Source organism: Serinus canaria, chromosome 2 (genome assembly GCF_022539315.1).
Source record: "Serinus canaria isolate serCan28SL12 chromosome 2, serCan2020, whole genome shotgun sequence".
Lineage (NCBI taxonomy): Eukaryota > Metazoa > Chordata > Aves > Passeriformes > Fringillidae > Serinus > Serinus canaria.
This window is the reverse complement of record NC_066315.1, coordinates 39,569,297-39,691,192: the sequence shown is the minus strand read 5'-3', so window position 1 is coordinate 39,691,192 and position 121,896 is coordinate 39,569,297. Positions and strand designations below refer to the sequence as shown.

At 37.0% G+C, this 121,896-nt stretch overlaps 1 protein-coding gene across 1 annotated transcript; it reads left to right on the top strand.

Annotated features, from left to right (window-relative positions):
• Positions 1 to 3,581: 3,581 nt before the first annotated feature.
• Positions 3,582 to 84,559, top strand: NEK10 (NIMA related kinase 10). The gene is given in 37 exon segments (XM_050971003.1): positions 3,582 to 3,645; positions 3,963 to 4,031; positions 5,155 to 5,281; positions 5,782 to 5,883; positions 8,692 to 8,779; positions 9,252 to 9,293; positions 9,853 to 9,931; positions 10,278 to 10,341; positions 11,387 to 11,470; positions 12,448 to 12,528; positions 13,817 to 14,041; positions 14,539 to 14,569; positions 14,571 to 14,688; positions 15,186 to 15,247; positions 17,297 to 17,373; positions 18,877 to 18,904; positions 19,691 to 19,819; positions 20,772 to 20,813; positions 21,391 to 21,436; positions 22,438 to 22,559; positions 23,285 to 23,391; positions 30,066 to 30,070; positions 33,059 to 33,114; positions 33,305 to 33,321; positions 50,833 to 50,962; positions 51,341 to 51,429; positions 54,440 to 54,496; positions 54,498 to 54,648; positions 65,293 to 65,496; positions 65,554 to 65,638; positions 72,949 to 72,997; positions 77,420 to 77,519; positions 80,497 to 80,609; positions 82,641 to 82,648; positions 82,862 to 82,960; positions 84,356 to 84,408; positions 84,494 to 84,559. Coding segments are annotated over 37 exon segments (3,069 nt in total).
• Positions 84,560 to 121,896: the final 37,337 nt, after the last annotated feature.

The window sequence follows — 121,896 nt, the reverse complement described above, 5'->3', positions numbered from 1 at the left end:
TAACTGTGAGAATAGGTAAGGAAACATTAATATCTGTTTTCTCTCAGGTTTCTGGCTGATAGAAGGAAAATGGAGTTGTTTCTGTTCGTCTGCCCCTCGCTCATGGTGCTAATATACCTACCTGATTTAATGACTGGCTACTGATGGAAGGGGCTTTCTGCTCTTCTCCCTCGATTTACACCTGTACATTTCTTCCCTTTTAGCAGGGGCACTCATCTGGCTACTGTGCCGGTGAGCTAAATTGGTAGGAAAGTAACAATATAAATGGAAGTGTATTGTTTTCTGTGTGTTTAGCTCTCTAAACTGGCTCAGGTTTGAGTCAGATCAGCTGAAGAAGAAGAGAAGAATTGCTGGCGGAAGGAAGGAATGGGGAAAGCCATTTTCACTGGCAGCTGGCTGTTAGTTAATTAATCTAATCTCTATAGTAAAGTGAAGGACATAACATTCTAAGCTGCATGGATAAATCCTCTTTTCTGCATGTTGTCCCTGCCCTTGTACAGTAGAAGTGCTTTGGAGACAAGGCAATCAGGGCTAAAGTAGGGGAGATTATTTGTAACCTGGATCAGGTTTCCCAGTCCAGTGAGCTGTGCATCTGCGATAATGCTGGGCTGACAGACTAAAGAGGTCAGTGCAGGGTCAGTTTGTAGCCAGAGCTGGCCTCTTTCCTGAAGGGCTTCCTGACCTGTGCTGACTTGTTGGCCTCTAGGAAACAGAGGGGTAACCTCAGGGTGAGTCCTCAGAGCTGGGTGAGTGCTGTATCCTTGAGTGACCAGTGTCTCTTCATTCTCAGCAGCAGTGAAGGGAATGTGGCTTGCTGTTTATCAGTTCAATTTTGCACAGAGACTTTTAGATCTGTAATGGCAACAAACCTTTAAAATATTTGTCATCTGTTATTCTGTTTCATGTTTACCAAGGTAGCATTAGAACTGGAATGGCAGCCCTAAAGTAAGGTTGGTTGACAGTTGTAAAATGTTCTGAATCATCACAAAGACCTAACAGTTCTGGATTAAATCATAGCCATACTGGGATTCCTGCTGTTTGTGGTTTGGATAGTTAACACAAGGATTTCAAAGGATGCTAAAAATTTTAAGGTTTAACTCTGTTTGTTTATGAACAAGTTATTTGTGTGTGGTTTGGTTGTTCTTTAATTGGTTGAAATCTGTTCTTTGTGCACATATACTCATGGTCAAGTAGAAAATTTGTGAGTTTCACAGTATTTCCTACTGTGGAAATGTGAGGTGCTTATTGCATTGTGTCATGCCTCAGTAATATTCCAAATGGACAGGGTGCTGGGGAAATGATATAAGAATGTCACTGAAATAATACATGGAAAGTCTTCCTCCTGAAGAGTCTTAATGTGCTTAGCAATGTACATGTCTTCTCTTAACTTTTGATGCTCTTGAAGCAAAGGAAGTAAATGCTTTGAGCAAACTGCATTTGGTTTAGTCTGAGCTCAGTATTTTTGTCTGCTGAGTGGTGGAACAAATCCTGTTTATATTCATTCCCTGGTAATAACTGGTACCACAGAAGTGTTCTGGGATGTTTTTTAATAACCTTCTTAAGCAGATGCATGGAAGAGAGTAGAGAAGTTTCTTGTGGATCCAGATCAATGATTCCCTGTGGTAGGATAAAGGCATGTTTAAAAGACAAGACATGGATGAACTGGGCTTACAGGCTGCTTCCGAGAGGGATTTTATACAGTGCGCGAGTTCATACTGTCAACAGTTGCATTTTGGGTAGTTCTGTGATGTGAGATTGTATAACTGGAAAAATGACTGTAATGTTCATTTGGGAAGGAGCAGCTTCGGGTAGTTAACAGTGCTTTTGTTTCATGATCAGTTTTCTACTTCTTCTTTGACTTTATGAGGAGGAGAAATAAAAATCAGTAGCAGAGGAATTCTACACTGCACAGCAGGAAAAGGAGGCCATGAGGTTTGATACAGAAAATCCTGTTAAGGACACACCAAAGGGAACATCCAAACAGTCCATGTTTAGTGAACAGTAAAATTGAAAGGATCAGACAGTGGGATTATATCCTTGGTTTTTAAATTTAAGTGCTCTACCATTATGCTACAGATATATGTAATTCTCCAGGGTAATTATACAGCCCCAGCCTGTGCCTGACCCTTTTTTTTTCACTCCGAAAAGGATCTGTATCAATGTAGTTGCTTTTGTTGCAGAGAGAGATTCCTCTTGAATATCCTCTTTCCATGTCTTTCTGTATTTTTCTATGGCTTTAGAAGATGTTCAGTGAACAGGTGTTATGTACTGTGAAAGTGTGTAGGTCAGGGCTTTTGTGGGAAGTCAGACCTACAGATTGAATGTTTTTATGCAGGGATTTAATGTGTGGTAATGGCCGTGATGAGGCCATGCCACACAGATCTGCTCATCTGTGGAAAGAAGCTCTGTGTCCCACTGTAAGGAAAGCAGGTAGGTTTGGTATAAGACATTCAGAAGACCTGGATTCTAAACCGCTGAAAATTTCTGTTATTCTTTGACAGACTGTGTGGTCAGAGATTCATAGAATGGTTTGGGTTGGAAGAGGCCTTAAGATCATCAAGTTGCGAGTCTCTGCAATGGCAGAGGCACCTGTCACTATATACCAGATTGATCACAGCCCCAGGCAGCCTGACTTTGGACACTTCCAGGGATGTCCAGTGGGCAACACAACTTCTCTGGGCAACCTGTTCCAGTACTTCATCACCCTCACAAGTAAAGAATTTAATCCTGATATATAATCTAAACCTGACTTCTTTTAGTGTAAAGTCATCATCCCCTTGTCCTAACACCACATACCCATGTAAAAAGTCCCTCTCCAACTCTTTTGTAGACCCCTTTAGGTAGTGGGCTACTTCTGGATATCTCCCTTGGAGCTTTCTTTTCTCCAGGCCAAACAACCCACCCCCTCAGCCTCTCTCAGCACAGGGGAGGTGCTCCAGCCCTCTGATCCTCTTTGTGGCCCTCTGGACTCACTCCAGCGGGTCCCTCTTGTTCTGATGGGAGCCCCAGAGTTGCATGCAGTAGTCCAGGTGGGGTCTCAGGAGAGCCAAGTAGAGGGAGAGAATCACGTCTCTCAACTCACTGTATGCATCTCATTTTTTTTGTCAGATACCTCCTTTTTCTACCCTTCGTTTGACTTGTTCATTTGGAAAATATAACTATTAAATCTCTGTTGTCTGGACAACAGCTTGTTGTTGACAACCTTGTTGTTAGCCTGTAACGGAAGCAGTCAATTCAGAGAGAAATAAGGGCAAGAAGATGAAATAAAAGGAAAAGTCATAATAAAAAAAATACATGAAAGAGTAAGACTGTATTGTCTGTGCATGTGTTGGAAAACCAAGGTTTCTGTATGTTAGGTTAAAAGCTTCTTATTAATATCTGGAATTTCAAAGGATATCCTGATATAATGCCCAAGGCTTCATGCTGAGAAAATGGCAAAGGTTTTTTTTTTTTCTAAAAGCAGGATCGCTTGATTCTGTAAATGAACATGTGTTCCTTTTCTGCAGTGATATAATTCTTTGTATCTACTTTGCTTTTAAGGAAAAGAGTTTTTAACTCCATCATGATAATAATGATACACAATGCCTGATCAGGACAAAAAGTTGAAGAGCACAGGAAAAGCAATAAAAACAAAAGCCTCCTGGGATCTCTGAGGTGTAGTATCTGATGTTTTACTTTGAACTTCAGCAGGACTCGTGTGGAATCTACACTGGCTGCCAAAGCACAATGCTTCAATTTGAAGTGCAGTATAAACATGACAACTGTTACTCTGGTCACAAAGTTTATTTACACCTTTGTTGACTTAAGGCATTCTGGAGAAGCTGTAAATTCTTCTGTATGCAAAAGTGGACACCAGGCAACGCTAGAAAACTTTATTTTCTGTCAGTAGCATTGCTGCTTGTTGACCTTCTTTACACTTATGGAAATACTTTTATGTAACTATTAACACACGCTGTTGTGGTTTTTTCCCTTTTCCTTTTCTGATCTAAAAATGCTTCATTCTCTCTTAAGTGTTCAGTCAAGGAACCAACCTTGTTGGTATTTTTCAAACACTGTTATTAAATGTGGTTTAGAATTATAATTAATGGGGATTATGGTTTCTGGCATATGCTTAGAACATGATGTACTGTAGTGACTAAAACATGTTAGCAAAATCTTGAGTAGAGGATGTCTTTCTTCTTGTCTTTTTTCAACATTAGACCTTCTGTGTGGCACAAATCACATTTAGAATGGGTAAATATTGAAACTCATCCACTTCCCATCCTACTATATCATATTTTGTTAATTTTAACAGGAAAAAAATTGCTTTATTTTGTATCTTGAGCAGATTTTATCCAGCTATTGTTGCATATATTAAAGTAGCCTAGCAGATTTGTTTTCCTCTGTGCCCTTTCACAATGTCACACAAAGGTAGGCTTAAAGATGTGTGAGTAACAGCATGGGGGAGAGTGGCACAGAATATAAAATAAGATCAGCATTTTAGCCATAAACATTTTGTCTTTGAAGAATAACACTTCAGCTAAAAATATCCAGGGCTTAAATACCAACTTACAGGAGAAAGTCAAATCTCCTTCACCTCAACTCACTTAGTGAAGCTTGTATTTGCCATTTGAAGCAAAGAAAACCAACACATGATTATGGGTGTGAGTCTTTGGAATCACAGACATTTTCTCCCTTTCATTTCTGTAAAAAGATATGACAAAATGACTAAAGGGTTCATCCATGTGAGGTAGGAGTTTTGCACTTTCTACCTGGTTAGAGGCCTGGAATTGCTTCTGAGCAGAAAGCTGAAACATGTGAGTTGTACAACCTAAAAAGAATGTGAAGGCTGTGCAGTTGTGGAATTGGGACAGGTAAGAAACACAGATAATGAGCAAGTGTTGCAGATTTTGTCCAGCTTTGCTATCATAAATTTAAAAAGAGGCCATTCTTCACCTTTTACTTACCTCTCAGTACTTGTTTTTCAGTCTTGCTTTATGTCAGTTTTCTACCATGTCAGTTTTGTTTTCCAGAGGAGGTGTGTGTATTCTATAATGGCAAGTTTTAAGTCCAAAGTTCAAGTCAGAACTTGAGAAAAGGTACTTTGGTGTGATAATATTCTCTGAAAACTTAAAATGCAGTGTTTGCCTCATGACTACTATCCCTTCCCTCTTTAGCTTCCAGCTATATATATTGAAAGTGGTCAAACCAGTGTGACAGGAACTTGGCAAAATGTCAAAAGCAATGAACAGAAGTCCAGTGGTCAATGACAAGAATCAACAGAAGCTGCTGAGCTTGGAAAATTTAGGTAAAAATAATTTAAAGCCGGTGATGACACTCTCATATCCCTGAACGAGAGATATCTTTATGTATCTAAGGGTGTCACCTTGTTGAGGTGTTAAAGGCATTTGTATTTTTACATATGTCTGTTACTTGTACTTTTCATGTTAATTCAGTATTTGAGATGAGAATTATGTACTTTTAATTTTTTAAACCTAACTGTTTATGTTCCTGCTTTTGTACATTTCAACCTTTCCCACTCAGCAGAGCATACTGGTAAGAGTTAATAAACTCATTTTAAATAGTGATAATTTCTTTATGTGGAAAAGTTATGCCATTCTGATAGTCCCAAATTATGCATGAGACAGACTGTTAATGTCTGGTAATCTGAAATTGTGTTATTCTGTGGTAACTGCTGGCATGACATTTCTTAGTTTTTGTTGCTAATTTTAGGTTGTAGCAGAGCAAAACTGTCTTGTGGCAAGTTAATTTACAATTCACCACTTTTCTTTTTTTCTTCCTTTTTATTGTGACCTACAAGAATGAGAGAAAATTTAGCAAGCATCCCAAGCATCAGCTGTTTCATGATATCTTTACAACTTTAGTTAAGGACAGACTTACCTGCAGATCAGTATATGAAACATGTTCATAACCAAGAAGGCAGGCTACTTTCTTACCTTCCATGAAGAAGCAAGATGCATGGATAATATCCCACATTGCTACAACACACCTTTCTGTGGAAATTACCAGCAGCACTTGTGGTTGTTTTAATTAACCACTTGTGTATTGGCTTTGAGGAGCAATGCCCAGGTTGGTGGGACAGAAGAACACAGGACTGAGTATATGACAAATCTTGGATGACCAAAATTCTAACTGCTATGTTTTCTTGTTAATTCATCTGTATATGGTGTCTGTAATCTATGATTTGCTTTTCTAATTTATTGTACTGATTCTGTTTGTATTTTATGGACTGGTGCCTTTATAATGAAAGGCCAGTGGTTTCCATAAAATTCAGATAAGTTTATGCCACTTGTTTGTGGTTTTTTGTATTTCTGTGTACGACAGGATAATCCCTTTACTTATGCTGCTCTCGTTTATGTGAGGAAAAAGTGCAGGACCTTACAAAAATAGAGGGGGCAGAGAAAGAAATTTTCAGGGAAAAAAGATGTATTTTTCAGGATTTTTTTACTATACTCCTTTGCAGTGCATTGTATTTTCCTTTGTAAAGGAAATACGTTTTCAAGTACATTTTCTAAAAAACCCCTTAAGTGCTACAGAAGTTTAAAGATGGAATCCTAGAGCATTTAAAGGGATTAATATGTAACTGCTAGAGGAATCTAAAAACACCACATAGTTTGCTTAGACTTTTATTCAGAACCAACTGGGGAACTAGGGGTGTCTTCTTTGATTATCTAAATGACAGTGAGTTTAAAACAGATTATTTAAGTGATTTTTAAATGTGATACCTCTTTTACACATGTGAACTTAGTACTCACCAGTGGGAGGTCAGTGGCTCAGCTTCATTTGCCAGAAATCCAAGAATAGCTTACACTGTGATTTCCCAAGTTCTGTTTATACATTGTGACATACTTGGCTTATATTCTGATTTTCTTTGGTTTATTGGTTCTTTGTAATAGTGATATGGCAAAACAAGCCTCTTGTATTAAGAATGAAAGCACCCAGGCAAGGTTGATGAAACAAGCATAAATTAGTAGATATGTAGATAAACTGAATATACCTTGGTGTGTCTAGTAATGTGCATTGTAAACGTAACTGTAGTAGAAGGGGCTCTCAAATGTTAATCAGGCTCAGGGAGTGGCTGTCCACCATGGTAATATCTTCAGGCCTCTTTAAAATCTGACCCACAAATTTTGCACACAGGTATATGGTTGCTGTTTTCTTTCCATGAAAGTTTTGTGCGGTTCTGAAGTGGCCAATTATGGAATCATAATGAAAAATGGTATTACTTAGGGCAGAATATTGGCATAAAAGGGCTGAGAGTTTGTTAGTATCTATTTGTAAAACATTTATTTTTATGGAAGTATTTTTAGCTATTGGCATCATTCCCAACTGCAAATGATGAAATGGGAAGAGAACTGCCATGACCCATACACTTTTTCTGTTTCCAAGAAACTTATCCAAACAAATTTTGTCCTCTCAGTTAAAACAGCAACAAAAAACACATGACAAAGATGTCTAATTTTAGGTTTATTTTAAAAAGGGAATTGGGGATATATGCTTTCAACAGGCAATGGAAATAGTGATTCCATTACTGGTATTTTATGCAGGATTACTGCCTCTGGACACTTTCTGCAAATCTGATTTGTATTTTCTGCCATGTCTAATTGTTGCTTTCTCTTGAGCTAAAAGTGGCTACTGGAGATATTTCTCCTCAGAGACACCTTCGGCTCGCAAGCAGTTACTATTAAGCACTCAAAATAGGCCCATGTGAAGCGGAACTCAGTTTTACCTCTAGTAGAAAAGTCCAGGCGATAGTGAAGAGAAAGAGAGCGTGTTCTGCCGGAGAGTTAAATCCAGAGTTTATTCCAAGGTATTACAGTTCTGAATCTCAGTACTGCTCCAACAGACCCCGACCGCATGGCCGCAACGCCTTTTAAGCTCACAGGAAGGTGGGGGGGGGGGGGAGGACAGGTGAGCTACCAACCAGGTGGGAGGGGGAGGGTCTCAGGGAACAATGACATCCGGACAGGCCAATGACCGCAGGACTGAAGGGCATCTTTTGAACTTCTGCCAATCTCACGATGCCCTTGCTGAAATGTGGATCTTGATACAGTAATCCGGAACTGGGCAGGGGACAGGCAAGGAGGAAGTAGTCACAGCTGAGGGGAAGAACCTAGCTTTACACCACATCTAATGCTGGTGAATCATATGGAGAAATATAAAGGAGGAAGTTCTATATGGAAATACAATCCTATTTCAAGAACATTTGAACTAAATAACAATTTATTTCCAGCATAATAGAATTAGAGTTTTTATTATGATAATTCAAAGTATATTTTAAATATAGCCATTTTTACTTCTGTAGCACCCATATTTTTGCATAAGTGTATTTTGTGCACTGAAGTTTGCTCTGTGGTTTCTTATTTACTTTGGTCTTTTGGGCCTCAATTCAACCACTAAAAGTTTACTTCAAAACACAGTTAATTTGTTCTTAGAGATGAGTATGTACTTTCCCTCATCAGTCCAATGATAATAAGTGATGGCTGGTAATGCTCACATAATGTAATACATTTATTAATAGCTGCTGCTGTGTTTCAATAAATGGTATTAAAGGTTCTTTGGTATAGTATGTTGAACAGTTGTTGTAGCTCATTAATCATCTAGTCAATTGATCCTGAATCAAGCTGTTTTATTTAACTATTTAAGCACTTTTAAAATTGCATTTGGTTTATGTTTTGAATATTTAATTTACAGGCAATGGGTTATTCAAGCTCCATGCATCCATTTTCTTAGAGTATTAATCTGCCTGAGATTATTAATAAGGGATCCATGCTACCAGGTCAATATATCAAAATGTTCCTTGCTTGGATAATGTTTCTTACTTGCCTTGTAAGTGTCTCATGTACAGTTGTGTAGGTGCTTGTGTGTAAAATATTTGTTCTTATGAATGCACACATACATGTATATATCTATATTTCTATATGTGAGGATGGGAATTGCAAATAAGCAGATTTCAAGAGTGATTTTACACCATTACTGCATAACTTGCTCAATTTCTGTTGTTCCTTATGTCATGTTTGTTCTTGCTGACCCTAACAAAGAAACTGTAAATCTCTATAACAGATGGCTCGGTCATTGCTCTGAGCCCTAGACTTTATCATAAAGATTTGTAAAATTCTCATAATGTAGTTACTGAAGGAAACTGAAAGCTTCAATTTAAGAACCTTTAACATTTCACCCCTGTGTTTTTATTTATCTACTTATTATAAGTAGTTCTGAACTTTTTTTTTTTTTTTTTAATTTTCCTCTAGGAAACGCTCCACAGCCAGGGTGGAATTGAAAATCTAGGTCAGGTAGAATTCCCCATAGTGCCTTTGTCCATTATGTTGCCTGTCAGTTTATTATGATTAAAATTATATATACTGTAAAAAGCAGCATACAGATATTCTTGGTTTATGGAAAGAAGTGAGTCTGTTCCTCTGTTTTCAAATGAAGAGTTGATGTGGGTTGTTTCACTACTTTTAAAAACTGTCCTATAATCTAGCTGCATTCATCTAGGACTTCTAGTTAGGAGACTTAAGAAATGCCTCCTGAAGTAGGAGAAGAATTAGAAAAGACAGCACAATTGGTTCAGTCAAAAGAAACTATAGACTTTTGAAGGGAGATGAGCATAGTCACCCTGCACTGTACCAAATGACTTTTCAAAGGGAAAAGCATACTGATTTTTTTTTTTTTTAATGTTAAAACAGGTTTAAACCTTAGGGCTACACTACTATTGCATTACAGAATATTTTTTCATGAAACAGATGCACCACCTACAGGCCCTACCTGTGCAGAACAGTCTAGGTTTATGAAGTCTGCAAACTTTTTTTGTCTTAATGCTATCCTTTGTTTTTCCTCCCCTACTTGTAGTATATGGAAACAGTAGCAAATCATTATCTTATTTGCAGAGAAGAGCAGCATAATGTAGGCAAGTTGCTCAACATGACATGTAAGTGCAGTAGCTGATAACAGAAATCATAAGGCTACTCACAACTTTTTGTGTTAGGCTTAAAATATTTGAAATACTTCAGGTGGTGATTAAGTGAGTAGTATATTCACTGTAGGCCTCATCACATGAGTAAAAGCTAAAATTCCTGTAGAAAGGAGCAGCTTGTTTTTCTACATAAGTAATATTTATGTAAGAAATTAGTATCTTTTTATGCATTGAAATAAAAAAGAAATTGAGCTAGTTATGGTTCAAAGCGCTTATACAGTATTTTTCTCTGTTATCTGACTGGTGAAATAAAAATATTAGTGAGAAAGAGTCAATATGTGTGTCTTCCTTTGTTCCACAGATAACTTCCAAAAGTTTGCTGCTGTTAGAAATCAAAGAGACTGAGTTATAGCTAGTGGAGCACATGAAATGCTTGATAAAATTGATAATTTTATTTAATTAGCTACTTAATGGAATAACACATGCTTTTCAGATTTGACCTAGGTGGGACAAAATTCCTTACCTTGTCAATCTTGTAAGGTAAGATTATCTCTCTGTTTTAGATATGTATTAATAGTATCGTAAAAAGAAGTTCTTCTCTGTAAGTTAATTGGTCTGATGTATGATTATTGGCTGTTTGAGAAAAACAGATTGTAAACATTTGGACTAAACATTTATTCTATAAAAAGTAGCATTCCTGTATACACTGTCCTGAGCTACACATTACTGTGATTCAAATAGTTTAATATATTTTTAAAATGTAAATATATTTTAAAGTTTTCTTACACAAATTTCTGCTGTGGTTTTTCACTTTGTCTAAGTATTCTGTGTCAACCCAGACATCCCTTGCTATCTATTACCATCAGTCTAAGAATCTGTACTTGACTATTGCTGGTTTGTAGCTAAACTGAGATACAGTTGAGATCAAAATCAGTATAATTAGGGTTTCATGATTCTATCATGCTGCAGAAAAACAATGGCAGTTGTGATCATATAGTAGCAGACAACCTATTTTTAGAAAATCTAGACAGATATAGAGTGTACTTAGATATTAATCAGGAACAGAAATGCAGACAGGGCCTTAAATTACTGTGCTGTTTAAATATAAGCTGAGAATTAACATTTTACTTCAGGAGGCCTGAGTTAATGTTCTGAAATGTTACACAAAAACAAATTTTTAAAATGGTGTAATAGAGACATTTTAGCAGTCAAAGAGATACTAATTGTAGTTTGAGAAGAAACATCTTTGCTTGTCCTACTGGGTATATTCTATGATTTTAGGTGTTTAAGTGTACTTTAAATGTACCTGAAACTTTTAACATGTTGTGTAAAGATTTGGTATCTTAATTTTTACTTTTCATTAAATGTTTCTATATGTTTCTGAGTTATAAAATAAAGTAATATACTATATATATCTACACAGAATCACAGAGAATCAGACATTTACTTACCTTTTTTTTCATTTTTTTCCCAGACCTTAATAAATTTATTGTCTGCCAGAGATAGTCATGTGTTTTTTGGTGTCCTCCTTGTGCTGACTCGCTTAGTAGAATGGTAGGTTCAGCTTGATGTGCCATAATTAACAAAAGCTTTTTAATGTTTTCTCTTGACAGAACAGTAAAACTGCTCTTTATGAGGAAAACTTAAATGTTTTTAATTTTATATTGAAGCAATAGAAACTAAATAGAAACTTTGTTCCTTGCAACAGGCTTCTTGTTCATGTGGATGGCTCTGGATTCACAGAATCTGTCTTTGCAATCCTCATGCAGGATTCTGGAATTCCTACTGACTTCCTACATGTAAAAATCTTCTGTCCTCAGCTTAATATAACAGCCTCCCAATAATCAGGTAGAATATTGTTCAGTGTAGTAAATAATAAACTCATACAGCCAAATCCATGTATATGTGCCCTCTTCTCATTAATTAGTGGTTAAATAAGGATTAAAAGGGGAAAAAAGAGCAAAAAGGGGGATGGAGGAACTTTCATCTACAATGGTATTATAGAAGAAAAACTGCTGTTATTGATCTGCTGTCTCCCAGACTTCCCAAAACTCTGATTCAGTTTAATTTGTTTTTAATATCTGTGTTAATTTAAATTATGTTACACATACATTTTCAACTTCCATTTAACTTTCTTCACTGAATGGAGTGTAGGATTTTTTGTTACATTTGGACTGGGCAAGAAAGTGTTTAGGGTATATTACAAATGTTCATCGAAATCGTGGTTGTTTTTAAAAATGAATTCCATTTCCTTAATTACCAGTAAGACATAAAATATAGTTGTGTCTTTATTTTTACACATTCACATTTACTTTTTTTTTTGTACTGGGAAAACTGGAAAATTGTTGCAGTGTTTCTCTTGACCCAGTGTATATTTGTGGCTTTAAGTGCTTGTGTGCACAATTTGGTATTATTACTTAAGACTTGGGGAAAAAGAATTCGTCAAATGTACAAAGAAGGAGGCTAAAGAGCAGTGTGTGTTGTTCATATAATTTCATCTGATATAAATGCCAGAAATAATCAATTTGTAGCCCAGAATGTAGGGAGGAGATAAATGAGATTGTTGAGAACTTGCTGGTGATATTTCATGAACACGATTTTCTCTCTACCAGGTGAAACTTTGTGTGTGAATAAATTGTGTTAAAGTGAATTTTTACTTTTTTATTTAGGGATGCCTGTATTTAGAGGAATTAGAATATGTGCCACTTGAATATACCCAAGGTCAAATTCTGATACCTGTGTATTTTCAGTCACATACTGACACAGCAAAATCTTTTCCAGCAGTCTCTTTGTAATCCATCTCCTCTCTCCACTGATGGCCTCCAGTGCAAATGAGTTACAACGTTATCATAAAGTAATAACAATCACTTTTCTTGGTGCATCTCTATTGCTCCTGGCAGACCTGAGTGGTTAGATGGAAAAGCATGCTGTGCCCTGTCAGTTCCTGGGATGCCCAGTATAAACTTGTAAAACTGCAAGACCTAGAGCTGCTGTAGTTTATGCCAGAGGCTGAATCCCATCCCACATCCTCTTCATCAGAAAATCATCAATGTTTCTTCAATTATTTAATCATCTCAGCTAAGACTGCTAGCAAAGCATTACTGAATTTCAGTGAAAAACAGAAAGACTTCAAATTTAATAATGCATCACATATCACCTTTAAAATTCTGATGAGGTTTTAAAAGTTTCATGCATAACTATTTCACACATATAAGTGACTAAGAATAGACAAAATTAATGTATGAAAAGGTTTTACTAAGTTTCTGTGTTTGAAAATTCTGGGTTATATCTCAATCAAAAGTTAGATGTAAGAGTTATAATTTGAATGTAGACAGGAAGATTATGAAATTCAGTGTCAGTTAAGGATAATTTAAAATTCAGATATGTGTTTCATTAAACACACATGGAGCTTTTTTGCTTAAAGTGGAAATGGATATCCTTAACCATATTTCCTATGGGAAGTCCACCTTCATTGTAGTTGATGAAAGTCTTATATAAGCCTTTTAGGGTATATATCCAATCACTTTCTAAATATAATATTCAAACTCTACTAGAGAAGAATGATAGATTTTTGTGTTATCTGTGGAACTAGGCTATTTGAGTTCCATAGATGGACTTTACAAGTTCATGCAGTGCTATTTGTACTGCTAATGCCATTAATCAGAAGATGGCAGCACGGATGACTGCAGCCCTCCTGGCCACCTCCCATCCTGGCTGGGTATGCCTGCTTGACTTTAACCAGGTTGCAGTGACTTTAAGTTTCTTTAACTTTTTTTTTTTTTAATAGGAGATCTCTGTTCTTTTTTTTAACTTCCTGTGGTTTTTTTCCCCTTTTCTAACTGACAATACAAAGTAATGATGGAGTTATTGGTAAAATTTCTTGCTGAATTTTTTTTTTAGGATCACAGCAGAGTTGCTATGACTCCTTTGTGCAGAGTCACGAGTCAAAGAGCAAATAAAAATGTATGTAGGAGTTCCAGTCTTGCTCAGTTTGCTCCATTCTGATCACATCAAACTTCTATGGAGAATAGTGTGGATTCTGGTACAGGTTTGTGAAGATCCTGAGGCTAGTGTGGAAATTTGGATCTGGGATAGAATCAAGCAGCTCCTTCATATGTTACAGGAGTAGGTTTTCAGTCCTCAACATTGTGGCAATTGCACAAGATTGTTTGTTCTTTTTAGATGTATTTGACCAAGCTGATTTTATCAAAGAGCATCTTTGGCTTGTTCAGCTGCATGTGATGCCAGCAAAATTTAAAAGACTATTTAGAACATATTGAATAAGCAATATTTTTCCCAGCCTTTTGTATTACATTGTTATCCTAAGGTGTTTTTTCATATTTTTAATGTATAAACTAAATAAATAAGTCATAAATATGGCATTACTGTCTGTTTAGTTTTCCTATTAATCAGACTCCTATTTAGTGAGCTAGAATTGTGAATATAATTGATGAACATGGTAAAGGAATTTTCTGTTTAAAGGCTTGTTTGCTTTTTCAAAGTGTATTGGCTAATTTAGTGAAAACATACAAATTCTCAGAACTTTGGGAATGGTTAACAATGGCATATTTAGCCATTTTTAGGACTGCAACTTGATTTTCTTTTTTTGCTTTTTCTTTCAGGGAAAGAAGTCTTGCATCTGACCCTTGTATCAAACTCTTCAGTTGGAAGTTTATCTAGGGCAAATGCAGCAGGGAGAATACAGTATTTTCATTTGTCAGATGAGCTGAGACCGAAGGAGATACAAGAAAATACTTTCTCACTTCAAGCAGGTAGGTTTACAAGGTCTAATACTCTGTTATGTCTTTACATACACTTGTGCAAAAGGATTCAAAATATTACACATTTGTAAATACTTACACCTGCTTTAGGGAGTAGGAGCATCAAATTGGATTTGTTTATTTTCAAATGTGTGATACCAGCACTTATTTTCAAAAATTATGCTTTTGTTAGAAGAAAGCAAAGCATAAAGCATTAGGAATCTGGGAATCATATGTATTTCTTCACCTGTAAAAACAGTGACAAAAAAGTTATTTATTTGGTTAGTTAGTTAGTTTTGTGTTTAGCATGAAATTATTTGATCATATTTTTCTTCACTATTTAAATTTTCTATGAAATATCTATATGAATCATATGATTTCAAAGTGGAATTTTAATGACTTCTAGTAAGGTGAGGATTCATCTGTAGTTATGGAGCAAATTCCTATTGGAGGAGATTTCCCAATAGAGTCAAATGGTCTTAAATGTTACTTCTGAATTTTTATTCTAGCTTGTTGTGCTGCAATTACTGAATTGGTGCTCAATGAGATTAATGCTTACCAAGTTGTACAGGTAGGAAGATTTTATTCAGTAAAGTAAGGCATTATAGTTTATAATTTCACGTAATTGTCGTTCTTTGTTATCATAATTTAAGAGATTGGAAATATGCCTGTCTATAACTTTAGTATTTCTGTTTCTTTATAATTTTACACACAGAGACATAGACACAAAGGTTATCAACATAGGTGTCTGGAAGGATAAACAGCTTTATTCAGACAAGGTTCATTTTGGCATCTCTTACCATGCTTTTGTCATATTCAAAATAGGATAGTAAATAAAAGTAATCATAGAATAAACTGAGAAATGCAAATTCTGAATTTCTGGATGTTTATTGCAAAAAAACTATGCAGCCAAAAATTGACATGTTGCTGTTTCACAAACTATTTCTCTTTTCGTAAGAGTGTGGTATTTCTGAGAGAACTTCCTGGCATTCTATCTCCAGGGATAAACCATTCTTAAAATCCCTAAGTGTATTCCAGACTTAGTCAAAGATATTAAGGGCATTAATATCAGCTAAAAGCTGTAGCCAGCTGTTAAACTCTAAATGTTAAATCAAAGCCTTCAAGTTAGCTTAAAACCCAACTAGATGTATTCCTGGAGGAAATGAGAGAACAAGAACCTTAAATATGAACAGGAAAGAAATTTGTGAATATTTCAAAACTATTGGTTAAGAGAAAATAAATGAAAGTACGTCTAGGAAAAAAATTATTATATTTGGGCACTAAAATTGTCAATAAGCTGTACTGATTTAGACAACTTTTATCTAAACAATATAATGATTTATTTTATGCTGAGTCTGATTTCAGTAAAATAAAGTATCACTTGTTTAAATTAAATGGTTTTAACAGAGAGGTTGTCTGCATTGCCCCAGCAGTGCATGGTGACTGTTGTGTCAGTAAATCACTTAAAAATTGATGGTACAATGTGCAGAGCTGGAGATGGTGTTTCAAATGTAACTTCTTCTGCTCATTATGTTAAAAGACACCGACCTCTCCATTTGTTTAAACACCAGCCAACATCCCCCTGTCAGATCAGGACATAGCCTCAAGCATGTTCATTTCAATTGCAGTTCCACCCTCCAATACCACTGTAGTAATTTTAAATGCTACCTCTTTCTTTTTAATATAACTTCAAGAGTTGCATAGTAAAAAAGGTGAAGCAACTCACTTGGGTTAAAAACAGAGGAAAAAGGTGTGCAGCTTTTTCAGTTATGTGCCAAGGAAGTCATTCTGAGTACCCTGAAAAGGTTTATATCATTGGTGTCAAAGGGCTCTTGGGAATTTTGCTTCTGCTGTAGCTGCTCTCTACCTGTCTGTCTGTCCTCTGTCCTTGTCACAGTCTTGGCAACAGTCTGCAGTATTTCTGGTAGCAGACAGAATGTGTTTTACTCAATGGCTCCACTGCACAGCACAAAACCAAGCTTAACCGTGGTCTAAGCTTAATTCTGCCTTTCTGAACAGCAGAAGAAAACATCAGGAACTGCAGAAGGGCCTCTGCAGAGCTGACACATATTCCATTCAAGTCTGCTAAAGAGGAGAATAGTGTCCATCAGGGACCTTGTCAAGTAATTGAGAGCAGTACTCCAACTAAATCTACCAGTGCCCATCTATCAGACCTACCGAGTGGATAGAACAGTGGAGGATACATGCTTGCATGAAAATGGAAGCTGAGTTCAGTATGGCTTTCACAAAATTCTGGAGACATGGACAGACTTCTCAGGCTATCGCTTTTGGTGTTTCTCCAATTTATTTTTTCAATTTTGTTTGTGACAATTCAAAATCTGGTGCCACATGGTGACAGGAGATCTATTGCTGCAATTTCCTTCACCTATAGAGATAAAAGCATGTCTTCTTTATCTGTTCACAGGCTCTCTTTGTGGTATCAGTTTAAATGTAGCAACGATTTCATTCCTATACACATTTAAGCTTATATTTTAGGTGGGCAAAAGGATGTTGAGAACTTGTCCATTACTATTAGCTTCTGATTTATCTGAAAATTGATTTTTATTTGTGGTTTGCATGCAAAGGGGCACTATTAATGCTGACCTTTTTCTGCTTCCAGGCAATTGCAGTATATACAATAGCAAAGCTAATTTTATTAAAGAAAGAAAGGATGCTGAAAAAGCCAGTTTATTACAGGTAACTCCCTTTATTATCATTGCACAATGTAAGCCACAACAGTCCCTGAGAATTTTTTATGAATTAAAGTTTATTTTGAAGTAAAGTAGAAAAAAACCCCATATTTAAAGGGGAATCCTCTACCCCAAAACAACAAATAGCCCAGAAACTGGAAGTTAAACATAGACTCAATGTCTGTTCTGATTTACTTTGTTTCTGGCACCTCATATAGTGTAAAGGAAAGTTAATATTTTTCTTGTGATAATCTTTCCTCTACTTTATCGGGCTGTCTAGCATCAGATCTTCTTTACAGAGCCTTGATTTTCATTGAAACTTGCCCTAGACTTGACACTCTACTAATATCTGTTTATTTCTGGAGCATTTTTCTGTGGATGTTAAATAAAATACATGAAGGCAGCATATAAAAAGAGAAAACTTAAGTGTAGAATAAATATAGGCCAAATAAGCATGGAATGGCTCTTGGTTTTGCACGTCATTATCCCTGTACATGTACTGGTTAGAGTCAATTTAGGCTAAAGGTCATCAGTAGTAATTAATTACGAGGCAGCTTTTCTCAGGCTGTGTGCAGTGGTGAGTGTCTCTCTAAGATATGATAATGTAGGGCTGGGGGGTTCAGGGACTGTGGATTCTCTGTATTTTCCACCTCTGTCAAGGTCGGGATTGAAGGCGCTTGAGACAGTATTTCATGTTTGGACTCAGGTGTTTATTGTTTCTTACCACTGTAACAGCCCCACAACCATGAGTTCTGCAGACTTTCATTAGTAAGGCACAAAATAGCTAACTGTCTCTTGTTCCAAGGTCTTTTAAGACTAAACTATCCAATTAAGAACTGACACCTAGATTATTTTCCCTTTTAACCCAATAAGTGATCCCTCAAAGCCTGCAATGAGGACTTTTCTGCCCAATTACAAAATACCACACAAACCCATGAAGAAGAAGGAAGAAGGTGAAGAGGAACAACCTGCATCTGTCCTAAAACCTCCATCTTGCTTCATATTTATTACTATATTCTAAACCCCCAAACTTTAAGTTTCCCAAGTGTGATATTGCTCACTTCTAACCAACTACACACCTGTAATCCCAGTGCTATTCATCAATTTTGGAAGTCTTTTCCACAGCCTCAGGTCAAATGCAGTTCTCTCTTGCAAGTTTGTGCCTTTCAGTACAGAAAGTTTAAAATTCTCAGCATCCAGGATTCCAACAAGGCATGAGCACAGCTGCTGCTGCTGCTGCTCCCGTTGACAAAGTCCTTAGCACAGCTGAATGCATTCATGATCCTGCCTCTCACATGGTCTTTGTTCTGACAGAGCCCCTAAAATGGGTCTATAGCTACTCCCCTATCTAATCAGGTAGGTGTGCTTGGATAGAAAAGAAAGGGGTTTCCACCCCCCCAAAAAATTAATTCTAATTAATTTAAAATATTAATTAATATTAAAAAAATAAAATATATAATTAAAATTAATTAATTAATTAGTGTCATCTTTCTCTGCACAATTTTTCTAGATTAGAATTTGAGGGCAGATTTGGTACAGTAGGTATCTTTCTACTACAGGGAGATTTTATAATGCACTTCATCTTAAGGATGAGATAAATACAAACCTTCCTGGTGGGTAGGTATATGGAGCTAACATGTAGTCTAACAAACTGAAGCATTTGCTCAGTATAGTTGCTTCACACAACTGTAAGGAGCTTAATTTATGCCCACTGAGATTTTTAGATTCCATCAGAATGTGTTGGAAATAACTCACAAGAGCAGCTAAGCAGCTGTAGTTGGGTTGAATGTGAAACGGTATGAATTAATAAGGAACTTAATGATCACATATGAAAACAAAGTCTGTTTTGGACAAGAAGTTTATGAAACCTTGTTCAGCTTCTCCTACTGCTACCTGCATTGCCTTTGAAAATGTTGCTGGTATGAAATAGAGTTGCAGATATTGGAGTATCCTTTTTGAGTTTCACAGATAGTTTTCTTAAGAATATTTGCAGTGCTTGTGTGGTTTCTCTGCTTCCCCGTTGTGTGTGTTTACAATGATGAAATTTTCATCTTCCTTCTGCCATGCTACCTTAGTGATTTTAATTCATGACTGTCTTTATTTGCTCAGCTATAAATCTGTCATATCATTGAGTCTTGACAAATAGAGCCAAAGATGAGTTGTATTAAAGCATACATATTAACCACCTGCCAGTAGCTGTTTTAAAGGTAAGTAAAAACCTTAAACCTTCATAGTTTTAAGAAATTGTATTCTCGCACATTCTTAGCACAAGAAAGGCATAAAATATTTGAAATTTATTTATTTGTCATTTAATTTATGACTAGGAGGATGTATTGAAGCAAATCGCTGAAAGTCCTGAGAACATGAATCAGAATAAGGCACCCACAAATCATGTAGGAAATGATGCAATTTTAGAGCACCTTGGCAGTGGAGCTTTTGGAACTATATATAAGGCAAACCTTTCTTTTGCTATTATTTTACAGATTTGAGGAGAAGCTTCATGAAGAGGTGTTACCTCGTTCACAGGGGTTCCAGGATGAGGGAAGAGACGAGAAAGTTGACTCCATGTTTCAGAAGGCTTGATTTATTATTATATGATAGATAATATATAAAAACTATACTAAAAGAATAGAGGGAAAGGATTTCACTACCATGCTAAACTAAGAATAGAATAGGAATGTGTAAACAAAGGTCTTCTCAGACCGAGACCGGCCAGACAGGTGATCTGTGATAGGCTCTTAATTGCAAACAGCATGAGGAGGCCAATCAGAGATTTCCTCTGTTGCATTCCACAGCAGCAGATAAGAATTGTTTACAATTTGTTCCTGAGGCCTCTCAGCTTCTCAGGAGGGGAAAAATCCTAAGGAGAGGATTTTTCATAAAACATGTCGGTGACAAAGAGGGTCTAATATCTGTTCTAGGAACAACTGTCTTGTGAATTTTAGTTGGGAAATGTAGGTCCAAATAGACCTTTATGGATCTGAGATTGTTAGTGTTTGCTGTGATTTTGTTTGTTCCATGTTGTACTTTGACGATTGACTAGTGTATCTCTTAGTTCCCTACCTTATTTTCTCTTAATTCCTTTCCACTAACAGCATTTGTCTATTCCAAAGACTAATCAATCTGTGTAAAACCACAAAAATTCAAGCATGTTTCATCTGAAAAACAACACTGGGCCCAGATAATATTGCTTCAAACACTGTGCAAGTTTAGAAGTGTACTGCTAACCTGTACTGTTGGATTGTAGTTCTTCTGCTAATCACACCATACACAAAAAAAAAAAAAGCAATGATTACATATTCTGTGAGAAAATTTTGGGCTCTGGTAACTAATCTGGTAGCCATAATACCATTCTTCCTATCCCCATCCTATATTTATTGTACAAAGGTTTTACCTTGTTTGTAGGTTAGAAAACATAAGGGACAACATCTCCTTGCAATGAAAGGAGTCAAAGGCATTCTGAATTATTAACTGTGAGCTCTCATGTGGGAAGCTGCCTGGTGGAAAAGGAGACCTGGGGATGCTGGTTGGCAGCTGCCTGAACATGAGCCAGCAGTGTGCCCAAGAAGGCTAAAGACATCCTGGCCTGTATCAGCAACAGTGTGGCCAGCAGGACCAGGGCAGTGATTGTCCCCCTGCGCTCAGCACTGGTGAGGCAGCACTACCTTGCATCTTGTGTTTAGTTCTGAGCCTCTCACTACAAGAGGGGCATTGAGGTGTTTGAGCTGGTCCAGAGAAGGGGAGCGGAGCTGGTGGAGGGTCTGGAGCACAAGTCCTGTGAGCAGTGGTTGAGGAAGCTGGGGGTGTTTAGCCGGGAATAGTACCCTATTTTCCTGCTGATTACTCTAGTAATGTGCAACATTTCTCTGCATTTGGGGTAACAGTGAAGGAAGGTGCACTGGAGTTCCTAAACAATTTATGGAATCTTTGTAATATTCTTCCTTCCTATGTGTAGCTAAACATTTTATATACTGTGCCATCAGTTTAACTATTCTAAGCATCTACATTTCTTTCCTCATTGTAGCTGTATCACCCAAATGTTGTATGGTATTACAGAACCTTCTTGGAAAGTGAGTATAAGTATACAGAATTACCACATTATACATAATGAAGAAATATATAATAAAACCACTTACAGGTTGGCAGGAGCCTGTCAAATTTGAGCAATAGTCTTCCTTCCAGAGCTGCTACAAGTTCAAACAGGCCTATATTCCTTTAAAATTGAAAGAAAAAAAAAAGAGAAATAGTATTTGTATTTGTTTATCTATCACTAAAACTAGATGCAATGTAAACATGCAGCAAGCATCATTATTCTCCTCTAAAAATCCGAAGTGTACAATTGAAATGCTAAATAGGGAGAAAAGCTATGGTGAGTAGTAGAGTGAATGATACAGATTGCCAACCATATTGTTTTAATTTTCTTTTCAATAAAGAGTTACCTACACACACCTGTGTCACCGACATGTTTTATGAAAAATCCTTTCCTTAGGATTTTTCTCCTCCTGAGAAGTTGAGAGGCCTCAGGAACAACCTGTAAACAATTCTTATCTGCTGCTGTGGAATGCAACAGGGGGAATCTGTGATTGGCCTCATCAGGCTGTTTCCAATTACGGGCCAATCACAGATCACCTGGCCGGACGGTCTCGCTCTGAGACAAGACTTTGTTATTGATTCTTTTTCTATTCTTAGCTTAGCCTTCTGATGAAATACTTTCCTCTATTCTTTTAGTATAGTTTTAATATATTATCTATCATATAATAATAAATCAAGCCTTCTGAAGCATGGAGTCAACTTTCTCGTCTCTTCCCTCATCCTGTGACCCTTGTGGAAAATACCACACACCTGCCTGCTGAGTGATTATCAGGCAGTGTTTTCCTTACAGTTCTGTGACATAAATTGAGGAAGAACTGAAACAAAAAAGAGTAGAACTAGATTAAGGTGTATCTATCTGTACAAATAAAATTTTTAAAGACTAAAAGATAACGGCTTTTAAAATACATTTTTACCTCAAATAGTCTATTTAAAAATTATTTCTATATAAATACAATGTTCTATTAATTTCTTTTATGAGATGACAGATTGTATATAGTGATGGGGCTCATGGAGGGGGTGCCATTGGGAGAACAGTTTCACTCTTTGAAGGAAAAGTAACAACAATTTACAGAAGAGAGAATATGGCATATATTTATCTGAGTAAGGGCCTCCATTCTTTTTGTCAGGATTTTCCTACATGTAATTAGTAGCACCATGTTTTTGGGCTAATAAATGATGAAGTAATGCTTATCATATCAGTCATTAATACATAGCTGTGAATTTAATGTGTCTTTATTAAGTTTGTAGTTAAGGATCTTTATGAGGCTCTTTCTGTTTGTTTTAAGCTTTCACAGAATCACAGAATTTCTAGGTTGGAAGGGACCTTTAAGATCATTGAGTCCAACCCATGTTCTAACAGCTCAACTAGGTCATGGCACTAAGTGCCACATCCAGTCTTTTTTTGAACACATCCAGGGATGGTGACTCCACCACCTCCCTGGGCAGATTATTCCAGTATTTGACCACTCTTTCTGTGAAAAACTTCCTCCTTAATTCTAGCCTGTATCTCCCTTGGCACAGCTTGAGACTGTGTCCTCTTGTTCTGTCTGTTGTTGCCCGGAGAAAGAGACTGACCCCCAGCTCACCACAGCCACCCTTCAGGAAGTTGAAGAGAGTGATAAGGTCACCTCTGAGTCTCCTTTTCTCCAGGCTAAACAATCCCAGCTCTCTCAGTCGCTCCTCATATGGCTTGTGTTCCAAGCCCCTCACCAGCCTTGTTGCTCTCCTTTGGACACGCTCAAGCATCTCAATGTCCCTCCTAAACTGAGGGGCCCAGAATTGGACACAATACTCAAGGTGTGGCCTTACCAGAGCCGAGTACAGAGCTTTGTCTAGCTCTTCATTATTTGCATAAAGAGAAAAGGATTGTTCATTGAGATCTCACTGTGAACAATATCATGTTGGGGGATAAAGACAAAGCTACAATTATTAAGTAGAACTGCTTTGCTTGGAGACAATTTCTCAAGATGTACCTGAGAAGCATTTCTTTACTGAAACTCTGAGAAGGTTTCAGATTCCTGGGTGTTGGTTATCATTCTTAGAAGCTAGTAAATTACTGTATTATTATAATGTTGTGTGAAATCATTGAATCACAAAATGGACTGGATTGAAAGGGACCTCAACCCTACCCCTGCAGGGGGCCCTTTCTCTAGATCAGGTTGCTCACAGCCTCATCAATCTTAACATTAAACACTCCCAGGGATGGATGACCTCTTCCAGTACCTCACCACCCTCACAGTAAAGAAATTTTTTTTCCTAATATCTAATCTAAACCTACCCTTTTCCAGTTTGAAACCATTCCCCCTTGTCCAGTCACTGTGCACTGTTGTTAAAAGTCCTTCTCCATCTTTCTCAGGGGCTCCCTTCAGGTACTGGAAAGCCACTATTAGGTCACCCTAGAGCTTTCTCTTCTCCAGCTGAATAAACCCAGTTCTCTCAGCCTCCCCTCCCAGGAGAGGTGCTTCATCCCTCTGATGATCTTGTTGGTAATCCTTTGGACTCACTCCAAGAGGTTGATGATCTTCCTGTGCTGGGGACCCCAGAGCTGGATGCAGGGTTCCAGGTGGGGTCTCACCAGAGGGAAGCAGAGGGGCAGAATCCCCTCCCTTGCCCTGCTGCCCACTGTGCTTTGGATGCAGCCCAGGAGACATTTGGCTTTCTGGGCTGTGAGTGCCCATGGCTGTGTCATGTCCTCTCACCCACCAGCACCCCCGAGTCCTTCTCTCCAGGGCTGTTCTCCATCTGCTCATTCCCAGCCTGTACTGATACAAGGGGTTGCTCACATCCCAGGTGCAGCACCTTGCTCTTGGTCTTGTTAAACTGTGAGATTCCCATGGGCCCATTTCTTGAGCTTGTCCTGGTCTCTTTGGATGGGATCCCATCCTCCAGGTGTGCCAACTGCCCCACTCAGCTTGGTGTCATCTGCAATTTATGTAGACTGATCCCTCCATCTATGTCAACAATGAATATATTAAATAACACTTGTCCCTGAGGGACACTGGTTGTCACTGGTGGACATTGGGACATTGAGCCATCAATCACTACCCTCTGGATGCAACCATCCCACCAATCTCTTATTCATCTAGCAGTCCACTCATTAATTACTGTTGTGGGGAACCATGTCAAAGGCTTTTCAGAAGTCTTGATAAATGACATTTGTAGCCCTTCCTTTGTCTACTGATGTAGTCACTGTGGTCAGGAAGGACTTAACCTTGTTGAAGCCATGTGGACCATCTCTAATCACCTCCCTCCCCTACATGAGCCTTAGCATAGCTTCTAGGAGGATCTGTTCCATGACCTTCCCAGGCACAGAAGTAAAATAATTGCTGATGCAAATATTGTGTCATCAGCCATGGCTATATTTTTTGCATCTATGGATGGTAAATATGATGGAGATGATTTAGCCTTAAAATATATAAACTATAGTTGTGCTTCAAGGCCTGTTTTTATTTAAATTAGCAAGAATATTGAAATAACCAGATTAGAGAAGAAGTGCTAATGAACATACAAAGTATTACAGCTGTCTATTCCATTCCAATTCTGCCATGAAATTGTTTAGCATCCTTCAGTTGTTCCCAGATCAGCTGCAGTGAGGTGCTATTTGTATAAGTCTGTAGTAGTGAATATACTTGATGTATGCTTCTGTAATCGCCACAGGGTGGAGGAAGGAACCTAGGCAGTTTCCAGGACAGACTTTGAAAGAATTATGTGTGTGAGCAGCACAAAGCATGGCATAGTTTTAGTCTTTAAGCAAATTAATACAACCTGGTACACAGGTTGGGTATTATCTGTAAATTCAGATCCTGTCATTTTTGAAGTTCTCAAAGAACAACTGCCTGTTTTCTTGCTGCTCATGACATAAAAGAAAACAATTTGAAAGCTGCAGAATTGTTGTGAGAAGTCTTTATGCAAAATTCAATCTCTCTTCTTTAAATATCACAGTAAACTGAAGACACACACGCACACCCATCCACAAAACACTCAGCTATAAATATTTAGCAACTGTTGTTTCATAGTAAATATTTTTACCTCATGATCTAAATATTTAAATAAATTCATTATGAAATTGCTTGTGCTAAACCCCCTCAGATTCTTAGTAATGATGTAGTTTTAAAAGAATGGTGGTTTAATAGAGCAATTGTCCTTGAGTGATGAAAATAAATATTCCAAATATGATTTTAAAATTATAATTGTACTTTATATCAACTACTGCCACTGAGGGGCACTCTTGTCTCAACAACCTTTCCTTATCTTTAGTTCATTCTAAATATGGAGAAGTCTAAATGTACTTTCAAGTATAAGCTCAAAATTGCCCTTGAAAAGCATTTATATTTCTGTCAAAGATTTTCAGGAGTTCAGGAAAATTGGAAGAACAGAAACTTATTTGGATAATTTCTACAGCAATTAGTTCAAAACTATTGCAGTATTTAAACAAACACTTGCTTTATTTAGTCCTACAGCTAGTACAAGTGTAGTACCTAATGAATTTTTGGAGAGAGATGAAGAACTTTTATCTATTGTTTCTGAATTTTATTAAGCCTTCCTTTTTCATGACCTTAATGAAATTAAGGTGAATTTACTTTCTCTCTGCTGATAGTTAATATGTACTTTATAGATGCATGCTGTGGTTTTGTTCCTAACTCATACAGTCCATGTATGCCAAAGACTGGAGCATTTGTGATCTTACTGGTTATGTCTCACAACAGTTGAGGATAAATGTATTGTACATTTAGTACATTTCAAGTGCTCTTGGTGAAAGTTTGTCCTGATTTTGTTTGGGATAGAGTTGATTCTCTTTCTTGTAACTGGCACAGTGCTGTGAGTTTAGAGTAACAGTAATGTCAATAACACACTGAGGTTTTAGTTGTTGCTGAGGAGTTTATACTCTAAATCAAGGACTTTTCAGTGTTCTGTGCTCTTCCGTGAGGAGCTGCACAATGAGCTGGGGGCAGGGAGTACATCCAGAATGGCTGACTTGAGCTAGACCAAGGGATATTCTATACCATGGAATGCCATCCCCAGTACATAAACTGGGGCAAGTTGGCCAGGAGTTGCCAATGGCTGCTCATGGACTGGCTGGGCATCCTTCAGCAGGTAGTAAGCAACTGCACTGAGCATCATTTGTTTTTCTTGAGTTTTATTCTGCCCCACATTCTTTTAATTACAATTTCTATTAATATTATAATAGTATAATACTGAAATATTATAATATTTTATTTTGTTTTTACATTGACCCATGAGTTTTATTTCCTTTTTTTGCAATTCTCCTTCCCAGTGGGGAAGGTGAAAAATTGAGTCTGTGTTGTTGGCTGGGGCTAAACCATGACAAAGTTACAACAAAATGTCAGTTGAATGTGAAGCATGTGCTAAAATGCTGAGAAATCTGAATTGGATTTATCCTGTCAGCTTTTTAAAAAGAGAAGGTCTGCTCTAAGATCTACTGAAAGCTGAACTTCTGAGTTTACAAGCTGCACACTCATCCTAAATAGAAAATTCAGTTTTCTGGAGTCTTCCAAATCTGAAAACTGACCCAAACTTGCTCTAACTAGAGTAGTGGACTACCTGTGAAACAGTGTCATGTGACTGTGTAAGTAGGATATGGCTGAAATTATTTTGCTTTATAAAAGAATCTTATAATAATGCTCTATTTTCTTTTCCTCAATCAGTTCTTCTGGAAATAGTAACTCTTGTTATGAGAATCTGCAGGCTGGCAGTATAACAAAGACAGATCACTCATCTGTAACTAATGTTCTTAAAAAATATTGTCTTTAGAGAGGTGCCTTAGTTTCAGATTATTGGGGTGTATTTTGATTAAAAAAAATAGTGAAGTGATCAATATACTGGAGAAAGACCTTTTAGAGATTCAGACTTTAATTCTGCCATAGCCAATGAACTGCTTTAAGAAAATTCTTGTACTCACAGATAGGCATTTTGTTCCTTGTATATGAGAATGGGACCACTCACATTCCAAGTCCCTTGAAGATCTCTTACACAGTTTCTGCTTTTATGTTGGTTGAAAAGGATAGGAGTGCATAGAGTGGGAGACACTCCCACCTTGCTGTCAGAGTGGAAAACAATAAAGCTGCTAAAGAATTATGCTTATTTGTCCCAAATTCATGGAGAAGTGTTCTACAGGTGGCCCTTGTAGAACAATTCCAGCAGAACTTGGTAGGCAGGGACCTATGGTAGAAGAAAACAAGAATTCATACAAAGAAATCTGCTGCCCTGGATGCAAGATTAAATTTGAGGGACCTCTTCTAGGGATGGTCTCTGAATATCATGTGTATAGGTCTTACTGGAAAAGAAACACTTGAGATAATACCTCACACTCTGGTGAGACCTTACCTGAGGTACTGTGTCCAGCTCTTGGGTCCTCAGCACAAGAAGGACATGGAGCTGTTGGAGTCAATCCAGTGGAAGGTTATGAAGAGGATTGTGGTGGTTTTGCATGGGAGATCTGAAACTGGCGAACCAAAACCACTACACAGATAGAGGAGTGGAATGAGGGAAGGTTGAAAAAGCTCTGGGGAGACCCTTGTGCAGCTTTCTGAACATAAAGGGGACCAAAAAAGAGCTGGAGAAGGACTTTTCTGCCTGTAGTGGCAGAACAAGGGGATATGGCTTCAAACTCAAAGAGAGTAGATCAAGTTAGATGGGTCTCTGAGCAGCCTGGTGTAGTCAAAGGTGTCCTAACCCATGGCAGGGAGCTTGGAACTTTATAATCTTAACATCCCTTCCTACCCAAGCCATTCTACAATAATATTCTGAAGAATTTTTGAATATTTATAGTCACACTGTGTTTTCTTTTTCTTAAGTAATGTGTGTGGTTAGATACTTTCTTTATTCAGATCTTTCTTTATTGTTTTGTTTTTAAACTTGCACAAGACAGAAATGAAAGTTCTCAGCCCAGGAGGTGCTTCATTCTAATGTGAAAATTGTACAACTCTTTTGTATTTCCCAGGACATCTTTTACACATGTCAATTAAACTTAAATTATCCTAGTCTTTTTCAGCTCTTTAAAGTTGTGTGTTGTTGCAAATGTAAACAGACATTTACAATCTGATCCTAGCTGGGCTGTTTCTGACTATGGAGAACTTTAAGTATGTTGTTGTTTTGTAGTCTCTAGAACTGCCCACCTTACTCATTTTCTGTTTAATTTTTGACATAAATTCCATAGGAAGAGGTCCATAACTACCATCTCTCATGCTGGTACAGCATTTAATCATAATTGGTTGAACTACCAGTGTTATGAAAACATAAATATTAAATCATGCCAACCTGCAATTTTGTAAGACATCTCAGTCTAAATTGATAGAAAAGTATTACCAAAACTGTACATCTGTGGTCAGACTGAAACTCTGATGTATTGTTTCAGACACATACAAAAAAATGTGGAATTTTAGGTGCAGCCTGGTTGAAAGTTGTTTTGTTACAGGGTTTTAGAGATTCATTGAACCAATATTATCTGTGACTTTCCTTTTAATCTGTCCAGCCTTTTTATATAAGACATTGAGAAGTTACAGTTCTAAATTGAAAATGTGTATCTGCTTTTATTGCAGCTATATTTTACTGCAGCTGTATTTTGGTTCTAGCCCAGTGTATTTCTGTCTAGAGCTCCATAGCTGCATCTGTTTGTAGGACAAAATAGACTCTGTAGATCATCACTTTTCCTCAGTGTCCTTTAGCTGCAGTATGGTTTAGACCTTGATGGTGAGAAGGCTGTGTGGAATCACTTGGACACCTTTCAGAGCTGATATCAAGGAGAATTCTGAAGGGTACCCTACTCTGCTTTAGGAAGCATGTTCTGTTTAATGTTTAGTTCACATGATAAAATAGTTGAAAAGATCTGTATGGATCTGAATCTAGGATAAGCAAGAGAATGCTTGTTTTGAGGCAACTCACCTGTTGGATAAACTTCTAATCATAGCAGGCAGCTATGGAGTGTCAGAATGGTTAATTGAATGTGACTTGAAAAGTTCAAAGAGTTGCTGGAAGAAAGCTCCCTGTTAGTTTTGAATAATTCAGAATAATTCAGAATAATTGCTTGAGTGCCTTGTATAAAACACCTGTTGACTCTGGATTCTGTTCCATGTCCAGAGAAGCAGTGGCCATGAGATAAGGTGGAGATAACCAGTGTCTGTTATATGTTAGTCACTGCTCAGATTCACTTGAATCAGTCAGTGTTATTTTTTTAGCAGATTACATGGCTCATTTAACTAATATTCATAATCAGAATTGCTACCCTTCACACTAAGGTTCAAGGAAGTCCTTGCAGTACTTTATTGTAGTATTTTATTTTAAACTTATTTTCAAACTTATTTTCATAACAGGCTGAGTACAATCTTCTACATTTTATATTCACATTGTAAATCAGACACTCTGGAAATTGTTGGTGGATTAATACCATGATCACATCTGTCCACAAATATCAGTTCTAGATGTGGATCAGTGCTTAGGTTCCTAGAGCAGAAGTTACAAGCTTCACAAAACCAGCACTAGATTGTTTACAAAGCATTAATAAAAGCACACAGAAAAAAGGATGATAGAATAGCTAAAAGTTTTGTTTGGGAATGAGGAGAAGTTAATTCTATTGATGGGTAAAAGTAGAATAAGTATGTACTGTTGTTGATTAAATTGCAAATTATCTTGATTTTAACATATGTTTTTATAGAAAATGAAGTTATAATTTTATACTCCAAATTTCTGTACCTCAGTCAGTTGCTCACAAACCTGCCTGATTGCAATTGCAAACTTGCTGAAGAGAAGCAAAGGGTTTTTCTCTCATCCTGAACCTTTCAGGGTAGAAGAAGAAATTGCTCAGTGGGTACAGTGAAAATCTGATGTGAGCAGGTCTGAAATTCATATATGGGGTGAATTTGATACTCTGTTAATTTTTTTTTTTGTTCTGCTTTTCATCTTTTGCATTTGATTTTAGGAGAAATTAATGGCATTTTCAAATAGGGTTCAGATATAAATTATGGCAAAAAACCTGCAGATATGGAATCAGTGTTGTTAAGTTGTATCTGGATAATTTTTGTTTTGTTTACATAGCAGAAGAAAATTTAGGTAAGAATTTTGGGAAATGAAACAGCAAATGAAAATCCAGATTCTCTTAATAAAAAGAGTAATTAAAAAAACATTACAGGTATCGAAAATGCTCATTGGAAGAGACTGCTAAGATTTATAAAGTTTCTGCAATTTGGCTATCATGAAAGCTGCAGAGACCATAACGTAGGAGGTTAAGATACTAGCTAAGTCAGCCTAGTCCTATTTTCATAGTTCTGTTTTTCCTTCATGCCCTCTTCCACAGATTTTTAATCTTTTTTGAAACCACCTTGCTTCATTATCTCTTATTCTGCCACTCTAAACATAGTGTAAACAAGTGAAAAAAGTGAAGGAGGGTGATCAGAATCTAAAGGATTATGACTACATCATATTGTTTTAATTTTCCTTCCTGTTTGAGGATTGTCTTGTATAGTTGCTTGACTATTTTTTTAAGTAATTTTAAAAAAATTAAAAAACCCTAATTAATAGGGGTCACCTTCCTGTTTGGTCATATCTTCATTTAATGATACATGAGACAGGCCTGTCACAGTTCTCAGAAGTTATTTCATTTGTTTGTTAGTCATTGTAGCAACTTTTGTCATCACATACCAAATAATCATGGAGCATTAAAAGTTTTAGACCAATTTATTTATTTATTAAGACACATGCTTAAATAAATTAAAAGAAGCAATGTCACTAGTTTGATGCAGTTCAACAGATTGCAGTTCATTTTCATTTGAATCTCTATTATAGGCTTGAAAAAGCTAAGAAAAAAATCTTATGCTTAATGTAAAGCAGATTGTCCTGTGCTTTACATTCCTTAGCTCTGGCAGCACCATTTGTATGTAGGAGTTTCTTGCTGGTGTCAACAAAGTTTAGCCAAATTTGGAAAAAGTAATTGCCAGTGAAAGGGTTTTATCCCTGCATTTCTGAGGACCTGAGCTTAAAATGAAGAGAGTATATTTACTCCATCTGGCTGATTTTTCCCTTGCTTTCTTTTCTCCAGGTAATCACTCATGTTGTATTAAAATAAACTACTATTTCCAGAACTGAGATGTTCAGCTGCCTTCTTTCCTTTACTAAATCTCTCAATAGGAACTCAATTTATGAATTATTGTAATGTCTCGACACTCTTCCTTCATCAAATATTATTTGAAGAATTCTAAAGGAAGGAATTTGGAATGATGCAGCCCAGTTAATACAGGGAAGTATCAACACTGCAAAAACCTCTGGTCCTTCGGGGATTAATATTTCTTGTAGTGAACTGCCTGAGGACTGCCTTAACTCAAGGGAAAAGGGAGGCTTCTTGGTTATCCTGTTAATTTAACATTCTTTCTACTTACATTTTCCAAGCACTGCAGAGCTAGTCCTTCTTTGGACATTTTGTTCAAAGAAAAATGATCTGTGGCTTGAGCGTCTAGATTTGGCTTTCTTATCAAAGGCCCTTTCTGAATTCAAGAACTGCTCCTTTTCAGACCCTGAAGGCTTGCACTGAGCAAGAGCCAACAGAAACTAATTTTTCTTACCTGTATTTCTTCTCATCTCCAGCTTCTTTTGATGGGTAGTAACATTTTGAAATAAAATTTTTATGAACTGTGTCAGAGTGAAAGCAATTGGAATAGGCATGCTATGGGCTCTGTCCAAGTAGAACAGAAGTTCTTAGAATATTTGAAACATTGTGATTTGTTACTTGCAGCACAAATCTTCTTCTGAAGTAGCATTGCAATACAAAAATTATTAACAGGATTTATGAAGTACAGTAATGTTTTCTGCTCTTTGTGCTTGGACTTAATGAAGTGTGATGTATCTTAACTGCATTGTTGTGTGGAGGCTGCAGTAGAATATTGAATTGGAAAAAACAAACTTGAACTGTTCGCATGGAACTTTGATTAAAAATATCATCTCTAAAGACTGTGTGTGATGTTTTGTGAAAGACTACCTGATAATTAAACAAGGCACTAATATTAACATAATTACATGGTCGTCTGTATCTACAGCTTTTTTCATAAGCTAAGGCTAAGAGTCACCATTATTTCTTACCAAATTTCATTTCTGAACATGAACTATCAAGTTATTAGAGCCCCCCCCACCATGCTCCTTTGAAATTAAATTTCTTGGAAGGTCCACCCTTCCCAACTGTCATAATTTTAAGGAAAGAAAACTAATTGCCATAGATTTAGATTATTAGAGATGGCATCACTGCTTATTGTACATACCATTGTCATACAGTATATTGAAATATATTAATAGAATAAAATGAAGAGAGTATATTTACTGAAACTGGTCATATAGTTTAGATTGAAACCATCAGAAGTGTGCTTATGGTATTTTTAATGCAGACAGGCCAAATTCAAGTGTAAGTTGCTGATGAATGTGGAGAGAAAAAGATAATATGGTCCAGTTCTGTGAAATGTTAATGATATAAAATCCGAAATCTCCCTTCCACCCTCCCTCAGCTTTTCAGCTGTTGTGACTGAGCACTGATTGTCATCAATCAGTGGAGGTGGCAGCTATTGAGATGTGAATCTTTTTGTCCCTTTTTTTTATTATTGTAGCTGACCTTGGCCTTGCAAAGCAAAGGCAAGAAAACTGCAAACTTGCATAAGCAGTGGTATCCTATAATATAGGATATCCTATAGGTATTTATATATATATATAAGTATTTTAAAAATATAGAAATATATAAAAATATATAAATATATAAATATAAATATAAATATAATATATAAGTCTATCTATCTATCTATCTAGGTGTATATATGTATTACCTATATGTAATCCTATTATCCTGTAATAAATAGGTGATCCTATACTCATGGTAAGTACTCCTGCATGTAACTTTTAGTCCAGGGACTTCCCTCATCATGGTTACTCTTAGAGCAGACAGGGAAGTTGCAATGGAGAAGGGAACAAGGTGCAAATCACAAGCTCCTCTGCAAGAGTTGGTTGCCTCCCTATTTTGATGTTGTTCTTCACACATGGTGGTTACCGTGGGTTAAGTTGGTGCAAAAATGAATGAGCTGCAGTAGTGCAGTAACTTATTTGTCTATATATAGAATATCCTTATAGATAAGGAAATGTGTGTTTAAATTATAAAAAGGTGTATGTAAACAGTGTCAATTGCCACCACCACATGTGAAGGCCTTACACCTGTGACAATGTTTGGCCTTCAGGCTGTGATAACAAATTAAAAGGTCCAAACCATGAGGGGAGCTGCTGGTTGTTCCTCTGAATTAAGAGTGAGTCAAGAACTCAGGGATTTGGCAATTGAACATAATTCATTTTGCCATTTTTGAAATTGTTGCTTGTGAATTCCTAGTACCAGAATGATAATGACTGACATTCCCTAGAAATCCCTAAATCATAAAATGGCCTCAAGAGTGAGGCCTTTTAATATGTTAAATATTCAAGTCACATACCTTGGAAGACCAATGCTTGTAGTTCTTAGTGAGCAAAGGTAAGAGGATTGCAAGGGTGCCTTAACTGGTTATCCAAATATTCCTGAAGCATTGCACAATCTCTGAGTGACATTGGATCTGTGAGTGATAGCTGGGGTATACAGAGTGTAGTCAGAGTTTGGTGTAACTAGTTATGTGCCATCTGTTTTTCAGCTTCTCTGAAATAATCAGTTTGTTTTGTTCACTTACAGCTGGGAAGAGAAGCTGTTGATGAGAATTTATTCTGCTCTTTTAAACACCAGTTTAAAAATAGAGGCGTCAGAGGTGTCAAAACCATGCTGCCATGGCCCTCGGGCACACTGAATTGTAATTTTTCTTATCCCATCTACATTTATTTCTTCTTTTTCCTCTCTTAGATGCCTATTTTGTTTTCACTAATATCTTTTGGGTTTTTAATATTTTGTAGGAAATTTTTATTTGAGAGTAGTGTTCTGTAGATTAAAATACTTTTTAAAATATTATTTTTGCTTATACTATATTTATTATTATTCTCATACCCTGTGTTTGTACGTGGAAGTTCATATCAGAGCTAGAACTTTGGCAGGTCTTTTTCTACCTCTTTATCCAGTTATTTGGATGCAGGATTGAGGATAAAATGTCCCTTACATGTTGCAGTTTCTCAAGTAAGTGGTCTTTTGGGACATTACTTGTCAGTTCTACTCCAGAGGCAAAATCATGGAAGCAGTGATCCTTGTCTGTCTGCAGTCAGAAAAGAGAACAAGGATACAGTACAGATGTCTTTGTATTTAAAGTATATGCTTGAGTAATATTTAAAATGACAGGCTAAGATATTAGTCTTTCCAAAGTCATAATAATTTAAGAATGCTGAAAAGGCTTTGCAAACAGCACCATGCACTGGAGGCCCCCTTCAAGGTGCTTGGTTAGTTCTGGGTGTGACAGTGGGCTTTTTGAAATGGAAGCCTGCTCACATGGAATAAGATGAACTGACAGAATATTTTAGCACAAGTCTTGAAGGAGAAAACAGACCCTACGCACTTAAGCAGTGCTTGGACTAGACTTTTTAGTGGGGCTTTTTTGTGTAAGTTAAATAGATGTTAAAAGCTATTAAAAAATAAAAAATTAGGATTGCCTACTTACCAATGCACAAACCCCCCCCAACCCAAAAAGAGATGAGAAAGATTGTTTTCATCTTAGAATGGCAGAAATAGCTTTCTTCTGAATTGACAGGTAATAGTTTTGAGTAGTTTGAGATGCAACCCATCCTTCTGTGAGCAGACAATATAATGCAGAAACAAAACAATAAATATCAAAAATAGCATTTGATGCTTATTGTTTAAATTTGACTAAGCAATGTTTTGCAGAATGGTTCAGATTAAAATGCATCACTGTATGTACCAAACATGTTTGTATTTGGGCTTGGCTGAATCAATGTGCTAATGCAATTTTTTGAATCTTGTGTCATCATAAAATAACTGCAGATACTGTTTTTTGTTTAGAGAGGGGCTTATACAATTATGCGTTGTAATTGTGATGGTTTTTAATTTTACTTCATACTAGGTTGCATTCTACTACCACACTAATTAAATTCCTTTTAATTGGTTATCTCCCTGAACTAAAAATTCCAGCAATGTGTGTGTTTAGAATACCAAATGTATTAAATGGATGTGTTTACACTTAATACTTTAAAAGTTGAGGAAAAGACTGCTTTAGGGAATTGGTAATGAATCCTGAAGTCTTTTCCCAGCTCATAAGTCACTAGAAACAATCTGCTTCAAGTTGGTGGTGACAGTCTTTATTATTGTGCTGTCTCAAAGGCCTTCCCGGACGAGACACAGCAATTGTCCATGGTTATGGAGAATGATGTTTCCTTTCAATTATACCTTCCATTTATTTGTTTCAAAGAAAGGATTGTGATTTAGGAAGAGAGGATATATTGCTGGCAGATCAAGAGATGTATATAATTGTATATATATGGAGACTATTTAGATGAACTCTTGGAAATTAAGTTAATTTTGAGGTTTGATGGAATAGAGTGTCCCATCATAATTGCTTGAGAACTTGACTCATCTTTAAAAGCTGTTGAGAAGCTATGATTAGATCCCTCAGGTGTCATTAAGAAGTGGGTAAGAAAGTTCTACCTTAGTTGGTTAGCTAATTTGATCTTTCTGAAACCAAATTGTTTTCAAATGTTAGGAAACTGATGCACAGAACAATGTTGTTTATTTAGCTTTTTGTGCCAGTGTTGGGGAGTTTTCTTGCTGTGGTGTTATGAGGAAACTCCCATTTCAGTGGTAATTGGACATATTGTTTTACTCCCTCATCTTCTCTGATGTGGAGGAGAAAATATTCCTTTATCTTAATTTCTGTTTATGGACTATACACTGGGTCTGTGTACTGTGTTATGTTAACCAGATTTCTTTTCTAGTACCAGTCACTGCATTTGTTTATAACCATATCTTGTGAGAGCATTGCATAAATCAATAGTCTGGTATGATTTCTCGTGTGGAGACCTGCAGTAGCTGCATTGCTTATTATGGTGACATAATATTTTCACTTAATTAAAGCATTTTTGTTTTGGGAAAGGTAATTTAAGATGAGGGAGTGTGCTGTATTTTCATAAATACTTTATTTTTAGCCTTTATGATCTATATTGTCAAACTGATTACGAGATTTCCCAGCAGTACTTTATTTCTCCAAAAATAGAATCTGAAACATTTCACCAATTTCAAGCAAGTTTGAGAGTTTAGCTTTTTTCAATGTTTGTGAAAATTTGGTGATGGATCAAGTAGCGAAACAATTCTGTTTTGGCGAGAAAAGTTTTTAAACTCAGCTGAAACTTTCCAAATTTCCAAAATCAGCTGCAGTATATGCTGTTGTGTGACAGGAGTTTGGTGTGTTTAGATCACAGAATCACAGAATTTCTAGGTTGGAAGGGACCTTTAAGATCATTGAGTCCAACCCATGTTCTAACAGCTCAACTAGGTCATGGCACTAAGTGCCACATCCAGTCTTTTTTTGAACACATCCAGGGATGGTGACTCCACCACCTCCCTGGGCAGATGATTCCAGTATTTGACCACTCTTTCTGTGAAAAACTTCCTCCTTAATTCTAGCCGGTATCTCCCTTGGCACAGCTTGAGACTGTGTCCTCTTGTTCTGTCTGTTGTTGCCCGGAGAAAGAGACTGACCCCCAGCTCACCACAGCCACCCTTCAGGAAGTTGAAGAGAGTGATAAGGTCACCTCTGAGTCTCCTTTTCTCCAGGCTAAACAATCCCAGCTCTCTCAGTCACTCCTCATACGGCTTGTGTTCCAAGCCCCTCACCAGCCTTGTTGCTCTCCTTTGGACACGCTCAAGCATCTCAATGTCCCTCCTAAACTGAGGGGCCCAGAATTGGACACAATACTCAAGGTGTGGCCTCACCAGTGCCGAGTACAGGGGAAGAATGACCTCCCTGCTTCTGCTGGCCACATTATTCCTGATACTGGCCAGGATGCCATTGGCCTTCTTGGCCACCTGGGCACACTGTTGGCTCATGTTCAGCCGACTGTCAACCAGCACCCCCAGGTCCCTTTCTACCTGAGCACTGTAAACAGAGAATAACACAGAGAATAGGAAACTGAAGGTACTGTGTAATGGTGAGGGGAAACAGAAAGTTAGTGGAAAACTTGTCTTGTGCTAGTTTTGTTTCATGGAACAGATGGCTCCTGGAGGGGATTTGCTGATTTGAATAGAAAGGTAACAGAAGTTAAATGATCCTTTCAGTATATCAACACTGATTTTTTTTACCAGAGGATCTTCTGAAGGTTGTTTAATACAAGTGTTCAGTCCGAGAATGAAAGATGGCAATGAAATACAATTGTGAATGTTTGGTTGTAGTGTAAACATAAGTTTAGAATGATGGGTGTCAGCAAAAAGTCCAGTTCAGTTGGAGATGGAATCCACAGGGAGAATATAGGTTGGACAGGCAGGCAGTACTGGCCCTGTGTGTAACCCACAGGACAGCTCTGTGTAGAACATTATGTTTCATTCTGGGCCCCCGGTGACTAAAAGGACACCTGGATAAACCTCAAGGAAGAACATTATAAGTACTTGACAGAGGCTGCCTTACAAAAAGATGTTCTAATGATTTAATTTTATATGGTTTTTATTAAATTAGAAGTTTGTCTAGTTTAATGTCACCTGATATTTGAAATGTACTTAATATCATGCCCAGTGTAAGATAGCATTATACTTGGAAGTAAAACTGGAAATTACATGGAAAAAAGTAAGACAGCATGAAGATATCTATATTTATCTCCAGAAAAATGTTTTGGTGGCAATGATGCAATTTTCACCATAAGAGATAACTTAATACTAGACAGGGGAGAATGGGGAAAAAAAACTTGGACTAAAAGAAAGCAAGCCCCTTTGTAAGTAACATGGACTAGTCCATATTATGTATTTCTCCTATCCTGAGTAGAGTTGTACTTACAAGGGCTTAAAAGTCGCTTGAAGTCATAGCACAAGTTGTTTACATGAAAGGGAGTGTGAAAACAGTTTTCTGTACTTCTTTTCTATCAAATGAGTGGTGCTGATCCAGCTTCTAAAGAGTTACTTTAATGCTGAGGGCTGGGGTGTAGCATGTAATAATTTTATAGGCTCCATGGTGACTTTAGACTGCTATCTTCAGGGGGAGAAAAAAAGTACTGTTTTACTATAATACCATAATACATTATAAATCAACAATGTACTTTTCAGAAATACTTATTTCTGTAGAAATTATATAAGTTTTACAGATAATAATGATTATATTATTATCTCTTTGGAAGGGATAATAATGATAATGAATGAATACTTTCAATATAATGAGTCATTTAATCAGACTAATTTATTATCTTGTAAATGTCTTTTAGTCTAATGTTACTGGCATTTGTTTGCTGGAATTCTTCTTTCATTTTTATTTTAAGTAATGTTAAATGAGCTACATTAAGATAAACTGTGTTCTTATGACATCTGAACTGCAGGACTTAGAATAGTTTTGGTGAGTTTATTTCTGCCTTTCCCATTCTATTCTATATTCAAGATGCTAGCTGTGTTAGCATCTTAGCAAATCCTTACTATTTCTAAATCATACTATTTCTTGATCTTCTTTACTTTGCTGCTCAGGATATAGTGTGCTGTTTGAATTTCTTGTGCTATTATGTGTCGTCTTGCTGTCTTGGGTGTTTCCTAAAGAGCCTCTTTGCTATTTTACCATTTCTTTGACGGTCAGTTAAAGCTGTTTGCTTTTTCATTTGGGTCTTGGTGTTTAGTTTCTGCTGTGGCCTTTTTTCAGTTGCTTGCTTTTTCATAGAAGCCAGATTTCAAAGCTCTATCAAGAATTGTTCAAACTTAGGCTTTCCTTGGTTTGTTCTATCTATTCCAACTGAAAGAGTTTGAATTTCAATACCCCGTGGTTTCAGATAGACTCATATGTCTGCATTTGCCATTTATTCTGCTGAAGAAAGCTCTTTTCCTGGGTGACTGCCCAGTATCTCTCTAGGTTCTCCACAATTTAATCTACACAAGCAGGGGTAAATGATTTTATGACTAGAGAGATGGTACAATGTTAATAACTATGTGATCCCACTTGCAGACAAGTAGTCTGTGTATTTTTATGGAGAGCAATGTGCCAAGTTATTAAACTGGGAGAAGAAGGATATGTAAATGTAATTTGTGTGTAGATTTTTTTTTATTATTATTTACAAATTAATGTCTATGTTGATTCTCTTTTTACTTCCTATCTCAAGAATTTATAAAAGCTTTAGCTTATCCTGAAAAGGATTTTTAGAGAGAATTTGGAGAAGAAAACTGTGGAATTAAATGTTTTTCTCATTGCAGGATCATGTGACAGTTCCATTTAGGTGTCTTGTCTTATTTTGCTTCTGGTCTATTTCTCAAGGGTGCCCATTGCTGGGGTTTGGTAGTGAGCTGAACAGAATGAAGTGGTGTCTCAAATCTCTTCCTTCCTTCTCTTTAGTCTTAGCTCAGTTTCCCATGTAACCTTACTTTTTCAGTTGATATTTGTAAGTGAGGTAGAAAGCAATACATTGTAATAAAAAATACAATAAAATATGTGTAGATTATTGTGTTATGAGCCTGTGTGCCTATTTCATCTATTGACTTTCAAAGTTTCAAAGTGGTGGTTGTTGGGGGCATCTGGATCAACAGGTCCAGACTTGATTTAGATTTGAGAATTTTAAATTCTATGCAAAAGAAAACAATGAAGTCCCCATCTTAGTAAGTTAAAATTTTCATCTATCTGTTTTTTTTCCTGTTTGATTTTATTTTTCCACTTAATCTATACTGAATGTGATTGCTAGACAGTAGAGTTGTTACTAGTTAATTATCTTGTGTATTAGTTTCCAGCAAATCCAAACAGTTGCAAAGTCATCTAATCCATACCTTACTGTGAGACACAAGTTACTGTCAGAAACAAGTCTCTGTGGGGCTGGGATTCATCTTCTTGTATGCAGCAATTTAAAAGCTGGGCATCTTACTCAAGTCAAGCAGCTAGATTACTGAAAGTAATGATTACTGAAAGTAATGGAAAAAATAGGCATTCTGATAATGAATTTCATCCCATCTACCTTATATATTTAGTTGATGAGATTAATCAACCACGTGATGTGTCTATCTCTCTTCATTTGCTACAGAGGGATCTTAGCATAAATCTCTTAGAGGAGTTTAAAGTTAGGTGAAATTGACACCTTCTTTGAAATCATTTATCAAAGATCTAGATTTATTTTAGAGTTGTTGTAGAACAGGATTTACTATTGCTTGTGTCATCTTTTTGCAGATACCTACTTTTCCATGTCTCCCTCTAAAATGTAAATATTCATGCAATTTCTTGATAAGCTTGGTTATCCAACTTTTAAGCCTGATAAAGGCACTGAATGAACTTTATTCCAAAAGGCAGGTATCTCAGTAAGCAAAATCCTTTACCATTTTTTAACTGTTCGGATTTCTGTTCCATAGATAAAAGAGAAAAAAATATTTTCTTGAGCTGTTTATTCAATTACAGACTTAAGGCAGTTCCTGAAGTATTTTATAGGAAATTGGGATATGAATTCACTGAAAAACATCTCTAGTTGACAGGAAACTCTTAGAAGAATCTGCCAGATACGTGTTAGGAGTACCTTTTTAGAATATGAGTGGTTCAGGTTTTTATGTGTATGGATAGCATTTGCCACAGCTTACAATTTGTCTACAGCATTTCTTTTAAAACTGACAGCTTGACAATTTGCTAGGTATTTTTGTATAAATGGTATAACATCCCATGGGTGGACCATGCAGTGATGCTTGGTTTTGATACTATAAGTAATGAATCACATCAAAAGGAAATTTTGTTTTTTGTAAGTTGCAGAATGCAGCTTATACTTCCTCTTGTTGTTTTATAATTCATCTTGTTCCATGATGTGTCTGAAGGAATAACAGATATAAATTGGAACTTTAATGACTTTTTCTGTTTTAAGCCTCCCAGCAGTTCTGTATGTAATACTGGAACACTAACTTACAAAGTAATGGTACTGTGATTTGTTCTTATAACTTCTCAAAGAAGCATGTAATACTCTTGAAAATTCAGAAGTGTAAAAATGTTGAAACAGCTGTACACATTTTGAGTTTAATTAGATAAGTGTATTTTTATCACAGTGTGAAAGGTGGTTCTTTGTGACATTCTTTAGTAACAGTATGACAACTGAAGAAAGAATCAGCTTGATGTAAACATCAACTCTTCAAATAGAGGCTGCAACGCTTTTAAAATTGTCCTTGGCACCATTTTTTTTTTTAAAATGAAGGCCTAGAAAAAATAGTATTTTTGCTCACTGACTCCCAGCAAGTTTTTTCTCCAGATTGACAGATACAGTATATAGGGCAGAAGGCCAAATTCAAATGGAGTTGTATCTTTATGGGACATTTTCCCAATATGCCTACACACCCTATCCTGATGAAGGGCAAAACAAATTGCCAATAGATCTGTATCATGATTTAACCCCAGCCATCAAGCAAACCCCATGCAGCCACCACTTGGACTGGGGAGAGAATCAGAAAGCTGAAAAACTCATGGGTTCAAGTAAAGGCAGTTTAATAGGGAAAACAAAAGCTGTGCATGCAAGCAAAGCAAGGCAAGGATTTCACTGCTTCCCATTGGCAGGCAGGTGTTCAGCCCTCCCCAAGACAACAGGGCCCATCACATGTAGTGGTTATTTGGGCAGACAAACATCATCATTCCAAATGTCCCCCTTTCCTCCTTCTGTATGTACTAAGCATGATGTCATATAGTCTGGAATATACCTTTGGTCACTTTGGATCACCTGTCCCATTGTGTCTCTTTCCAACCTCCCATGCACTCCCAATTTCCTTGCCAGCATGGCACTACAAAAGGCAGAAGTGGCCTTGGCTCTATGTAAGCCCTGCTCAGCAATAACAAACACATCTCTCTGTTTACCATGACTGTGTTCAGCACAAATCCAAAACATAGCCCCATTCCAGCCACTGTAAAGAAAGTTAAATCTCCATTAGCCCAAGCCAGCACATTGGGTAACTTTTTAAGAGGCATATAGAAATGCTTCAGTGGGGGGTAAATGCATATCAGAGCCCATGAAACTTTGATATTTGTGATCTACTTGTAATAGATACTTCTATGTTGAGTCCTGGGCCCTTGGATTATGTTAAGAGTTCTTCCTATTTTTATAGCCAATGTAACTCAATAGTGCTGTACCCTGTAAGTGCTCCCAAACGTCTTTGTTTCTGAAATGAAACATTCTGTCTGGAAAATTCAAGAGATCCAAAATACATCTTTGAGCAGTAGTACTCTGTATATATGTATACACACACACACACACACACATACACACACACACAAATATATTTATCTATATATGTGCATGTACATATATACTGAGACACACAAGGACATGCAAACACGCACACATATATGTAAAAATCAATGAGAATGTTCACAGTTGTAGAGAATTTAGTTTAGAGAGTATAAAACAGATTCTATCATGTTTGATTTTGTGGGTTTTTTTTTTTGGGGGGGGGTAATTTTTTTTTTGTTTTGTTTTGTTTTGTCTTTGCTGCCTATGAGAAACATCAAGGAGGTACGAAACTCTTGCAATATGGAACCTTTGCAATATAATGACAACACCACACTGCCAAATTCAGCATAGATTGGGTTAGCAACACTGTTTCTGGTATAGCCACATATTCAGGAAGTTGCCATATTGATGCCTCCCATGCTTTCAACCTGTGACATTTTACATTATGAGAATTCTTTTTTTCTTCTGCCTGCTCTTGATTCTTAAGCCAATGTGTCCTAGCAAGTGATGTCTTGGCAAGTACACAATTGCCATCCCTGGGAGTTGTTGGAGGATGTTGTTTTCTGTGTATTCAAACATAGGAACATTTAGATATGGATGTCCCTTGGAAACATAATCAGGAAATAGTTGAGAAACATATCCTTCAGTTTTAAATATAGTTTTTAAGAAGATTATTGTGCAATGATCTGCATTGCTCTATGAAATTCAGAAAGGGCTGTGATTTAGCATTTTTTTTCTCTAGCATTAAAAGCTCATATGTATAAGAGCAGTGAAAGTGTAAAGCTTCCACAAAAACCAGGTCTGTCTGCCAGAGATGAACACTCTTGCAGAAAAGGTAGAGTTCAAAGAGGGCAGAATGTGTAGTAGTTGAATATAACTTGCTGGTCTTCTGAGTATGTAAAACAAGTCCTGACAATAATATTCTTCTGCTCCTTTCAGCAGCTTTTTGTACAGGCTTTATGCCCAGAAAGAGGAACTGGTAATAGATATGCTGAAGTTTTTTATCCACTTTCTTGTATAGTTATATTTTGATTGACCTTATTTTTCTTAGTAAAGGTAAAAGAGAGTTTCAGTTCAGCATTATGAGCTAAGGGTAAAACTGAAAGCTGTATTTCAGTGAAAGCTGATTTTATATTTCTAAAGCTGACTCCTTGGCTGAACTTCTGCCAGAACCAGTTGTTTCTGAGGCTGTGATAAAAACTGTGTCAATGAAATGATTCAAGGCAAAAAAATCCAATTGTGACAACAACCACCCAACCTAAACCAGCCATACTCCAGGGCAAACACAAGTATTCAGGCAAACATATAATGATGAGCTAGATTAGAGAACTGAGCTGGCTTAAAAATATTTTAGGTCTTGGATGTGTAAAGCAGCTGTAGAAGTACTTGTGCTGGCACAGGAGAGCAGACCCTGGTGGGAGAGAGTGACTGGGAGCAACAGAAGCAAGGCACCATCTTGGCTTCCAGTATTTTTTGAATATACAGCCTAAATAACTTACCCGACATGAGGCTGTTGTGGTCTTTACAGTTTCATATGTGGTCTAAATTTTTGATGGGGGAAAAAAGTAGTTTCAAGTGCCTCTTGGCACTTAGGAATTAGGAAGAGGACCTTGTGCTCTGAACTTGTTTTTGCCTTGAGTATTTGATGATTTAGGTATCAAAAAGGTGTTTGTTTGGTTTTGTTTTGTTTAACAATGCAATGCGAGTAAAGAACAACAGAGTAAACCTTTAAAAAAATGTCATTTGATTTATATTCATATGTGGCAGGGGTGAATTAGAAGTGAGTTGGTGGCAGTTTTTCATGTGTTCTAGAACAATGTCTTATTATAGTGCTAAGGACCGTAAGTTATTTTTCAAATTTAGTATGTTTGGCATAGCTAAGCAATCTTGTATAAAGCTGGCACACATAAAAGCTGGAAGGTTTGTAAATTCAAAGAAATACGAATCTGTTGCTGAATGTTAACTGGATGTCCCTATCTTTATTTTCAAAAGTATAGAATAAAAAACCCAAGAAAGTAAATTGTGAAACTTCTTGACTATTTCAGACAGAGAGGTACTGAACTGTGTTGAAAGGAAGCAGTAACTTAGTGAGTTTTCTAAATTGTTGATCAACAGCAGTGTAACCGAAATTTTCACTGGTTTATTACTGGGATCTTGTTTTTACACATTTCTCAATGCTCATTAACATTTGAGATTGAGACAGACTACACAAATTTACAACTATTTGCAGTGAAAAGCATCCTTCCACATCAAACCAGGTTTTTTTGAAGATATTAGTAAAAATATAAGACAGGCATTATGCAGTCTGCTGTATCCCATAGTTATTAGTGGCCTGTCACTGACTGTGGATTGGTTTTGCCTCTCTATAGAAGAAATTATATGAATATAGCAGAGCTTTCTGGGCAGAGGCAGGCCATGGTCGGACTAGGAAATGAAGCTGTTGAGATTACATTGATGAGAGAGCAATTATACACATGGAAGTGGCCTCTCTTAGCTGACTTCACCCATTTTAATATTACATTCCCCACCTAGTGGCATGAGGATTTATCACACTGTATAATTGCCATCTGAAGATAATAAATGTCTTCCCTGCCCTTGTACATTTTAAAACTTGGTGGAACTGATGAATAAGTGATGAATTTTTCTCTAAGTGTCAATAGAAGTTTAGGATGTCTGCAACAAAGTTCTTTTGTGAATAAGAAATTATGTGTCTTTTTTTCCCCAAAAATATTTAACATAATTTGTATGGTGAAAAATGGTAGCAAGTTAGACAACAACATAATAAATTATTACAGACTTACTTGGCCATACTTTTTCCATTTGAAAATAGAAAACTGTGAAGGTAAAATTTTAACTAGTGATTGAAAATCCTGTTCCCGCTTTATCACTCAAGGGATAGACAGAATATCCCCAAAAGGCTTGTGTTGAATTCTTTATGTGGGTGAGAAATGCAAATAGCTTTCAGCAATATTCACAGGGCCTCTTTATTCAAACTGTCAGTTTTGTGGCTCCTGTTTCTTCTTCCATTGGTTTTCGTGGTAATTATGAAGCTATGGTAATGAATGTGTATCTGTAGCTTGCAGCAACTATCCAGAGAAAAATTGTGACATGCAGCAACTGCATTTCTATTTTTTATTTTGGGATTATGCTGGTGCTTATTTTTTTTTTTCTTTTTCCCCCCTTGCATTATCCCCCTCTCTTTCTGTGTCTCAGAAAACTGATTCTAGAGTAAATGCAGGGTTTTTTCACAGTGGTCTCCAAATATTCACATATTATCCTGCAGTAGTTTGGTTAAATACGGGTGGTTTTGTAGAAACCTAGAAATGGTGTCCAAATACAAGCATTTTCTCATTCTTTGTACTGAAATTTGTGATCTTGGAAGTTTTCTGAGAAAACAGAAATGAATTGAAGCAGAAGCAATTCTAACTTGATATATGCAGAGTTTTTTTCTTCATTGTAACAGTCAAATATGGAAATGAGAGGTTGTGTAGTCTTTACCTCTGAAGATTTTCGAGGCACTACTGGATAAATCCCTGTTTATCTGGGCCAGGGAACAGCAGGTTTCATTTTTATGGTGAATTGTGGCAGTCATAAGTACAAAGATTGTGAAAACCCCTTTCTCTGCTTTGCTTTGGTGAGTCTAGCAAGTAGTAAGGCTATCCATTGCAAGTGAGTATTATTATACAGGTATTTTAACAAAGATATTGACTTACCTGAAGTTAATAGAAGCTGCAGAGACATTTTTAGCATTTGGGACCAAAGGAAACAAAAAACCCCCATTGATCAATGTGTGGCAAGCTTGTCTACTATCTCTCCCACTGTCCTGTCTCCAACAGTGGGAAAAAAGTCAATATCCTTAGGTGAGGAAGAATAGGATAAGGATATTGGATTCTTTGCTACTTTCCAGCTATTTTCAGCTTGGATTGTTTCCTGAAATAGTTATGGTTTCTAGGCATGAGTGTTTGTATTGCTGATACCTACTGCTGGAATTGTCCATCAAAGTTTAAGTAATGAATTGAAGTGATGATAAAGGCTAAAAGCAATAACAGTCATTGTTAAAATCCTTGGCACTGGCAGATGATTCTTTGTTTAGCCTTTCTTATAACCAGCACCTTCTCTGGGAGTCAGTCTTGAAGGATCACTGCTGTTTTCATGAATTCCCAACTGTCCAGCTGGAACCAAGTCTCATTATAAGTGCCCCTCCTCCTGTAGGATGCCACTTACCAGCATGCTCTTACAGCTGTTGGAAGCACCAGTGAACACTGCACCAGGATAAGTCATGAGTTTGAAGTTCTGGGCAGCTTAGGAAATCTTCACTGGCTGTGTCCCATGTAAAGTCAGCCTGAAAGTATTGATAACGTTCTTTAGAAGCTTCAGAGGCTCTAGAAAATTAATGCTGTTTTGAAAACATCATTCCCTCATCTCCTCTCTTCCTCCCTCTCCAAATTTAGGACTTATTTCTTAATGCTGGGGCTTTTGTCCACTGCTAACTAATGTGGACACGAGCTAATCTAGTGAGGGTAGTCATCTTTCAGATAGCTGTATGGTAGTGCAGATGTAGCAGATTTAGATACAGTCTGTTTAAATCTCTGTTAAAAGTGTTCTTAAAGGAAATAATGGTAAAATAACATCAGTAAGCAAAATTATAAATGAAAGCTTGATGGCAAAACTATCTCCAAGGCATTGTAGATGTTATTTGGTTAAATGTGTTAATGTGTTTGATGTTTTACAAGTAGCACTGTACTGACAAGATTTGTTTATTATTGTTTCTTTTTTAAAAAATCTCCTAATTATGAATGTGGTGTAGTATGCAAAATCTCTTCTGTATTTAAAATAGCTGCTTAATTTTGTAAAAAGGAGTTCAGAAGGAAAAACAACTATTTGAATTAAGCAGTGGCTCATTTTGAGGCCATGGTCATAGAGGATTTTGTTATTAAGAATAAAAGCAGTGCTAGTATGTTGACCTTTCTAAGAAACAATTATAAAATTGTCTGTTAAAGGATGCTGAGAATTTGAATGGTTATTCTGTGGATGTAATTCCGTCTTTCATTTAAAAGAATTTAGTCTTGCATTTGCTATGGACATTTGTTAAGTGAAGGGCTCTCATAGTTAACATAATGATGCTGGAGTGAGCATTTTTCAGCTTGAATATATAAGTTGGAAGTCACCAGTGATTTGAAAACTTAGATGAAAATTATCTTGAGGTATTAGATTAAAAATATCTTAGATGAAAAATATCTTAGAGGTATTATCTTGAATATGTTAGCTGCAAGAATCACATGCTGCCACTTCTGGTAGCTGTGGCTAATAGTATCAGTACTGCTGCTTAGTGGCAGTCAGCTCAGCCCTTGGAGCAATGGAAATTAAAATCTTTATAATCTCTTAGGGGCTCCCCCTTTCTGTATTCTGTTTTGAATGCATTTTATGATGTAGACATCTGTTTGCTAAAAATGTAATTAGTACTGCTGTCTGGCTTCAGCCAATTGAGTTATCTTCAGCTTAAAGTTAAAGGATGAGTATTGCCTTTAAAAATAATAAAAAAAAAGTCATACTAATGCTTAAATTCTCAGTGTTTGTGAGTAGGACTGGTTCCACATATTCTTTCTGGTCTTGACCAGACAGTGACAGTTTATACACAATTGTCATCTGAATTAGGCAAACCATATGTACTCCCACCACCCTCCTGTTGGTGGGTGGCAGTGTACAGGAACAAGAACTGGGCACTCTCTCTGCTTGGCATCCCTGCCACTGTGGATCCAAAACATGCAAATTGACTGCAGAACTGTTTTGCTAATCAACAGCTACTGTACCCCACCCACATTTCTAACTAGCAGATGGTGAGGAAAGCCAGTAGAACATGGTGATGGATTTTACTACATCCCTTGAAAAGTAAATAGATAATATTTGAAAATCCTATTTAAAAATCTAAATTACAGAACTAATTAGCTACAAAAGCATAGCATCATATAAGTAGGGGATTTATATTCTCTGTAAAAATTTCATGGTCACATTAAATGAACATTGCTTCAGTAATTTAAAGTACCTCTTAAGAAGGAGACAGTATTTTTTAAGGTATTGGTCATCCTAACGTTCTCAATACCTGAGGTTTCTGACTAAGAAATTTGTTCTGGAAGAAAAGACCAAATACTATTCTGCTACAAGTCCTTTTGATAAAAAAAAAAAAAGAGGGATTAGATAAGCATTTAGAACAAGAAATCTTTCAGCATGAATAAACAGAACAAATGACTTCATTAACTTTCAGCTACTGTGCTCTTGTGTGAAACCATGCTAAAACTATAACCCTGTCAGCACTGTATTCTTTCTATGATTTCCATATCATAGTATGATTTTTCCAAGTCACCAGCTGGTGGGCTGCTGTTTGCTCTGGACATCAGGCAAGAGTTTTCCCTGGAAAAATTTTCAGGAATCAAGATGTTTAGGCTAGGTCATGGTTGCCTCTGTTTCTCTCTCAGTTGTATTCAGCTTATTCTTTCTGTGACTGCTGTACAGCTTTTTGCATAGCTACATAAATTTGGTTTGAATAATCTCAGTTTGGTATTTTAATATAATTTAGTAATGTAAAATAATAATTTTTAACTTGATCTCTCTGTGGATGAAAATTATCCTTAGAACAAAAGAATAAAATTCAATTCAGATTTTTTTACTGATTGGGAGCATGCTTAGGACTTGACTAAGACACGGGCTTTGCCTTTTTGTGCTCACCATCTCTATAAGTTGCAGTATTAATGTTTCTAGTAGACACTTTTAATACACAGAAAGGAAATTTCCACAAAGACATCTAATGAACTAGTGTCACGGTGTGATTACAGAAATTCTGTTATGTCCTAAAACAACCTTCAATACCCACTCTGTAGTTATGTAACAGCAGCAGTAAGATTCAAATAAAATTGCTTATTAGATTTGATCCAAGAATCTGTATCTTGCTTGATCATTTTATCAGAAGAGTGTGACCTGTCAGTCCCTCTCACTTCCCTGCCTGTGACCTCCCTTTGACTTTCTATTCTGTTAAGGTCACCTAATTTATCATATCTTTTGTCTAGGGACTTCATCCCATATATTTCAAAGATCTGCATTTTGTATATAGCAGTAGGATATCCTCAAGCATCATTATTTGAATTTACACAGTACCTCTGAGCACCAAAATAAGGCATTTAATCAAAGATATCAGTACTATGACTATGAAGATCAAGTGGTTAGCAATTCTGAGCTAAAGGAAAAAGGTAAAACTTGATTTTACAGAAGAAAGAAGTCAAGTATTTTTCTATATCTCTGAATGAAAAAAAAAATCAAACACATTCTGTGATATGATCTTTACTTACTACCAAGACTTGAACTCCAACATCAGAATACACCTACTAGTATACATTGTTATCATCCAGGTTCATGAAAAGCACTGAGGAAATCAAACAAAGGAAATAAATTCTGTTTTGTGCTGCATCAAAATGAAATTACTGCCTTCATCCATTTTCTTTAAATGTATCTTTACAATGTTTTTTTGTATTATCATTTGGCTGCCTGCTGAGTGTCCATGTTGCATCCTCACAAGGAATGCATTGAAGTAGTTTTAAGAAGATGAAAATGATACAATGAGTCAAGTTCATTTACTTACATTAATAGCAAAACTATATCCATGATCATTCTAAATACAGGAGTTGTACTCAAATCTTTCTGGATTATGAGATAAGGTGCCATACTTATCTGTTCTCTAGTCTGTTTTATTGAAATGTCATCACTGTAAACTTGTTCTAAATGCTGTAGTTCATGTCCAGTAAGTCCAAAGACAGTGTGAGTGGAAAGGACAAGTGAACAAAATGTAAACCCCTAGTGTTGTGAGAAAAAGGGCAGCAGAAGTTGAAAATCTATTCATTGTTCTTCCCCTTAAAGAATTTGGCTGGTAAATGACACATATGCACCTTTTGAATGTAATTATGTTGTAGTGAGTAACTAAATATTTGGTGATTTTGTTTTTTTGGGTTTTTTTAAGAGAATAAGCCTACTCCTAGGGGAATTAATAAAACACCTGGGGCTTGTATTGCTTGCTCCTTAGTCCTGAAGTTGTAAAGGGTGAGCTGTATGGAGAGAAGGCTGATGTCTGAGCTGCAGGATGCATCCTTTAACAGATGGCCACTCTGAGCCCACCAATTTACAGCACCAATATGCCCTCCTTGGCAAATGAGGTACTCACATTTGCCAGATCAACCTCCCAGTTATTTCTCCATGTGGTCTCAAGATCCAAGAGAATTTCAGTTTATTGACACATAAACTGCTCTCAGCTCTAATGTGTGTGGCTTGTGAGCAAGCACAAGTGTTTGTCATTGTATGAATTGCTATCTTACCATTCTAATTGCAAAAATTGCTTGTATATGTTCAATATTGTAGCACTTTAACCTACAGTAAGTAGTGTGGATGCCTGACTGGAAGAGACAGTCTGCATCTAAGTTGTTCTGCATGTTAGAGCTGGTGATGTAATGCTTATCAGATAGTTTCAAGAGACAGCCCTTATCATATTGGATGCTGAAATAAATACTGGAGTATTTTTCTTCAACAAACTGTAGATTTTTTTTATTTTTCTGATAGTAGGGGCTGTGTATGAACCTGTGCCAGAAGGACTGTACTCTGAAAAAGTCTCATTTGCCATTAAGAGGTAATTATTCATTTTATTTCGACATCCTGCTGTAAAGATGTTTTTGTTTTGTATGCTTCCAGCAGAGATAATGTGACAGTTTGCAGACTTTAGCAACTGCCAGTTTTTGTCTCTGCATAGGAAATATCTTTGGATTTAAAGAAAAACAGTGCTATCTCCTTACACCAATAATAACATATACAATATAGCTGCACACATGCAACTGGAAAACTCATTTTTTTTTTAATATAAAGTCTATACTGGCTAAATGAATGCCAGTCAGGGCATTCATTTAGCCAGTATAGACTTTATATTCAGTACTGAAATTTACATTTAACAGTATCAGTGCTGTACTTAATTCCCTATGCATCAGTTTTTCCCAATAAAAATCCAGAAGTTGAGTAATTTTCAAATGCAGATTCTGGTCAAGGAAATAACTTCATTAGAGTACATTATTTATAGATCACTGTATGATCATGTTCACAGTTTTTTCTGTTTATTTGACTGATAGAAATATGTTTTTCACTACCTTATAATTTTGTTATCACAGCAGCAGAGGTAACAAAGAAATGGAGGAAAAGATGAGCCTGTACTTGCTACACTCACTCATCACAAACTTCTCAGCTATGTTTTTTTTCTTTCTTCCTGGAGATAATATACTGTGTCAGGCAAAGTATAGAGTGAATTAGAGATTTAGTTAGCTCCCTTGATTTTCCCATTTTAGAAAAAAAAAACCCACTTAGTACAAAAATGCTTATCCTTTCTCATTCAGATATTCAATTCAGTCTCTAAAAAGCACATTACAAAAAACCTTTGTGTGAGGTTATAAACTAAGATTTTATAGTATGCTCTAGTGTACAGAAGGGTTTCTGTTACTTAAAGACCTTGTGGATAAAGGACAACAATGGAGAGTACAGGAGCTAATGGAACTAACATTTAAGAGATTCTGAAATGAATTTTAATGAAAATTATAAATTCTTCAGATTCACAAGAATTTTTCTGCATATTTTACTAACAGCGGGAGACATTGAAGGATTTTTTGTTATTATTTATTTTTTGGGGGCTATTGTTTTTAATAATATCTTTTATTATGGGTTAAACCTTAAATGATTTTTTTATGTTTAGGTTTTTGCTTATGCTTTGTGAGCTATTTAGAAAGAATAAAAACATTAAAGAAAAGCAGTAATAAGGAGATTTTAGTTATATAAATGAGGGAAACATTAACAGAAAAGATGTTATTTTCAAATTACTAAAACAGAACACACTTCAAAGATGAATGTTGGAAGTAAAAAAATAATTTCTTGATAATGATTTGAAGAAATATTGAAAGCTCCTTGTTGCAACTGTAACTTTCCATTTACTGTTATCATTACTATTCTTTAGTATTGTTATTAAAATACAGTTTTATTTCTTTAAGCTACTAAAGAAAGTTCTGGAATCATAGCCATTAAATTCCTTCAGAGTTGAACATCACCCTACTTGGTGTTTAGTCATAAATAATTTTTAGATGCGTGGGAAATGGATATAGGACTTAATAAAAATCTCTTTAGCTCCCATTTGTTTTGGAACTTTTGCCCAGTTTCAGTGAATTAAAATAAAAAATCAAAAGGAAACCCCAACCCAAAGTATTTTTTAAGAGTGAAAACCTCTTTAAAAAAATACAAAATTTAAAGTAAAAATATTTTTAAAGTTATGAAAATTAGTGAAATTAATCAACACATTTAACCAAATTATTAAAATCAAGAAGTTCAAGCATAGTAAAGCATTTTCAAAAGTGCTGCTATGCATGTCAGTTGTGTTTTACTTAGAAAGAACTGCTTTAGAAATCATAAGTCATTCTATGACTCGTTCTTTGAAGAAGAGTGTTAGGTTGTATGTTTGTGTTAGCAGATCAATGGTGCTGTGCAAGGAAATCGTGGTAAATAACCAGATTCATTTGAGTTAACAGATTTAAGGCACTTGTTAGTACATGCAGGACTGTCCCTAGCAGCTTTCCTGTCCTACACTGCATACACTGCAGAAAATATTTTGGGGGTTTAAAAATAGACCTAATAATATATTATTACCATTACTGAGGGTGCCTTTAACATTGACCTATTAAAGTATTTTAGATTGGAAGGGAACCCTGGAAGAATCTGGTCCATCCTGCTCAGTGCAGGTACAATTAGATCTGGTCACTCACTGCTCAGGGTTTTGTCTGTGTCAGTTTTGTATTGAAGGATGGAGATTCCACAACTTCTCTGGGCCCTCTGTAGTGTTTGTGAGCCTTAGTGATTGAAAGTAATAGTAATAATAATAATAAAAAGTAATAGTAATAATAAAGCAGTAATAATAATAATAATAATATAATAATAATATAATAATAATAATAATAATAATAATAATTATTATTATTATTATTATTATTATTATTATTATTATTATTATTATTATTATTATTATTATTATTATTATTATTATTATTATAGCAATTTTTGGATCTATCCAGACTTCCCTGTGGTTTAACTTATGTCTCTTGCCTCTTGCTCTAACGCTGTGCACCCCTGAGGAGGATCTGGCCATACCTTCCCATTATGCAGGTAGCAATCAGGTCTGAGAATAGGTGGTTCAGGACCCTCTGACGTTTGCCCTGCCCACGTATCCCTGCAATTCATTGTCCACAAACCTTTGGAAAATGCACTCTCTCCCATGATCTAGGTCATTCTAAAGACATTAAATAGTACTGACCCAATCCCAACAAGGCAGGCCCCATCTCCCCCATCCCAGGAGGAGGCCCCAGGCACTCCTTAGTGTGTCTGGGAGTGCACATCCACAGTTCCCAGTGGCAGTTCTGTTTGGGTCAGTGTCAAAGAAAATTGTTCCAGCTGATGCTGAAGGCTGCTCTGTGGTGTGGCAACACCAAAGCTGCCCAGCATCAAACTGTCCCAGGCAGGATGAGGGAGCAGTGCTGGCTGGCATAACACCATAAATACCAGGGCAGGAATTCAATGGTGGAAAAGAAACAAGTAAATAGAGAATGTTCTTCCTGTAGCTGCTTGACTCCTGATGCAGAGGCATGTCCAGACATAGTAGAAGTCAGCTCACTGCTGCCTGATGATGAGATATCTGGAATTTTTATCCACCTCTCATCTCATGCCGGAGAGGAAACTGGAATGGGAGAGGAGAGAAACCCAGTGGTACTTCATGGAGGCTAATTGGAATGCAGTAACTTATCATCATCAACTTCCCATTTTATCACAAGTAAGTACAGGTATTAGGCTTTATTTTTTGTTATAGTTGTTTGCCATATCTGAGAAAATAAGGTGCAGCAGAGCAGAAAGTGAATCAAAATTAAAAGACACATCCTTCTGTAACATTTTTCCATGCAGGCACTTTAATTTATTTTTAACAAGGTATTCATTAATTTTTTTGGACATTCTTATGTAGGAAAAATGACAGTATCTTAAAACACAATGTTATTCTATGTTGGAAAATGACATTGCTATGGAGGTTCTTACAGTTTTGATAATATCTGATAACATTTAATTATTACAGCACATTTGTGAGTGGTTTGTGAATAGGGGAATATACTCTTCATTTGGGTGGAACAAGTTGATAATCTTGTGTATGATTCATAGACAATGACACCTAGAAAATGGAACCTACAAGAATAAAATTTTTAATTACAGATTGCAAAATACAGACCAGTGATCCTGATAAGGTATTTGTTCATGTTTTTTAACTCTCTGATACAGTTCTGCAGAAATACTTACAGTTCTTCCATTTGCTTCAGGCTGTGTTTTAAGCATTCTTCATGAAGAACACCAGTAGTTTATCTACCATATATAATCTCAGAGAATTTATTTTAAAAATACAAGGATAATGTTTTTGTGTAGCAAAATTGCCCTTTGAAAGTTGTTGTGATAATTCCAGTATAAAGTTATAATTTACACAGCCACTCTTGTCTGTTCAGATATTGCATCTCTTAGATTCCTTTTGTCAGGGCTCAGTAGCTTGTACAAAGAACCTCTGTGTAGGAAAATGGTTTTCTAGAACACTTGGTAGCAAGCATTCTAGTCTTCACCTTCCAAAAATAAGTAACTTGTATCAATGGTTAATATTTTTTCAGGAGTTTTTTGACCTATCAATCTAAGATCATTATTTGTATTACACCATTTTTTTTGATAAAAAAGAATGCCAAAGCCTACCAGCAAACTGTAATAAACCACTGCCTTTTAAAACATAAGAGGTACTGGTTTGAAAGAAAGATACAGAGTAGGATTTGTAACTTAAAATACTATAAGCAACTTTTCCCATGTGTTTTTCATTTAAATTTTCTTAACCTACAGATTTGGAAGCTTTTTGTATGCCATTATCTTTTGTATCTTGATATAGTCATTCTCCTGCATAACTGTGATGAAATTTGCAAAAAAATGTACTATAGCTGTAAAGATGCTAGATTTGGGATTTTGATGCAGTTATTGTGTCTTTGAGAGAAGAATGTCCTACCCAGATATTTGTGAGATATGATAGAATGGATAGTTTTACATAGAAGTTAGAACAGCTGTGTTTTGTATCAATACTTGGGAAATACATCTGTCTACAAAACTGCCTGTGTGTTTTAGGTGATAATGGCTACCTTTCTCAAGGAGGAAACACTGCAGTTCTAGTTCCAATTGATGTTTCATTATGCATATTCAAAGAATAAGAGATTCTGACAAATATCCAGAACACTGAAGAAATTGAGGGCAATATAGATTAGTAATGAGAAGTGGAAGACCTAATTTTGCAAATTGTTGTAAATTAGAATAAATCAGGCTAGGATCTTTCAAATTTCAGAGGCATGTTACAGGGCTTAGAAACAGAAGGAGCCATGTTGTTTCTTTCTTCCTGGTATTTAGAAAAATTTTATAAAGTTGAAGGATTTCTAATAAAGAGAATAAGTATTGCTGATAAGTTTGCTTTTGAAAAAAAAAAAAGGCAATGTTCTGACTAAAAGTGCTTGGAAGAATTTCAAGCAGCTGCTCCTGAAATAAAAGATCTGTGAGCTGTAGACAGCCTAATTTATCTTAGTCAAGGCCCCAGCAAGTCCACACCCAAGTAATTTGTCATTTTTCCATGGTGTCAGAGAATTTGGTGTTTCTGCCATGTAGTTCAATGTTTTGTTGAAGCCAGCTAGTTTATATGCTTTCTCTGCTGAAATATACTTTTGGCCTCCTTTTTCATCCCAGTTGTGTTACATTGTGACTGTTTCTGAAATTAGGACTGTACTCTCTGTCCTTGTATATGGAACTGAAGCACAGAGATCTTTTGGAGCCAGAGTGGAATTTGTTTTCTGAGTAGTTTAAAACTCCAGTTTGGTAGCTGGTAAACAGGCAGTTGAAAGGCAGGTCAGTAGATGATGAAGTACAGTTAGTTACCTTGTGTGGTAAGTATAGCATAAAATCCATGCTTGAAAATAATCCCAGTAAAAAGAATCATCATCAACTCCCCACACAAATTCTTATATTTCCTAGTATTCCCCAGAAACTGTTTGTTAGAGCAGAAACAGATATAGGGGTGGCGGGTGTTTGATAGAGTTTTTGTGTTCAGTTCTGAAAGGTTAAGGTTGCTGACATAACACATGGCACAGAAGACCCAAACAAGTAAGAATAATGGCAATAATTCTTTCTTATTAACACTAATAATTAATGTTGCACCTTTCATTTCAAGGTGATCAATATAATTTTTTCATGATCTGTGTAGCAAGAGGTGGGAAGGGAAAAGGTAGTTTGTGTAAGCTCACCAAACAGACCAGTAGCAAATTTGAATTTTCTGTGTTCCAAGGCAAGTATAAGTCTCAAAACAGTAGTTGATCTAACCAATGAACTGCATTTCTAACATTTTCCTTTGAAGAGATGAGTGTATATCCAAACAATGATTTGATTGCCTTTTGAAGTATATAGATTTGAGAAATGGATTTTGTCTGTTTAGAAAACAGTGAAAATAAGTCACTTCTATTACTTTGGAAGCATGTGTTTCATTACATGGGCATCTTCCATTATTGTTTCATTTACTGTATATATCCTAAAAGGTTTTCAAATTTTCTCTCATTGCCACATTTTTTAATATACACCTAAAACAATATAGAATGATGAATATTCAGTTCAGTCCCGTCTTTTGAATGTGGTAGAGGAAAGTGTAAGTTTTATAATTGGAGTCCATTAGCTAGAAATATATGACAAAATCTGAGCCACTTGTACCTTCTGCTACTCTGAGAATATATTAAAAATGGGCAGACATGGTAGACTTACTTGGATGGTCAGAACAACTACCTTTCCTCAGTTTCTGATCTGTGCATGAGGCACATGTATTCTGTCACATTCTTTATGTCTCTCTGTGTTCTTTGGTGCAGGGGGATACAATATAAGAAATTAAAGGTAGTATAGAAAGTAATCTTACCCGTAAGGAGTGGCAGCTGAGCCAATTATTAGAGATTAGGAACCTGACTCTAACAGGCCACAGCTGTAGCCGATAAGAAGAAGAGTGCTATAAAAGAGTAGGTTGGGTGGTTGAGGGGGAACTGGAGTCAGTTGGCTGCTGTAAGAAGAAGGAAGAGTCAGTGCTTAGAGGAGCTGCCTACGCGAAACATCAAGGCAGTATGAAACTCTGGCAATATGGAACCTTTGCAATATAATGACAACACTTTGGGAATTTAAGCTTACTTTCATTTTTGTATCGATAATGTTGCTAGAATACCCATTTCATTTTAAAATTGGTATGTGCAAATCCATGTTATCAGAACAAGTTCCAGCTACTCAGAGTAATGGGGGACAATGATGCTTAGATAATGGGAAAAGTAGGTCCAATGTGTTTTTCTGAGTGTAGTCTGACCTATGGAGTGTCTCTCCATTCCATGTTAGCTGGGGCTAATAGGGAGTCAGAGTTTATTAACTGTGCTTGGTTTGAGCAGGCTCATTTAGGTTGCCTTTAGCTGAGTGCTTTGTCCTAGTGTTCAAATGAATGAGAATGCCCATTAGCAAGGCTGTTCTCTGCATTTTCCTGATTTCACACTTGAACTGGTCTTTCCCTAACTCAGCATGCTGGAGAGCATGGCATAGCGACCACTGTGAGTCATCTTCCATCTAGACGGGGTTTTTAGCTGCAGGTCAACACTGGCCCTCCCAGGCTAGGTCTGTAGGTACCAAGGTGCTGTGCTACTGGACTAGGTTGGAGCTGACAGAAAACATACTCTGATTATTCCTCTTGCAGGCAGTCTGGCTACAGCCCATGCTAGGAGGTCTACCTATCTCTCCTGCAGAGGCTCTTCAACTATTTGTTGGCCGAAAATAGTAAACAGAGCAGTGTAGCTGTTTTCAAACTATATGTAAATTACTAAATTTAAACTAAAGAAGCTGTCCAAACCTGAAATAGGTGATGCAGTTTTCTTACCTTTATCTGTGACATAAACCTTCGTACTCCACATCTGGATGATTGAGTTGACTGTATTTTGTATTTTTGAGGATCATTGCTATATAAAGGACCAAGAAGCACAACATAATTTAACTGATTTTTCACCCTTTCATTTCCCCCCATGTCCAAATTCAGTTCTGCTCTGCTGGCAATTGCTGTGCTAATAATCATGTTAGTTTCTAAGCATCACCACATGCATTACAAAGTAGTGCTTAATTAGCAATTAGATTTGAATTAATCAAGTTTTTTTGTTAACTCAGAAAAAGACATAAAGATTGGATTAATGTTCATTTTAATTTCCTTTGTGTTTAGAAATAAATTTTGTGCCATTCAGAGCACAAAAGACTTCCTTTCTTAAAACCGTGTGTGTGCAGCAGTTGTTTTGGGGCTGGTTAAAGTAATGAGTATGCTTGGGTTTAAAACACTTAGCATGCAACAGGTTATTAATATTTCAGAAATGTAGTCAATATGGAATATTAAAATATTTTGGTTTAAATTATCACTAAAATTTGTCAAGTTTTCATAAAACAAAAATGTGGATGATCATGACCATGTATTGCTGCATAGCTATCCCTTTGGAAATGAGCAAGGACTCAGGAATGTCATGAAGACTTAGCATTCCACAAATTGTTTTCTTATTCTTCCACCTTTCACTCCATTGTGACATCGTTCTGTTCTGCTATTTAAGTAGTAGAACTTATGTCTAAATGTTAAAAATGTTGGTGTGATTAAAAGAAGGGAACCTTTTTAAATTTATATCATTAAGTTTGGAGAATAAAGTGACACTACAAGAACTGTTTTGAAGGTATAATTTTTTAAGAGTTGCTGAATGTTTTGTTTGTTAGTGCATCAAAGCTTTTTAATAGAATTGCAGAATGTAAGGGAGGAAGAGTTGTCAAAGATTATCTTGTCCATTTCCAAGCCTTAGAGTTACCTGTCACTCCTGACAGGTATTTGACCAGTCAGTTTTAAAAATGTCATGTTATAGAAACAGTTTGGAAAGAGCAGAAATGCAAAAAACTGTCTTTACAGTCAGCAATCATGTGTCTGATTGAGTATTTTTTTTATTCCATATGAAGATAACAACTGCATTAGATGCTTGCAGAAAATTTTGGTCTTTGCTTGAAAGGGTTTATATTTCATGTATGTCTGGTTTCCAGGAGACATTAGATTAACATATGCCTCTGCACCTATGGGATGTATATGGCACTTGAAATTCTCAGACCCAATCTTAAATGTCATATAAGGGCTCTGATAGCATGGAGTCCAGAATATCCCCAAAAGCTGTTTGCTGTGTGCATTCAAACCTGTTACACAGTGAAATATGCACACATATTTCTTTCTGCAGGATCCCAGATAGATGCAATAGTTAAACACTTAATTGCTGAAAATTTCCTCCCCACAGTAGAAATATGTAAAAGTGATGTATGGTTTTTCTCTTATGTTGTATCCCCCCAGTGGTTTTTTTTTTCCTTTTGTTTTAAATTTCATTTGAGCTAAATAATAAAAAATGTGGAGACAGAGAAGAAATGAGACTAATCATAGGTCTACAGAACTTGACTTGTGAAGTAAGATTGATATGATTTTAAGTGTAGTGTTCAAAATTGGACCTAATTAATCTTCAACTGAGAATCTTCTGGTTACCAAGTAGAAAGAATACACAAGTTTTCAGAATTATTCTCTTTTTTTATATATCCCAGTATGATGTCTGCCTTTTCAAAAGAGCATGGTATTGGTATTGTAGCATTATATTCTGTTTCTGATGCAGCAAAATCCACATGTCTTTTGCTGCAGAGTTTCTGTCACCAGTCCTTCTCTAGTCTGTGCAGTTCCATGGTTGTTTCTTCTTGCTCACAGAACTTTTCATTTTCCCTGCTTAAACTTCATCAGTTCTTTTAGCTTGTCCAGTTTCTCCAACTTTCTTTGACACCAGCTGTCCCTTTTGTTGGCACAGCCCTGTGTATGATGTATATGCTGCAGTATGATATATGCTGTGAATGGGTCACACCTTTAATAGGCACTCTGCCTATCCATTATGCAGATTATCACTGTAATTCAGTGACAACATTGAGTGCTTTTGGAACAAGGTCAAAAAGGAGCCTGATAAATTGTGCTCACTACTCATTTTCAGTTTAGCAAACGCTCAAAGCAGTTACCAGGTTGAGTAGTTTTTATGGTCAATTATTCAGCCAACTGATCGTGATTTTGTCTGGCTCATTCTTCCTAGCTTTCTTCTAAAACCTTATGAAAAACATTGTCAAAAACTTTGCTAAAACTCACATATGTAACATCTACTCCTTGTTCCTAATGCACAGGAGCTGTAACCATCTTACTGAAAATGATATCTTGGTTTAGCCTGGTTTTTTTGCCTGCCCATTTCATGATATATATTACTTTTTTCATTGGTAGTTTGCCAGTGTAAATAGGTTGTAGTTTGTTTTTATTTTTTTTAATGGAAATTCAATTGGCTAGCATAATGCTGTAATTGTAAATGTCTCTAATAAAGAAGATTAATTAAATGCTGTTTGCAAATGCCACTAGAGAGCTCTATATTTCATGAAGACAGAAAAGTTAATTCTTCTGGACAGCAGTATAACAAAACAGAGCTAAATAAAAAATCAGTATCTTTATTTTATTTCAACCTACTTTTTTTTCCTAACAGCATTTAGATTTCTGTTGGAAGTCAAAACCAGCAATTCAGGTTTCACTTTTCCAAAAACGAGTTTTATCTCGATTGGTGTTGATAGTTACCAATGAAGAGATAGGGCAAGTATACAGGAAATGAATGAAGACAGAGGTTTTCTTCATGGCTGGGACACAAATTTGCAGAGATGCTTTTGCTCAGTAAAAATGGTAGATGAATATTGGAAAAAAATGTTAATTGGTTCATAATTGGAACAATATTTTGTGGGGGCTTTTCTCCTTAGTTTTCCTTTTCAGCTGTATTTTTTGTACAAGAAAGCAGAATTTATTTCAACAATTATTCTGATGAATGGGGAAACTGAAGCACTGGTTGATAAGGAAAATGTGAAAATACACTGTATCAACTGATGGAGCCTCCACAGAGAGTTGTAAAATACTGGACTCTAGAATCAAGTGTTGGTATGAGTACAGTTCAAGTGAATAAATATCAACCAAATTCCTTTTTCAATGTTTGGGATATTTTGAACATTCTAGTTTCATAGACAGGTAAGCATCTGTCTTTCTCCTTATCTCAAAGAAGTTTCTCTGAGATTTAAAGGCATATGAAAATGATTGTTTCAATGTGTTGGAGTACACTTTTTTCCATGAACTTACCAAAAAATGATATTGTTTATAACCTTATATCTTTATGTAGGTCATTTTGGTCCCTCTGCTATGCTGAGCAAAAGTGACATTGAATTTGCCTCCTATCCTCTTCTAGTCAGGGTACTTTTGTTCTTCTAAATCAGCCAGTGTCCTATTAAAAAGTGAGAAAGCAGTACATAATATCAATTTTAAAAATTGTTAGCTATTTTCTTGGTGGAGTAAGGTATGTCACAGCAAATTGATATATTATTCTCAGATTAGTAATAGAATAATACAGTTTTCTATATTCAAGTGCTATGTAAATGGAACAGATTTTTTTTCTGGACAGTTTATAGCTTTACAGTTTATATAACTACTTTAACACTTTAGGATATGTTCCACTGATATTTTAAGAGTTTCTGCAGTAGGTCTGTCCATTTTCAGGTTGAGGTCTATGGAATTCCATTCAGGCATTTCAAACAGGTTTCCTTTCTTAATGGACAGTGAGATCTGGTGCCAGTTGGTATCAGATGTCTTTTTGATCTTTTTCCCCCCCCTCAGCTCCACCTGATTTACAAGTTATTGTTAACAATAAGTCTTTTGAGTATGACGTTCAGTACTGAAAGTGTTGAAAGGAGATTTAAGTTTGAAATGTCCATGCAGTTTGACCCTTCTCTGTCTTTGCTTTGATTCCTTTGATGTGGAGCAGGTGAACTGGTTCTCTCAGTAACTGTGCACTGAGTGTTCAGGGCACAAGAAGTGTGTTCATGAGTGCCAGGACTGGAGTGCTCTCTCAAAGTCCCTTTGAGAGTCATCATTAGTGGTTTTCATGCTGTGCTACACTGCAGTCACTGCTATTGTGGCGTCTTGGACATAACCTCAGTCCAGTACTGAAGTATAAAATGACCTTTTCCCATCTGAATTTAAAGAGAAAACCTTGACAAGCCGTCTCTTGGTTTGTTATCGATTTGGGACTAGAACAAAGGGTAGGGAAGTAGATATTTGATGCAGATAATTTTGTAGGCAGTGGTATGTATAGTCAATGCTCAGGGATGCAGTGAAGTTTCTGAGGAGAAAGTTTCTAGTGCATTCACTCTGCTGTGTCCTAATAAAGTCAAAATACTTCATGGGAAAAACTTTGAAAGACTGTTGTCTTAGATACAAGGCAAGTTGTCTTATGCAGACTTGGTAAGAATATAAGTATTTAGGAATGTATTATCTTCTGAAATTACTTTAATATTAAATATATTAATTTGTTTAATCTGATATATTTATACAATTTATTTCCTGTCCTCCTTTATCATGCTTTACTTTGACAAGATGGAGTAAAAAGAAACATGCATTTATTTACATGCAACAGAAATAACAGAAATAATAGGTGAAGATTTGGAACAATAGATTGTAAAAGTCTTCCTTCAAAATATGTTGCATTAAAATAGAAGCAATAGCAGGGACTGGGGATTTCTATTCATTCCAGAAAAATGATAAACATTGACAGCAGCAGGGGCAGAATTTTATCTGCATCAAATAAAAAACAAGGTGCAGCACTTAAATGTTACAAACAAATAATTTGTATTCCGTGTTTTGATTTTCATAGCTCTGCTTGGATAATGCCAGCAGCGTTTGGTCATTTCAGCCTCTGTGTCTCTCTGGCATCACATCTGTATTGGTTTGGCACAGAGTTAACAGGGGGGCCACAAAGATGGATCATGTGGGAAGCTGCTGGAAGCTTCCACCATGTTTAGCAGAGCAAATCCCTGATGGCTCTGAAGATGGGCATGCTGCTGGCCAAAGCTGGGCCAGTGTGACAGGCTGGTAACTTCTCTGTGATGACATATTTAAGAAAAAAATCTTAACAAAGGACACACAGTTTTTTCTTCGAGTCAGAGAAGAAGAGGAGATGAGAACATGTGAGGGAAACAACACAGGCTCACCAAGGTCAGTGGAGAAGGAGGAGAGGAGATTCCAGAGCCAAAATTCCTCTGCAGGCCCTGGTGATGACTATGGTGGAGCAGCTGTGCCCCTGCAGCCAATGGGGATCCATGGGGGATGCAGAGATCCACCTGCAGCCCGTGGAGGAGTGGGTGGATGCCTGGAGGAGGCTGTGATCCAGTGGAAGACCTGGTGGAGAGAGAGGGCCCTAGCTTCCAGGCTGGAGCAGCCTGTCCTTGGAGAGCTGCACCCCATGAAGAGAGACCCATGCTGCAGCAGGTTTGGGATGACTGTGTGCCCATGGCAGGGACTCACATTTGCAGCAGGTGCAGGAGGCTGCTGCTCGTGAGAGTGGTCCCACTCTGGGGCAGTTCATGGAGAACTGTCTCCAGTGAGAGGGACCCCATGGCCTCACAGGGGAAGGACTCCTCTCCCAGAGCAGTGGAGGAAAATCTTGGTGATGAACTGACCAAAACCTCCCAGCCCTGTCTCCCTGCACTGTCAGTGGGAAGGAGGGAGGGGCTGGGATGGGGGGGAGATGGGAGGTGGTGTTTTAAGGGCTTATTTTACCTCTCGTTATCCTTCTCTGATCCTCTTAGTAATAAACTTCACTTTGATACTGAAGTTGGGCCTGATTTGCCCTTGAAATATTTCTCCCAGTCCTCATTTCACTCATAAAGCCTTTGTTAACATTTTTTTCCATGTTCCACCTTTGCCCAGCTGTGACAGGGGAGGGTGGGTGAGCAACTCTTGTGGGTGCCTGGCATTGGGCCAGCATCAAACCACGACAACAAATTTCAAGTTGATTTCATTTTTACTACTATCTTCTTTGTTACACAGGTTTTCTTTATCCAAAACTGCAGTTTGTTATCTAAGATAGAAGAGAGCAAATCTTCCAGTTCTTGTCCCTGGGAACCTACTACCTTTGTCCAGTCTGTTATTTTTCCTTTGTTCAGTATTTGCTTCTGCTCTGTCATTTGTTTCATTTTTCTCACTTTCAGTGCTTGTTGTGAAAAGACTGTCACCAAGAACAAAGCCTTATATGCAAAGGATAGAAATAATTTTAGTTTAAGAGTTTGAAAGTCTTGCTCTAAATTTAGAATCACACTTCACCAGGTACTGTGCAGTCCTGGACTAACAGCTAAGTCTAGTTTTATGTGTGTATGCACAAGTGACACTTCAATTTTTGGTTTTTCTAGTGAGTGTTGGAAAAGGACAATATCTAACATTGCCTTTTTTGTTTTTTCATGTCAGAAAAATGATGAGAAGTTGAGTCTGCATCGTAGCAGCAGTGGAGTGCAGTTTTGTTTTGTCAGTTGCAAAACAGAAAATACTGACCTTCCAGTTGTCAGTTATCAGTCTGCAAATGGAAAAGATGAGGAAAGAACATAGGAAGCAGTCCTGGTAGAGGGTGACAGGACTATGGAGAAAGGTAGGCATTAGCAGAAAAAGCATCAGGTGCTATCATGCTGGTCAGAGGTGGATTAAAAGGTTCTTTTTCGTTTGTATGTGCAGGAATTTTCTCTGAATGACAATGAGATAGACATAGTGGACAATTCAAGCAGCTCCAGTTCAAGTAATTTGAAAGAGTCTGCTGTTGGTAAGATTCTTCAAGAATGAAATGTGCACATCTTTCTAACAATAAAGCAGTTTTTAGTCCAGCATATGAGGGTATTTCATAGTTTGTCCCACGATCACAATCTGTTGTTACCCAAGTAGAGAAAATCACTGTGCCTCTGTGACTGCCATATCCAGTTTCATACATTTGGTACCACCAGGACTTCATGCAGCTTGTCCCCATATTTTGCTGTAGCAACTATGAAAACTGGAGTATTATGGGGCTTCTTGAGAAAGAAGGTGGTTTTTAATTTAAACATAAGATGACTAATATTGATAAGAAACAGATGGAAGAGTGTGAAGAAGAAAGTTGAAAGAGGCAAGCTTTAGCTGTCTGGAAGAATTGGCTGAATGGAACTGAAGGAATGTGCAGATTTTAATTAGGACAGAATTATGTGACAAAACACAGCATTAATTCTGCTTATAGTTATTTATGGTAATCAAATTGGAAAACACCAGCTGTGTTGGGTGTTATCTCAAGTAACATTTTTTTGGGATTTTATTTCCAATTTGAAAATTAAAAAAAAAATCAACTCAAAAAACACTAGCACTAACCACTATGAGTTTACTTGCTAGATTGTGAGCTACCATGAACTACCTATTAAATGCAGTGGGATTCTGATTAGTGAAATCAAAGTGAATTTTATACTCGGAAAAAAAAGAGATGGGTGTTAAGCAAAATTTAAGATTTCTACTAATAAAATATGGGATGATTTAGATGTACTCTTAAAAGGTAAAGGGAATGTAGTTGTCTGAAGATTAGAAAACATTGTTGCTGCAAATGTCCCAGGCTTCAAAAAACCTAGAATAACATTATTTGTTTGTAATCCTATATGGTAGCTAGGTTTTATTTCATATTTTTGTCCAGATACTGAAGAGCTCTGATGAGCTCTTTTTACTGAAGCCATTAGTGCAGGGCAAATAATGATTTGGTAATTCTACTTAAAATCCATTAAAATGATTTGCTAATTGTAACTGGATAGCCTGCCATTCTGAAGGCTGGAGGACCTGTGGCTCACCAGCCCTGAGATGATTGTCAAAATTTTACTAAAAAATAATAATTTTAGAAAGCACTTTTTTGTGGCCACTTTCTTGTGCTAAGAGAGCAACAGGAGAAGGCTGCAGGATAGAGGGAAGCCTTGGATAACTGTGGGAAGGGGTTTGCATAGAATGAAGCCCTTGAGAAAAAGCAGGTTCCAGAGACAAAGTTCTGTTCTGTGTTCCTACTGAAGAATAACACATTGTGTGTCTCACAGGAATGTACTTCTTTGTGGGCTAGTTCAGAAATTCTGCGTACAGAAATTTGAAGCCTTTGTGTAGTTTGTAACTTGCCACATCCAAACCATTAGTGGTAATGTTTTCCTTGCAGCTAATTTTTCTTAAGATTTTGACATTTACAAAATATCAGCTTTTCCTAATATTTGAATGTTACCCTTCCATATTGCCATACTTTAAATTAAATATTTTAAGTGGAAAAATCCCATCAGTTCTTATCAGTCTTGGTAGCTTTAATCAGTGTTTCTAGAAGTCATCAATTTTTCTCCTGGCATAGAGGAGAAAATAACAATAATTAAATAAAAAATAATCAAAATACAATAAAAATAAAAAATAATAAATAATAAAATAATAATAAATAATGATCCTAATTATTATGGAGATACTTCAGGATTGTTTTTTCAGGAAAATAAAAGTCTTACAAGCAGTCTTAAATTCTTAGATCAGCTGTAATTTCTACTTCATGTTGAAGTCAGTGTTATAGATCAGTTGTAATTAATGCTGAAAAATGTTTCTACTTTTCAGGGGTAAAGAAAAGATGACTTAAAAAAAATTATAAATTCAGGGTACTTGGGTATTGCTTGAGAAATGTTCCATTCATTAATGGAACATTTGGCTAACAGAGTTTGAGTTATCAGCCACGGTTTTGTCAAGCCTGTCAGCATTACAGGGGGAAAGTGTGGCCAACTTTGATCTAGTTAAATTGGAAATTTCTAACATGAAGATGAGAGTTTTAGTTTCAGGTATATTGATGAGGATCGTGAAAGGATTTGTCCAATCGTGCTGCCATCACATCATTCTCAGAGAAAACGTGATCATTCTAATTTGAAACTAGGGTGGTATTTTGCAAAAAGGTGCGATATGCTGAGCTGTTCAGTAGCACAGACACTGGTATGGGTTTGTCAGTGTAATAGGGGGAAGCTTTTTTATAGTCCCATATTGTCATAAAATTTTTAACAACTTTGCATACTCAGTGTTTTTCAATTATGCTTTAAAAAAGGCTTATTCTTCTTAGTACAGAATTTACAGACAATGTATTTCTACAAGACCAGCTCCTTTAACAAGATTGCCAGGTGCAGGTTGTATAGATTCTGGAATAGTTGCTCCTGGTACTTGAAACGATTAATCTTACAGGAACAAGATTCTGTACATTTCAGAAGCACAGAGGCAGCAGTGACAGATGCATTTTTCTTTTCCTGAAGTAATTATAATTTCAAATTATGAAGATTGACAGAGGATAGGGACATACTGAGTCAAAAAACTGTGAAGAATGATGGGATGGTAACAGTTTATTAGTTGCACTTTTTTTCTTAGTTTAAAATTACAAGGTTCCCAACTTTACCTTAGCTTAGTCATATTAAAGGGTTTTTTCTTTCATTTGGTTTATAGTGTAACCATATCTTTACTTCTGTTGGTAAAAACAAATAGCAGGAAAATCTGTGATATGTCTTAATGCATAGTAGTCCAGCAGAGCTGGTGTGTCAGTTGGGTGAGAATTGAAAAATTTAATTTTTTGTCTGGGAATGCTCTTTTGGACAATATTTTTTGTTTCCCTTAATCATGTTCATTTTCATCACAACCAGGACAGTGTCCTAAATACATTGAAGGACAATTCTGTGTAAAGTCTGCTGTTAGAAAACCCTGGTCTAAGGCTCTATGTACTCCTAACCTTCCTCCCAATACAGAGGTAGCATGCAATAGACTCTTTTCAGAGTTGCTCAGGCTTTTCAAGAGATTAGGAAGTCTCAAAACACTGTCCAGTTGTGCAGCTGTATCTTGTTTAAAAGTTTTTTTCTTACCTCGTAATTTGATTTATGCTTCTGGTATTTGGAGGAGTCTTTACACTTTTATATCTTGTGACCAATAAGCAAAGACACTGATATTCAGGATTCCTTTCCTGTAAGTGTTCAAAGTTACCATGTAATCAAGACACCACAGGTGTGCCTGAACAATATTCTAGTGATGTGACTCTAAAAGGGTCTCCTACATCTTTCTTTAAGAAATGCAACTGGTTTACACAGTGACAGGACTTGAGCCTTGTGCAGGTAATGCTTGTATCCAGTTGAATAATTAGGGATTTCTAGAGCTAGGATACTCTCAATATAGGTACTCTGCGTGCTTTATGTAGCAAGTGATTTGGCTCATCACTTAGATCATTTGTTTAGGTCATCACTTCACTCCAAACTTAACTACTTTTGAGGATAACAACAAGCAAATTATGAAATAAACCCCCATTCAGTAATGTAATTTGTTTTCTGGAGCCTGTGATTTGGGCTACATTGCAGGCAGATACCTTGTATCTTAAAAATTCTGAGGTCACACATATGAGCCTTTTTTTTTTTTTTTTTTTAATTCAGACCAGCTGTATTTGATGGATTTGGTGGCTTGACAAGACATTTCTTCTTTAGATAAGATGACTAGATAGATTGGTAAGTTTTTGGAATAGGATTGTCTGACATCTGCTATTTATGGTTTTTTGGTTTGTGAGGAGAAAGTTCAAGGAATTTCTTGAAAATTATTATTGCACCAAGAAATCTATCATTTGAACAATGGGTTGTCTGTGAAGTACTTGGGAGACCTTAGTGTGCTGTAGGCTTGCTTTTTTTGATTTGTCCAAGATTCCGATTTCTCTGGAGACCTCAGGCTAATGGGATTTTGTTGAAGTCATCAGCCAAGACCTGGTTTTCCTGTATGATGCCTGAGTTAAGTTGGAAGTATGTTTATGTCAACTTCTGTTGCTGTTCATGGAATCACTGCTAGCAGGAAAAAAACATAGCTGCTTGCTCTGCAAAAACGCTTAATTAACCTGATTGGGATTGTCCATTCCAGTGTATTGTGATTTGAAGGGCAGCTTACTAAGTTGCTATTTTTGAATAAATAAGGGTAATTTGACCTTACTCCTGAAAAGATCATTGAGTTGTCATTCAAAAAAACACTCTGCTTCCATTTCATTCAAGGAGATGCACTGAAGTTTTCTGCTTATGCAAAATTTTGATTCTATTTTCCTGCCAGTCTGATCAAACTTGGAAAGGTTTTCAGAGGCTTTGGTTTTCAGATACCATTGAAATGAAAGTTAAATCCAAAGCAGAAGTTACTATCTTCTCAGGTTTTTCTGTTCTTATGTTACCAGCTCTTCCCTTGCAATTGCCTGTTTAGGTGCCTGCAAGAGCAGAACTGAATTTCATATTAAAATGTATTTTTATGGTTTTTACTGATGTCAATGCATGTTAAGAAGTTAGTCTTAGAAGTTGCTCTAATTACATCAGCTGCTAAAGACCAAAGTAGCAGTCAGAGAAATTATTTATGCCTCATTTGATACTTTTTTTAGTGTCCTCGAGGAATCCAAATAGAGCTGTTCAGAACAGGGAGGCTGATGAGATTTAAAAGCTTTGGCTTTTGCATGTGGTTCACATTCTAACAAGAGTGGACACAAAACAGGAGAGAGATGGAGGCTTTGTATTTCATTTTCCTTGAGATTGTCTTGAACTGAAAAATGCCCTCTTGCAAGGCATTTGAACAGATCATATTGCCTTGCTCTTCCTATCCATGTCCAAGGAGTAGCCATGTTAAAAGGAAATATGGTCTAGGAAGACCTGAGCTGAACACCAGGATACACTGTGTGCTCCATGAGTTAACTTGCTGCATGTCTGTGCTGTTTCTTACTCCCTGACTGGCTCTGTATCATTAGCATAACTCATACACAGAAGACCAGGGATTATGGATAAAGTCATGAGTGTTCCTTGAATGTGTGGGTACTCATGTGAGTGTGTTTGTTACAATGATTTTTACATGTTTGGGTCTCCTTGTGTTTAGTTATTAAGTAAATTATTTTCCTGTGTTTTCATAGTGAGGAACAGAATGAGATTCCTCTCTCAGGTCTAGCTGCTCAGTGGGTCTCTAGCATAACAAAAAGCAGTAAATATAGGCCTGAAGGTTGTTTGCTATTGTTTAGTGATGTTCATCATCTTTTGGGTTTTGTTTTTTACCATTAATAAGTGTTTTCCTAACTTTAGCCTATGAATCAGAAAATATTGCATCCCTGCTGTGTACAGTCAGTGGTGAGACAGACTCTTTGGTGTGAAATATCATGCACTTGTAAATATGCTCATGAGAAGGCAGATTAGCAAGTCAAATGTGGTGAGTCATCAAACTGATCAAACAAATTTGGATATGAACCCTCTCCTGATAAGAGGCCATTTATTTGAAACACCCAAAGGGTGAAATATTTCAAACCCAATTTTGTAAATGAATGCATGAAAAGGGGGTTGTTTTTTATAAAATTCTAGCAAACATCTGTGTTCACTCTTAGCTTTCTAGCCAAGTGTTTTTAGTTACAGATTTTCTTGCATATATTCACATAATATGTTATGGTATTTGTTGTGATAGAATGTCTGAGGTTGCAACTCAAAATCCTTACCCCAAGCAACATGACTCACATCCACTCAGAGTTTCTACTTTTGTATTTATGCTATTGTGTCTGTGTCCTGAGCAGGTAAAATATCTGTTCCTTGAATAGGCACAATAATGTTTTTCATTTCCTTCACTTTCTAGGCCATGGGCTCTCTCTTTTTCTGTTTTTCTGTCTCATTAACAAAGTCAGTTGAAGAACTTTTGCTTCTATGAGGGCCTAGCTTATTTGCTCTTATGTAATTTAGCTGCTCTTATCAAAAAGTCTTTTGTGCTAGCTACCACGGAATTTTGGTGTCTGTTTTGCTAAGCAAAGTATCAGCAAAGATTAAAATGTTGTTTCTTTCTCTTTTATTCTCTCTCTGTGTCTCCTTTTTAGGGAGACAGATTTGGCCTAAAGATGTACAATTTCTTTCAGTTTTAAAGTGAGTTTGACAGATGAAAGCCTCCTTCAGATTTTTTTTTTAATTTATAGGATCTCCGAAAAGTAGGAAAAATATTTCAGAGTCCAACATAAAAGTATGTTTGAACATGACAAGATCTAAGACCCTCAAAAATATGTTTGCTCTACAGTTGCTCAAGAACAAATATAACTGCTGTAACAAGACCAACAATGGGAAAATGAGTGTAAGTTTGACATGAAATATTTTTTTTCCTTTCAGCTGTTTGAGTGATTCGATGCCTCTGTTCTTGTTTAGTGATAATGTTTATGATGTTACTAGTGTGGGAAAAAAGTCTCATGTAGACAAAGGTGCAGGCCTTGTATTAAAATACGTCAATTGTATGTGAAAATTGTAAGAATATCCTAATCTTGCTACTCAGACTTTCAGTTAGCAGAATTATCTTTTCATTAAACATAGACTAACCAAAATGAGACACCAGGGTGGTCTCAAATTACCATCCAAATTACCATCAAAAGAATGGTTTTACAGGAATGATTTAAGACAAATGCTTCAGAGTAATATTTGCTCTAAGATGATGTTTTCCAAGAACATGAATAATAGATGTCATCAAACATTAGCTCTCCTTCTACACATTCTTTGGCAGTATGCAATAAATTATTTCAATGCTTACATTCAGTTTTATTGCTGATTATGTTGACCCAATGACTGGTCAGTTTGCTGCCTTCAAGGCCTTGACTTCAGCAGGAATATTTTAAAAGGAAGGTATTGCAGGTGTTATTGCATATAGATAATCAGCAAATGGATTGGTACCAATAAATATCTGGTGAACCTCTAAGAGCATGGGCAAATATTCAGTCTCCTTGTCCAGACTGGAGACAACCTTGTGGCTATAGTGGTAGCAGTAACTGTAACAATTTAATGCAAATCCTGGTGCATATTCTGTGGACACCTTGTCAGCCTGTGTTGTTACTTCCTGTAATGACTTTCTGGCAAAATTTATTAAAATACTCTGTCAGGCTGAGATTTTTGTTATGATGCAAGCAAATTTTTGATACATCAAAAAGCAACTTGATGGTCAAGTGGGGGTTTGGAGCTTGTTTAATGCTGTTTTTTAAATGTTTTGACACCATGTCTGGGAATAGAAGATATTAACTGTGTGTTGTACATTTCTTTTAAAGAGAAAATAATATTTATGTGTTTGTTTCAGGTATAATTAAACAAAGTTTTAGTGTTTCTGAAAGACAGCCTCAGAAAAGGTAGGTGTAATTTATTATTTAAATATACTTGATCGTTGTTACTGTCAATTCCAGTTGGTTGTTTCACAGTGGAACAGTTCCTCAAGTTCCTTCATGAAATATGTCCTTGGTTACCTTCATGGCTTCATTTTACCTCAACCTAGGACACCAGTTCTGTTTGAGAATGTTAGAAGGTGTTTGCACACAAAAGCTTTACATGATAGATTCTTGTAACAATGGACCTTGCTGCTGAAACTTAAACTGACATCAGTTGATTGTCCAAATTCTGGTTTAATCTTTTTAAACAGATATTTTTCCATAGAAAATGGTGCTTGTGTATTTGATAGTTTAGAGTATGTTGTAGTAGTGTAGAGTAGTATCTTGTCCCTTGGAACTCCTCTGGACTTACTGTGTGAGCATAAACACCCATTTCTTGCATTTTGGAGGCCTCATTTCTTCAAAAAGGAAACAAACAACAGCAAAATAGATCATACCATCCCTCTTCCAAAGATCTGCCTTTTTCTTCTATTTCCTCAGTAATGCATCAAACACATTCTTGACCATTCATTTTTCTGATCACTTTGGCACCACCCTTATTCAAAAATCCTGTTAATTATTTCTTCATTTCTGCTTTTCTTTCATAACTGGAAAAAACCTCTCAAAATCACCCTTGGCTGCATCTTCCTCTCAAACATTTTTCATTTTACCTTTAGCTTAGCCATATAAGTATTTATAATGATAGCATTGATTCTTTTCCTGTGTTTCTCCAAAGACCCTGTTTGAGTCAAGTGCAATATCTTATTTTTGCTTTCAGAATGGTTCTTAGCACAACACCATCCCATCTGCCATTTATCCCTTCCTAACCTTACATCTTTTGCAGTCCTGTTACAGTCTCCCCATGCTTGAGCATTGAATAAGGCACATTTTCTTTCTCTTTGTAGAAACTCACTGCTTTACAAATCTCTGCCCCTCACATTATCATCAGCAAAATTATTTCCCTGTCTTAACTTGTAACTACTCCTTGAAACTGTGGTTTTCCCCACTGCCACAAAAACAGATAAAAGTTCTTGCCGTACTCGGGCTATTGTGGCTGCCATCCATCAGGACATCACGTTTGTTCTTTCAGTTCCCTGGTGTCTGTGCCCATTTGTTATTGCTTATCTCTGCTAGTGAGATCTGCAGGCTGGGAAAGTGTTTGTCTTAGAGTTTATTGAAGGATCTAGCACTGATACATGAAGACCTGTGTTTCTGACATTGAGATATTGCTATCCTGGTGATGTAATACCAATTTTTTCCCCCCTTTACTAGCACTGATCAAGGAAAGAAACTTTTATTTAGTAGAAGTCATTCTATTTTGGACATGCAGAGTAAGGCAGCCTTTAAAAATGCACGGTTGTAAACTAGTGAATTTGGACAGATTTCCTTTAGAGAGAATTCCTTTGGAGAAGGAATCAGGGAATACTGCTATTTTCTCTACAATCATTGATGCCAAACACAATTAAAACTTTTTCTTTTTTTTAATAATGATAGATTATGTTGACAGTTCTGGATCAAGACTGTGATCAGGTAATTCAGCGCTTGCAAGAAATTCAAACTTTAACTTACATTAAAAATAATGATTTTCAAGTTTTTGAACATTATTAAATTATTCTCCCATTGCATATAGAGTTTCCTCTTTTATTTCTTCCTCTTTATTGCCTATTGATCTGCTTTTAAGAGAACCTTCACTCACCCACAGGTCCCACACTAAGAAAATCAAGTGTTTGTACGTGATGAGATGGCAGTTTCATAGTTGTAGCTCTTTGCAATGTGAAACATCATGGTTTTATTTATAATCGTATTTTTAAATGTTGGAAAAAGAGATAATTACATTTTACATACAAATATGTTATCTGAAGTATTGTTAAGGTACTTCTTAAAAGTATGAATTTTAATAGTGAATCAGTAAGATCTCATATTAATTGTCATTATCCCAGCTAAACTTCTGCAGAATGAAATGGGAAATTCTCCTGTAAAATGAATATTTCATACAGCCCTTGCAAATTATGTATTTATACATTATGATTGATGAAACATATTTTCCATTTCAAGTACTTTTCCTTTTACTGAGAAGCTTCACACCCTGTAAGTTGCTAAGCTGTGATTTCAGAATGCATATTGTCTGAAATATAAAATTATTTTGATCAGTTAAGATATTGATCTTCTCAAAAAAGTACTTGTTGTCTGTACTAAGTTCTATTTTACTGCTTTTAATATAAAAACTGTATTAAGAATTTTAATTATGCAGAACAAATCCAAATTTGATGTCAACCTTCTATAGTTTCAGTGCTGTTTGCTAAAGGATGCCAGGTAATAACAACTCAGTTTAAACATCATGTATGTGAGGTATAATCATCTACAGAAAAATACTTTAGCCTTTGTTGATATTTTCAGTTCTGTGAGTAAATCCATTATCTTTTGTCAGTGATGTTTTCCTTTTGGATATAAGTCTTAAAAGCTTTGGTCAAGTCTTCAGCAGCCTAGTGTCACATGTACCCTCATCTTCCAAATAATGCTATACTTCTGTATTTAAAAAAAACCAAACCAAACAATCCAGGAACTTGGAGTGGTCCAGAGTGTGTGGACTTCATGGGAGCTCCTAAAGTCTTTGAGGCACACAGATACTACAAGTAGACATTAAATCTGGTCCTCCTAGACCTTTAAGTCATATTGTTGCTGTCATACTAGAAAAGAGAAAAAGCTCCATAAGCTGAATAACAAAGAAATCCAAATTATGTACTTCTTGGTCTTTGCTGCTTACTGTTATCATTCTAAACATATTTCTATTCAGAAAAAAAAAATTAAGACCTACAAAAGAAAAGACCCTGATTTATTTACTTTTGGTTTGTAATACAAGCTGTTGATAGGAAAAGAGACAAATACCACAGAACAGGGAGCAGTGAAAAAGGGAACACATCAAAGAGGCCAAGGTTTTATGAGTGTGCTTAACATTACTGAAGATTTTTAGGCTATAATGGCAAGACTACACTGGATTCTTTTGGGCCTTGATTATATCAGTACTGAAACAATTGGTAGAGAGGTGAAAATGAAGCAAAAAAAACTAAATCAAAATTGTTCTTCAGGTGGCATGTATTTTTAGATTATTATAGCATGGCTTCCACTGTCACCTTGAGCAGAACCAATGTAAGCAAGTTCTTCTTTAAGTGACTTGGAGGAAATACAAAGCTTCTTTTCCTCTTACTGATTATTAAGAGAAGACCTAGGGAAAATATGTCAAACTGAATTTCACTTGGCTTTCTCAAGATATCTGCCAAAAGGCACTGCAACACAAAACCCCAGCAATGTCAATGGTGTTGTCTTCCTGGTCCTACTAGAAATGTGTCTCCCTGTGGTAGAGAAAGATGTTTATCTGTATTGCTTTATTTCTGTGGGAGCATAGTTCAGATCTGGATGGTCTGAACTATGATAATATTTATGAATATCTTTCTTCTTATTAAAGTAACCAGCACAGAAATTCATCAGTAAAAAAGCGGCAATAGTTCTGTGGTGGACTAGTTAATGTTGGTATTTGGATTTCCTCACCCTCCCAGTAGAATTGTTAATCTTGACATAAGATCACATTGGAGGGGAAAAAAAAAGGAAATTTTCTGTGGTTGTAAATTTATACATAAGACTTGATGATCCTCAGGGTGTTTCTGTGAGAGTAAATGTTAGAATATCTAAATTAGTCTCTGAAGTGTGGTTTAGAGAAAATTGTATTTAGGAGAGGTACAGGGCTGCTGGCTGAAGTTCAATACTTTGGCCAAAGCTTTTTGCTTAGCTCCCAGGTCTAATGGTTAACTTAGAAAGAGTATTTTGTGAACTAATGTTCTTTTGTGATGCACTAGGTGTTTTATAGTGGAAGTCTGCTGACAAACTTTTATTTCATCTCTGGGTCTAACATATGTATGTCTTTAATGCACAAGATTAAAAATCCTAGACAATAGATTTACCTCATTGAAATAGTCCACATCAGACATATTATTATAATGCTTAGGGTAGAATGAAAATAAATTCAATAACATCAAAATATGTAAAAAGAGTATCTTGTGTTAGTCTATGTAAAAAAATCAGTCACGAAAACTATGTTTGTCATATATTTATCCTTTTGAATAAATGTGACAAAATTCTAACAATTGTTGAGGTACATTACTACTGCCTCCCTCATGGAGTAATTTAGTGATTCAGAGAAAGGGATTTTCTTTTGAAACACATTGTCACTTACATTGTCTAAATTTTTAACATTTTAGATTATCCTTTTTTTTTGTTCCCAGCATTATTGGGAAAACAAGTCAAGCATTTCAACTTGGTATTTACAGCTACAAGTTTTAAACATTGTATGCTATTACTGTGCTAAGGCAACAAAATGAGCTGCCCTCCTGATTTTACTGTTGCCATCTACAGCTTGGCAGGAATTGCTGTATCACAAAGGAAGGTGCATCAGATCAGTGACCCTGTTCAGCAGATCCTTCTTCAGCTGCACAAAATTATCTTCAGCACTCAAGTATGCATTGCTGTTGCTTCTGACATTCTGTACTTTTTAGTCATTTGCTGTTGTCAAAATGATGTTACTGCAAAGTGCTGCTAATTTAGTTACTGTTCTTTAAAAACAACAGAACTTGACATTTTTGCAGATGGCAGGATGCTTTAAAAATATATCATTAAAATAAAGACTAACTTTGAATATTAGTATGTGGAGGATGGCAATAATTGAGTCACATAAAAAAAAAGCTGTAGCTCACCTCAGAAAAATGGATTGTACAGTAAAGTATTTTTACAACATTCTGTCATTCCAGCAATATGACTGCTTAAGGTGACAATATCATATACTGACACTGAGAGTTAATAAAATGCTTTCCTCTGTGGTAATAGTTTTGATAATTTTAAGTTGTATTTTAATTATCAGTACATAGCAATGCTCTCTTGGGAGTTTTAGTGCAATAAATGAAATCCTGAACCTATTAACTTTTTGAAATGTCAGATATTTTTTCAAATTTAAGATTGATTCTAAAATTAAGTTCAACTGTTTCACAGTGAGAGTTGAAGTTATTTTATGTTGATTCCACAACAAAAATGGAGCTGAGCTGATACAAAATCTGCCTTGAGTTCTCACCTAAAAATGTGATTGGAACTTCTTTATTCTGCAGAAAGATGGCTACCACACAGCTATTTGAAGCATTTGCTATTATTAGAGAAAAGCTTTTTATTTTCCAAACTGAAGTGTTTACATTTGGGATATGATGTTTATCACCTCAGGGCTTTTAAGATTGATCAGACAAATTTGTTTGGTTTTGTTTAGAACAGAAAACGGAACTTAGATGTGCTTGACATGACTCTTTTGTTTTTTTTTTTTCTTTTTAATTGTCAACCTTATCAAAACAGGTTATACAAGAATTAAATCATCAGAGACAAAGGAAACAAACATTATTTAAAATAATTGGAAATTATATCCTTGTCCTATTAGCAAAAATGAGGCTATTCAGTTTTTACATGGTATTTTAGGAGTATGTCCAAGGTGCTCTATTAGTTCTTTCTGTTGAAGGAGGTTTTCTCAAGTGGCTTACTAGTTAATATGAGTTATTGTAATGTGGATGCTCAAGAACTGAGAACTAACAGCAGCTCAAAAACTGGCTCAGAATTGACCACGGTAGCGGCAGCAACAGCTTTTCTCTGATTTCAGAGAAACCAAAATCCACACCTGTACTTGCTTACTGTGTTCCACATGCCTCCATTGCACTTGTTTATGCTTTAACAAACCTGAGGTGCAGTATTTTTTATAATAGACAGCTGTTTTCTCAAACTGTCACATATTCCAGCTGACAGTTCTAAACTCAAGTTTGCAAGGAAGAGTTCTTGCCTGTTAGTTCTTGGCTGCTAGCAGCCTTCCCTGTTTCCATGGGAACAAGAGTCAGAGTGATCTCTGGAAAACAATGTAAGAGAAAGCTTTTTAAAAAGCGTTATGTAAATCCTTGGCTTTTTTTTTTTTTTTTTTAACTGATCTGACAACTGATTTCATTAAAACAAAAGCTAAAATTGAACACTAGTGCCTGAGGCAACTCTAAATTTCTCAAGCACTGGACTTGTTCTTTACCATTTCTGCTTCAGAATATCCCAGTATCCCCATGGTACATTAACTACATGCTGCAGTGGTGTGTAATCCATAGAATATGTTGTCAGCCTTTCCTAAGGCATCATTTTTTCACTCTATCAGAGGCTAAGGAACATTCAACTTCTGACTTAAAGCACATGTATAGGGCCTAATCTGCATGAATAAAGAGTAGTGTCTGTCTGTAAGGAAAAAAAAAATCTCTGCATGCCAGCAGCTGTCTGGAAAAGTCTTTTGTGCTTAGCATGTGACATTGATCCCTGGTTTGTTAGAGCAAATCAGGACTCCTGTGAAGACAATAAAACCATTCTGGATTTATAGCTGTCTAAGAGCAGTAATTTGTTCCAGTGGGAAAAATGTCTCTATAATGTCTGCTATGGCAGTGTTTGAATGTGAGTCATTAGTGGTCAACCCCTCTCTAAGTAGTCAAAAAGCTTCCTGAATTCAGTTGAGTGGTACTTCATGAATTTGCATCAATGAAATGATTATGAAATGTGTACTAGATGGGAGAAAATGATTGTTTTTCAAACAGTGTCTGAAGGTATAAGCAACTATGCAGAAACAACACAGAATATAAATTCAAAAGGGTAGTAACCACAGAATAGTTTTCAGACTGGGTTGATGTCATTGCAGTTCCAACAGCTGAAACTGAACATTTGCTGTTAGAACATAAAAATTATTTTAAAGGAAAAAAATACTTTAAAGTCTTCATTGAAGACTTCAATTACAAATAATGATATGTGGGGTTTTTCTTTGGGTTTTTTTTTTTTTTTTAATTTTCCTAAATATAGATGAAAGATGTGTTCTTTTTCAACAAGAAGGATACAGGAAAAAAAAGTATATTAAATCAGTTATGCTTTATAAACAAGTGAAAGGTAAATTACCCCCCTCAGGAAGCTGAAAGCAAAAGGGGTGCTCTGAATTTTGTTTAGACCCTTGAGGACCTTAAAAGAAGCCATTGAAGCCATTCTATGCACATTCAAGGATGGTCTAAGCTTCTTCATTAATTTCAGATGGAACATTTCATTATAGCCAACATGAAATCTAATGCAATGTTTTATGTGCTTCATCTGTAGAAGAATGTCCCAAATACCAGCACTTTGATCAGGGAGGCAAATCTGGTATTACCAGATTTTTCAAGGCTAGAGGAACTGAGTTACATGGTAAGCTAAGCCTAACAGAATGCACAAACAAAGGAGCCTTATTATATGTCACCAAATCAAGTCAAATCTACTGTTGTTTATCACCATGTCATTAGATATCTGTGTTTCTTTTTGCAGGGTAGCTACATTTCTCAGTAATGACACTTCTGAATAGGCCCTTTTTATGGTAGATGTAAGTGAATGGTGAAAGTGTATTTCTTAGTATCATGTAGCTTCCTCCAGCTTTGCAATGCAACTTGAAAGGGAGGATGGTTGAGAGATTCAACAAGTCCCTCTTCAGTCAGAAGAGCAATCCTTGTAAACTGAAATCAGAAATCAAAAAGGTGTGGTACACCATTTGCTACTTGTGGTCAAGTTTGTCTCTCTTCCCATTCAATCATGCTGTTGATACTAGTATCACAAAAATATAAGTGTAAGAGTCCATTTTCAAAAGGAAATATTTTAAATGTTTTCCAGCTATCCTATATTTGGAAAATATGGAGTCTTCTTAAGTAAGAAGTTTTTGCAGGTTGGTTTCAAGTTTGTATCTTGTCATTAGAAGTCTTTCTGTAAATGGAAAGGACCTGTTAGCTCCTAAGACACAAAACCAGATTTCATCTCATCAGAGCCCAAAAAGGCAAGAGGAAGGGTAATGTAACTAGAGATTATAAAAGCTCTTAATTTATGCAAGCTCTGCTTTATTTGTTAATAGTTCCTTAATATTTTTCATATTTTGGACTGTATTCCTACTTAAACCATTAATCTTAAGAGAACAGTGTCCCAGAGTACCTTAAATATAACATACCTTGTCCTGCTGTTGCACAGTGTGCCAGCAACATTTTAGTGTCATCAGTTTAAAAGTACTGCAGATTTGTAAGAATAGCCTGACTGAAAAAACATTCTTGCATGTTTTCCAGTGACATGCTGGATTCTTTCCAGCAGAGGAAGATCTAATGACTAATATCAGAATTTCTAAATGTTCCTTCAGAATCTCTGAGAGGACTGCAATCAGGAAAGGGTTTGAACTTTACTTCCTTGGCATCTGTGTACTGTGGGATACTGAAGCTAAGTGATTTCATTTATGAGTTGATGATAAAGTAGGTATTAGATTTATTATTGTACCTAATATTTGATGACTACGTTAACTTATTGTCATTCACATAATTCTCCCTCTGTAACTTAATTTGATTATCACCTACTTCCACTGAATTATGGAATCTTCTGTGTGATTGTTTGCTGTGAAACAGAGTGATCCCAAATTCTGGATCCTTCCTTTGCTTTTGTAATAATTACCCTGAGGTTCTAAAACTTCCTGGAAGGTGGCACATTGGTAGTACGTTGGATGCTTCTAAAGATGCATAAGGATGCTTCTTTCTGAGCTATCAGTTTCATGCTGTCCTGTAAATCAAGTTGGAATTTACATTAAACAATTCCTGTATTTCAGCCACAACAGTAAATCTAAGAAATACCTGCTCGTTATGTATTGAGTTGATGTTTTCAGAAACAAATGCCCAAAAACATGGTAAGAAAAAGGAAGTGTTTATTATGAAATTAACCTAATTTTCAGGTGTTCAGAAATAAAGGAAATTATTTGTAAATGTTGTCAACTGTAAAATTGTGTTAACTTCAAAACTATTGGACTTTAACCTGTAGAAAAGGGAAGAAATACTTTATTTAAAAAGTAAATGGTAGTAAATTGAAAATGCTTGAAGCGTTGAATACAATTCTGGGCATTCTACCTTGAAGGAAATATCATTTGGATATAATTTTGAGGTAATGGGAGGAACCTAAATAGAGAAAAGAATGATGTTGAACTCTTACAGCAAATGTTGTTATGAGGTTGTACAATTTCTCGAAATAAAATTTTAAAATAATGGGGTTTTAACTATGCCAAGTTAGAAAACCTAATAAGAATTACAGACAAAAAAGATTCCTCCACTGATCAGTGGTGGGGTAAAGGTTTTCCAACAACAGGGATTCTTCTGTTTCTATAACTGTGAAAGTTATCATGCTGCAGAAATGCATAACTGAGATTTCTCTCCCATACACAAAGGTGGTCCTGTTAGACTTGTTACCTTGTTACCTGTAGATATTTTCAAGACTAGATGCTTTTAAGTTTAATGTCAGTATCATTGCTCATAAAATCAAGTAGCTGAACTTTCAGATTTCAAAAGCACTGAAATTCCTCTAATGGGAATTACACCACTTGAATATCAGCTAACAATTTCACTTGAAGAGTTTTAAAGACCAGAGTCATCAGCTGCTTCTCTCATAGGTTCAAGAGAATACACTTTCCTGTTTATCTTCACACAAATGTGTAGTTTGTGACATTTTTTTCAGATAATCTGAGCAATTCAGTGCTTTATACTAAGTGCAGCTTGCAATGTTCATTGTTTCTGGAGAGAAGAAGGATGTTTGTAATCGTGTTCACCACTTTTTCAGTAATCTAAAAAGTACTGAAATTTCTTTTGACTTCTTATTGCACTGAGAAACTTAAGAAAGTGTAAACTGCCTCCTAGAAGTCTGAGGTTTTGGCAAATGGGAAGGATGTACTTTTCAGGTCTTTATTTTTTTGGTCTTTTTTTTTTTTTCCCCTAGATGCTGCTGAATTGATTGAACCCAATATCTTCACAGCAGATTAGCATGGGGTACATCTTCCTTCAGGTGGAAATATGTTGCTTCCAGATGATAGAAAAGGTAAACAAAGCATCAAGAACTTCTGTAGTGGCGCATATTTTTCTAATAAAATGTATGGAATCAAAGCAGAAGGAATTGCTATGCTAAGATCAGTCTTTAAAGACAAAGTTATGTTGACCATAGTGATTTTCTAGGGGGGTTATTTGTTTTTGGTTTGGGGTTCTTGGTTGGTTAGGTTTTATTTTGTTCAACTCCTGGTAAGATACACAGTTCAGCACTGCTGGAACTTTCTACTGATTGAAGAGAGTACACTTTGAAATTATAAAGAAATATCACAGATACAAATAGTTTGATTCATCCATGAAAATTAATAGAAATGCTTGTTACTGAAAATGTCATACTAGGGATTTACCTGTCTTTGTGTATGATTTCTAAATCAATTCTTTTTAAACCCTTATGATGCTCTTTTGTCACGTTTGAAACAGTTGTAATGGGTTGATTTAATTAAGCCATAATTTTTTAATTAGCTAGATCAAGCCATATGAACTTGAGGAGGGAAAAATACACACACACACACACACACACACACATGTATATATATACTTTAGAAAATATGTGTCAGTTCTACCTTGGACTACTGATACTCAGCTAGACAAATCATAAACACCATGTAAAATCAAACCTGTCAGCTGTGGCATCATCCAGGGTGGGGAACTCCAATTCCTGGTTCAGAGACTTTATTCATCATGTGGTTTTTTTGTGCAATGGACATAATGGAAACGTTCAGGCTGTGTTTTGGTAATTGTGCCATTTACATTCCTCTAAATACAGAAGAAACAGTTTTGCAGTCCATGTACTAGAGGATACAGTAGCATTAAAATCTGTGGTGCCAGAAAGAAGAATGAGAAGCTCTATTTTTGATGGTCTTTGTGTGGAAAATACCATGTCTGTTCCAGCTTATTGCAAAAACCAGAATTAATACTAGGTGTCAAGGGTGACATTGGAGTAGGAAATGAGTTCCTAACAATCACTTTAAATATGAGCATTATTTTGTTCCTGCAGGCAATAATGCAATTTGTTGAGGTGCTCATTATCTGTAATTTTTGAATCTCTTAACCTGCAGACAATACTTTTGTCCTCACAAATTGCTGCTGGCTGTGTGCCCTTTCCACCATAAGTGGGAAAAAATAAGAAAGCTGCATTTCTCAGTTCTGTTACATTAAGTCTTTAAATTATTTTTCATTGGTTAGAATGCTTCCATAATGTGTGTGCACCAAATGTTCATATCATGCCACAAAACGACCACACCTTTTCAGGGGTCATTGTGCTCAGTGGGAGTTACTGATCGTGAAGCTTCTGGCTTGTCATTATGTTTGAAGTGGAATTGGAAGAAACTGATAAGGGAGCACAGATTCCAAATTCAGTAGTATAACATTCCTTGCCTTTTACTTGAAGGTATTCTTGGCACTTCTGGCATGGCAGAAGGGATGATATATGAGCAGTTGCAGGTAAGCTGTTATAGTTACCTATATGTCTTCATTTATTACTCTTAATGAACATAATTCACTGAAATTAGGTTCTTTTGTGTTATAGACTCTAACTGAGGAAGTTCTAGAGGAAAGTGGTAATTACAGTTTCTCTTCTTACAGGTCAGTCTAGTCAATTAAAAAGAGAAGGTTAATTATGAAGGGATAAACCCAAATGTATCATCTTCCTGTTTATGTGACTGCAATTCACTTTAAACTTGGTGCATGGACTGGAAGAAATGTATGTGGGACATGTTAGCTAATCTAAGCAGGTTTTTTTTGGCCACATCTGTTTTCTTCAATTAGATGAAAGAATCTTACAAGTCTGGCAGCAATTTCCTCACATTTTTCCCCACATAAACTCACATCTGAACAAAAGGTTAATTACATAGAAGAATATTTTATTTTAGCACTCTGCCATTACAGGGTTTAAAGGACAAAGCTGATATCTTTAGCAAAATGTTTGAGTACAGTGCAAAAGCCACTCTAAGTGTTTACTAGCACAAAAGTGCAGGGGATGAAAACAGATGTGGTGGTCTTTGAAACTAGGCAAATGCTTTGTCCTCAAGATGGTATATCTTTTCCTGCTGAAAAATTTTGACACCAGAAAGAAAACATATTAACTGTATAATTATTCATGTTTTTACCTGGTATCCTATTCTTTATAATCTCAAATAGTCTTTAAGGCAAAAGAAGCAATAACTGCTTCAATTAAATGAGTCTATTCTTGTCTTTACATTAATCACCACTTTAAAGTCTGGGAGACTGCAGTTAGGTTTTCTAAAACAAACAAATAAATGGATATAAACCCTCCCAGCCCCTTGCTCTCCCTATTATAAGTATTAAGAGATTTTAAGAAAGATTCCTGGTGCCTCAGCAGTATTTTTCAGTTATTTTTTAACTCTTCAAAGTTTTTGATATGATTCAAGCTCAAAAAGTTTCTGATGGTAGTCTACTCATTAAACTGGTATTTCAGCTTGCAAGTGTCTTGCAGATGCCAGCTCAAGGTATTGAAAATCATGATTCAACACTCCCAAAATAAAATAACAGTTCAATCTTTAAACCTTCAGGGTGTGCTTGAATTATGTTTACAGATAACTTTTTCATCCATGAGGTCTAACAAACTTCTTTATGAATGTTTTCAAGTATTTTAAAATTTTTGTCCTCATGACAATCTCCCAGAATTTGATGCTGTAGAAAAAGCATTGCACAACTTATGAATTAAAAAAAAAAAGACATCAAGGTCTGCCAAGTCCTGTTATAAATATACAAGTGTGTTGTAGTTTCATAGGCATTCATCTCACAGACTAGTAAAAAGTGTCTAACTTTAATTAACTGTAACAAAGGAGGTGAATATGCTGAATATGGAGTTCAGTGGGGGTTTTTTTTGACAAGAACTACTACAGAGAAAAGGTATCTATTAAGGAAATCAGAATGATAGTGTATCTCATTTTGAAAGGACATGTAAGGGTTGAGTCCAACTCCCTGCTCCTCACAGGACTTCCAAACACTAAGCCATGTGACCAAGAGCTTCATCCAGAAACTCCTTGAACTCGACAGGCTTGGTGCTGTGATCACTTACCTGAGGAGACAGTTCCAGTGAGGAACCTTTTCCTCATGGCCAATCTGAACTTCCCTTAGCACAACTTCATTTCATTCCCTTGTGTCCTATTACTGTAAATGTAATTCCTGTAATGTAGAGCATACTTAAGGCTGCAGGCACACATGCTGATACTTTCAGCACGTGAGTGCCACAGAAACGCGCATGGGGCTGGCAGCAGTGAAATAATTAACTCTCTTTTCCTGATTTATTCACAACTTTTTTTCTGCTCTGCTGTAATTCCTGGGAGAATAGCTGTTCTGCAGAAAACTAACTTCAGATTCTAAATCTTTAAAAATGTTATTTTAAGGGAGGCATAAAAAATTGTCCTTCATAGCTACATGGGATCATAGCATAGTATAAGGAATTCTCGATCCTGCAGAAGGAAACGGGTGAAAGAGTGAGCAGTATATTTCAACAGGTATGTAAGCTCTGGAGAAGGCCAGGCATATTCATCCTTAATCACATTGGTTGATGTGCTAGGTCTTTGATTTTCACAGAAGCACAGCAAAATTGGAAAGCACATTTTGTATTCCCTGAGTCACACAATTTCTTTAGCAGCACTCAGTCTATGTTATCCACAATCAGTGCTGATCTCTGTTTTCTTTGTGGGATTTGTAGCAAACACAAAATTGATTTTGGAGTGAATTTTGGAGGAATGGAGTGAAATCTTCTCAAAGGTGTGAATCTCCTTAGAAGCTAAGATGTTGTCTAGATTTTGTTGGGTTTTTTTTTCAATTGCTTAGATTTGTTAATAGCATGCATATAACTGCTCTTGCAGATTTTGCCTGACTTCATTGCATGTGTGTCACTATAGCATGTCCTGGCTTTAGCTGGCAGGTACAGGACAGTTGTATTGCAACCCTGTTGGTCTGTCACCAGCAACTTGTTTTTTCACCATGCTTTTTGTGGTGGATTGACTGTGGCTGAATGCCAGGTACCCACCACAGCTGCTCTGTCACTCCTCTCCACAACTGGGCAGGGGAGAGAAAATATAACAGAAGATTCATGAATTTGAGATAAGGACAGGGAGAGATACCACTCACCAATTCCTGTCACAGGCAGAACAGACTTGACTTGGGAATATTAGCTGAATTTATTACTGATCAGAATCAGAACAGGATAATGAGAAGCAAAACAAATCTTAAAAATACCTCCCCACTCCCCTCTCTCCTTCCTGGCATTACCTGCTCCCCCAAAGGGAGGCAGAGAGACAGGGAAATGGGGGTTATATTCATCAGTTCATCACAGCTTGTTCCTGCCACTGTTCAGGGAAAGGAGTCCTTCCCCTGCTCCACTGTGGGGTTGCTCCCACAGGAGACAGTTCTCCACAAACTTCTCCAGCCTTAGTGCTTCCCATGGGATGCAGTTCTTCATGAACTGCGCCAACATGGCTCACTTTTCCACAGGGCACAGTCCTTCAAAAATAGCCTGCTCTGGTGTGGGTCATCCACAGGATCACAAGTCCTTCCAGGAAACCTGCTTCAGTGTGGGCTCCTCTCTCCATGGGTCTGTAGATCCCTGCCAGGAGCCTGTTACAGCACAGGCCTCCCATGGGTTCACAGCCTTCTCTCAGGCATTCACCTCTCCAGTGTGGTCTCCTCCATGGGCTGCAGGGGGATCTCTCCACTCCCGTGGACCTCCATGGGCTGCTCCATGGACCTCCCATGGACCTCCACAGCTGCCTCACCTTGGGCTGCCCCATGTTCTGCAGGGGAATCTCAGCTCTGGTGCATGGAGCAGCTCCTGCCCCTCCTTCTCCACTGACCTTGGTGTCTGCAGAGTTGTTCTCTCATTCCTCTCACCCTTCTCTTCTCTGAGTGCAACTAAATCTGAACAATAACTTTTTCCTTTTGAATCTGTTATCTCAGGGACATTATCACCAACTCTGATTGGCCCTGCCTTGGCCAGCAGCAGTCCTGGAGCCCATGGATGTTGGCTCTGTCGGATGTGGGGGAAGCTTCTGGCAGCTTCTCACAGAAGCCATCCTGTAGTTCTCCACTACCAAAACCTTTCCATGCAAACCCAGTTTGAATACTATTATTTGTTGTGATACATAATTATGTTTGGTTCCCCTGTCACTATTATGCTAATTGTCTCCCAGGCAAGGTTCTGCTCCCAAATAACTTAGGTCCTTTCCTCCAGAAAACTGACAGACCAGGCTTTAGCCTTGGTTGTCAAAAACATGTCTATATTTCCAGAGAGCTTGCTGTATTTTCTGAAGTGTGTTCTGCTCAGTGCCATTCAGAGCCTTCAGAACTTCAGCAATTTTTATTTTTTGCTGCTCACACTCTGTCCAAAAAGCCAGAGCACAGGTTTGATAGCTGTCCAGTATTGAATGATTCATTTGGTTAGCAGACAGAAGGTTTCACCTCAAACTCTCCAAACAACATGAGCAAGCTAGAAGAGCTTGAGCTGCACTGCAAGTCACTTATTGGTGTCCATCATTATCTGGTTTTATTCCATCACACAGTAATTGGTTTGCAGCCCTCACAGCAACATCCCATCAGCCATTCTTGCCTAAAGCTGATTTAGCCTGGCTCTACTTCCTCTCTTTTACATACAGTGAGACATTTCAGAAGCAACTGCAAATTTTCCAGCAGAACCTCAATCCATCCTGTAGCTTTCCTGCAATCCCCTGCTAAGAAAAATGTTCACAGAGGAGCTTTAGAAAAAAGTACTTAGAGTAATGAATATCTGTATCTTACTTGCTTTAGCAACATATAGGGCAATACTATTTTTAAACTTACTTGTGTTATGTTAAAAGCTTTTAGTTTAGACTGGGTTTTAAACTTTCTAAGTTGTAATGATGCAGCATGTGTGGGTCTTTCCCAGTGGAAACAGAACGACAGTGCTTCTAGCAGGAAACAAATTGCCTTCCCTTCAGCTCATAATATGGTTCTAGCTTATCTAGTAGAAATGAGAAGGAAAAGAATTTCAAGGACTCAAAAGTCCTTAGAAGGAACATCAAAATACCACAAACTTGATTTGAGAAATTGCAAATGTTTAAAGATGCTTTTCATTTTAGGGCCAAGTTTCCTCACATTTTCTGACCAAGTTAACATTGACATTATCCATTACATAGATTTTAAGGCTACAAGTTGAATCTTGGTTTAGAACAAAGAATTGGGATATGTGCTATGGCTAAAAGCATGGTTAAGTGCAGAATAATTATCTAGATAACATAATAATGCAATCTTCTACCTCACTGTGGAACATGCTTTATAGAGAAAATTCTGAAAATATGTTGTATTTATTTTCTGCTTTGGGGTAATTTATGTGCATTGTCTTTCTCTCCCATCACTGTTGCCCCTTGCTGTGCCCTTCTAAAATTCCAAGAAAATAAAATGGGGAACCAAACCTCAAGTGAGGTGATGACATGAAAGTTGTACTAGGACAAATGAACTGTATAAAGAGTTAAAAATAATTCAAGCAACTTGATTGGGTGATGAGAGAAACATGAATTCTTTAGAAACTGACAGCTTCATAAGGATAATGTCATGCTGCTTTTTTTACCCTATTTTCATTATAGTAGTAATTACTATCTCAATACCAGTCATTTCATGGGGATTAATGACCAGCTGAAGATAATGACCCTCAGCTTTATCTTGAATAATCAACTTGTGCCCATTTATCACTAATCTCCTGAAATTACTCAGCACTCCAATTGTATTACTTATTTATACAGAAATTTGGTAAACATGCATAAAAATCCCTGTAATGTTTCCAAATTATTCCACTCACATCCATTGTGCCACTCTCTCTTTTCCACCTTCTGATTTAATATTATACTGCACAAGAGGCAAACTCCTTGTTTGTGAGGCTATTTATGAATAAGGCAGTGAATACCAGTTTCAAGATTTCATCCTGCTTTTTTATATTAACGTACACATGTAATAGCCAAATTCATGCAGAAATTTATTTTTAATAAATTGCTTGAAGAGACCTAATCCAAGCAGAAACTCAGTTACAAGAAAAAATGCAGTGGTCAGAGAGAGGAGATGTGTTCAGCCAAGTGCTGTAGCTCCGTTGTGGTTTCACTCCCATGGGCAGCCTCAGCACCACTCATTCACTCCCCTGCATTAGGACAGGTGAGAAAATTGGAAGAATAAAAGTGAAAAAGCTCTTGCCTTGAGCTAAAGATAGTTTACTAGGTAAAGCAGAATCTGCACCTGCAAGCACTGCAAAAGAAAGAATTCATTCTCTGCTTCCCAACAGCAGGCAGGTTTAGCCATTTCCAGGAAAGCAGGACTCCATCACATCTCACGATTCCTTGGGAAGACAAGTGCCATAACTCCAAATATACCACCCTGCCCTTCCTTCCTCTTTCCTCCAGCTTTTATTGCAGAGCATGATGCCACATGGTGTGGAACATCCCTTTGGTCAGTTAGGGTCAGCTGTCCTGGCTGTGTCCCTTCCCAGCTTCTTGGGCACCCCCAGCCTAAGCACTGGTGGGGTGGTGAGAGATGCAAAAGTGGCCCTGGTGCTGTGTGAGTGTTGTTCAGCAATAACTAAAACACTGCTAGGTTGTCAAGGCCGTTTCCAGCATGAATCCAAAACATAGCAGCATGCAAATTGCAGTGAAGAACTTTAACTCTAACCCAGCTGAAAGCATACAAGCTCAAATGACCGTGTCTGTTTGTGAGAAATGCTTCAACATTTGTTTTGTAGGAAGAAAAATGGTTGCAGTGCTATTAAGACTAGAAGGAAACAGGCTTCATAATCAAATGGATATATTGATATGTTGTCACATAATTTCTTAATTTTCTTCAGTGAAATTTATTCCATTGTTATTAAAATTTTAGAACTAGAGAAGCAACTAATTTTGTCATTAGAGCTATTTCATGAAGAGCAAAACTGTCAAGTCTCGCTCTAATGATAGCTATACATTTTTAACTACTCAAAGAATATCTCAAGGTATTATCCCCAGAAGGATTATTTAGCTCAGGAATGACAGCAGATTCCAAACTGTGCCTGTTTGAGGCAGCCCTCATTTGTATTTGGTCCATAATTTGAAAGTAGAAATGCATTAGTGGAGCTTTTGCTGCCTGCAAATTTTTACTGTGTTAATTAAGTATTCTTCAACATAATGTACCACTTTAATTCTGTTAGATGGCTAACAGAATTATAGATTCACATTTGTACTTCGTTTAGTTAATGTTTTTTTAATGTTCTAGAACATACTGAACTAGGCAAGAGATGGTGGTACACAGCTCCAACACTCCTGGAATCTAAAGCAGATCTTTTGACTTGGTGATATCTAGGGGATTTAAGACATTCTGCTCCTTTTTGTTCTCCCCTGGAACCATTTTCACTAATGCAGCCAGGCATTTGTTAATTGTTTTCTTCTTCCAAATGGTTGTCCTTGTAAGTTCCTAGTTCTCACCCACACAAAAGATTGTTTTGGCCAGCAAGTCATACCAGCATTCTGCTGAATTGTGCTTCTCTCCAAGGAGGTAAAAAGGTTTGCCAAAGTGCAGAAGTACATTTTACTATTACTATTATTACTATTAATTATTTTACTATTATTATTATCATCATCATTACTAAGTATTCGTGGCTGCAAGTTTCATTTAGCCCCCTGCAGTTCTGATGGCTGCCAGCTGAGGGTCTGTGTGGCACTGGAAGTTTCCAGGCCATTTCCAGAGACCAGCATTCACTTCACCTTTTGAGTCAGCTGTCCCTCCACTAAGAGGCAGTATTGGCCTATCTTTCCTAAGTCATGGATCCTGCAGAAATTAAAAGCAACATGAAAACCTGGTGTAGCAATTGATCCTAGCTTTAATTTCAGCCAGCTCCTGGCGTTAGACAGTGACTAATATTTGTCACATTGATGAATGCAGAGAGTTCCAATGGCAAAAATTTGGCCATGAGGTGGATTAAAAGACACTTTCTGGGCAGGGCTCACTGCTGCACATGGTGAATGTCACGCTGTGCCTTTTCACACTTGCTAGAAAGATAATTTTGTTGCAGCTTCACAGATATAGGCTGCATTCAGAAGATAGATACATGTCCAGGCTTCATGGTCATGGTAGAAATCTGCAGAAATGATGAATTATAAACTGTATGCTTTGGAAAATGTATGCTTTGGATTCCAGGGTATTACAGCTCTTCATGTAAAAGTCAAATAGTCAGGTGTGAAAAAACGTATTGCTAACTGTATTTTTAGAGAATTGCAGAAATGTTCAGGTTATTTCATGTGTAACCAGTGAGCTAATAACAGAGATAATTTTAATATTTTTCTTGGTATTGCAGTGCCATAACAAGACATTTTTTGCACTTTGGTTAGCAAGTCTTTTTTTTTCTTTTCTTTTTTGAGGCTTGTTTTTCCTGTGAGTCAGAATGATGACTGTGGAAGAAACAGTTTCTTGCTTTTTAGCAGCTAGTCAGCACCAAGACTGCTAGACTTGGCTGGTATTAGCACTGCTAGGTATAAAAGATGGATAACCTGGCTGTTATTCATGACATTGTGTGGTGTAGAACAGAGAAGTGATCCATCTGGTGCAAGTACCAGAATAATCTGATCACGTGGTAGGATTGTTATTGATGCAAAACCCCTTCCTTCACTCAAGCTGAGAATTATCTTCAGCAGTGAGATCTGTGGAAAGGTGCATTTCACCTCTTGTTGGAAAACATGAAAGATCTTCTAGCCTGAATTTAAGCTGACTGGTAGGTACCAAGTCATTGATACAGTTCGGTGATGTATAGACAAAATTAGGTGGTCTCCTGACACTAGGAATGCCCGAAGTCCACAGTGCCTGTAGAAAAAGTGCATGTTTATGAAGCTGTCTGTCAGCATTTGGACTGTGGGAATGACTGTTTTCCACTGCAGGCAGATGGCTCTTGCAGAGATCACATGCCCTGAGTTCTCAGACATTCTTCTATGAGCTCTCCACCTTTGAGTGGAAGCATCTGTCATCACAGACTTGTTTGGCCATGATAAAATGGGTTTGCTCTTGCAGTCCTGAAGCTGGTCTTTCTACCAGTTTGATGAAAAGATTTAAGAGCACCTGCTGTGCATCAGAGTTGTCTGCATGGTGGAAATTGTACACAGAGCATAGATAAACTCTGCCAAAGAACATCAAATAAGAAGGCACTTTCCTATTAAAGCTCATTCAGAAAGCTCAGTATAGTCTAAAATCATTCTTGTGCAAGCATTCTTATACAGCTGCTGTGAACATAAGACTTTCAGTTGAAGTTAAGGGGAAGGTTTTAGGGTTTGCTTTTTTTTGGTTGGTTGGAGTTTTTTGGGGGGGGGTGTAGATTTTTTTTTTTTTTTTTGTTGGTTTAATTTGGTTTGGTTGGTTTTATAGGCTTTAATAGTTTGGTCCAGCCTGTCAGTTTAGCTGCTAAGAATGTAATATCCTTCTGCGTCATAACAATATGGTGTTTAAAGGCATTTTGGGAACTCTTGGACTAAATAAAAGACAATCTGAAAGTTTGGAAAGAAATGGAAGATAAAATTGATCTCAGTGTTCAGAAATCAGGGCCATACAAAAATAAATTATTTTTTACCTGTTTCAAGACCTTAATGACTATGGCTAGAGGAGGAATTGCAGAGTTACATAGGTGGGTGTTTTGATATAAGGGCAAGACAGAACAAAAGCTATTTCAGGATGTAAGTATAGTACTAACAGACACAATGTTCCTTTAAGTACTGTAGTTGTGTCCTTTGTTTTTGAGTACTCCCTTTTAACTAGCAGAACATCCATTTACTGGTAAGGGAAAGTCAAATATTCTTGTTTCTGACATGGTACTCCATAAAGATAATTTTTAGGTCTTGTCATAGTATCAATTCCTGTTTTGAAAGTTAATTTGAAAGCTTTTACTCAGACAAATCATGGGAAAATGATATAAAAAGAAGGAACAATTATTTTTCTTACTGTGACATTGTATCTGTAAACCCTCTCAATCTTCTGAGCCATCCATGTTTTTGTGGGGTCTTGCAGTTCTAGAAATCTGTTCTGTGAAAGGATCTGAAAGATTTTTGCCTTTACAGCACTAAATGAAGGCATTGAAGATAAGAAACTTTGGCCTACCTTGCTTGCTCATATTAAAAGTATTCTAGTGATGTTTTCTTGATTAACTTGTGTGATACAGCAAGGAAAGTACTTTGTTTTGTTTTTGCTCACAGGTATGAATTTCACCCTTCACTTAACAAATCTGTGCCAGTGTCATAATTTAAAAAAAAAACCACACAGTAGTAGGTGTATGCTTAACAGTAGACTTAATAGAGTACTGAAATATCTGAAATAGTGTCAGGGCAAGTCTAGACCTCAGAACAGAAAGTGAGGCTGTCTCATCATCTTAAGGTAGTGCCTGGGAAAAGAACTGATAAGAAAAAACTGATGAGATAGAAGCTAGGAAATGGGAATACATCTAGAGCAGAGCCGAGAACTAAGAAGATGGAATGCAGGATTTCTGAGAAGGAGGTTGGTATGGGCAGAAGGAAGAACCACCTATAGCTGGGACTGACCAAGAGAAGAGAGAATGGTTTGTAGTTGGGGGCAGGTAGTCGACAGATGGAACAGGAGTCAAGCTCTAAAGCTCAGGCAAAAGGGAATCCAGGGAAAATTATTACAGCCTTTCAATACTTAAAAGGGGCTTAGAAGAGAATTTTTTTTTTTTTACCAAGGCCTGTAGCAATCACGTAAGGGGCAAGAGTTTAAAACTTAAAGCAGTAGATTTAAAGTGGACATAAGGAAGAAATTGTCTGTGGTGACAGTGGTGAGACACTGGAACAGGTTGTCCAGAGAAGTTGTGGATGCCCTGTCCCTGGAAGTGTTCAAGTTCAGGTTGGATGGGGTTTTGAGAACCTAATGATAGTCTTCCCTGCCCATGGCAGGAGCATTGGCCTTACATGATCTTTAAAGGCCTTTTTGAGTCACAACCATTCTATGATTCTAATTTTTGCACAGATATGGTACCCCATCAAGGATTATGTTATCCACATAGCAGGCTAAGTGGAAGTTTGCTGTCAGCCTTTACTCCACATGTTTTAATTTTCCTTAAGTGCACTTGACTTTACAACTTTAATAACAATCTTTCAGCTTAGGGATTTCTATCTGCCTTTGTTGAAGTGTGCATACAATACTATAAACTCTTTTTCATATTTTTCCTTTACTCCTTCCTGGAATACTTTGATATCCTTCAGTACTTCAGTAATCAAAATTACACTGCTTCCTGAGGGACCACATGAACAGAGGATTGTTTGCAAGGCCTTTATGTGTCTGAGTTATACAAATTGCATACATGCAGTCTGGGAAAATTTCAGAAGAGGTCTTACACTTGTGTTGGAGACTGATAGAATTTTGAGGCAAAACCAAAACAACCAGTTTTACTTTTCCACAGCATTGATTATGAGAAATCTTTACATCATATTTTCATAGACTAATTTTAACAGTATAATGCATCTTCATTATGAGACAAGTTTCACCAATATAGAACTGGCAGATGCAGCTCCATCCCTTTTTGTGCTAATTTTCCATGTAGCAAGCTAAAGAGAAATTAGAAAAGGAGAAAGAAGAGATGTTATAGACTTGCTTTCAGCTAGTTCTCCATAGTGCTGAAGTTTCTGGATATGTTACATCAGCAACATAAGTTAAAGCTGTCCCACAAATACATTATGTTGCATTCAGGCCTCATTGATTATCTGTGGGAGACCTTTGCACCATGCTGTTCTAATTCTATTTGTGTGCTGTGGAGACTAGTCCATAAATTTTGAGTCAGAGGATCATTAGACAAAGTAATTCCCTGTGTGTAGCATAAATGATGGAGTTTCACCCTGAGATTTCTGCATCAAACTGTTGTAAACTATGAACTAAAACCATTTCATTTGATAGACTTTTGAGGTTCCTTGGCTTCTACATCATGCTCATGCATCAGCTTTCTGCTGGTAGCACAAAGATTGATCCCATGCCTGGTGAGTGTCAATAGTGGGAAATTCTTAATTCCAACTGCCTACCAATTTTTTTCCCCCCAGGTATCTCTACTATCCCAAGGGAACAAAGAACTATCGAGCAAAAGAAGAGAATGTGTGGTTCTAAACAGAGGGTTTGGAATTGCTCCTAATGAAGCCAACCTGCCTGTACTTCAGCAGAGGCTGATTACCAAAGGGTCAAGCTTTGCTCATTGAATTGCACACCAATGTGGAAGAGCTTCAAGTACCATTTCCAGATGATACTCTTTAGCTTTGTTTACAGCATAAGCACTTTACAAGAAGCATTTCAAAAAATGCTTCTAGGTTTATACATTAGGAAAAAAGCATGATTCTCAATAGTACATATTTTCTATTTTTAGATTTTTTTTTTTTAAAGCTGTTACCTAGTCAAGTTTTCTGGAAAAATGGTTTTGGTAGCCTTATTTATATTCATGTATGCCTTCTGTGTAAAGAAAAAAAGCTCTGTAATATGACCAGACAGAAAATACATGTAAATTCACTGTGCCAGAATTAGAAACAGATTAAATACCAACAGTATGATTTTAATATTTAGAAGGAACTTCACTTTTTGCGTTTGGAGAGTAGCAAATTCTAATACTGATGTGACGTGCTAATAGTCACTATTTGCAACTGGCACAGCTTCTGAAATTGTTATTTTAAAACCAGCTGGTTAATGCTATTTCTGTCTTCATGTTATATGTCTGTAGCCACACATTGTATAGATCTGTGTACATAAAATGTATCATGTACATCTCTATACATTTTATATACATTTTACTCTTTAACAGGCATAAGTAAATTAAATACATTTTTTTCTGCTAATCAAAAGTACTTAAGGACACTTCTAGAATTTCAATTTTTATTCACTGTGTTAGATGTAGATTAAAATGTCTCACTCCAGTAGCAGAGAAGCAATGTTTTTGTCTACAGTTTAGTAAGGAATTCTTACTAAGTTCAAAGGCTTTCCCCTACAGTTGCTACTGTGGCAACCATAAAACTGTTTCAAATAATCAGGATGCACTTGGTGATTATTGTTGTTGAAAATTGTTAGCTTTATAGCAATCACGCAATTACTTGTAAGTAATTTGATACAGATGTATGTATGTGTGTACATTGTTCTTTATTTTTCCCCCAGTGGTTCATTTGAAACTTTAAATAGCTAATTGGCATTCATTTCATAACACTTTAAATGTATAATTTTATCTTTGTGACTTCAATGCCCTGAATTTTGAAGCAATGAAGGAGGGCCCAGTGGACAATGCAAAAAAACCCTAAAACAATAGTAATTAAACTGATCCTCTTTTCACATGTTATTTTGAAAGTCATCAGGCACTGCCTTTGCATCTATACAATGGTGCAATACTGATGGTAAAAGTCTGTTAATCACCACAGAAGATGCATTTCCTGCAATGGTGCCACTCAAAATCAATTTCTATTCTAGTTCAGAGTGTTAGTTTTGCTTTGCTGGAATGAAGAAAGGGAATGCAGTAAGGTTAAATCTGATGGATTATGAAGAAAATCCACACTATATTAGATTGCCAATGGAACAGATTACGTGGTTATTTTAGCCAATTTTTTTCATTTAAATTCAGCCTTGATATGTCCTACTCAAATTGCATATGAATTCTAATAATAATTTTCCACTGAAATAGTGTATAACAATCTACACTTAAAATAACCTGTTCTAATATAATTTTTTTCAGAAATTTTTATAATTCTAAACTGCCAGTGTGTGCTGAATACTCTAGAAATACTTTTGACTTTATTTCAAGCATGTTTTGAACTATCATTGTTATGTTTTGTCTGTGTTTGTATGATGTTAATTTATAATTTACAATGGGGTTTTTTTTGTTGAAAAATCGAATATAATTAATTAGTGTTGCTGCTTTTTTTTTTTTTAATATAATTTTAGTGCTTTTAACTTTGAAGAAAATTTTGTGCTAGTTTTTCTGACTGTGAGCAGTGGAATACTAGGTAGTGGCCAGCAGTGGAACTGATTTCTCTCCAGTAACTCCAAGTGGATTGGTGGTATGTGCGACCACCAAGGCTTTGATTTAAAGCAGGAAGTCGGTGGTCTTTTCTGTTTCTTTCCCAGTTTTCCATAGGATTATTTTTCCCTCCCTGGTTGCAACAGAACAGACATAGTGACTCTTGTAGAAAAGAACTGATTGATGTATTTTGCATGTAGGGCAGCCAGTGGCTACAGAAGATCTATTATCTAAACTGTTAAATAGTTTATGGCATGAGTACATGGATGGTCTCCACTGAGACCAGCTTCCACTGTGTTTCCCATTGCGTGAAAGGTAACATGAATGATTTTTGTATGGCTAAATTCTGTATAGATAACATGGGTGAAGCATATTTAGGGAAACACAGTAACCAAAACTAAGTTGCTCAATATCATTCAAATAGTTAGCAAAATTGAGAATGGAACTGGCATCTCCTGGGTTCCAGTTTAGCTCATAACTGGTATCCTTCATGGTGCATAATTCTTTTTTTTTTTCCATAAGTTTGACATCTTTAATATAACCTATGCAAAAATCTGAAAAACAGTCATAGCTCTACTTAGTATTTAATTGAGAAAGATCCTGCAAAGTGTGGTATTGACCATGTTGAAAAACTATACTGAACTACAGGTAACTTTAGATAATTTGTGCATTAATCTAAACTGTGACTTGTGCAAGCCCTTTTTTCAGTTTGCTTGGCTGCAGTGGAGTACCTGAGATTATGTAGTGTTCTGTGTTCTATTATTCATGCACTCACTTTCTACAGTCATCTGGTTCCAAATACTTTCTCAGGAGAATGTACGGTGTCTGTATTCCATAGCCTGATTTACATATGTTGTGCTCTGTCTGAACCGTTTCCCAGTCTCCTTTCATATCCATCTGAATAATCAGATGTTGACATTGGACCAAATCATGAGTTTTATTCCATAAGGAAATTCTTGTTCACAGGCACAAAATAATGTGTTTAAAGACTGCTTCTTATAGTCATTGTAACTCTGTGGGATTAGTGCCTTGTTATTGGTATTTCACATCAAGAAATTTGACTAGTTAAGGAACTTTTGGATTTATATTCATTAAAGAAGAAAGGCTAACAAATTTCCATGCTGTAAACAGGAAAGCTTCTAGCAGTGACTTCTCCAAACTGAATAATAGACACAATTTTAGCATGCATAAATTCTGCCCTACTTTTGGGAAGAACCAACAATTCTGAATGACTGCATTTCAGGAGATGTGAAAAGAGGAAGCCACTTGAGAATATTTGGGTTTGGCTGTATGAATTCACCATGCTCTTGAATTAAAAAACTTCTCAGCTGAAGGTTTCATCATTCAATTTGTCTAGACAGATAACAGCAATTGGAAACAAAGGTCTTCTAATTAATTTTTTTTTCATGACTTGAAGGAAGCTAAATTGTATGAATACTCTGTATTTAACTGTTCTCAACAGGAGACATGAGAATCGTGATGAGAAAACTAGTAATTTAAAAATATTTAACATTTGAGTCCTCAAATTTCCTACCAACTAAAACTTATTTCTATGAAAGCTTTATATCCATAATTGAACCCATTGTCTGCTGCTGTATTTTGACCTATGTTTCTAATTTCCACCAGTCAGGACATGTTCCCTGACTTAAACTGTAATTGCATTTATTCAGTTTTGCTCCAAATTTAGGCTTGCTGTAGCTTCAATACTGTCTTTTGTCTGCCTCCATCTCCATTGGTGCAATGTAAGCAAATACAGATTGTTTTTAGTTGAGAGTTTGCTTGGCAATGGAATCTGTAGTCAGTTACAGTCCAAATCTTTATAGACAAGAAGATACACAAATCTTTTTGTATTTATATGTATATATCTATACCTGTGTATATATAAGTTAAATAAGTATAGATGTGATTTTTAAAAGTTAATATAGTTGAAATCTTTGCAATCTAATTAAAGAATCATTATGAGTCTAGATCTCTTGCAGGAAAAATAAATAATTATAATGCAGTTGAATTGTTTTACAAACACTTTTTAGCTTCTCCCCGTTTGGAGCAGTTATGCTCACCCTTACACTGCTCCTGAGTGACCCAGGGTCAGTGGTTTGGTTCTGGTGGGGTTGTCAGCAGTTGTAGTCCTGTCCAAGGAAGAGCAGGATGTTCACACTGATGGCTCCATCTTCCTCACCCTGGGATCCACCCGTCAGGATCATTTTTCTACATTTGCTAACACACTTTTACTCCTTTGCCTTTTCTTTGTTGGTTTGCAGCTCCATGATACATCTGGATTAGTAATGTATGGTGCCTTTTACATGTACTGGATACTGTTTCTTTGTTCTTTTAGATACCTCTAAACTCAGTTTTGTCTAGATCTGCATTTTGTTGCTGATCATGGCTGAAGTTGTTTATAGGTACCAGTGCCAAGTCTGTGCCGCATCACTTAACATCCCATAGCTGAATTCCTGCATACCACATCCTGTGTTTTAAGGCACAGCCTTCTTAAGGGCCCTGCTGTCTGACCTGACCCATGTCTCTTCATACTACATCCTTACGTTATTCTTGTAAGTATCTCAGTATACATTGAGTAACCACCTTTTACAGCTCTCTACATATAGCTATCCTTGGTCAAAGGAAAATCAAAGTACAACAATTAGAGGTATTGAACCGGTCAGTTGGAGGAATTGCAAGTGCAGCTGTTCCAACTGAAACAAAGATATATTCAGACAAAGCACAGCTGACAAGCCTCAGGACTTGTTAAGCCTTCCAAATTAAGCATTTATGGCCTATTGGTGGTAGTGGTACTGCTGTATTGCAGAGCTCTAAGATTGCAACTTCCAAAGATTTTAAAAATGCACTGACTCTTGTTCCTGTACCCCATGTACTGCTCTTAATGCCTTCAAAAGGTACAAGTCATTAACACCATGGCAATATTCCCATGTGTCAGAAAAGAAGGAAGATCTTGTTGCTGAAGTCTGGTGTCTGTGACTTGTCGTGTGATCAGCAATACCCATTTAAAGAGGAGTAATGTTTCCACGCTTGCCCAAATGGTGAATTGCATTGCCAAGTGTGTGACCGTGTGGCTGAAGAGTGGCCAAACATTGGAGCCCCCCTTTGGAGCAGCAAGCAGTGCTGCTGCAGGGTAAAAAGGAATGGATGAAAACAGGAGATGACCCTCACCAGACAGAAAACTAGTCTCTTTGCCAAAGACATGGTTGGAGTACGGAGGACTCACTGCCTGCACATCTGGTGCAGCTTACACTGCAGTGCTGGTGGATGGGAAGAGACCTCTGACTTTGGGAACTGAGAAGAACATGCTCTGTTGGGTTCCAGCAGTCTGTGGGGATCTTGGATCTTTGATGGCAGGGCTCCATGAGGAATAGTTGGATTATTACTAATGGTAGCCACTGAAAAGATCATGACTATGAGGGTCTGCTATTGGAGAGTGGAATGTCAGACAATTTGCTCTCTGAGCTTGCTTATAGCTTTCTTATTTCTTCTACCTGGTCCTCAGACAGCAAAAGGATGGAGTTGTTCCATAAAATACCTTCTTGAGTTTCTGCCACAGTGTAATATGTAAAGATATTACAAATACATGCATAAAAGAATTGAAACAGTAGCCATTGAAACAATGTTTATTCACATTATTTAGAAAGATTTTAAAAATTTGTTTTCATTAGCAGTATTTGGAATCAAAATTTTGCCTTTCTTTAGCATGATCATGATGATTAATTCTTTACCTTTTCTTAGGTAGGTCACGATACAGTGGAATTATACAAGATGATTTATGTTAGCAGAACATGTCAGTTTGATGTAGTGTTTCTGACACTCTGGCCCACAGCCAATGACACAGCATATTCCTGAAGGGGTGTGGAATCTGCTGTCAGTTGTGACCCTTTGTAATCCAGTTGCAGCCAATGAAAATAGACTGTGAAAATAGACAGACACGTTTCACCTGTTGGCAGTGTTGGTAGGAATGATTCTCCCCTGAAGACCTGTAGGAACCAGCAGGAGCACAGTTCTGTAAACCTCTACAATACAATCTGTTAGTCCTAAATTATGTTGTGCTGAATGGATCATTTCTGCAATTAGGTTTATATTGCAGAGAGTAGGCATTAAATAAATAGTGAGGTGTAGCAGTCTGTAACTGCAGACAGCTATGTTTTAAAGATGTCTTCAATGGAGCCTAAATTAAGGTTAACCTATTTGTCATCTTCACTTCTTTGAGACAGACATTTACCATGCTCCTTTGCATACATTTTGAATACCCTCTCTGAATAAGAAAGCCTGGCAGTCAATTAGAGCTTTGCCTTGAGTGACCTGCCCACTGACTTTCAGAAAGATTAAATGATGATGCCATATAGTGATATTTTATTGAAAAATAATTATAGAATGGATGGAAATAGATGTTCCTGACATGAAGGAGTAATGGACAAGAAAAAATATCACGTTTCAGTTAATCAACAATGAACTAACTTTTTCTACTCCTGTTCTCAGTAAGAAGTCACTGCTGTGAGACATTCTGGTGAAAATCAGCAGTAAAACCCATTTTTTACCAATTGGAAACTCACTTTGTGTTCAGATTTCACTAGGTGAAACTGACAGAACAAAAGTTTGGGACAACTGTTTAAAAGATTGAGTAAACGCAAAAAAAGACAATAATTGAGCACTATTCTGCTGAAATCACAGTACATTGTGGAGTATCTGATCAGGCTTCTTCTCTGCAGTTTCATTTATTGAGACATGAGACTGTCCATACTGACAAAATTATATTTGTATTTTAATTACATTAAGTATTATAATTGTTCCTCAGAATCAGTCTCCTCCTTAATGCACTTGCTGAACCACATGACCTTTGCACTGGTGCACCTAGCACTGAGGTCACACAGAGAATCAGGATACATTGCTATAGAACCTGGGGATCAGCTGATCCCCAGGGAGTTATTAAAAGGGAGGTATTGTTACAGATTTTTCTTGCAAATGTAACATAGGAAAACAGGTAATATTGCTGAAATATAGAGCTATAACAGCAAACAAACACCTACCATACTGGTACTATCCTGGTGAGTACTCAGGAAAACTTTTTTGAAGCTGCCGCTACAGAGGCATTTGGGAAGCTGACTGTGCCCTAGTGCAGGAAGCCTGAAAAGTTATGTATAGCATCTAATCAAACTGAGTTTTCTTAGAATTAGTAGCAGGAAAAAGATAATCCCCACATAATCAAAGCTATGCTCATATTTTTAACCTAACTTTTTATCACCTTCTATTTCAATTGCTTCATGCATTCCTGCTTGGTTTTGTCAGCCTGTGAAGAGAAGATAGTATACTTATATGTGGGAGAGAGATTAATTTCCTCAGGCTGTTTTTCAAGATCTGTTATTTGATTTTGTGTATTCCTCTGTAGCTGCACTACCTCAGAAAGATCTAGAAGATAGTCTTAGTTCTTCAGCCAAGCATGTTTGGCAACAAGGTGCATCTTTTTGTTTAGAAATGAAGAGGGTTACCCATCTTTTTTGAAGTGTGATTGTTACCCCTCTCTTGTCTCATTTCTATTTTTCAAGACTGCACATTGCAAATGTTGACTGTTTGCTGTTTCAAAGAGACAAGCTGAATGCACTGCATTCAAATAAAAATAAAATATTGAAGGGTATCCTAAAACATGTTTCAACATAATCTGTAAAAGAAAGCCCAGTGAATTTTGTACTGTAATCTGTAATTCTGTAATCATCACTGCAGCACATACTGCTGTTTTTTTCCTAAAGCAAATTATATCCATCCTCTTCACTAAAATGTGCTAAGTGCTTGACAGTAATTATTCTACATGTTTGCTTCATTAGCAAGTAAAATATTAAGTCTTAAATACCCTTAATGGTAGGGATTGACGTCCTGTAGCTTTGACTCATTTGTATGTTTTTTAAAAGCCTTCAGATTTCTTGGTGTTTCAGTATTAGTCTTTCATATTTGAGAAGGTTTTTATCATTTCTTTTTCCCATTCAGTTCTAGAGGAAGATGAAGGTTATTTCTGTGTGTGGCTGGGGCAAAGTAGAAGGAGGAGGAGGAAAAAATCGTGGGAAATATTTTGAAATTTCATTATTACGTTGGAGAGTTTTGTTTAGATGAGAAAAGGCAGCTGTATTTTTTGTAACGTATTGGAGGATGTAGTGATAATTTGCATTCCTGTACAGCTTTTCATTTAAGCCTCTGAAGTGCTTTATAGACATCAATTAACTAAATCTTTTAGCACCCAAACTTGGTAAAGTTTAAGATCATCATCTTACAGGTGCAAAAGCTATGCAGGGGCAGATGAGCTAGCAGTAGCTTTATTCTTTTACCCATAAGCCAGAACTCTAGTGGAAGGGTTTTTTGAGTGAAGCAGCACATGTCACAGATGAGAACAGTAAGTTCTTGAGAATTGTTATAGACCTATTTCACTTCAGGATGTAAGATCAAATTTTCCTGAAATTTTGACTTGTATTTTAGCGATTACATGCTCTTTATTTTCTTAAAAAGATGATCTTACATCTTCTTTCTACCTTTTATCTAAGAATATTATTACAATTATTGTTTGGAAAAATAAGGTTTTTTATGTTCTCCTGAAGAGATCAAATCCAGTTCTGTAAGACTGGCTCACTTTCTGGTCCTGCTCCTTAAGCCACATTTAATAATTTATTTAAAAAATAAAATCTGGAAGCAGAAATGTAGTGATATAAAGATGCCTTTTCTCCTCATTCCTAGCTGCTGTTGATGCTATTGATTGCATGGATGTCCTAGTACTGCCACTAGCAAACGGAAAAAATAACCAAACACCAAAAGGGCAGACACTAGAGTGGTGGATGAGGATGTGCAGATGCATTTTTACAGAAAAGGACTCAAGTAGAATGTGAGCCAGCAATGTGTCCTTGTGGCATAGACCTGAGCTGCATTCTGGGAAGTTTTGAGGGCAGGTCAAGGAAAGTGATCCTTCCCACTGCTCAGCACTGTGGAGGCCATACCTGGAGTGCTGTGTCCAGTGCAGGCACTGTGCTAGAGAGACATGGACATTCTGGAGAGAGCCCAGCAAAGAGAGGCAGACAAAGGGCGCCAAAGATGATGAAAGGACAGGAGCATCTCACATAGGATAAAAGGCTGAGGGAGATGGGGCTGTCCACAAGTAGAAGATGAGGCTGAGTAGGGTCTTATCAAAGTGCATGAACACCGGAAGGGAAGGTGCAAAGAGGACAGAGCCAGGCTCTTTTCACTGGTGCCCAGTGTCAGGACCAATGACAGCGGCACAGGGATGAAAACCAGGAGTCTCTGCCTGAATACATTTTCACTGTGAAGGTGACTGAACACTGACACAGATTTTCCAAGGAAGTTGTAGATTCTCCATTCTTGGAGCTATTCAAAATGCTTCTGGACATGGTCTTGGGTACTGAGCTCTCTAGGTGGCCCTTCTTGAGCAAGATGTTGGACCACATGACCTGCAGACATTCCTTCCACCCTCAACCATTCTGTGAATATCCAATGTTTTATCAGATTCTCTGTACCCTTGGGATCTGCAAAACTCAGAAGTTTAGAACTGGTCTGCAAAAGTCAGTTTTTAATCACTGCTGTGGATGTCAGAATTTCTAGTTCTAATCACAGATTGTTCTATACACAGTAGTCATGAAAGAATTTGAGAAAACTGCAGGCTGGCGTTGGGATAGTTTTTTTGAACGTGGAAATTCTAACTGCTTCTGTGCAACAGTCTTTCTTGATGGTACTGAACACACATGGAATGACTTCCTTTTTGAGTTTTTCAGTGGTAAAAGGGAAAAGGAACAACACACTATTGAATAAAATAGATAAAAGATATATAAATGATGAAATGTGCTGCTTAAGAGGATTGTCTAACAACAGTCATTAAATCAGTCTTTTTTTCCTTAGCTTGTTATAGTCTAAAAAATGGTCTGTAAAGAATATTAGGAATGGGGAAAAAAATCTACAAAATGTCGCATCAAGAATTATGGCATAATTTCATCTTATATTGTTCATAATATATTTTATGAAACTGCAAATAAACTGACAAATAAAGGAGCATGTAATTGGTAACATATCAGAATGCTGAGAAAAATTGCTCATAACCTACTTAAACAATTACCCCAAAATGAACACTTTTCTCATATTTAATTTTATTTATTAGATAAGGGAATTTATTTGTTAGATGGGGCAAATAGTAAAGTAAGCTGTATCTCTGTATCAAGGATTTTCAATGTATTAGTAACATTTTTTATTAATACTACTTCCTTCTGTATTGCTTTCATGACTTGTTTTTCTTTTTGATTTCTCAGAATCTCAGAGATGGCGTTTGGACCACTTGGAAACATTCAGCTTTAGTGATCCTGTAGAAATGTGCTCTCTGCAGGGAGTGTTGGATTTCACAGAAGTGTGTAGACTTCCTGTCTTCCAGGTGAGCTTCTTGGAAAGTATCATCCATTGCTGAACAGTACAGCCTAGCTTTTCTTAATTGATGAATTTTATGTCATTTGATTACTTTCTCTGTATCCTTGGGATTAGAAAATTCATGTGAGGGTTCTTTCTTTTCTTATTATGCAGTAAAACCATATATTTTAAATGATGCCTGGAACAGGGTAATAAAATTTGATCTTTATATAATTTCAATCTCTTATCTTGGAAATTCCCAGCTGCTGAAGTATAGTGCCCTCCTTCACACCCACACATCTCCTTCCTTATTTAAGTGCACTTTGTTTACTCAAACTTGTTATACCGTCATTAATTTCAGAGCTGTATGGTCAAAATCTTTCTATGTAGTTCTTCCTTCTAAGTGTTCAGGATGTTTATTTGTTCACTTCTTACTTATAGACAATATGTTGCTGTTTCAAAAAATGCTTATTTTGTTCTCTGTTACTTGGAAAGTTGCAGGTGTTCCAAAGTGCCATCAGATGCTCTCCAAAACCTACTCACAGTCATACTTACTAAAATATCAGAATTTTTACTCACAAAACTTATGGGCATAACTAAGTTTTTTTAGAACACAGTGAGTCATGAAATGTTATTTATGCCCTCTGAAAAAGTATGTTAGGTCTACAAATGCTAACACTCCAATTGTTTTGTATATCATTTTGCTTGCTAATACTGGCAGAAATGTCTTTGTAGGCTTTCTATAAAGTTCCATTAGCTTGTTAGCGTTCTCCTCAGGTCCAAATGTAATAATGTCTTATAAACATATTTAGACTTCTGTTTTTCCTTTTTGAATATAGACAGTGTCATTTGCTTCCTGACTGTTAGACTTTTTATTTAATATGCATTAGCCTGAAACATTCCATGAAAAATGTGTTGAACTTGAATTTTAATATATTTCAGAGACTTAATAGATATTAATAGAGCAATAATACAGTAGCAGACACAGACCAGATTACAGCTTGTAAATTACAGCCAGTGTAGTGAGGGCAAACACTATTAGGAAAAAATAATTTGAACATTAAAGAGATTGTGTTTGTAATCAGGACATCTGCCAAAACCATATCCAAAATGTAGAGGTCCTCTAGCACACTTCTTTTGTGGCTTGCATCTGTACAACCTGACATCTTCATCTGTCCAATTGAATTAAGTATTGAATTAAGTACAGCCAGAAGGATAATTGCAACAGGAATACCAGATACAGATACAGCAACTTAAGTGGTGGTAATATTTGCAAAATATGGTCTGCTGACAGGCTTGGATGTGGAACTCTTTACCTACATAAGCTGATGGAGTGATTCCTGTCCCATGTGGGGCCTCACAGAAAATCAAGAGCACTGGGTCGTTGCTTTGCTGTTTTCAGTCTCTTCCTGAGACTTCATTGGAGTGTATCGATCACCTGGGTAAGAACAGATTTGAGCTTAGTGTTGCTTGAAGAGGAAAATTATCTTCCTAGCTGGAGACTGAGTGTGGCTGAAAATCAAAAGGAGAGTCATTTGCATTTTATATTTTGCCAAGGTCTCTGACAGTTTGTCTGCTTTGAGATTTCTGTTAAGCAAAGCAATCAGATCTTCCCAGGTGTTTCACTGATCCCCATATGAAAAACTGTCATTTTCCCAACCCTGTCAACATCTCCAAACACCTAAAGAAAACCCCAAACCTGGGGCCTAATTCCATGTTGCTGAAGAATTTTGAAAAATCATTCTGGAAAGAAGGGGTGCAACTTGAAATGCAAGATTATTTTGCATTGGACAAAGTGCCTGAAAAGTGATGAAAAACAAGGTATTTTGTATCTGTTCCATCCTTGGTTTGTGTAATGCAACAGATTTGCATCAGTTCTGTTGGTAGATTTTGACATTATATCAATCAGTGGGGAACAATTTCTTTGAGCTCCAAAGAAATTGTTTCATAGGAGCTGGAATTTCAGATTATTAACAGGTCATAGATGGTAAATGACAGGCACCACTTTTACAAAGATCCATTTTCAAAGAAGTGACTGAGAACAGAAAGGCTAATTAGAAAGCAATGGACCAGTCATCTAGCTAGAACATCATCACAAGCTCCACAGCTGTTTCATGTCTAGCTCTGCAAGTCATCAGGGGCTTAGCCATTGATTTTCTTGGCAAACTGCTGAAATTCTTGAGTTTGCTTTCTACATGATTCAAACTCTAATAATGTATTGGTTTATTTGTGTGAATCTTGCCTCTGTCCATGTAACATCTTTCTGCAGTGGCTCTTAGGCACCTCCTGCTGTGTTTCCCCATCTATTTTATATTTTGTTTCTATTGCTCTCTAACACTGTTGTCGTAGCGAGCTTGTGATCATTTTCATCAAAAGTGGACGGGCTGCTCTCCTACAAGGGCTCCACATGCTTCTTACAAACCAGGTCTTCCCCACCTTGAGGAGTAAAGGGAAAGACCATTTTCAAGTTGTGTTACACTGATGGACTTCAGCATTTCCAAAGAACTTTCCCCTTTTTTGGCAATGACCCTTTTAAAACAAGTTTTACAAATTTACATTGCACCAAAGAGCCATCCAGGACCTTTCAGCCCAAAGTATTCATAACCTCACATTTTACTGAATTGACAATATGAAGGCATTGAAATAACCAGTTGCCAAATATTCTTGCCTGACAGGAGTCTTGATCACAGATAGAAGGGGACAGGAGAGGAAGTGCCATAGTGTTATTTCAGTGTCAGGGTGTTTTCTGAAGATGTTCTGCTGTATTTTACCCTTGGGCTTTGTTTCAGGCTCCTGCCCTAGTTTCATGCTATTCAACCTATTCATGAACCCAGTTTTTAAAGCTTACATAGAGATTGTGGCAACTTACCAGAGTGTGAAGCTGTCACTCCATCCATGCTCTGGCTCTGCCTGATTTATAGAGACAGCTCTTCATTATGCTGTACACACACCGTGACCAGAGCTGAAATGCTAGAGGTGCATTGAAGCTGAATGTTTGGTTTGGAAGTGACAATAGAGGGATTCTGTGTTGTTCAGGCACCACAAAAAAAGGGAAGATTTTGTGTCCTCGAAGGTGCTGGACAAAGAGCATCATATTTGCTTTTACTCTACCTCAGCAGGAGGTACCCAGGAGACTCAGATGCCAGAACAGCAGACCTGAATAAGGTCTTCTTCTGATGCCTGGAGCCTCCAGGTTGTCAGGCTCCATTCCCAGACTTTAGTTATCATGCATTAGTTATCACCCATACACTTTCCTATATGGTGGAAGGACCAGTATCCCTACAGAAAAAAAATATGCCTTGAATCTTTTTAAGGCTTTGCAGCCCTTTCAGGTTCCCCTACATTAGTATTTGTGTGTGAAGCTAACTCATGCAGTAAATTAGGCAACTGATGATTAAATTAGAGTGACCTGAGAGAAAAAAAATAAAAAAAAGAAAGAAGCTAAGGAAACATTCTTAAAGGAAGTGTTTTTAATAGCTCAAAATCTGCAAACTGCTGCAGAGCATAGCTGGAAAATCAATTTGGAATTTCATTTGTTTTTGTTCTCAGAAATTACACGGATTCGGCAGTTGTGTTCCAACATTAATGATTTAAGGGAGGTAACCTTTCTTTATGAATAGAATTCAATCCAGCCTTAAGGCTGGTTGGCAATTACCGCAATAAGCATCTGCATGACATGCCTTAAAACTCTATATACATTGCAAAAATGTGGGGAGGGGTGGGGTTTGTAGGGATACAATAAACTCAAAAGGAATTCCTAATGGCCAAAACTGCATGCTAATATTTATCTAAGCACATAGGTTATATAGTGCAGGACAAGATGTTGGTAATGTTTGTCTCCCACTAAGAAGGCACCATGTCAGGTAATGCAGGAGAAATGAGTGTTCTTGAAGCAATCAGACTGAGAGTGTTGGTGTCCCATAAAGTGCAGCCTAAAATTAAGTGAATTTTCTGACAACAGTGGTGGAAATTGACTACTACTGTTATTCAGGCGAGTTTTTGATGTGGTGGGAAAAAAATCAAACTCTTGAAGACCTGGAGCAAAATCAAGGAGTTTAAATATAAAATACTGAAGGATCCATTCCTCATCCTAACAGTTATTGTTCTTCCAAAATTTTAGAAAAGTGATGTTCTTGATTAATATAAAATGATAAAATGACAAAACCATCCTAGATTTGGTAATCTTGTTTGCATGGGCAAAGAACAGAAGAAATATGCCAACTTTTTGTTCTTGCTGCCATCTAACAGTTTCTGCAATAATTTTTCCTGTCTGTTTGTGCTAATTTGCTCTGGATCCTTCTCATTTCCTTCCCATTTATTCTTATAGGAAGTGTTAGATATTGTCTTTGTAACAGAAGTGTTGGACTGAGATGGTGCTATCTTTCTAACATTCCCCTGAAATATTTATCTGTTTGCTGTCTGAATTGTAGCTTGTCTTCACATTTGATTAGTGAATGCTTGTCACTTAAAAAGGCAGATGGAAAGAAGGTAAGATGGAAAGAAGTTAAAAGTTTCCACAGGAATGGTAAAATGAAAGGATCTGTAGACTGTTTTCTGATCTTTAACTCATGAGACCATTTCTCAAGCCATTTCACAAATTTTTTAATCAGTGTTTCAAATATTCATACTGCTCATTTTAAAGAAAGCCTTCTATCTGCATACAGTTACATTGGAAGAAAACTCTGAATTACTTGAATGTGTGGACTCTCATTAATGCAGAATAGGAGTCCCTGATCTCTTGTAGATCAAAGTATCTAGAAAATAATAGCTTTAACAATATCCATTTTCATAAAAGCAATGAAATATATAATTATATCCTGCAGCTCGTTTACTAGTGCAATTGGTGCAAGGCATATTTTCCTCTCTTTCGTTCTCTTAACTAAGAGGATCATTAGAATAACTGAAAATAAGGCTGGAATAGATTTTGGGCTTGGTTCTTTTGCCCCAGGGTAGGATCAGTTAGATTTGTTAAACTTTTCACAGATGATTGTGTGTAACTAATTATTATTTTTACTTTTTTTTCCAAGTTTCAAAGGTCAGCCATTTACCAGTCTCTAAATGAGCAAAGCCTCAGTAGTCCTGAGACAGAAATAACCAGATAGACCTGCTACCTTTATAATTTGTATTTGCTGTCTAGCTCTAGTTGAACTGGTGTTGGTAATTAATGGTTTTGGTAATTCACTTAACAGCCAGCAGTTTTGCTCTATTCTCTGGTAGAGTCAGGCTGCTGTGTTGGGGGGTTACTGAATTGCTGCTGACTGTTGCTACTTAATATTTGCAATTACACTGGATTTTGACAAAATTTGTGAGGTGACATATGACCAAGAAAGTCACATTGAAAGGAAATCTCACAAGATTTAAAATCTGTCCAGGTGCCCCAGCCCACTCTTTCACAATTGTTAACATTAAGAATTTTTTTTTGGTGGTCTAAGTTGAGCTTTTTCATTTTAAAGTCCAGTTTAGATTCCTTATTTGTTATCCTTTTTTTTTTTTTTTTTTTTTTATGAATGCTGTTTTCTCTTTGAAAAACCTTTTCTACTCTCTTTCTTTGTTCTCCTGGGTCATCTTTGGGCTGAAAAGTTTGATTTAATTTTTTCTTAGAACTCACTGTCTGAGAATAAGAATGCATTTAAAGTCTTCTTTTCCTTATGAGTTTTGCCATTGTTTTCTCTGGAAAAAAGAAGTACAGAATACTACCAAACTGTTATATTTTGGATATTAATTAACCCTTGAAATTGATTTTTAACATTGAATAGTTTTTTTTTTAAAAAACCCTCCTTACACATCCTTGTAGAGATTATCATGTAAGAGGGAGAGACCTACGTTTCTGATACATAATTTAAAAAAGGAGAAAGTTAGTGGTCACAATCTTTAGTTTCTGAAGTAATCTTGGCCTGTCTGTTTCACTTTGCTTACAGGCTACATCTTGCTTTCGGAGTTATAGTCCGCTGTAATGACATGATGTGTCAGCTGTACACACTCTGTTGTACCTGGTTGGTGCACTTGTCTCTTTTCATTAGCAGGTTGTTTCTAGATAGTCTGACACAGAGTTATTGCTCAGTTTCACAAGCATCATTTCAACAGAGGTGCAGGTAATTATGGCTTCATGACTTTAGATAGTGCTGCTCATGTCCTCTCATTATAGTAGCTACAGCAATATCTTGGTTGGCCTTGCACGTTGTGTTCTGGTATGGTTGGATTGCTCACAAACTGCAAGAGTGATTCTAAAAACATTTCAACAAGGTTAACAATCTTTTTAAGGCTAAAAAATGTAAAACTCTTTTGTATGTGAATTCTAACACAGGGTGATGTTTAACATCAACATATGTGCTCGCTGCTTCTGTTCTGTAGTAAACTGGTGCAGAACCTGTTTAACTGATGGACTTTTGGATACAAATCAACTTTAAATTGATTAGGTCATGGTCATTACAGTGAAAAAGACACAACCCAGCAATCTAAATGAAGATCAAAGCTCAGGAAACTAAAAGCCTATGAAAAGCAAGATGAAATGCAATGTGCCATGCTAAATGTTTGAAAACTCTTTTGTCAAATGATTATTGATGAAATAATAGGATGAGAGCTGGAATTCATCACACAAAATCAGTTTTAAGTAGTCATGGGAAAGTCTCTGTCATAAGGTGAAACTTAAACTATGGTTGATACAGGGAGTGGGCTACAGATTTAAACACCGATAAAATGAGGATGAATAAAGGTATACTAAAAATTAATAAATATGGGAAAACATATTGAAAATCAGCTAAGCATCAAGAATGGGAAAATTCTTGATATTACAGGGAATGGCATAGGCCAGCACAGGTTGTTAGCACAGGAGCTTGAGATAAAGGGTGAGAAATGGAGAAATAAATCAGAGGTAAGGTAGAGTAAATGGAAATGTTGCAAAAAGCAACAGCATGAAACTTAGCATAGGATTGTGAACTGTGGAAGTTGATGTATATAATCAATGTACATTCCTTGGCACCACATAATCAATTTAAGAACACAGAATATCAATTGCTTTTACTATTTACTCTCATTTATCAATCAAGTCTAAGATTGGTTTTCAGTAGTTTGATGGGTTTTTTTAAATTTGTTTTGGTGATCTAGATCACACCAAGTAAGCAATTAAGCTTTTAAGTTTTTACTGTGAATCAGAAAATGGTTCACTTATGTTAGAAAATGCTATGTATACTCTAAAATACGAAGTAGTGTCCCTGTAGGTCCTCAGAGATGTCAGAACCCAAACCAAAACAGGAATAGATTTCATCTGGTTTGAAGGCACTTCTGTTTCTATTTTTTTTTTTTTTTTTTGATTTCCTGGAAAGAACTTAGATTTATTGGTCTCACCATGGGAAATAGTTTAATAATGAAATAATTTCATCGATTACCTTTCCTCCATTCTTCAGACAATATGTCTGATTTCACTGAGGGTTTACATCTCCCAACTAATAGCTCAATTACTTTAGTTCTCATCAGAGTTACTTGGTTTGGTGTGGTTTTTTTGTGCTACTTCTGCTGATTTTTTTCTAAGACCTTTCTACCGTCTCTTCAGTTTAACCCAGCTCTCCTATTTGCCTCTGCAAAGCCCTGTGTGGCTGAAGACATCTAAGCAAGCTCCTCCATAGCAAACATCAGCGCAAAGTGTTCATTCATTTTTACCCCTCCAAGTGTGCTTTTTTTACACCCCAATGACCAAAAATTCTCCTGTTTCTCATGCTCGTCAGCCTTCAACAGGGATCAATTTGGGCAAGCTTCGGTGCATGTCCCTGCACTTGATGGCATACCCTGCCTTTTGATGGCTTTCACTTCAACCAAGATTTTTCTTTTTTTTTTTCTTTTTTAAGTATCCATGCCTAGTCTCTGATATCTTCCCCTCCAAGTTGTGTCTTCCTCCTTGTTTTTTTCCCTGCTTTTGCAACATCTGTGAAGTTACTTTTGGCCTCTTTTGGTCCTTTGCACTGCACCTGATGTAATCCCTGTCTATTTTCTTGTAGTCACTAAATTTTCCAATTTTTTTTTTCTTCTGTCAATTTAATTTCTCTAGGTGCTTTCTCCATTCCAGAGTGTTGGCAAGTCCTTCTTTTCTGCTTTGGCCTTCAATGGGGATCGATTTGGACAAGCTTTGGTGCATGTCCCTGCACTTGGTGGCAAGCCATGCCTTTTGATGGCTTTCACTTCGACCAAGATTTTTCTTTTTTTTTTTTAATAAATATCTTTGTCATGTCATGGTCTTCACATCTTCCCCTCCAAGTTGTGTCTTCCTCCTTGTTTTTTTTCCTGCTCTTGCAACATCTATGAAGTATGTTTTGGCCTCTTTTGGTCCTTTGTACTGCATCTCTTCTCCTCCCAGACCACCTTCTTGTAGTCACTAAATCTCTGGATTTTCTGTTTTTTTGGGTTTTTTCAATTGCATTTCATTTGATCACATCTCCTTTCCAGAGCCTTTCTTTTCTGTTTGGCAGGATCCCATTTCTAGCCAGTAGCAGGTTTTCTGTATTATGCCTTGAACAACTCAATGGGACCTGTCCTCCTTGTCTTGTCCTAGCCAAGACACAAGAAGCACCTCAGGAAATTGCTCTCAGAGAGATACAAGGCTTCAACTGCCTCATAGTAGTTTTGCTTTTTACCTTGAGCGACTCTTGCATCTACTTCCTTCTCATTGCACTGTAATCCCTTCCCACAGCACAAAAACTTAGAATTTTATTGTTCTCTCCCCTGACTGTAGTTCCTGTAGTTGCACCTGAGTTTGCCACATTAGTTTACTTATTTTTAGCTTGTTTCAGCATACACTTAGCATAATATGCATGGGCAGGAAAGCTTATGGTAGGGTGTTTTCCACCTGTGATTTTTATGTAAAAATGATATTATGCTGTCTGTCCAACTTGGGATATGAGCCAACAATGGAGATACCATCCCTTGACTTAGTTGTGTTTATTGCTCCCATAATAATTAGTTGATTACATGTTTGTTTTTTTTTTTTTCTCTTCCAGGTCAGTTGCCAGCAAAATGAATTTAGTTCACCAGGAAGATGATAACATATAGAAAGTGGATAAAAAGAAAGATCAAGAAGGTCTTTGGGAGAGTGTGAGAAAGCTCTAGAAGATTGTGACAACCCAGGTCTGACCCAGCTGGCAATACTTAGAGTCAAGCTAGGCAGACAAGCTCAGGTTCAGGGGGCATCTTAGAACAAATGAAATGATTTTTTATGGCTGCTCAAGTGAAGCTTCTGTTCAAGCCTTGGCAACAGCCCAAAGTAAGTCTGTGTTGAAGAGATTTAACTGCATTTGGAACAAATAATCCTTATGCAACAACTGAGTCAGAGCTGAGGAAGGAGTGCGTGTTTTCCACTTGTGTATACAAGAAAGAAGGGAAAAATCTCTTATCTTTTGCACATCCAGGAAAAGCATTCAGGATGTCAGTACCTTGTTTGTCTTGAATTTCACTTGCAGTGCTTCATCACAGGGCTTCTGTATGTTAAAAGCATGCATAAGAAGTTTACAATTGCTTTCCTGAGATCATAAACCCTGAACCTGCAAGTTTTGTTTGCCAGGAGGCAAACTAGTTTGCCAGTTTAAATCCCTCTGACACATGGTGTTTTTCTGCCAGTGTTGTTCAGGCAAGCATTCTCTTGCATCAAGAGGTCTGTGCAATAGAGGTAAGCCTGGCCTCAAACTCCTGACCAAGCCTGGAAAGACATTTTTTACGTCAAGAAAGAAGGGATGATTCTAAATTGTAATCCTGTCTGCATCTCAGTCTGGAAGCTTGAGCCTGTCTCTAGTGTACATCTACTGACCCTTGCAATAGCCAAAAATATTTCTGTTTCTTCAGGACAAGTAAGGTCGATGGTTCATTTGCCTGGCTTTTCTTTTGAGATCCCCTGACCATAAGAGGCATCTGTAGTTCACAACAAAACTTCACTTGCACATTGTGACTTTTTGACCACTATCAGGATGTCACTGCCACTGGCCAGTGCCTCTGGTGCTTTGTTTCTGAATGTTTTGATGTGAACTGTTCCTGAACTTCTCCTGCCACTACCAAGAGATCTGTCCTTGTGAAACTGGTGACACAGATGGATGTCTGTCACTTGTGCATTGGGGAAGCATTGAGCCCAGCAGGCCGTGAGGGATCAGAGTGCTCAAAGGTGCTGTGACAGCTGTGTTGGGTGATGGCTGTGGCCCTGTGCTCTGGCTGACAGGATGAGGAGCTCTGCAGTATGTAAAGGGATTTTTCTGCCTGCACAAACAAAACCTTGAGACGCAATCTTTGTACTGCCTTGGGACTTGAAACATTTGAGTTTCAATTCTTTGTCTGTCCTTTTGTTAGTATTAACACAAAACAAAATCATTAATGTGGTTTGCATTTCATGCATGTACATGGCATCACCTTGCCAAGACCCACAAGTAAGTTTTATAGCAACAGCTAAGTATTTCATTTTCAAGTCTGAAGAACTTCTAGTGAATTTAATCACAGCATAGCCTTCTAAATTTGATATAATTCAATATTAATCAGATTTAATACACAAGAGGATGAATCAAGGCATTACTAATAGAATAAAGAATCTTTAGACCAACATCTGAAAATCAGTGCTACTTAGAGATTAGTAAGGTGGTTTCTGAGAATTGAATCTGACAGTATCTTTGCAGTGTCTCTGGCAATACCTGGAATGTCTCTGGCAATACCTGGAGTGGATACATTCTGCAGTTCACTCCACTAAGTCTTCATTATTCATATTCAGCGACTGATATGAAAACCCTGCATGAAAATCAGGGCATAAGTTGGGATGGTGCACCCAGCCACGGGGAACAACTGAAATGCTGAACCTCAGAGCACTTTGCAGGGGGCATAGGTTAGTCTGTGACTGTAGATAAGACATCTCCAAATTATCTCAGGAGGTGGTTGCAAGAATGGTTGCACTGACATGTCATCTTTGTTGCTGATCACAGTTTGTAGAGCCCTGGGCAGATGGGAACTTCTTGGAAATTTTTGCAATTCTTCCACGGACGAAAGGAGGTTCCCTTGGGCATCAGCCTAATGGCTTCAGTAGATATTCCAATGGTTTTGGAAATAACCAAGAATAGTATGTAAAAAAATAGCAAAGAAGTGAAAAAATAGGTTCTTGTCAGTGAATATTTTTTTACTACTTTGTTTTCTACAGGTATTCAGCCATCACTACAGCACCTAAATAACTTCCAGCAATGTCTTAACATGTGCAAATAGTCTCAGTCAGGAGTAGCTTTTCCTTTTTTCATATTCTTTTCAACTGGAAACCTTAGGACACGTTTCTTTAAGGAAAAAAATTGCTATGTGGTTTGTGTGAAAACTGTACATAATTTTTTTTCTTTCATGTAATTATATATACATGAATATGTAGATATAAAATACTACATCTCTCTGTTACAAAGACTATATGTTATAGGTTACTCTATTTTATATATATTTATATATTGCTTTTTTGGAGCCAATAATGAGGAGATTCTGCAGATTTTGAGAAGAAGATTCCATTTAAGGTAGTGATCAAATGCAATGGAAAATTTAATATATGGAGCACAGACAGCACCAAAGCAAATGTCTACTTATCTTCATGACCAGTACGTCAGCTGAGGCTGCAGGCTGGATATCTGTTGAAAGAAAGCAGAAAAATTATGCTTTGCTTCTGAGATAGGAATGCTTCAAGACTTTTGAAGAGCACAAAAGAATTACAGGTTTGCATTAATGTTGTACTGAAGCCAGTGAAAGAGAGGTGCTCTCTAACTATTGTAGCACAGCCATGAAATTTCTTTTCCATAGCGTTCTCCTAGAGAAACTGATTGCTTGTGGCTTGGATGGATGTACTCTTTACTGAATAAAAACTACTGATTGAGCCCAGAGAGTGGTGGTGAACAGAGTTACATCCAGTTGGCAGCTGGTCACAAGTGATGTTCCCCAGGGATCAGTGTTGGGGCCAGTCCTGTTTAATTTCTTTATCAATGATCTGCATGAGGAGATCCAGTGCACCCTCGGTCACTTTGCAGACGACACTAAGTTGGGGAGGAGTGCTCGTCTTCTGGAGGGTACAGAAGCTTTAGAGAGGGATCTGAACAGGCTGGAATGATGGGAAAAGGCCAATTGTGGGAGGTTCAAAAAGGTGAAATGTTGGGTCCTGCACTTGGGTGACAACAACCCCATTGAACACTGCAGGCTTGGGGAAGAGCAGCTGGAAACCTGCCTGGTGGAAAAGGATCTGGGGATGCTGCTTGACATTCAGCTGAACATGAGCCAGTGTGTGTCCAGGTGGCCAAGAAAGCCAATGGCATCCTGGCCTGTATCAGGAGTAGTGTGGTCAGCAGGAGCAGGGCAGTGACTGTCCCCCTGTGCTCAGCACTGGTGAGGGCACATCTTGAGTGCTGTGTCTGGTTCTGGGACACTCACTGCAAAAAGGACATTGAGGTGCTTGAGCAGGTTCAGAGAAGGGCAGCAGAGCTGATGGAGAGTCTGGAGCACAAGTCCTGTAAGGAACATCTGAGGGAGTTGGAGGTGTTTAGCCTGGAGTAAAGAAGGCTCAGAGAGGTTCTTATCACTCTCTACAGCTGCCTGAAAGGAGGTTATAGCCAGGTGGGGGTTGGCCCCTTCTCCAGGTAACAAGCAACAGGATGAGAGGAAATAGACCAAGTTGCATCAAGGGAGGTTAAGATTGGACATTAAGAAAATGTTTTCACTAAAAGGATTGCCAAGCCTTGGAACAGGGTGCCAAGGAAATTGTTGAGTCACCATCCCTTGAGGTATTTAAAAGACTTGTAGATGTGACACTAAGGGAGATGGTTTAGTGGCGGACTTGGCAGTGTTGGGATAATAGTTGGACTTAGTAGTCTTAAAAGAGTTACTCTACCTAAATGTTGGCTCTGTGATTCTGTTCTGTACATGGATACCTAACTTCTTTCATGGATGTTTGTTTAGGATGTGAATGGAAAAACAAAGAATGACTAATCCTGTGGGGTTTCAGTGTGTGTATGCTTTGTGTGTCTGTGCCTAACAGAGGCAATGCTAGGAAAAAAACTTCAAGGGTTGGAAAATGACCAAGCAGAATGAGGACACTCGTCAACTGCTTATGGTGTTGTGGAGGGGAGATCTTCTGCATTTTCCTAGAAGACCTACTAGTCTTCTCTATCTGTGTGTAGTTTTCCACATGCTCTATTTCATACAAAAAATGCCCAGTGTAACAGGAATCCAATCCCAGCTCTCTCCAGTTCTGTTAAAAAATCCAGTTGTAGAAGACTGGAGCCAGGAATGGATCTGAAGGGCACAAACCAACATCTGCTTTTATGTCCTCTTTCTTAAAATCTTCTTTCAAAGAAATCAGAACTGCATTTGACACACAAAGGAGCATTTCTCTTCTTTCCCAATGCTATCCTCTGCCAGCAAAACCATAGTATAAGTACCACTGAGTGGGTGAATTTGCACAGCTAACATATTTGAAAAGATGTTGGTTGGGTGGTTTCCCACCAACATCTTGTTCTCTTCTGCACTTGAACTTTAAAGGTAAGATATAGGTATCTATCTCACCTGTCTTTTGGGGCCTTTAGAAAAGACGAGAGGATAGTTTTTTGTACAATCTAATCCTCAGATGAGCCTGGATAGGCTCAGCTGCCAGAGTTTAGTCACTGTCTCAAATAAGTCACTTATTGAGGTAGAATGTGTAGAATTGCCCAATTTCACAGTTTAGTGAAGCTCTTACTTTGCTTGTTTACATACTCCATCTATGTAAACAATTCTAATTGTGGAAGAAAGCCTGAAAATGTGGAGCAAATAGCTGGATAAATTAGAAAATATAGTTTATTTTTAATTCAAAATATTTCAAGCAAAAAAAATTCTACCTTGCTAAAGGGCCTGATTCATTGGCTTTGCATACTTCAAGAGTGTCACACTGAATGTAGGGTCAGATACAGGACTTGAAAACTTTACGTGAAAAGCATTGTAATAGTGAGATGGGCAAGATGGTTCTGTAGCTGCATGGGGCTTGTGGTGCCAGGTTTATATCATGCAAACTTAAGGAGACTGGGCTGACATGGAGTTCTTGAAATAAAATTGCGTTTGTGGATGTGGAATCAGGGGAGGAAACATAGGCTGTGAAAATATTCTTTCCAACGTGGCCAAGAAAGTCACCCTTTGGTCTGAGATACTTGGATGTATCCTATGAGGATTTTTAAACATATGAAGGGTTTGACATGTAACTGAAAGAGGAGAAAGACTGGTCATCTTTCATCAGAAAATATGCTTTCCCCATGTTGTCTAACTTCTCCTTTTGGCATTGCATATTCTCACTGCTTCAATTTGCATTTCAGTAATGTTTCTGTCCCTGTATAGAACCACTTCTCAGGCAAAGCTGGAAGCTGCTTCTGATAATAGCCTGCAAGCTTTGTGCTTTTTATTTGGGAGAAGGCCAAAGGTAATGATGATTCTGCTGTGGTAAGAGCCAGTTTCTAGGGAGATGAAAAACCTCAGTCTCCGATGAATGATCAGCCCAGTTTTTGTTCAGATGTCTGCTCCACTTGTCCAGCTCCTGGAGGGGAGCAGACAGGCAAAATGAGCAGACTCCTTCCTCCTTTGCTTAGCAGGAAGGGCAGGAAGGTGCAGAAGCACCCCAGTAGCTGTACTCCCTTGTGCCTCTCCCACCTTGCGTCACCCTGCAGTAACATTGATGTTTGGTTGATTTTTACAGTGCTAAGGCTTGAAAGGGAGGAATATGGATCACAAAGCAGGAACTGAAGGTATGAAACCTGGGAAAAAGGTGGTCAGGCTCTTTTTTCTTGGAAATTACTTGGAATGAGAATAGGGCTCCATAGAAAAGGCTGGAAGTAAGCAACTGCCACTCCTATCTTCAAGGGAAAAAAAAAATCAGAGGCACTACAGACTGGTCAGTGTCACCCTGATCTCTGGCAGCATGAGGGCATGAATAACTGTGGAAACTGTTTCCAGACACTTGAAAGACAAGGAGGTGATTAGGAAAGTAAACATGGATTTATAAAGGAGAAATGCCACCTGGCCCAACCTGATAGTCTTCCATGGTGATCTGACTGGCTTGTGGATGAGGGAAAAGCAACACTGCTGTTTGTCTTGACTTTAGCAAGGCTTTTGACACTGTTCCCTAACGTCCTGAAGGGAAAATGGGATGGATAGTTGAGGTAATCAGACAGCACAGCAGATTGGAAACTGGCTGTACCAATGGGCTCAGAGGGCAGCTGTGGCACAAAGTCCAGCTGGAAGCTGGTCACGAGTGGAGTATTCTAAGGGTCAAAACTGGGTCCAGAACTGTATAAGACTTCACTAATTTAGTGAGGGATGTGACAAAGTACACCCTCAGCAAATTTGCAGATGACAGACCAGAGGCATGTGTTCCAACTCAGAAGAATTCCAACAGGCTGGGGAAATAGACAGGACCCTCATGAAGCTCTGCAAAGGTAAAAGCAAAGTCTTGCATCTGGAGATGGGTAACACCATGCATCAGCTGTGTTGGGGGCTGACTGGCTGAAAAGCAAGTTTGCAGAAAAGGGCCTTGGGGGTCTGTTGGACACCAAGTTGAA